General features: G+C 42.7%; 1 protein-coding gene across 1 annotated transcript; it reads left to right on the forward strand.

Moving 5' to 3' along the window:
• The first annotated feature begins 1,006 nt into the window (after positions 1-1,006).
• Positions 1,007-100,979, forward strand: PAWR (pro-apoptotic WT1 regulator). The gene is made up of 6 exons (XM_040981235.1): positions 1,007-1,682; positions 63,351-63,482; positions 81,908-81,942; positions 95,991-96,135; positions 97,125-97,229; positions 100,043-100,979. Exons 1-6 carry the CDS (start codon positions 1,170-1,172, stop codon positions 100,127-100,129), a joined length of 1,017 nt encoding a protein of 338 aa, XP_040837169.1. The 5' UTR covers positions 1,007-1,169; the 3' UTR covers positions 100,130-100,979.
• The last annotated feature ends 37,192 nt before the right edge of the window (positions 100,980-138,171 follow it).

Here is a 138,171-nt window from a genome sequence, read left to right on the forward strand (position 1 = left end):
TGTTCCCCCCTCAGCTTAGCCAGCCGCCTCCAGGGCCTTCCCTCGAATAATACGGTCTTGTACTTAAAAGTAGGTGGTGGGAGACGGGCGAGGCGAGCCCGCGAGGGGCGTGAGGAGCCCGTTCCCAGCCCGGAGCCCGAGCCGCCGGGCAGCGGCCCGAGGGAGACACCGGGTGCAGGCGCAGCCGTCCAGCTCGCCACCTCGGGCCGCGGCACCGCGCACCTGAGCGCGAGGGCGGAGCGTCGGCCGGCTCTCCCCGGGCCGCCCCGCGCGCCGCGCCCCCCGGGCCGCCTCGGCCCTTTCCGCCCGCACTTCGGCGTCGCTCGGCTGCCCTCCCGCCTCTCGCTCGCTCGCTCGCTCGCTTGCTCCCTGCAAGCCTCGCACTGCCTGGGGACGCCGAGTTTGCCTGGGCTCCTGGCACACGGGTCCGGAGCGCGCGCGCACGGCGCCGGTGGCTCACCTGGGCCTCGGCTCGCAGCCCCGCGCCGCCTTCCCCGAGACTCCCGCCCAGGTAAGGGGGCCCGTCCGGGCTGCCCACGCTCGCCTCACGCACCCCTCTCCTCCCGGGGCTCAAGGCAGGACAGCTGGGTCCCCGCCCCCCGTCCGTGAGCCGGCTTGGGGAGGGGGGGTGGCTCCCGTGCCTTGCCGGGAAGGATTGGGGGGACGCGCAGGCGGCGGGGATCCCGGCCCCGCGAGGGACCGGCGGGCCGACAGGTGGCGAGGTGTGGCCGGGGTCGCGCGGGCCGGACCCCGCGGGGATGGGGCGGGCCGGCGGGGTGGGGTCAGCCCCTCTCTCCTCCCCGCGAGGGGCGGTGATGGTCCCGCCCGCGGGCTAGGTGCGTCCGACAAACTTTGCTGGGTGGGGACGCGGTAGGCACTCGCCCGGCGGCGGCGGTGGGCGCGCTCTGGGGGGCTCCGTGCCACGCGGGGCCGAGGAGCAGGAGCCTCGGGCCGGCCCGGAACCTTAACGCTTCCCCCTTCCCCGACCCCTTTGTGTGTCTCTTCAGACTCGCGGGCTGCGGGAAGGAGCCGCCGCGGTCGCCCCACGCGCGCGAGCGCGCGGGGGAGGTCGTTCTCCTTGCGTCCTCCTGGCAGCGGGAAGGAAGGGGCGGCGGCCGGAGCACGAGTGGACGGCTTGAGGTGAGAGCCCGGCCGGCCCCACTGGGAATATGGCGACCGGTGGCTACCGGACCGGCGGCGGCCTCGGCGGAGGCAGCACCACAGACTTCCTGGAGGAGTGGAAGGCCAAGCGCGAGAAGATGCGCGCCAAGCAGAATCCCCCGGGCCCGCTGGTGCCGGGCGGGGGCAGCGGCGACGCGGCCGGGAAGCCCCCGACGGGGACCCTGGCCACCTCGGTGGTGGCCGCGGCGACCGGCGAGCTCAACAACAACAACAACGTCGTCCTGGTCCCGGGCGGCTCGGCCGCACCTGCCGCCCCCGGCCCCTCGGGCCCGGCCATCAGGGCGACCCCCGGCTCGCGGCGCCCCGAGGACGAGCCCCCCGGCCCCTCGGCCGTGCCCGCCTCTGCCGCCGGCGCCTCGGGCGAGGAGGAGCCCGACGGTGCCCTCGAGAAGGGCAAGAGTTCGGGCCCCAGTGCCCGCAAAGGCAAAGGGCAGATCGAGAAGAGAAAGCTGCGGGAGAAGCGGCGCTCCACCGGCGTGGTCAACATCCCCGCGGCGGAGGTGAGGCGGGCTGCGGGCTGCGGGCTCCGGGGGGCGGCCCCGGGTCGAGTGTGCCCCCCTTGCAACTCTTAAGGCTCTGTCCGAGTCAGGCCGCCCGAGGGTGGTGGAGTTTTACGGCGAGCAAACGCCTCCCCGGGGAGTTCTCAAAGCCACGTGCTTTGCGGGACCCCTTCTCGGCGGCCGGGGAGGTTGCGGGACCTCGCCGGGCTGGAGAAAATGATCAGGGATGATGACGACACAGCCTTGTTTCCCACGTGCGAGTCTCCGTCTCCAGTTATCAGATTGTCTATCTCTGTTTCTGTCTAAACAGTGTTTACAAGCACCTGTACAGGAAGTGTGGCCCTGGCACTGTCCGGGAGAGGCGTGTGGTGTGCGGTGCCCTGAACGGGAAACAAGTGTGTCTGACTGGGCATACCCCCTGCTTCTGCTACAAAAGAGCTTTCGGGGGGGACAGTGCCGCCCCCACCCACATACTTTTTTTTTTAAGTCCGCGGTGTTTCAGAACCATAGAGATTCCGTGGCAACCCACCATTCTGCTTGCCCAGAACATCTCTTGTGTAGAAGTTTCTGGAAAATATTTGTGGTAGACTTTTGTTGTTGTGGCTGCCGTGTGTTTGGGGTTTGGTAGCTTTAAGCAGTCTCCAGACATTTTTGCAGGTAGCAGCATTTTTTTTCATTAAACTGATTAAAAAGAAACTACACACACACACACACACACACACACACACGCTTAGTGGCACCTTACACTGCGGGAAACAAAACTAAACAATTGCAAACAGATTTTGATCACCTTAATAACAGCTCACCAGTTTGGGGATGTGGTTCAGCTACCTGGTTTGACCCAAAATAAGCAACATCTTTTTCTCATTGTCTCTTGAGGGTTTACAGTGTCAGTAAGGTGCAGATGAAATGTACACATTAACCTGAGTATTGACATGATTTCCCAGGCTGGAAAACATGAACTGTCGTCTTAGCGTATAGTTTGGTATGAAAATTTTTTAAAGATTTTTTTTTTTATCAGCCAGCGGAACTGTCCTTTGTGGTTTGCTACATGTGCAAAATATGTTATTCATTAAATTGCTTTAAAAGGAATTCATGGAAGTGGTAATCAGATTTCCAGGGTGCTGGTGGTAGTGTGTGTGTGTGTGTGTGTGTGTGTGTGTGGATGTTGTTGAATGTTGAAGATTAAGGGGAATTTGAAGACAAGGCTTTGGAAAAGCTGCATTCCTGAAATTTATTTTTAAAATAGCTCATGGTCTAAATAAAGGAATTTGTCATTTTCAATCTTTTCTTCATTGTTCCTGACATGGGGTCTAATTTTGGGAAATATCTTGGCAGATGTTAAACTTCACTCTGTCTGGCTGCTCCTGCTTACATTTTTAGGGGAAATGAGTGGGGTGTATCTCCTGAGATCCTAAGAAACATCCTCTGTGAGTGTTCCCTGAGTGAGGGAGCCTAGTGCCGAGAACGTACATGGCTCCCCATTACAATTGAGTCTAATACTCTGGAATGTTTTTTGTTTGGGTGTTGGCAACTCCTAAATTTAACCTTCCTTGAAAACAAACAACCCCGGGTACCATTTTTTTTTTGTCTGTGGAATTTGAGCTTTTTTTTTTTTTTAATGTAATAAGGTTGAAGGCTGCTTTCCTTAGTGGTAACTGGGATTGTCTGCTTTGAGCTGCAGGACCCCACCAAAAACCTGGGGAGGTTTTGGCCACAGTATCTGTTGAACATAGACATCCTTCCTGAATGTGCTTCCCCGGATTTTTACTTTGTAGAGAAGTCTTTCAGATTATTTTAATGGTGGTAAATTATGACATACTGCTCCAAAGATAAGTCATTTTTGTTTCTTTAGATTATTCCTCTGTCAGAATTGTCAGTCATTTCTCCAGGAGTTGGCACAGTAAGAAGGCCAGTTGCTATGGAGTTTCTTGTGTACTGCAACTCTGCACTCCACATACAAGTAAAAGTTACATTTTATCTAAGAAACTTTCCCTATGTGAAAGAGATACAAGAGGGTGAGAATGACCCTTCTGCCCATACTCGGATAGGCTTGTATTTCATCCATTGATTGAGCAACACTTATTTTTAGCCAGTTTTCCCAACCAAGTTTATATGAATTGATTAGCGTATAGGTGGAATGTACAGAACCAGTTTTAGTGGTTGGTAAACATTAAACCTCCATATGACACATGCCTCTTGATTGTCGTTAACTTATGTTACTAGTCACAGAGTATAAAGAATTGCATAAAGTGTAAAGCATTTGAAAGCAGTGTAATGTTTCCAGATCCGTCATATACAGTTTTAGTAAGGAAGGTAGTTATGGAAAAGTCAGATTATAGAGAGAAGGAGATAAGAAAGATCTTCTATCTGCTGATCCACTCCCCAAGTGGCTGCAACAGCTGGAGCTGAGTGGATCCAAAGCCAGGAGCCAGGAACTTCTGGGTCTCCCACGTGGGTGCAGGGTGCCTAGGCTTTGAGCCATCTTCAGGTGCTTCCCAGGCCACAAGCAGGGAGCTGGAAGGGAAGTGGGGCCTCTGGGATTGGAACTGGTGCCCATATGGGATACTGGTGCCCATATGGGATGCTGGTGCATGGAAGGGGAGGACTTTAACTGCTAGACTTCTGCACTGGGCCCTCAACATTTTTTAAAATTTATTGTTTATTTGAAAAGCAGAGTTACAGAGAGAGAGAGACAGAGATCCTCCATCCACTGGTTCGCTCTCCAAATGGCCACAATGGTTGGAACTGAGTGAGTCTATCTGAAGCCAAGAACTTCCTCCAGGTCTCCCACATGAATGCAAAGGTCCTTTCCCAGGTCACTGACGGAACTGGATCAGAAGTAGAACAGCTGAGATTGAGGCTGTACCTGCTTGAGATGCCAAACTGCAGGCCACAATGTTTGCCACACTTTCTTCTGGTAACTGTTAGTTGGAACTGGATGATTGGGATATGACATACTGCCTTTCAATATTTTTTTATGTGTGTGTATCAGATCATTCATGTTTATCATACATCTGTGTTACATGCATTATCATGAACACTAAAAAAAAAAAAAAAAGAAAAAGGACTAAGTAATTTCCAGGAGTAAGGCTGTGACCTAGGAGGAAGGATAAGGCAAAATTACTTGAGAATATCTAATGCCCGAGTTTACATTTTGGAGCATTTTTAATGCATCATGCAACTAATTACATACTGGAAGTATTATCTATTTAGAGGGAAGAAATCGAGCTGACAGCACAGAGTGTCTGGGTGCGAGTCCTAGCTGTGATGGTGGACGCCCTAGAAGCAGCAGGTGATGACCCAGGCCCGGAAGCCCTGCCGCCTCCGTGGGATACCCAGCTCGAGTTCTGGGCTCTTGGCAGCCTACTCTGGCTGTTGGTCATCTGAGGAGTGCACCGACAGATGGAAGATGTCTTCTCTCCATGTCTTGGTGTGTTTCTGTGTCTCTCTGCCTTCCAAATAAGTACAGATTTAAAGGGAAGAGGTGATTGGGTCAGGAAAACTTACTGAGGATGAGCTTTTTTTTTAAAAAAAATCTATTTATTTGTATTGGAAGCAAATTTACAGAGAAAGATCTTCTGTTTTCTGATTCACTCACAAAGTGTTCACATTGGCTGGAGCTGAGCCCATCCGAAGCCAGGAGCCAGCAGCTTCTTGCAGGTCTCCCATGTGGGTGCACGATCCCCAGGCTTCCTTGACTGCTTTCCCAGGCCACAAGCAGACAGCTGGATGGGAATAGAACAGCAGGTACATGAACTGGCACGCTGGGATTCTGGTGCATGCAAGGCGAGGCTACTGTGCCAGACCCAGTGCCATGTAATTTTTTTCAGTAGATGTGTGCAGTGTGTACTATCCTTATTGGTGAATTTCTTTTTCACTCAGACATTTGTTATTTTGTGTTGTAAAAGCATTCAAAAATCTTTCTTTCTTAGGAGATTTATTTAATTGAAAGGCAGAGTTACAGAGGGAGAGAACGCAAGGTTGGGATAAAGATCAAGTTAGTAAGTGAGCTTTCATCTGCTGGTTTTTCCCAAATTGTCCCAAATTGTCAGGAGCCGGGAGCTGACGGGTCTCCCACGTGGGTCCCAAGCACTTGAGGCAACCTCTGTAGTTTTGCCAAGCGTATTAGCTGGGAGCTGGATTGGAAGTGGAGCAGCCAGTACTTAAACCGGTGCCCATATGGGATAAGTGGCTTAACCCACTATGCTACAGCTCGGGCCCAAAATCCTTCTATTCTCATTGCTAAAATATGTATAGCACATTGTCATTGTGGTGCTGTAGTGGGCATCAGAATGTCAGAACCTGTTATATCTAACTGTAACTTAGTACTTGTTGTACCTTGCCTCTCCCTGTCCCTCCCGTTTTCCTAGCTTTTGATGACCACCATTATACCCTGAACTTGTATGGAATAGGGTTAGATTCCACAGAGTTGGGGTCGGTTGGTACTTGTCTTCCTGTGGCTGACTTGCCTCATTTAAGCCATCCCTGCAAATGATATTTCTGCTTCTTTGTGGCTGGATAGTATTTGTTATGTATACGCACCACATTTTCTTTATTCGTGCACAGTTAGTGGATTCTTAGGCTGGTCCCTTTCTTGGCTGTTGTGAATTATGTGGCAGTAAATGTGGGAGTGCTAATGTCTGGTAGATCGTGTTTCCCTTGGTGTATATCTGGTAATAGACATTTGGATCATATTTTTTGAGGATTAGCCATGTAAGTCTTCACTTGAGTCTTGTAATTTGTACCTATATATTTTGTATAGTCTCACTACATAACTGCGTAGTATTTTGAGTGTTAGAATGCCATAGTTTCTTCACTTGTTATTTTTAGTTTTATGTATTTATTACTTAAACTTTTAAAAGATTTATTTTTATTGGAAAGTCACGTTTACAGAGAGGAGGAGAGACAGAAAGCTCTCCCATCCATTGATTCACTCCCCAAGTAACAATAACGGGCAGAGCTGAGCCCATCTGAAGCCAGGAGCTCTTCCAGGTCTCCCATGCTGGTACAGGGTCCCAAAGCTTTTGGGCCGTCCTCCACTGCTTTCCCAGACCACAAGCAGGGAACTGGATGGAAAGTAGGACTGCTGGGATTAGAACTGGAGCCCATTTGGGATCATGGAGTGTGCAAGGTGAGGACTTTAATTGCTAGGCTGTGCTGGGTCCTAAATATCTGTTTTTAAAAGTTCTGTACTTATAGTGGTCGGTACAAAGATAGATGGTGGCCAGCCTTGTAGCAAAGGGCTTAAAGCACCATTATCCCATATTGCATGTTCTACTTCTGGTTCAGCTCCTGTTAATGTTGCTGGGAAAGTAGCAAGATCACCCTGATTCTTGGGGCCTTGCTATCCATGCCATTGACCCAGTGGGTACTGGATTCTTCGCTTCAGCTTGTCCTAGCCCTGGGAAGTTGTTGTGGCTTGGAGAACAAACCACCAGATGAAAGATTGTCATTGTCACTCTGTTTTAAAATTGTTAGGGAAATAAAGCCATCAGGAAACTGGTAGCCACTGGGGGGAAAAAAGAGTAACTTTTATTTCTTTGGAGGGCATCAGCCTGGTTCACTCCCAAAGTACAGGCTTCTGTGCAGATGAGAACAAGCCAGAGGGAAGATGGAGAAGCGAATCCTGATCCAGAGCGGCTAGCCTTGGGCTATGAAAGCATCACAGCACAGTTGCGGTATTTTCTGTTCAGTCGGCATTTTATCTCAGCCGACCGGCCTTACCGGCTCTGTCCCTTGATGCTCAGCAAGCTCCTCACCTGTGTGGCCTTCATGTAAGCTGTCCTCTGCGTGGCCTGTGTGTAAGGCTGTTCTCTGCCTTAGGGCTCTGCTTTTGTGCCTTTACAATAAATATTATTTTTTAAAAGATGGACAAAGTAAAACTTTAATTAAAAAAATCTGAGAGCAATAAACAGCAGCCTTAGCTTTTTTTTTTTTTTTAAGATTTATTTTATTTTTAATGGAAAATCAGATGTACAGAGAGGAGGATCTTCCATCTGCTGATTCACTCCCCAAGTGGCTGCAATGGCTGGAATTGAGCTGATCTGAAACCAGGAGCCTGAAGCTCTTCCAGGTCTCCCACACGGATGCAGGGTCCCAAGGCTTTGGGCCGTTCTTGACTGCTTTCCCAGGTCACAAGCAGGGAGCTGGGTGGGAAGTGGGGCTGATGAGATTAGAACCAGTGCCCAGATGGGATCCTGGGGTGCAGGGGGAGAACCCTAGCTGCTAGGTTACTGTGCAGAACCCCAGTGTTCTTTTTAAAATTATTAGCAGAGCTCATGGTCTGTTTATGTTCTTTATTGTTTTGCTGTTGGTTTTGGCACCTATAATGTAGTCCAGGAATAATTATAGTATGATTAAATAATTTAGAAGTGTAAACTTATTAGAAATGTTAGGGTTTGAAATTTTAGGTTGTTTTTTAAAGTGAGATAGTCATATCAAATTTACCTTTAAAGTGCATAGAAAAATGGTTTTCGATGTAGTCACACCGTTGTGTGCTAAATGTTTTTATATTGTTAATCGAATTTTTCATTAGAGTTGTAGAGTCTGATCCCCAGCTTTCCAACCAGTAAGGTGCAATGATCAAATGGTGAGAAGTATTAACTTTAAACAGTTTACTATGACCTTTTACTGTTTCACAAAGAAAATTTTGGGTAAAATCTTTCCAATAGAAGTTTTCTAAAAATTGGTCTTCTGGGCCCACTGTGATGGCTCAGTGGCTAAATCCTTGCCCTGTATTCGCCAGGATCCCATATGGGTGCTGGTTCATGTCCCGGTGGTCCTGCTTCCCATCGAGCTCCCTGCTGGTGGCCTGGGAGAGCAGTAGAGGATGGCGCAAGGCCTTGGGACCCTGCACTCAGACGGGAGATCTGGAAGAAGCTCCTGGCTCCTGGCTTCAGATCAGCTCACTCCAACTGTTGTGGCCATTTGGGGAGTTGTACAAGCGAATGGAAGATCTTTCTATCCTTTCTGTAAATCTGCCTCTTAAATAAAAATAAATAGATCCAAAAAAGAAAAAAAACCAACTTGGGCATCTACTGCCACTGAAGTTTGGCTTAAGAGGTTTTTAACTTAACTGAATGTGATGCTGATAATTTATTTCAAATGTTTATATGTATCATGGAAATCTGTAAAGCCATGTCATTAAACGTTTGGGAACTTTGCTTTAAAGCTTTAAACATGCATTTTTAGGCTTTTTTTTTTAGGCTCCTTAGTCATGTCACTTAAATCAGGATCCTCCAGTATGTGATGTAGAGGGCCCCTTGTACCAGTATCACCTGTGTTCTTTATTGAAAATGCGGATTTCTAGAATTCATTGTAGTCTGGGGTGTAGGCCTTACTGAATTGCATTGGAACATGTCATATCCTCCCCACCTCCCCCCTACTTTCTGTTTTTTCCCTCAAATACATTCTGTTTTAAAAAGTGGAGACACAGAGCCAAAGAGATCTTCTAGTTAACTCTCCAAATGGCTGTGATGGTTAGGGATGGGCCAGGTCGAAGCCAGAGCCAGGAACTTCATTTAGGTTTCCTATGTGGGTGACTGTGGCACAAGCACGTAGGCCATCTTCTGCGCCTCCCCAGGCATGTTAGCAGAGAGCTGAATCAGAAATAGAGCCGCTGGGACTGAAATTGGTGTGGAATCTGACATCAGAGGTGTCCGCCTAAGTTGCAGTGCCACAGTGCCATCCCTCGAACATGTCCTTGAATGATTGTTCTACAGTTATGGGAAGAATTTGAATGCCCTGTACTAGTACACTGATGTGTCAAATGAACTTTGTTAAACAAGATTGTTTGATCTTGCTGTAATCAGTATGATTGACTGAAAATGTTTGTCAAGATATTGTAAGATGCTCATATGGGGGCCGCCAGCATTGTGGCCTGGGAAGAACAGCCCCAGTGGATGAAAGTTCTTTTTTGTTCTTTCATTTCCTCTTTGTAACTCTCATTTTGAAATAGATAAATAAATCTTTAAAAATGCTGACATAATCAGCTAGTTATTGTCTGGGTTACATTGGTAATTGCCTGTTGATGTCAATTGGAAATTTTTTATAAGAATGTTTAAACACTTTCATTTTTTTTTCCAATGAAAAACTTACAGGTAATCTAACAGAGACAACTTTAACTACTTAAGAATTCAAAGCACTTTAAACATTTATCTAAGGTCACATTTAATGCAAAAACCTATCTTGTTTGGAATTTATTAGAAGACTAGACTGAAGGAGAACCCCTGACAATGTGTAATTAGAACTTAACTTTAAACTGTTTTCATGTATTTAAGGGGAAGTATTTTAATTGTGCTTCTGTGTTTAATCATTCAGTCTTTAAAATGATTTTTGTCTTCTTAGTAAGCTCTTACGTGCAAGCTTTGTTTTCCTTGTGTTTACTACTGTAGCATGTTAGACTGGCAGACTCAGAGCTCGGGACGTGATTTCTAGCGTAATAGGCTAGCTGCCGAGGCCCCTTTCAGTCTGTCTTGGGCAGTTTTGTACTTGCCATGGACTTGCTGGTCCAGAATCAGCCTGAGCCATCTACTGCATTCTCCTTGCATGAGGAATACACTGAGTACCATGTTGGAATGAAAGTGTACCAACTTAAGAGTGGTGAATTGTATACACTTCAGAAGTAGAAATAGCTCTTACAAGTTGAAATCTTATCGTGTGAAGTGACTAATAAGTGTTTCATGAAAACTTTTGGACATGTTACTCAATTAACTTTTGTATGTTATAATGTGTTTTCAGCAACAGTCTCATTTATTTTATGTTGAATTTAAAGAAATAGGGCAGTTCATTCTGCAAGTGTTAACAGTTTTTCCTGAAATGAGCCAGAGAGGAGAGGATTTATAACGTAGATTATGATTTTAGGACAGTTACAGATTTGTTTTCAAGTACTTGATTATCTCTACAGAAATATGTGATTATGCTGAATATACAAAACACTAAAATACAGTTTGAAATGCAGGATGAAAACAAATGCTCTCTAGTAAAAATAACTATGATTAAGCTTATCTGTGGGCATATAAGCAAGCTGTTTTATTTGGAAATTTACAAGTTTTTTAAAGAATGAAATGATTTTTCATTAGGAGTTTCTTTGAGAGTGTTTCTAGCAATATTTAAAACTAGTACAAGTCACAGTGGGGAAGCACAGTGGTTCTGTTCAGAGGCCGGTGCTTGAGGTACAGGACTCCAACTAAGGTTGTGAATAGCTGACGAACTTACTCTCAGGTTCCTAGTAGTCAGATTTTCTACATCCTGTAATTCAATGAAAAGCTCATCCAGGCACTAGTAGGGAGCCTAGCAGGTAAGCAGGTGTTCTCGGTAGGTTCTGAGGTTGACACTATGTTGTGGGTTCAGAGTCCAGCTTCTGTCCACTGCAGAACCTTGCCTAAGTAGCAGGTCATGGCTCCAGTACTTGGGATTTGTGTCCTGCAAGAAAGGCGTGGCTGGCATTCCTTGCTGTAAGGCAGGGAGTTGACCAGTGGACAGGAGCTTGCTCTGTTTCTCTCTCCCTGCCTTTCAAATAAGGAAGTATTTTAAAAGCAAATACTAGTAGTGGTCACTAGACAATGGCAGTAGAAAAGGAAGGGGTTAATTTGCGAATTCTTATTAGTGGTGAAAATTATATAACTGGATATGCTGCCCTGGATAAGTATTCAGAGGTAATTTAGTCTCTCTCTCTGAGGTGTGTTTGTGTGTGTGTGTGTGTGTGTGTATTTGTGTGTATAGGACTAAATTTAAATGCATATATATTACCTTAAATATAAACAGATTTAAATATGTATATATAGAGCTAAATTTAAATTTAATAGAACTAAATGTTTTCTCAGTTTGCTTTACTTCAAAATTTAAGTTATATTTAAATCTCAACTTTTTAAACTCTAGCTGAATTTGGAAGCGTTGCTCTTTACCCCACAAACTGACACTACTTCCCCTTGTATAGTCTTCTGTGTTTGATTCCTCTTAAAAACTTACCCTTGTGCTGGTGCTGCTGCCCAGCAGGGCAGATGAAGCTGCCTTCTGCAGTGCCAGCTCCCACATTGGTCTCGGCTCAAGACATGCCCTGGCCCGGAAGAAGGCCCTGGCTTATGGACCCAGCCCTTGTGGCCATTTGGGGAGTGAGCCAGCGGGTGGGAAATCTTTTTTTTCTGTAACTCTGCCTTTCAAATAAATAAATAAATAAATAAATCTTCAAAGAAAACAACGACAACAAAAATCAAACTGCAACCTCTCTTGGAGTTCCTCTTGCTCTGCAGCACTGTGCCTTTTATACTGCTTCAACTTTGTTGATGAGTCTTTCTCCTAAATTGCTCAGTTTCTTCAAAGTGTTGTTTCCTCTGCTGACTCCTCTTTCCTTGCTCGGCTCCTGTTACTTTCCTGAAATCGATCTGTAAGGTAATGTGTACCACCCACTTGCTAGACATGGCAGGTTGGTTTGTTTCTGTTTTCATCTTTACTCACTTCTCTTTGGCATATGCCCTCATATCTCCTCTCCCTTGTAAACTGCGGTGTTTTTATTACACTTTTATTTGGTTTATCCAGAAACAATCGAGTGCCTGCTATGTGTCTCAAGCTTAGTACAAAGATATTTAGCAGCCTTTAAGGAATTTGTGGTCTTTTGTCAAAGAAACAGCAAAGCAAGGTATCACAACATGTTACTGTAAAAACAGTGATGGAGAAGAAGCACTGAACTTGGACAGAAAAGGGGATTGCTAAGTATTTGAAAGAGCCCAGGGCTCCTTTAGTAAGATGAGCTGATGCTGTGCCCTAAGCCTTAAATGGCAAGAAGGTTCTTCCGAGAGGAGACTGGACACAGTAGTGTTGCAGGTGGAGCAAATGGCACACACAAAGGCACAGGGCCGGGACGTCGTTTTTGTTGCCTGCTGCGGGCCCAGTGCTGCGCAGTGTGCTTTGCAGGTGTTGTTTGTGATCTTCAGTACTTATCATTTTAGTAGTTGAGGAAGTTGAGCCTCAAAGAGTTATGACTCGCCCAAAGGCCATACTGGCACCACTTGGCTCTGACTCAGATCTGATTGTGCTCCAGTGGCCAAACATTCGTTAGTGTTGTTGAAAGTAAGCAGAATATGTTCCAATACTGGCAGCTTTGACTGGCAGAGGATTCATGGTGGGGAGTGAACATACAACAGTTAGGATAGAGGCAGTTGTGATGGATTCTGATGATATCCTGAGAGTTCATGTATTGTCCTGCTCTTGTGTTGTTGATGTTGGCTGGGCACTTCCTTCCTCTGTCCATACCTGTGTGTACATCAGTGGTCACAGCTTCGGGAGAAGAAAGTTTTGCCTGCTTAATTTGAAATCATTACGTTGATTTTCTTGTTCAGAGAAAACTGTTTATTCTAAGGTAGTAAACTACATGACATACTGTGAAAATAATATGGATATAATAGAATCAGTCACAAGTAATTTCTACATGGATAAGAAGACATTAGAGGGTAGAATCCAAACAAATTGATACCAAATTATTCTTCTGACTGTGTAGATGTTAAGGAATAAATTGTGACTATCATGCAGGGGCACGGTGAAATGGAGATGTGAGATTCTGGTTGTATTACATTGCCAGTCTTATCTGAATGTCCATGACTGTTAAGAAATTTATAGCTTACTGTTGTCCCTCAGTTTGGACTTTGTCCTTTACTTTGATATAAAAATAGATACTTATTCTCAGGTTCTTGCTGTTCATCTGGGAATACAGGCATATTCTCTCTGAATCTTTTTTCCACATGTTAATTGTTTTTGACTTATACAAATGTTTACTCCATCCATGAGTCCCTCAGATATGTTGGAGGAACTCAAGCGCATCTCTGCACCGTGTTTTAAGGATGTTATATTTGGGGATGTCACAGTGGTGCAGTAGGCTATTCCTCTACCCTCTGGCATCCCATGTGGGTGCTGGCTCATAACCTGGATATTCCACTTCTGATCCAGTTCTTTGCTCAAGGCCTGGGAAAGCAGCAGAGGATGGTTCAAGTCCTTGGGCTCCTATACCCATGTGGGAGACCCAGAAGGCACTCCTGGTTCCAGTTCAGGTCTACTCAGTTCCAGCCATTACAGCCATTTGGTGAATGAATGAACCGTGGATGGACAATCTTTCTATCTCCTTTTTTTTTTTTTTGTGAAATCTGCCTTTTAAATAAGAATAAATAAATTTTTAAAAGGAAAAGAATACTACGTATATTTTTTTCTTTGGTAATAAGTCATGCTTTCTCACTCTGGAAGAATTTGAAATAGAGCAATAAAACCCAGGATTGTGCTGTAGATCAAATTATTTACAAACTTGCCACATTGTATTTTTTTCTATTTTTACAGTTGTTGATTTTCTGCTATTTACATTTTTTTGGGAAAATTTTTTTATTTTCATCTACTTGAAAGGCAGAGGTAGAGAGATGGAGAGGGATAGAGAGAATATTCCCTTCCATGTGTTGATGTACGCTCTGCCTGCTCATAGAGTCAGGGCTGGGTCAGGCCAAAGCACGAAGGCCAGACCTCTGTTCAGGTCTCCCATGTGGGCAGCAGAAATCATCAACCACGGCCTCCCAGGATGCATCTAGCAGGAAGCTAGAGAAGAAGCCAAATATGCAAGACTTTCCACAATACCAACCCCTCTAAGCATATTTTAATAAACTGCATTTAAACTTGACATTGTATCCTGAAGTTATTAATCTGTTGCCGTTTTGAAAGGAGATATGTGAGTTATCACTTTTTAATTATAAAAATGTTGCTCTAGACATTGATAGCTGTTCAGAATTTTGAAGTACAGTTCTGATATTTTTTAGGCATACAGATAAAATGTATATGTACATAAAATGAACCATTCTGTTAATGATTATAAACCTTTTTGTTGTCAGAGCTGTGTAAATGTTGTTATATATCATGAAGTATCTAACTGTGTTATTTTTAATGGTTACAGAATGTTCCATATTTGGGAAGTCTATTGTAGCCATTGTGTATTTTTTGCTTTGTAACCACATGTTACATATGAGTTGCTAGCCTAGGCCTCTGTACTTTTATATAGCTCTGCTTACTCTGTACCAGCATGGCCGGGACTTGATCAGGTTCTCGGTACATGAATGATGTTTTTGAGTAATTTTTGTTCTAATTTGACGGGAAAAACATGTTTTTGTAGTGTTGTGTCATGTGGTTAACGCAGTGTAAAATGTGAGGCCATACTGTTAATACGGAGCCATCGGCCATTGCTGGAAGACAAAGTGAAGCAGAACATTTTGTGGCGGCAATGTGAGGTGAGAGCTAGATATGAAAAGATTGGTAAGAAATCAACAGATGAGAGGAAAGGGTCATTTTAAATTGCAGCAGTGAATTGGGCAGTAGAACAGTGATGAGAATTGGGATAGAATATTTATATTGCAACATAATAGTAGTGGGTAAAATTGGGGGAGCAGATATGCAAAGCTTCTTAAAGACTAGGTTGAAAATTTAGGCTTGGGGTTTATCAGAATATGGGAGAAATTGAGCTGTGTATTTATATTCTGAGAGTTAGATTTTAATAAAATCAGCTCTTTGGCAGATATATACAGATTAGATGAGAGGAGGGAGAGAGGGAAGGGGTTTGTGTGGAGGTTGCCATGCACACTGTAGGGCAATCCTTGTATGTGAAAGTGCTAGAGCATTGTTGTAGGATAGAATTCGTTAAGATGTTCTATTTTATAGTATTTGCTTTTTAAAGATTAATTTACTTGTTTACTTCTTCCAGGTCTCCCATGTGGGTGCAGGGTTCCAAGGCTTTGGGCTGTCCTCTGCCACAGGCAGGGAGCTGGATGGGAAGTGGAGCATCTGAAACTCAAGCCAGTGCCCACATGGGTTCTGGCATGCGTAAGGCCAGGACTTCAGCCACTAAGCTACCATGCTGGGCCCAAGAGAAGAATCTTGCATCTACTTACTCACTCTACAAATGGCAGCATTGGCCAGGACTGAGCTGAAGCTAAGCAAACCTGGGAGCCAGGAATTTTTTCCAGGTCTACATGTGGATGCAGGAGTCCAAGAAATTGAGCTGTCCTCTGCTACTTTCCCAGGCACGTTATCAGGTAGCTGAACTGGAGAACCGGTGGGACTTGAAATGGTGCCCATATGGATGCCAGCATTGCAGAGTGTGGCTTACCTTGCCACAGCACAATTGGTTGTTCAGATATTCAGTTGGAGTGTATAGGAAGGTTTATTTAGTGAGTCATATGCTAATTCAAAAGCAACAACTAGGGGCCAGCATCATGGTATAGCCAGTTAGTTTCCTGCCTGTGACACCAGCATCACTTATGGGCACTGATTCAAGAACCAGCCATTCCATTTCTGATCCAGCTCCCTGATAATGTGCCAGGGAAAGCAGTGAAAGATGGGCCCACGTGCTCTTTCAGGCACTTGCACCCATGTGGGAAGAACTGGAAGAAGATCTTGGCTTCTGGTTTCAGACAAACCCAGCACTGGCTGTTGGGGCCATTTAGGGAGTGAACCAGCAGATGGAAGGTCTCTCTCCGTCTCCTCTCTGAAAATCTGTCAAAAAAAATGTAACACATCTTATTTTATTTTTAAGATTCATTTATTTTTTATTGCAAAGTCAGATATACAGAGAGGAGGAAAGACAGAGAGGAAGATCTTCCGTCCAATGATTCACTCCCCAGGTGACCTCAATGGCTGGTGCTGCGCCGATCCGAAGCCAGGAACCTCTTCCAGGTCTCCCATGCATATGCAGGGTCCCAAAGCTTTGGGCCGTCCTCGACTGCTTTCCTAGGCCACAAGCAGGGAGCTGGATGGGAAATGGAGCTGCCAGGATTAGAACTGGCACCCATATGGGATCCTAGTATGATCAAGGCGAGGACTTTAGCCACTAGGCCACTGTGCTGGGCCCAATACATCTTATTTTAAAAAACATCAGTAGCCAGTACTATGGCTTAATTAGTTAATCCTCCACCTTGCGGTGCCAGCGTCCCATATGGACTCTGGTTCATGTCCCAATTGCTCCACTTCCTGTGCAGCTCCCTGGCTAAGATCTGGGAAAACAAAGAAACCAAAGCTTGGGATCCTGCACTCATGTTGCTGACTGGAAGAAGCTGCTTGTTTTGGGTCAGCTCGGCTCTGGCCAGTGTGGTCATCTAGTGAGTGAGACAGTGGATGGAAGATCTGTTTCTCTGTTTCTCTTTTTCTCTTTTTCTCTGTAGATTTGCCTTTCCCATAAAAATATTTTAAAAAGCAACAGTTAGGGCCCGGCACACACTGGGATCACATAGGCACTAGTTCTAATCCCACTGGCTTCACTTCCCATCCAGCTCCCTGCCTGTGGCCTGGGAAAGCAGTTGAGGACGGCCCAAAGCTTTGGGACCTTGCACCCACGTGGGAGACCTGGAAGAGGCTCCTGACTCCTGTCTTCGAATCGGCTCAGCAATCAGCCTTTGCGGCAGCTTGGGGAGTGAACCATTGGACGGAAGATCTTCCTCTCTGTCTCTCTTCCTCTCTGTATATCTGATTTCCCAATAAAAAATAAAATAAATCTTGGGCCTGGCGGCGTGGCCTAGTGGCTAAAGTCCTCGCCTTGAACGTGCAGAGATCCTATATGGGCACCGGTTCTAATCCCAGCAGCTCCACTTCCCTTCCAGCTCCCTACTTGTGGCCTGGGAAAGCAGTCAAGAACTGGGGCCCAAAGCCTTGAGACCCTGCACCCACGTGGGAGACCTGGAAGAGGCTCCTGGCTTCGGATCGGCATAGCATCGGCCGTTGTGCTCACTTGGGGAGTGTCATTGGACAGAAGATCTTCCTTTCTGTCTCTCCTCTCTGTATATCTGACTTTGCAATAAAAAAAAATAGATAAATCTTTTAAAAAAATAAGATGTATTAAAAAATCATTTAAAAAAACTACAGTTAAGCTAGACATCAATTATACCATACATTGACTTTTAAAAATATTATTTTGGGCCCGGCGTGGTGGCACAGTGGTTAAGGTCCTTGCCTTGCACGCCCGGGATCCCATATGGGTGCCAGTTCTATCCCGGAAGCCCCGCTTCCCTTCCAGCTCCCTGCCTGTGGCCCGGGAAAGCAGTCGAGGACAGCCCAAAGTTTTGGGACCCTGCACCTGCGTGGGAGACCCGGAAGAAGCTCCTGGCTTCGGATCAGTATAGCATCGGCCGTTGCGCTCACTTGGGGAGTGAATCATCAGACGGAAGATCTTCCTCTCTGTCTCTCCTCTCTGTATATCTGCCTTTCCAATAAAAAAATAATAAAAATAAATCTTTGAAAAAATATTATTTTTATTAAGAGTGAAGGAAAGTATTTATATTTCAAAATAAGCAGTTTGTATTAATTAGAGAAAACATTTGTGTGCTTTTAAGGCTTGGCATCATTTTAAGTGCTTTTGTGTATTAACTTACAAAATCTTTCTAAAAGTTGTGAGACTCTTTCCACCGTCTTTCCATGCTGCCACGGTGATGTGCGTGCATGTCCTGGCTGATGCTGTCAAGAGCATCAGGGTTGCCAAATGCAGAGGCAAATGCCGAGTGGTTACAAGGCCATGCTCCAAAGTCATAGTTTATTAACTGTGATGATGGAGCGTGGTTACGTTGATATATTGGAAATCACTGATCATGACAGAGCTGGGGAAATTATTGTGAACCATACAAGCAGGTCAAAAAAGTGTGTTCAGCCCCAGATTGGAGCTACAACATGTACAGTCCTTGTGTCAGTTTGGTTTCATCCGTACTCAACAACATCAGCTGTCATGGGGCCATGGAAAAGCATGACACAAACACACAGACTGAAAGATCCTGGGATTCTTTTGTAGAAATGAAAATCTCGGTGGACCAAAAGCAAACATAAAAGCAAGAAAGCAACTGTAGGCAAATCAGTGCTATTAGTCCTGTTGTGTAGTTGAGGGATGCGAGGATCAGAGCATGAGGCAGTGCTGCAGTGCTGATCTGAGCGATTAGGTGCCAGCCTTGCCTTTGCCTCTACTCTTGCTTTTTCCTACCCTGTGCTTCCAACTTCTTAATGAGGTTCTGTCTCCTTTTAGTGCTAGCCTGAGCGAAGCTGACATCTGTATTAAGCTTATTCTCAGGAGTTTTAGCACTTTTATTTATTTATTTATTTATTTTTCCCTGCTTGTTCTGGGGTAAAAGCTGCATTTAAGAGAAGAGTCAGTCAGGGACTTTATTTTTCTTTAAAGGGAGATGGTTCATGGCACTTGGGGGAACTGAAAGCTTGATTTATAATGGTTTATCTCTAGTTAAATAATCTGGAATGAACAAATGTTAAAGAGCTGAAAAATAATTTAAGTTTATTCAAGAGAAAGGGACTGAGCCAGCTTCCCCCAACTGCCTGCAAGGCCGAGAACTGAAGCAGGCCAGAGCCTGAAGCGGGCACTCAATCCAGATCTCTGCAGGCTGGGTTCCACACGACTGTGCCAACTGCCTGACTTGCACAGGCTGGGTGGATCACAAGCTGGAACAAGGTGCCCGAGCAGCAGGTATTGGTACTCCCTTGAGACGTGGGCATCTACTAGGCCAAACACCCTTGCCCAGAAATACTATAAATATCCAATCAGTGTAAAGTTCTGTGAAGATACTTACTGTCATTTTCTTGTAGTATTAGCAATGAATATAAAGTTTCTGTCGAGTGTTGCTCTTATTTGTAGTTGGCACCAATCAAATTTGCATTAGTGTAATTGCCTGTTTCTTACCTTCTAATTTACTTTTACTAGTAGTCTAAGAAGGGATGCTCTTAGACTGTTATTATTATAAAAATCTGTACCATTCAGTGTGCAGTTTCCAGGTCTGAATGGAAACCACACCAGTTGGTAATAGAGAATTTACTGTTGTTAATTAGGGAGCAGAAAAGACAGAAAGGAAATTCTGAGGCATTGTGGAGGTCGGAACTGCCAGAAACAGGTACTATTCTTTTTTTATGATTTATTTATTTTTATTACAAAGTTGGATATACAGAGAGGAGGAGAGACAGAGAGGAAGATCTTCTGTCCGATGATTCACTCCTCAAGCAACCCCAGTGACTGGAGCTGAGCCGATCTGAAGCCAGGAGCTAGGAGCCTCTTCCGGTCTCCCACGCGGGTGCAGGGTCCCAAAGCTTGGGCCCCAGTTCTTGACTGCTTTCCCAGGCCACAAGCAGGGAGCTGGATGGGAAGTGGAGCCAGTGGGATTAGAACCGCCCCCCATATGGGATCCTGGCGCATTCAAGGCGGGGACTTTAATCACTAGGCCACGCTGCCGGGCCCCAGAAACAGGTACTATTATGAGGACTAGGAGCAGAAGAAAAGTGTTGAAACTAATAGAATTGAGAAGTTGTGTGGGGGCTGTGAAACAGACTGAGATTTGCAAGAATGGAGTGCTGTCTGTCTAGTGCTAGATTGTTGAGTCTGAAATGGTGTTGGGAGAGGAGCATACAGTGGAACACAGTGAGACTGGTTCCATCTGCTTCTACCTAGATGGATTCTGCCCTAGTCAAGAAGTGAGCTTAGCTGATACCTGCAGGAACAGGAGGCGAGCATACGTCCCAGGATTGCGGGTTCCCTCTAGTTCTTAATCTTGTTAGAGCCTGAAGGAACTATCATTAAGTTGGCTCATGTAGCGGCATCGTGGTACCCGAGACCAGTCACCTTCAACAAGATATTTGATAATGTGTTGAATTGTTCATTATTTTAGTTGTGATGCTGGTATAAAGGAATGTGTTTCGAGGCAGTCCTTTGGAGCTTATGTATTGGTGTATTCAGAGGCCAGATAGACTTATAATTTGCTTACAAATAATAGGGGACAAGGCAGGAAATTAAATAGGAACGTAATTATTAAATTTGGGGCGATTGGCAGATGAGTTTTTTCCCTAATGGTATTTGTGAATCAGATTTTTCTAGTCCTAAAAGAGTGAAAAATGAAATTTTGTGTGTGTGTGGGGGTGATACTTGCAAGTTAGTAAAATCGATTCTGATTGGGGTGTGTGTGTGTGTGATATCTCAGGCAAGATTGTAAACCTGGTGAGTGCTGAGAGCGGGGAAGAGGATGAAACGAGGCAGCCAGCAGGCGGGTCTGGGCCGTGCAGAGACGGTGGCACTCGGGTGTCCCCAGGGATGGCCTTTCTCACTCAAGACATTTGAGTGAGCTCCCGATTTTGGGGAGGATCTGGGAGCAAAGTCTTCTAGGTAGGACAAACAGAAGTTGCAGAGGCCTTAAGGTAGGAACTTCTTGAGCTAGAGTGGGTTAGATGACAATAGGTTGGCAGGGAGTAGGGGTAGAATTTAGATTTCATGCTAAGTATAATGGGGAGCCCCTCATTGGTTCAGGGGGGCAGAAGAACATCATCTGCTTCATGTTTCAGAAAGATCCCTGTAGGTTCTAAATGAGGAGTGGGGCTTCTGTGTGGGAAGGAGAGTGAGAGAAGCCCACTGCCGTATTGCAAAGGATAGAAACAGGGTGGAGGTAAGCAGAATGTGGAGAAAGGATTATATGTGTGGGGTAGGTTTTGCAGGTAGCTCTGACAGTGCTTTCTGTAAGAAGCTGAACAGTAAATCAATAATTCATTTTATATTTAGAGCAATTAGGTAGACATTGATGTCCTGAACTTACAATACTTCATCCTGCCATCTGTGTAGCAGAAGAAACGTCTTGAAGGAATGCTTCCTAGTCTAATCTTGATTCTTGGCGCTGTCTCCCAACTCAAGCTTTCTGCCAGTACATCTGCTGGGAGTAGTGCTGACTCAACAACTGGGTTCCTGCTCCCCTGAGAGAGACTTGGATTGTGTTCCTGGCTCTAGTCTCAGCCTTTGCAGTCATTTAAAGTGAACCAGCAGATGGGAGCTTTTGATCTGTTTTTCTGTCTCATGCTACCCCTTTGAGACAGAAAAAGAGAAAGAAATGTTTAGAATTGAGGCCTAATATAATCATTATTGGGGCCCACACTATGCCTGTTTGAGTCCTGGCTGCTCTACTTCCCATCCAGCTTTCTGCTAGTGCACCTGGGAAGGCAGCAGAAGGCCGAGTGCTTGGCCCCCTGGACCCACCTGCATGGGAGACCCAGAAGAAGCTCCTCGTTCCTGGCTTTGAAGTGATCCAGCTCCAGCCATTGTAGCCATTTGGGGAGTGAACCAGCAGATGGAAGACATATTTTCTCTGTCTGTCTGTCTGTAAGTCTGCCTACCTTCTGGGTAAATAAAGAAAAAAAACCACTTAAAAAAAGTATAGTCATTATTATAATCTTAAAATTATACTTCATTGAAGTCTTTTTAGTCTTACCTTGAAAGTCAGACACACACATACACACATAACTGGGAGAGAAAGAAATATTCACCTGTATTTTACTTCCAGAATGCATGCAAAAGTTAGGGCTGGGCTGAGACCAGGAGCCCAGAATTTAGTCTGTCTCCCAGGTGGCAGGGACCCTGCTAACTATCACCTGCCATCTGTCAGGGTGCCCATTAGCGAGTTGGGATAGTTAGAAGCAGAGCTGGCACTTGAACTTGGGCACTCTGGTATGGGATGCATATCCCGAGCTGTGTATTAACCATTGTACTACCTATACGCCTGTCTTACATCCTTGAGTATATATCCTCCAAAATATATGTCAAACATTGATTATCTTTATGCTGGCATTGTTCTTAGTACATTATATGTATTCATTTACTTCAATAATGGTGTATGTTAGAAACTATCTTCTTCATGCTCCCCTTGTTAAAGAAACTGAAAAATATAGCATCATGAAAATCTTGCTGAGAAGAGCAAGAATTATGTACCACAACTAAGTATTTTTTCCAGATATTTAAGGCTGGTTCAGCATTTGAGAAGTCAGTTAATACAATCCATCACAGTAATAGGCTAGAGGAAAAAATTACAGCCATAACAATAGAAAGAGAACAAGCGTTTGACAGAATCCAATACCCATCTGTGATAAAACTCCCTTTGTAAGCAAGGAATAGAGAGAAACTTCCTCAATTTGATCAGTTATTCAAGAAAGTGTGGCAGAGCTCTAAGGGGACTTCCAAAGAGGGCCTACAAGTACTTTGTTATGTATTTTTAAAGTTGCACACAGCTATATGAGGTACACATACAGAATTGACAGGATACTGTTGTATTTATCTGACCATATTTAATAGGATATATCTCTGTTAAAATGTGAGTTACTTTTGTCACATCACTTTTTAGTCCAGATTTGTGCTTTCTTTGTCGTTTTGCACAAATATCAGATATTTTCCAGAAGAAACAAATCAGGATCTATCTTTGGTTTCTAGAGATCCTTAGAAAGGAGTGTTTGTTGGTTTAGTGAAATGTTGGAAGGCTGTCATCTGCTTAACTTTCTCTCCAGAGAGCAGTATATTTAGACTTGGAGAAGCTGCTTCCACCAGGGGTATGCAGAACATAGGGTCAATGTTTACAGATCATTAACTAAAACCCTTCTTGTGTTGATGGAATCTGTTCGCGTACTTCTCTTAGAGAAAGGGATTCCATCTTAAAATTTCAAATTGGCGGGAAGTTCAGGTGGCAGGTTGATCAGATGAAAGAGATTTCGGTTACATTCCCAGCTATATATATGTATTTTTTTTTACAGATTTATTTATTTTTATTGGAAAGTCAGATTTACAGAGAGAGAGGAGAGACAGTGAAAAAGATCCTCCATCTGCTGATTCACTCCCCAAGTGGCCACCACGGCTGGAGCTGAGCTGATCTGAAGCCAGGAGCCCAGAAGCTGGAATGCCACTGTGCAGACAGCAGCCCCCTCATGCAGTTGCTTTGTGCTCTGTCCAGAGAAGGCTTACACACAGCATTTTGTTACTGTGTCTTTTAACTTTGGCAATTTTGCAACACTTTTTGTTGAAGAAAGCTGATTGTGTGTACTATTCTCCACAAGCAATTTTGCTAACTTATCTCGATATTATTGTAGTCCTCAAAACCCTTTTATTGAATGTGTTGGAATCCAAACTAGTAGTTTTTGGTTTGTTGTAATTGTTTGAGCAGTGACAAAGAGGAGTGGAGTGGCATGGAGAGAGAGAGAGAGAGAATGTTTGACCTGCTACTAGTTTCACTCACCAAGCAGGCACAACAGTTGGGGCTGGAGCATTCTGAAGGGCCCAGCAGCTCCATCCTGGTCTCCCACCTGAGTAGCTGGAGCCCAGGTACTTTGGACTATCTACCACTGCTTTTCAGGTGCTTTAGCAGGGAACTGGATCACAAACGGAGCTTATTGACAGTCTTCTGTGTCATGGGACCAGCCCCTAAGTTAGTAGTTTGATTAGACTCATCCAATTTTGGTAAGAATGCTTCCTTGGTCATACTTAGTGAAAGTTTGGACAGTATTAGAGTCATTGATCAGTTGTCTACCTTGGCTGTTTAGTTTGAAAAGAAAATAGCTGATTCTCATATCTGCTTTGGCATTCAGTCCGTTGTGATAGCATATATCATATAACTTTTGGGAGCTTTATGTTCCTGTATGTTCCTTTATGTTCCTTCATGTTCCTGTATAAGAGGGAGGTGGGAGGCAGTTTGGTGTTGTGGCATAGGAGGTAGAGCTGCCCCCTGTGATGCTGGCATTCAATTTAAGTCCCGCCTGCTCCAGTTCTGATCCAGGTCCCTGCTAATGCACATTGGAAAGCAGCAGGATGGCTCAAGTTCTTGGGCCTCTGCACCCAAAAAGGGAGACCCTGATGAAGCTCCTGACTTTGGTCTGGCCAGCCCTGGGTGTTAAAGTATGGAACATCTCTCTGTCTCTGTTTTTTCTTGTCTTGCTGTGTGGCTGTGCCTTTCAGATATATAAATAAACAAATAAGAGGGAGGAAAAAGTATGGATAATTTCTTAATATTATTGTCTGAATATTTTTATGTTTCAGCGCTTCTGAAAGGGTCCAGTTGGTTGCCGGGTCCATGCTTTTAAAACTGCTGGCTTAGACTTTTTTTTTTAATAGTTGAAAATGGTGATATTTTGTCATTCCTTTGTAGTTTGTCAGCTCAATTATTTTATAAAGGGGAATGTCCTTTTTATCAACTGTTTAGTTAACCCTGAGGTAGAGTTTGTACAAACAAGGAAGGCTAAGTGCCTCTTTTCCATTTGGGAGGCAGAAGCTCTATTGCATTGATTTTACCATGTGAGAAGGAGGTGAGGGAGGACCACTAAGCTCGCTGCATACTGCAGTGATACAGCTCTGCTTGCAGACGTGTGCATGTCAAGGAAAGGTCTCTGTTAATGCATTTGAGTTGCTTTTCTAAATCGATAAGATGCAGTCTGTATCTTACTGGCTGCTTATCTTAGTATATCAAATAATACTGTGATCGGATTATGCACTTGCTTGAAGAATCTAAAAGCATTGGAAGCCTCTGAGTTATCTGATACACTCAGCTGCTTCCTTACAGAAACTTTGTAAAGAATAACGAGATAACGTCTGATTTGTTCAAGTGATTATCCATTGTGAAGTATGCTACTGTTACCTTCATAGAAGGAAAAAGTACAGCTGTAAATGGGTTATTGAGTTTGCTGTGGTTTGATTTTAGGAAACTCAGCTGTCTAATCTGCTTCCAGAATTGCTTCCAAATTTTGAATACTTTTGAAGCAAGACAGGGAGTTGTAAACTGTCATAAATGATACAACCCAGAGAGCAATATTTGGACTGGAATGAAGTCTGGAAGGAGGAGATGTGTGTCAGAGTAGTGTAAGCAGTACATTAATCTGGCATAATAGAATTTCAATTCTTATTCTTAAGTATAAATAACTTACTTTAATTGACTTATAAAATTTTGGTGATATAATAGAAGTCTGTTGGTGAGCATTTTGAATCATGTATCTATAGATCCTAAAATGTTTGGCAGATTAAAATATAGGTTAGAAGTGGGACTATTGGAAGTTGTAAGGATGGAAGGAAGCTGAACCAAATAGAATAATCTGTCAACAGAATTGATCATTTCCAGTTACTGAAATTTCTTGTGTTTTTGGATGTGATGGAAATTATTTCAGATCTCAAAACTTAATAACATGCTTGAAACTTGGTTTGGTTATATAGTGCTGCATGGTATAAGAAAAAATAAAAAATTTCTGTATTATTATTATTATTTTAAAGATTTACAGAGAGAAGGAGAGGGAGAGAGGAAGATCTTGTAGTTGTTGGTTCACTCCTCAAGTAACCACAATAGCCAGAGCTGAGCCGATCCAAAGCCAGGAGCCAGGAGCTTCTTCCGGGTATCCCATGATGGTGCAGGGTCCCAAGGTTTTGGGCTGTTCTCGACTGCTCTCCCAGGCCACAAGCAGGGTGCTGGAAGGGAAGTGGAGCAGCTGGGACACAAACCAGCACCCATATGGGATCCTGGCACATGTAAGACCAGGACTTCAGCCACTAGGCTACTGTGCTGGCCCAATTTTACTACTTTCTTTTGCAACTTCATGTTTGTAGACAATTGATAATTTTCCTGAAATTGTATTTTATATTTGCTTTGTAGTTGGATTTACTTTTGTTAATTTATTATATTATAAACATACATATTAATAATATCGTTCTTTACTGGGGTGTTGTTAGTCACTCTATATAATTTAAGTCTTAATATATTTCACCTAAAGGTTGCTATAACAGAAGCTCATGCTGTTATTGGAAACAAATGCTGTTAAACTTTATTTATCTAAAATCAGGAAGGAAAATTGACTGAGTCTTTGATAAGAGACTTATATTTTTAAAAGTTTCCCTTATGGGCCTGGCGCAGTGGCCTAGCGGCTAAAGTCCTCACCTTGAACACGCTGGGATCCCATTTGGGCGCCGGTTCTAATCCTGGCAGCTCCACTTCCCATCCAGCTCCCTGCTGCACCCATGTGGGAGACCTGGAAGTTCCTGGCTCCTGGCTCCTGATCGGCTCAGCACCGGCTGTTGTGGTCACCTGGGGAGTGAATCATTGGGCGCAAGATCTTCCTGTCTCTCCTCCTCTCTGTATACCTGACTTTGTCTTGACTGCTTTCCCAGGGCACAAGCAGGGAGCTGGAAGGGAAGTGGAGCAGCTGGGACAGAAACCGGTGCCCATATGAGATTGTGGCCCATGCAAGGCGAGGATTGTAGCCACTAGGCTGTTAACTTGTGTAAGATGTAGTGTATGCTCTTGTGGGCTTATTTTACAAACCAGCGCTTCTCTAATTGCCATCAAACCACTCTTGACTGTTAGAGGATGCACTTCTACATCCCACGCAGCTCAGAAGGTCATGGTGTGACCTGCTTTTCCTGGCTCCGCAAGGTCTGTTTTGGCTTCTCCAATCGTGGAATGTACTTAGTGCTCTAGGAATATGTCAGACATGTACTCTGCTTCTCATGGTGTATTTCCAGGAAGGATGTGTGAGAGGACTTCAGAGAGTTCATAAGAAATGGAATTAAAAAGTTTACTTGGTGCAAAAAGAAAAATAAAATTCATGCATAGTTTCTTTTTCATAGTATACAGTATTCCACGAACTTCTTCAAAACTGCTCATGTGTAGCCTAGAATAAGAAGAGTGATTTCTGAGAGCATAGAAGTCTGTCAGATCCAGCATGTAGTAAGGGCTTTTTTCTTTTTTATGAGTTTTGGGCATTTTATTAAAAAAATAGCATTGACACCTGCTTTCTTTGTTATGTGCATACTGTGTTTTGGGCTGTTCTTATTTGGAGGATAATTTTATGTCTACATTCCCTCTACCTTGCCTCGCCCCATCAGAGTTACAGAATCTTTTCATGTATGCCCTCTATTTTGGGCTTTATATATTGGAATTTTTTTTAAAGGTATATTTACTTTTATTTGAAAGAAGGATTTACAGAGAGGAGAGACAGAGAGAGAAGCTCTTCCACCTATGAGTTCACTCCCTAAATGGCTGCAGTGGCCAGAGCTGAACTGATCTGAAGCTACGAGCCAGGCCAGTAGCTTCTTGTGAGTCTCCCACATGGGTGTAGGGGCCCAGGATTTGGGACACCCTCCTCTGCTTTCGCAGGTTAGAAACAGGGAGCTGGGATGAAAGTGGAGCTGCTGGGACTAGAACTGGCACCCATATTTGGTGCTGGTGCTGCAGGCAGATTAGCCTGTTTAGCTACCACATTCACCCCTACAGTAGAATTTTTAAGGATAAAATTTTGGGTTTGTAATTGTGGCATAGTAAGCCTTTCAAAAAGTTAAATAGAAAATCTTTAAGAATTTATAAGAGATGCCTTAAATGCATTTAAAGTTAATAGGTAATTAATTAATTGATTGGTAAAAGAACCGAATTCATCGCATAAATGATTCCCAAATTCTGTCCTGAGCCTCAGTGTCTTCACTTGTAAATGAGCTGGTATTGAAAGCCTGTGTTGATAGATACGTGGATTTCAACAGTGGTCATGATAGACATCATGTTAAGCCCTAGGTGGTTGATACTATTGTTCCTGTTTTGTAAGTGAAAAAATTGTCCTCTGGAATTGGGACCTGTGCACTGCTGTGTTCATTGGCGTATCCTCTGCTTCCTTTGAACATATGCTAGTTCAACAAGAAAGATATTAAGTATACATATAAATCAATTAGGTTAAAATAAGCATAAACCAAAGCAACAGCAACTGACCTAGTAGAAGGAGCCGTGCTTTCAGGAGAAATCAAGAGGCTGATGTGCTTACCCAGGGATGTTCTTTGGATTAGATAGGCAAAAAGATAGAAGCTTTGCTGCTTCTGACTCCCGAGGCAGCCTGGTGTACTTATCTGTAAAATGTGTACACTGGCTGTCCTGGGGGGCTTAGTGAAATCTGTCTGCTGAATGGATTTTGGGAATGATGAGAATGGTAGTGGCGTCTTGGCACTTTGCATCTAAAGAGTAAAAAAAAATCTGTTGATGTTGAATACCCATGTTACAGAGAGAAGGGGAGTCAAGGAGAGCTCTTCCATCTACTGGTTCACTCTCCACATGGCCACAGTAGCTAGTGCTAGGCCCTGCTTGATACCTTGTAAAAGCTAATTATGTCTCCCAGACTATTAACATGGTCTGACACTAAACCAAATGAGAGCTATATTGTTGTCAGCAGTTTTTGATTGTTTTTCCATAATGCTTCGTGTTGGCCTAATCTAATAAAATATCTGGTTAAGAAGAAAGTTTTTACTTATGTTCCCCTAACACCCCTCTGTCTAAACTCTGTATAAAATAGTTTATAAAGCTACTTTTGAAAAGGTACATAATGCATAAGCTTTAAACTCAAGTATTTTCATCTGTTACCTCTCAGAAAAGAAAAACATGCAAATGGGTTGGACCTTAGACAAAGTGGTTTTTTAATTTTATTTTAAAATTTTTATTGGAAAGTCAGATATACAGAGAGGAAGAGAGTCAGAGAAGATCTTCTGCCCAATGATTCACTCCCCAAGTGGCAGCAATGGCCAGAGCTGAGCTGATCAGAAACCAGGAGCCTCTTCTGGGCTTCCTATGTGAGTGCAGGGTCCCGCTTTGGGCCATCCTCCACTGCTTTTTCAGGCCACAAGCAGGGAGCTGGATGGGAAGTGGGGCCTCTGGGATTAGAACCGGCGCCCATATGGGATCCTGTTACGTGCAAGGCAAGGACTTTAGCCACTAGGCTACCACGCTGGACACACAAAGTGTTTTCTAAGTATCACAAATAATTCTTGTTTTCTGAATCTTACAAAACAACTGTTTAAAACCTGGTTGATGTTCTGATTATCATTGATAGGGTTTTTAATAAATGAGAACCCTTAAATTGCTGTAGCTTATTTTCGTTTTAGTTGGATAAGGCAGTAGTTGCAGTAACTGCAGATAGAAGCATTCACAATTACAAAATGAATTTACTGTGAAATGTCTGAGCAGACTCGTTTGGACAGTGGTGGAGTAATGCTTTTGTACATGTGAACCTTAGTTGCGACCATGAGCATGATGACAAAATAGTGTTTTTAATGAGAAAAATAAATACAGCACATTGGTGTTTGTGCAAGCAAATGCTTATATTTGGCCTAGCAATTTACTTATTTTATCTGTTGTCTAAAAAAATGCTGCTACTAAAATATAGTAGGGGAATTTTTAGCTTGAGTTGTGTTCCAGGATTCAAGAAACTTGACAGAATTCATTGTAAAACTATTTTGGAGTACTTAGTAAATTGAATTGGCATAAAAAAAAATGAAGTAATCATAGCTGTTGTTTCATATGCACTTTGAATGGTGGTCTAATTTATTTGCCTGAAATTTTAGTGTTAAATAACAAATCTATTTGTTTTTAAGATGGCTCACTAGGGCCCCGCGCGGTGGCTCAATGGTTAAGGTCCTCGCCTTGCACGCCTGGGATCCCATATGGGCGCCGGTTCTAATCCTGGCGGCCCCTCTTCCCATCCATCTCCCTGCTTGTGGCCTGGGAAAGCAGCAGAGGATGGCCCAAAGCTTTGGGACCCTGCACCCACGTGGGAGACCCGGAAGAGGCTCCTGGCTTTGGATCGGCATAGCATCGGCCTTTGCGTTCACTTGGCATCGGCTGTTGCGCTCACTTGGGGAGTGAATCATTGGACGGAAGATCTTCCTCTCTGTCTTTTCTCTGTATATCCGCCTTTCCAATAAAAATAAAATAAATCTTTAAAAAAAAAAAAGATGGCTCACTAAATTTAATTGACTGAATTCTTTTGTGTACTGACGAAATACATCTATGTTAACATAAGTTTTTATTATAACCGGAAACAAAAAACATCTTATTTCTCTAGTGGCCTATAATGAATAATTGGGTTATAGACTTGTTATTGCGCATTATGAAGGAAAAACTAGAAGAATTTTAAGTATTTCATTTCCTATTAAGTTTAGATGAAAAGATAGGCCTCCAAGTTGAACTTGACTTATGCTTAATGAGTATGAACACTAACAACTCTTAGCTTGATGATGACTTAATTTATTTTAAAGACTCAATTAAAGTAAATTGTTGTTTATGTTCAATCTGGCCTATTGTTAGGTGTGAGGATGCCAATGCGAGATATCAGGCTTTCTGGTATCTAGGACGCATGGTTTCTTTTCACTGTCAAATCTGAAATAAAAGCTCCTGTAGATTTCTTAGTCTTTTTAATGAAAGTGGCACAAATTATTTGGTAAGTGATGGCATCTGTTTCCTTTTTGTCTTTACTCCCATATTATGATGCATACCATGTGCTCTTTTCTCTGAATACTTTGAGCTTTTTAAGGAATTTATGTCACCGAGAAAGATAGTCCCCCTGCATTCAGAGCTGCTTCGCTTTGATGGTGCCATCCATGTCTCTTGGGTGTTTCTCCTAACCTTTGTATATCGCCTTGCCATGTCTTAATGTCTTCCTTAGATGTTGGCTTGGCATGCGTTGTACTCCTGTTCTAAGGACTCTGAATCCATATTAGTGTTCTTAGTTGTCTAAACCACTCCCAAAACTCAAGTCATCCTGTATGCTGATTTTAAAAAATTTTATACATACAGCATTTGTTTCAAGTTTGTAAATTTTTTAAAGATTTATTTTATTTTAGTTTTTTTATGAGAAAGATATACAGAGAGGAGGAGAGTCAGAGGAAGATCTTCTGTCTGCTCAATCACTCCCCAAGTGGCCCCAGTGGCTGAAGCTGAGCCGATCCAAAGCCAGGAGCCGGGAGCCTCTTCCAGGTCTCCCACGTGGGTGTCTTACTTCCCTGCCGCACCCCTAAAGCTTTCACCCTGTTGTCAGTTTAACCTCTGGGTTCTAATGACAATGCAGCCACTTCTCCATCCTCTTGGCTGATGGCCGAGCTCAGGACACTGGCCTCACGCGCTGGGTCACTGCAGTGATCCTGGCTTTCTGCCTCCCTTCTCTTCTCTGTCTTCAATGAAAACTGGTTTTCAAAAAGTTTATTTGTGAAATCTTGTTTCTTTTAGAAAAAGTCCCACATATTTGAGATGGGTTACAAGAGTCTTCATGTTTTGTGTTTCACTCTCCCCTTCCTTTATTCTCATCTCTCAGATATTTTATCTTTCACATTCTCAAGATCAGAAATAGTGAGTACCAGGTAAATCGGCATACTCTCTCACCTTCCAGTTGTTGCCTTGGGGAATTCCATCCCTGAAGTGCCTATCTCTATTAGATATCATTTCGGAAATTTTTCTTGATCTTTGATCTGGGTTACTCCTTGTAACACTCTGAATTGCTCACTTGTTTCTTCCACATGCAAGGCACCTCAAAAATCTCACTGAATATGGCAGGAAAAGATGTCTGTTTTGGTTCAAACAGTTTTAAAATCCGTACACAGTTTTTCAATAAAGTACATTTTCTGCTTGCTTTATGAAATGTCTTCATGTTAACCTATATGTATGTGTTCCTGTTAATTTTTGTGTTGCCTTCATCTGAAACAGTGTCTTGCACATATTTAAAGGAGAATTGAGAGTAAAACGTCTGGTTTTAGAAAATCAGTTTTTGAACTCTTATAGCACAGTGTTGTAGAATGTTGTGGAAATGCATTATTGATTCTGCATAAACACTGAACTGACTCAGAGACTATATTTCCATAGATGCCTTAAATTAAGATGCTTTGGGGCTAGCACTGTGGCTTAACAGGTTGATCCTCTGCTCTGAGGTGCCAGCATCTCATGGGTACCGATTCTAGTCCTGGGTGCTCCACTTTCTGACCAGCTCTCTGCTTATGGCATGGGAAATCAGTGGAAGATGACCCAAGTCTTTGGGCCCCTGCACCTATGTGGGAGACCTGGAAGAGGCTCCTGGCTTCTGGCTTTAGATCATCTTAGCTTTGGCCATTGTGGCCATTTGGAAAGTGAACCGGTCGACAGAAGATCTTTTTTGTGTCTCCTTTATTATTTAATTTTTTTTGCAAAAATTTCAGATGCCTTAGTTTTATCAGTTATCCTTTTGTAGCAACATGTTAAAGTCACCTATTAACCAGTATTTAATCTTTTGGTGTATGTCTTGGGCATTGATATTTTTGTACAACCCCTTCAAGGATTCTTATGAGAGTCAGGATGAAGAACTTTGCATGTTGTTTGAAAGGCGAGAGAGGCAAAGAAAGAGAGAAAGAGATAGAGATCTTCTGTCTGCTGGTTCACTCACCCAATGCCTGCAACAGCTGGAATCTGGCCAGGCGGGGCCCAGGATCCTGGATCTCAGTCCACATCTCTCATGCCTGGCAAGGAGCCAGTTAGCTGAGCCATCATCTAAGTCTCGTGGTGTATACCAGCAGGAAATTGGATCTTAAGCAGGGGAGCTGGGCCATGGCCTGAACACTGAAGGGGGACTTGGGGTGTAGTAAGTCCCTGTGCCACATGCCTGTCCCCAATTAAAATGTTGTTCATACAGTTTTGCCTTATTGTTAGATTTTTGGGGAGCGATCTCGTTATAACTACTGGATTGATTAATCCTGTTCTACTTGTTCAAACAATCTCCCAAAGTTTTCCTTTAGAAATTTTAAGACATATTAAGAAATCTGTTTAGGTAAACATTTATGCTAATTGAATGATGGATACCAACGGTTTGGACAGACTGCCACCCATTATTCTAGTGACTGTTAGGCTGGTAATGATACTTTTGCTGTGAGAAATAGAATATTTTTCAGTTACTTTCATAAAAATCTACTACTGGGGCCTGGTGCGGTGGACTGGTGGCTAAAGTCCTCACCTTGCGTGCGCCAGGATCCCGTATGGGTGCCTGCTCCAGTTGTGGTAGCCCCACTTCCCATCCAGCTCTTTGGCTGGTGTGGGTACCTTTAGTACCTTCAGAACTGTTTAATTGTCAGTGATTTACACACACTACTAGAAAGGATGCTTTAAATTAGTGTGAACTTTTGGGCCTAAGCTTAAAGTTTCAGAATTAAATATTGTTCCTTGTTTCTAAAATTAACTCATCAAAATAGTTTAAAAACACAAGAATTTGAATTTGAAGTAAATATGAGTAAGTGAAATTTTTTAAAGCCAGGCACCAAAAATATTTAAATGAAAAATATTTTAGAAGATGGAAATTAAATCAATTAAAAAAATTTGCCCCGTGTTTGATAAAAGACTCTTGTTCTTTAGAAGTAGATCAGTTAAGAATTTTAAAATAAATTGAAATTTTTAGAGCTGGAATATTAGTTTTTGCTAAAAAAATAAGTATGGTTTCAAATACTATGTGTTACATGTAGGCCAATAAACCATAAAAAAATCATAGATCACTTTCAAAAATAATTTTAGTTGAAAGTCTTTGTTATTTTAACTTAATGATCAAGAATATAAATGTGAAAACTCATGATAGGACATTTTAAGTTGTGGCAGAAAAGAAACTCTTTGTGAGATCCTAAGTCCAGCTCTTTGCCCATAAGCCCGGTTTCAGTCTCACACAGTAATGTAAATCCTCCCTGGAATGCACAGTGTCCTCGCCAAAGGTTTTCACACAGTGACTGATGAAAAGATTTGCTGCAGAATATGCATTCTTTGTAAAGAAGTTTCCATAACAGGTCAGTAGAAAGGTTAGAAAATGAAGTCAGTGTATCATGCTCCATGTTTTTATATTTTATGTTGAGCTTTTTCCAAAAGAACTTCAGAAAAGGTACATTCCTTCCGAACCACAAATCTGTCTTTGCAGAAGCTTAAACGTGACTTGTGTTTGTTTTTCTAATAAGCTCAAAAACCTCACATTGACCAGGTTGGCTTGTAATGCTAGATACATTCAGTGAGTCTCTTTGTATTCTTTAGGGAACTGTTCAGTGGTAGTGACTGCGTTTACCCTAGCTTTCCTACATTTCCAAACTTCAATTCTGCATCTGTTAAGCAATGACTCCTCCACCCCCTGGCCACCGTCATCTACTTTGATTGCTCTAGTTATTTCTACAAAGTGTATCATACGACATTAGTCTTGAAATAAGACTGGCTTCATTAATTTAGCATGTTTCCGAGGGTTCATCTGTGTTGCAGCATGTGTTAGAATTTTTCTGTTAATTAAGGCTGAATAAATATACCACTGTGTGTATTGTTGGATTCTGGTTGGCTTCGTTGTCTTTGTGTTGGAGCTTTTATTTTAAATGCTTGTGTCAGTACCGTCTTGTGCTTGAGTGGCTTGGAAATCCACTATAGATGGTACTGAGGAACTTAAACATTGGGATTGTTCCTTTATTCTTTCCTTTTCTTTATTATCACACAGGTCAGTATTCCTGACCCAGTGTGGATATGAGAATAACCTAATCAATCCTCTGGGCAAATGTAAACTAAAATGTCTGATGAGGCAGCTGTATTTGGAGCCATTGAGTTGAGGTGTGAAAGAATAAGATTGGGTTCAAGAATTGAGGTTTGTGACATACATTGTCAAACACAATAATATTCACAGTTCTGTAACCAATCTCTTTTACTTGTAGGTTTCTTTCTTTGAGATTGTATATGTATGTACTTTTTTTTATTGCATGCCTTGCTTTTCTGAATAATCCATTTGCTCTTTTTTTTCTCAGTTCTGATTTTTTTTTAAAAAAAATTATTTATTTGAAAGAGTTAGAGATAGAGAATAGCTTCTATCTGCTGGTTGACTACCCAGTGATTGCAGTGGCTGGAGCTGAACCAGGCTGAAGCCAGGAACTTCCTCCAGTATCTCATGCAGGTGGAAGACGCCCATGTACTTAGACCATTGTCTGTTTCTTTTCCTAAGCCCTTAGCAGGGAGCTGGATTGCCAGGACAGGAACCAGTGGGATGCCAGAATTTCAGGAGATGACTTGATGAAAAAAGAGAATGCTGTCAATTTCAGAAATATAATGTTCTGGCTTACTTAAGCATTTTCTCTTTATTTCATGTGATTTTGCCTTATGCATTTCTCATGTTCCTAGTTCTTTGTTTTCAGTGCTCAAGTAGATTTACGGAGTACAGATTTACCACTAATGGAGATATGTATAAACACATATAACTATTTCCATCATTCTGGTCTTATTCACACTACTGTGCTGTAATGCCATGAAGAATTGGAGATTTGTATTGGGTCCTGCAAGTTGCTAGTATTTCATTAGAGCACTTACATTGTTTTGTATCTTGCAAATTGAGTGTTTGTATAATTAAAATGACATGTAATAAAAGGCAGCCTTACATAGTATCCAAAGCCAAAGACTAACATCTAAGCCCATTGATTGTTTAGTTAAATCTGATCTCTCACTGTCCACTTTGTTAGTAACAGTTTAAAAGTAATGGATGCATTCTGATAATATTTAAGTTATTAGTTCAACCCTTAAATTTTATGGGAAGGAACAATTGAGATAATATGGCCTACCACTGCTCCTAAACATTAAATTGTGATGGGCTTCCAGTTAAGGAGGAATGTTCAGCTGAAGCCAGTGGTATTTACCGGCTGAGCTTGTGAAAACATTCCTTTAACCCTCAGATGCTCACTCAGCCTTCTGCTTTCCCAGTGACGTTATTACAGCCTTTAGCAGTCAGAGAAATTAAAAGCACATTTAAAAACATGAATTGCAGTCTTCACTCAGTCTCACAAAATTACTTTTTTTTTTTTCCTCTGGACAATGCAAGTGCGGGAGGAATCCTGAAAACTTAGAGAATTTAAGCTAATTAGCTAGAATTTTTTACTTTTTAAGGACACAAAATCATTGTTCCTGTTTTAGTGTATGTGCTGCTGAAGCCCGCACAGGACACAAAGTCATCCCAAGCATAAAGCTATGGCTCATTGTTTCTGTTCTCTTTTAAGTTTCTTTTGTTGTTGTTATTGGCTATTCAACAAATATTGACTTTATTTGAAAAGTGGGAAAAATAATATTGAAGACGTTTCGTGCTTCCTTGTGTTTGTTTTACTCTTATTGAATCAGCAATGTAATTAAGTCCTTAGGTAGAATAAGGTGAACATTCATTTGTCCGTCCTTTTTCTGGCTACCAGTCCTCTTTGGAATGCCCAATGCATGACATTTCTGTTGCTCTTTGTTTTCCTACCTACTTTAGCCATTCTAGTTTCATTAGTGGTTTGATCAGGATCTTTGGGCTAGCGATATCAGAAAACCATGTTGAGAATTCTGTAACCAAAGATTTCTTCTCTTTCTTCTTGTGTCACACATTTTCTCCTCCTCACACATGGCTCATAAGTAAGTTTTTAAATTTCTCTGTCTAGAGTTTTAATCTTAAGGGAGACTATGCAAAGATTACATGCGGTTGTCTAACCCTGTCTAGAACAAAGAAGCTGCTCAATGAGTGGTGGCTTTTGTTACTGTAACTGCTGTTTCTTTTCTGTTCCATGTTCGTTTTTTATTGCTTCATCTAATATATTTTACTGTTTTACAACTTTTAATAATCATACCTCGAGGAATTAATTGTACCAGCTGTTACCCGCTGTATTGAAATATGACCCTAATAAAGCATGTTTATGTTCAATGTAAGGGTATGTCAATATAAATTTAAAAGATATTTACTTCCGGCTGGCTAAAGTTCTCACCTCCTATGGGCCAGGATCCCATATGGGCATAGGTTTGTATCCCGATGGTCCTGCTTTCCATTCAGTTCCCTGCTTGTGGACTGGGAAAGCAATCGAGCATGACCCAAAGCCTTGGGATCCTGCACCCGCTTGGGAGACCCCAAGAAAGCTCCTGACTCTTAGCTTTGGATTGGCTCAACTCTAGCCATAGCAGCCTCTTGGGGATTGAATCCATGGAAGAAAGATCTTCTCTGTCTATCCTCCTCTCTGTATATCTGACTTTCCAACAACAATAATAATAAGATATACCTTTTTTTTTTTAAAAAAGGTATTTGCTTCTAAACATGTGATTAAGAAGTTTCTAGAATCATATTTGAATGAGTCTTGGAAGCATGAAGGAATTTTAGTGTAGCTTTTAACAGTTTCTTAATTGTTTCTATTGTAGTGAGCTATCGAGTTTAAACATTTACATAATACTGCCATCTACAAAGAGCCTGTGTTAATATTTATTTGACTTTTTAAAAGATTTATTTTTATTTGAAAGGCATATTTACAGAGAGAAGAAAATACAAAGAGGGAGAGATCTTCCATCTACTGGTTCACTCCCCAAATGGCTGCAATGGCTGGAGCTGAGCCAACTTAAAGCCAGGGATCAGGAGCTTCTGCTGGTTCTCCTACACAGGTGTAAGAGCCCAAGAACCTGAGCCATCCTCTGTTGCTTTCCCAGTCCCATAAGAGAGGAGCTGGATGGGAAGTAGAGCAGCTGGGACTAGAACTGGTCTCTGTGAAACACCAGCTATGCAGGTGTAGGATTAGTCAGTTAAGCTACTAAACAGCCTTGCCAGCTATTTATTTGTTTGTTTATTTATTTACTTGCTTGCTTGCCTACTTACTTACTTGGCCTTGGGGTAGGAGAGCAGTGCAGTGGCACAACAGGCTGAGTTCTCTGCCTGCAGCACCCAAGCCCCATTTGAGCATTGGTTTGAGTCCTGGCTGCTCCACTTCCGATCCAGCTCTCTGCTTATGATCTCAGAAGGCGGCAGAGGGTGGCCCAACTGTTTGGGCTCCTGCACCCACGTGGGAGACCCTGAAAAATACTCCTAGCTCTTGGTTTTAGATCAGTTCAGCTCTGTTCATTGCAGTCATTTGGGAAGTGAACCAGTGGATGGAAGACTGTCTCCTAAGCTTTTTCTCTAATTGCTTTTCTCTAATTTTTTTTTGTTATATGTAGATTTTAGTGTTCTGTGTTAGACTAAATCAGTTGTCCCTTTTTATATTCTGTAATTTGCTTCTCATCTCACTTTTTTGTTGTTACATGCTAACATATTTTTAAAAATTTCTTTATTGTCATTTTAATAGAAAGGAATTGAAATTATTTTCCCCACTACAGTCTTGAAATCCATGTAAAAGACAATTTCTTTCCACTCTTCCCATTGACTGACACAGTGTCTTATATATTAATATTTGGAAGAATGATGCATCCATTAGGTGGTTGGTTTAACAAAAGATCATAAGTATTGATTTAGTAATCACGACTTCATCTGGATTATCATAAGCCTGTAGTTATTTAAGCATGGTTGTTTTTATGGTGGAAGAGATGGGATCAGGAGTTTGAGGGACTTTGGCTAAGTTTATCTAGTGGTAGAATCTGACTCCAGCCCACTTGTTCTTAATTGAGATCCTGGGCTTTGTTTACTGAGAGTTACTGCCTCTTTGCATGCTGTTACCAAGACTGGTATTAATTTGCTGAAGAACGTTCGACCTTGTCATAAAAATACCAGAGATGTTTTTCTTAAGTGCCAAGGAAGGAAGATGAGTGCCGCACAGAGGCAACGTTTTTCTTTGTGCAGATGCAGGGTGACTGCACATTGGGCCGGTGCTGGGCTGCAGTGAAGGCTAGAAAAAAGGGGCAACATTCTTGGAAAAGGTGAACTCAGCTATTGGTATTAGGGGACTTCAAAAGTTCATGGGGAATGAAATTAAAAGATAAGCTTATTTTGGTACTAAAAATGGGAAATTCATTTGTACTTTCTCGTAATAAAAATTTTTCATGAGCATTTGAAGATCCCTTATTTACGGAACCTGTTAACCTTTACATGGTTTTTTAATATTCTTATAAGCCAAAGGTATTCATTGTTACCCTGACTTCAGTTATAGCCCCAGTGGTGTTTCAGTTTAGCCCAGCATCCATTGGTTCACACACTGTCTTAGTTCACCATCTTAGTGGGGCCAGTATTTTTCAAGTCGCTCTCAGCTCTAAGGAAATACCAAATACAGTCACGATCACTTCACAGTAGGTATACATCCTACAAGATGCAGCATTTGACAGTTTTGTTCTCCGACTCTCATAGTGTAGGTACTAGAAGATTTAGGCCAGTCACTTGGTGTGGACTCCCAGGGAAATCAAGGCAAGCTGAACAATAAACACTGTTAAATAACACTTCCTGTCTTGCTTACAGATGCTTTTAAAACAGGAAATTATGTGTATAAGTAAATGTGTATACTTAACTTTCTTTTTAAAAAGGACACTATTTAAATAACCATTGTTTAATAAACAGCTGAAGTATGGAGAAATGGAAGGTTTATTACGCAGTATCCCTTTAAATCTTTCCCTTCAGAGATCTGGTCACCACTGAATGTGTTCTGAACACTGAAGGAAGGTATGTAAATGAGTACTTCATGGCTGTAATTGTTAGGCATATAATTTGATCTGAACTATGTAATGGGGAAGGCATATTATTATCATTCTTTAAAAGGCTTTGAACAGAATGCTGCACAAGAGGATTTTTCAGTAAATGTCACAATTAAGACCAAATTAACTTTTTTATTCAGATGTAGCTTCTCCCATTTTAAAGTTTCATTTCTGTCCTGCTGATGTGTGAGATCAAGAACTTCGAAAGCTTTTAGAATAAACTAAAGCCCAGGGATATATTTTTTTTTTTTGACCACTTAAACATATCTTAAATTTCAGTGACAAAGAAGAGAAGCCACAAAATAAGCACATTTGTTTTGAGCGAATGTTTTTTCCTTCTAAATTACTGTTGTGTGTTAATGTTGGAATTGACACATCTGAATCAGTAGTGTTGTTTTCTTACCATCTGCTTCATACTAAATTATCTAAATTTATAGATAAACATATAGTAGATCAAATCATATACAACCCTATACAATGCAAGTCAAAAACAGTTCATTTTGGTTTGTGCTGCTGTTATTCAGCCCAGTGTCATTAAAATAGTTTTCATAAGAGTAAGGCCCCAACATTTCGATACTGCTTTGTTTTTGCTGTGCCAAGTCCTGATACGCCACCATATTTTTAAAGTTGCAGTAGTTACAAAGGTTTCTTTTCCTGTGGTTCTGCTTCTCCTTTTCCCTGTGTGGATTGGTGCCCGAGCATAAATAGAATTTCAGTGAGCTGATGCTTCAGTGGATTGTTCTGAATGTCTTGGATTTTGTATTTCTGCCTCTCTCTGTTCATTTTTAAAAAAATATTTAGTTAGTTTTATTGGAAAATCAGATAACAGAGAGGAGAGACAGAAAGATCTGTCCACTGATTCACTCCCAAAGTGGCCGCAACAGCTGGAGCCAAACCTATCTGAAGCCAGGAGCCAGTAGTCCCTGCTAGGTCTCCCATTTGGGTGCAGGGTCCCAAGGCTTTGGTCAGGGAGCTGGATGGGAAGTGGGGCCATAGTGATTAGAACTGGCACCCATATGGGATCCCAGCGTGTGCAAGGTAAGGACTTTAGCCACTAGGCTGCTACACCGGGCCCTGTTCAGTTTCAAATAAAGAAATAAATCTTGAGACAAAATAAGGTTGGTATTTTAAATGCTGTTTTTAAAAAAGCATTTAGCGGCCAGTGAGTGACGTAGAGGGTGATGCTGTGAGCGGCATCTCCTATGAATGGCAGATTGTGTCCTGGCTTCTGCTCTTCTCACCCAACTCCCCGTTGGGCAAAGCAGTGGAAGATGGCCCAAGCCCTTGTGGGCAGCTAAGAACAAGCTCATAGATCTGGCCTGGTCCAGCCTGGCTTGTTGTGGCTAGTTGGAAAGAAAATCAGCTGATAGAAGGTATTACAATTTGGGAGGTGAACCAGTAGATAGAGGACCTTCTCTCTGTGTCTCTGCTTCTCTTTCTGAAAAATCTGCCTTTCAAATAAAAAACAAATCACAGAAGACCTCCATCTGTTGATTTACTTCCCAAATGGCTTAGCCAGAGCCAAGCCCATCTGAAACCAGGAGCCAGGAGCTTCTTCCAGATGTCTATCTGGGTGCAGCACCCAAGAACTTGGGCCATCTTCTGATGCTTTCCCAGGCTGTGAGCGGAGAGCTTGATTGAAAGTGGAGCCACCAGGACTCAAATTGGAATGCCAGTACCATAGGACAGAGGACCAGCCTCGTCACTGTGCCACACCTATATATTCTTTTTAAAAAGATAATATTGCTTGATCTTCTAGGCAGTTTGTTCTTATAGAATGATTTTAAGGCTGACCTGCAGGAGTGGATTGAGGTGGGGGAAATGGACATTTTAATTCAGAAGATTGGCTCTTTTATGTGCTGTGACATGACGCAGATCTTAAACTGGAGATATGTATCTTCATGCCATCTTTGAATGGTTAGTATTTTTATTCAAATAATATACAGATGTGGAACTTAAGCAGGTAAGAGTGCTTATAATGAGTGTCATAATGAGTTAAACTGCCTCCTGTAACACCAGCATTCCGTATGAACACCAGTTTGAGTCCTGGCTATTCCACTTTGTCTCATCTGGCTGCCAGCTAATGTGCTTGGAAAGGCAATGAAGGATGGTCCAAGTGCTTGGACCCTTCCACCTGCGTGGGGCACATGCAGGAAGCTGGTGGCCTGTCTTTGGCCTGGCCTAGCTGTTGCCAATGCAGCCATTTGGGGAGTAAACCAGCAGGTGGAGGTCTTCTCTGTCTTTCCGCCTCTGCCCCTCTCTCTCTGTGAATCTGCTTTCAGACAACAACCACAGAAACAAATAAAAATTTTGAAGGTTGCTGTAATTTGTTGACTTCTAACTTTGTTCACTTCCCCCCTCTGGTGTTTACTGAGCAGCTACATCATGCCAGGCACCATGTAAGCTGCTGGTGAGTCATATATACACAGCAGCCACTGTTGTTAAGTAATATAGAAAATAGTGTCTGAAACTTGCCCCAAAGCAAGGTTGCTTTTGCAGTGATATAACACGGGAATATTCTAGTACAAGGACATAACAGCAATCAGAAGTGAACTTTGAGCCTTAAGCGTTTTTCAAGGTGCTTGTTTTTGTTACTGAAAAGGTAGAAAAAGGGAGCGGGAGAAAGATTTTGGATCTAGTGTTTCATGCTCAAACACATACAAAGTAGGGCTGGGCCAGGATGAGGCTTAGGGCTCAGAACTCAATCTTGGACTCAGTGTAGGAGGCAGGAGCTAAAGCACGTGAGCCATCATTTGCTGCCTCCCAGGAAGCCAGAACTCAAACCTGCATGGGCTGTGGGTACCTGAAAGAATAGCTTAACTTGCTGAGTCGGTGCCTGGCCCAGCCTCAAACTATGCCGCTATTTGTTTTAGTCACAGATAAAGAGCAGTCTGTGTGTATGTGTTGAAGCCGTCTTTATTTGAAAGACAGTTAAAAAAAGATTTTTATCTTGTGGTCCACTCCCCAAATTGCTGCAATAGCTAGTGTGAGCCATTCTTAGCCAGAACAGTGAAATTCTGTTTGGGTCTCCCCAGGCGCTTGTGCCGTCTTTGCCAGGTGTATTACCAGGTAGCCAGATTGTAAGAAGAGCATCACGGAGTTGAACTGGCACTCAATGGGATGCTGGTTTTGCAGGAAGCAATTTGCTGCATGGCTCAAAAAAATTTTTTTTCCAAAGATTTATTTATTTTTAATCGAAAAGTCAGATTTACAGAGAGAAAGAGAGATCTTATATCCACAGGTTCCAAGTGGCCGCAGTGGCCAGAATTTCTTCCAGGTCTCCCACATGGGTGCTGGGTCCCAAGGCCTTGGGCCATCCTCTGTTTCTTTTCCAGGCTGTAAGCAGGGAGGTGTAGAGCGTCTGGAACGTGGACAAGCACCCATATGGCATCCTGGCACACACAAGGGCAAGGACTTCGACCACTAGGCTACTGTGCTGGGTACCCCCCAATTTTTTTTTTCTCTTCAACTTAGTGTACACATAACTTTGTAGTACTGTTACTTAAGCAGCAGCTTACTGTAATAGATAAAATGATTTTTGTAGCACACCTGAGTTTGATGCCTGGATCTGGCTCCTAAGTGTTTCCTAGCTCTGTCTGATATCGACCCTTGGAGGCACTGATGATGACTCAGGTAACTGGGTTACCCTGTCCACAGCAGTGGGTGGGTGGGCTGTATTGGTGTCCATGCTCTGGGCTTCAGCCTAGGCCCAGCTTCCTTCATGGTAGACCTTTGGGTAGTAAACAAGCTGTTTAAATGAGTGTTATAATAAATTAAAAATTACTGTACTTGGTGATTTTAAGGTAAAGGTTTTAAGGAAATTAAGGTTAGATGAGGTTTAAAAAGTTGAACCCTAATCCAGTATGACTGATGTTCTTACAAAAAAACACACTGACCTACCCACACAACACAGTTATGCACACACAGCAAAAAGGCTCTGTGAGACTACAAGAAGGCAAGTATTTGTAGCCAAATAGGCTTCAAAAGAAACTAGATATGGTGACGTCTTGATCCTGGGCTTCTAATAAAATTTCTGTGGTTAACAACCCATTTTGTAGTATTTTGTTTGGCAGCATTAGCAAACTATTTCCATATATTCCGTCTGTGAATGTATGTGATAAATTAGGTGGATTTTTTATATCTCTTCAATTAACCACAGTTAAATCCCAATTTCTAAGCTGTTTTCAAGTCCTTTATTCCTTCCAAGTATGTATAGCTTTGTACAGATTTTAAGAAATGATGAGTTCTTTTACATGGCCTCATTAATTAAGCCACCGTGTATTAAAGATATGCTTGAAAAATCATATTGGTTCACTGACATAGCTTAACTTCTGTTTACTTTTTGTGTAATGGTATGTTTTTTAAATAAGTGCTTTTATAAAATAAGTTTTGAAGGCAAAAACCAGGAGCTCTCAGCTGCTCTACTTTGAAATGTGTGCAGCAGCTAAGGCAGGGCTGTAGTTGATGCTGAAACTGAGAACCAGGGTCTGTATTGGCAAGAAGCTAGAAAGAGGAGCCCAGCTGTCACACCAGCCGAGGTACTCCAGCACAGGCTGTGGGCCTCTTTGACTGTTAGGTTAAATACCCGCCCCGGGCCCGGTGGCGCAAGTGGTTAAGGTCCTTGCCTAGCACGCCCGGGGATCCCATATGGGCGCCGGTTCTATCCCGGCAGCCCTGCTTCCCACCCAGTCGAGGACAGCCCAGAGCTTTGGAACCCTGCACCCGCGTGGGAGACCCGGAAGAGGCTCCTGGCTTTGGATCGGCATAGCATCGGCCGTTGCGCTCACTTGGGGAGTGAATCATCGGACGCAAGATCTTCCTCTCTGTCTCTCCTCTCTGTATATCTGCCTTTCCAATAAAAAAAAAAAAAAAATACCCGCCCCATAATGGCATATTTTAAAAATAGTCATTGCATTTTATCAAAAGTTTCTGTGACACAGCATATAATTCTGTTTTTAGTTATTAGTATTTTAGGAGAAAATAAGTTTTTAAAAATATATATGTATTGATTTATTTTTGTTTGAAAGGCAGATTTATATATACAGAACCAAATGGCCACAATGGCCAGAGCTGAGCCCGTCCGAAACCAGAGAGCTGCTCAGTCGCCTGCATGGGTGCAGGAGCGCAAGGAGGTTAGCCATGTTCTGCTGCCTTTCCTGACCATTAACGGGGGTTGGGTCAGATGTGGAGGCACCGGGACCCCAATGGTGCCCATATGAGATGCTAACAAGTTCCCCTTGTAGCATCTCAGATGAATTCACAATGCCTAGGAAAGGAGTTATTATTCAGTTTCTTTTGGTAAGTCATTTGACTTTCTTAATCTCTAAGAATCATTGCATGAAGTATCTGCTGTATTTGAGGCCTTGTTTTATGTCACTGCAAGTGGAGTGCCAGCTAGTTATTGTGAAATGGAATATTCGGCTTAGTGGTTAGGAGCATAGGCTCTGGCAGCCAAATTGTTGAGTTTAAAGCCGCAGTTCCATCAATTCTTAGCTATGCAATTTTTGCAAGTTGCTGAACTTCCAAATCTCCAAAATAGGAATAATGGTATTCATTTCATTGGATTTCTGTGGAGTTTAGAAGAGTTATTTTTTGAAAAGTACCTGGTATGCTGCCTGGGATATGAATACTGCATGTTGTTAACTGTTTTTGTATTTTAGTTAATGTGATTAGTGTTTACTCTCTTTTTAAAAGTCATCAGGTAATTTTTCTGTCTGATCAGTAAAACTGAGAACTAAGGGCACAGTTTAAAGGTATGAAATGAAAGTTACAATAAATTCAGTATTTAATGAAGGGTATGCTGTATGGTAAATACATCAAATTAGGATTGAATTTTTAGCTCTCTTTTCCCTTTGTATTTATTTACTTTCCTTCTACTTCCTTTAGTATTCTAGTTACCACCAAAGTAATAGACCGTGCAAGGTATCTTTAAAAGGCTCTTTGACAAATGTACATCTTAAAGTTACATTTATTCCCAGATTTTGATGTAACCTTGTTAAATTTATATACCATAGCCGCATATTCTCAAAGGTACATATCCTTATGCTAACAGGTTCTTATCTAAGATTCCTACTCACCAAGCAAGGTTGAATCTCTCTCTCTTTTTTTTTAGGGATTTACTTTATTTATTGAAAGGCAGGGTTAGGGAGATCATCCTTCCGTCCTCGGATTCACTTTCTAAATGGCCCCAATGGCCAAAACTGTGCCAGGCTTAAGTTGGGAGCCAGAAATTTCTTCCAGGTCTTCCACAGGGCTTGAAGGGGTTCAAGCAGTTAGGATATTCTCTGCTGCTTTCCCAGAAACATCTCTACCAAGGAGCTGGATTGGAAGTAGAACATGTGGAATGTTGGTGCTGTAGGTGGTGGCTTAACTGGCTACACCACTATGCCCGCCTCCAGGATTCAGATTCTTTGATCAACATTCCAGCCGTTCGTACTCCCCTACATCTTTTATTTTCCATGTGCCAGGATTGTGTGATGCCACAGTAATAAAACGTTTGAGAATTTCCCATGAAGATTGATCTAGCAACTTGACTCATGGAAGGGTTACAGACCGGACATAGAAGGGGAAAAACAAGTAGAACTGAGTTTTTGAGTTGAGGCAGAAAGATAGGAGAAGAGTGGATGAGGATTTTGGACTAAGTATTGCTGAAGAAATGGGAGTCCTTCCCTTGGTGTGTATGAGGCAGGATAGACTAAGGAAGATTAGTTTCCTGTGAAATTTATTTTGTGTGTGTATTTGTGTGTGTGTTTCAGTGTTTTTATTTGATAGAGTGAGGAGAAGACATCTCGCTGGTTCACTTCCCTAATGTTTACTCGTTCTGAGGCTGCCAGGCTAAGACTCCAGGCCGGGAGCTCACTCCTGATCTCCCGTTCGAGAGGCTGAGCCCCAGTTTCCTGAGCCATCACCTGCTGTCTTCTGGGGGTGCGCACGTAACTGGGAGCAAAGGCTGGAACTCTGCTTCCAGTCACTGGCTTAACCATGAAAACAAATGCCTGACTATTTTTTTTTTAAGGTTTTTAATTTTGTTTGTCAGGTGGAGACAGAGAGGAACATAGAGCTAGACAAGGCCTGAGTGACAGAAGTACAGAGCTCCCATCTGCTGGTTCACCCCCAGATGTCTGCAGCAGCTAGGGCAGGAGCCAGAAGCTGGAGTGCCATCCAGGTCCTCCATGAGCAGACAGGAACACTGTCCACTGCCTCCCAGCGTCTGCATTGACAGGAGGCTTGAGTTAGGGGCAAATCCAGATCACACCTATGTATTCTGTGGGATGCTTGTGGTTTTTTTTTTTAAAGATTTATTTTTTATTACAAAGTCAGATATACAGAGAGGAGGAGAGATGGAGAGGAAGATCTTCCGTCCAATGATTCACTCCCGAAGTGACCACAGTGGCTGGTGCTGTGCCGATCTGGAGCCAAGAGCCAGGAACTTCCTCCAAGTCTCCCATGCGGGTGCAGGGTCCCATAGCTTTGGGCCGTCCTCCACTGCTTTCCCAGGCCACAAGCAGGGAGCTGGATGGGAAGTGGAGCTGCTGGGATTAGAACCAGTGCCCATATGGGATCCCCGGGCATTCAAGGCAAGGACTTTAGCTGCTAGGCCACTGCACCAGACCCGGATGTTTGTGTCTTCACTGATAGAATAAATGTCTAGTTAATATTTCCAAAGGCTGTTATGTGCTTATCTCTGTCCTAAGTCCTTACAGTCAATCAGTTTTTGTTTATACACTCATAACTTTTTAATTTCTTGCAGGGAGGAATAGATCTTAAAAATGGAAGCTGTGTTTGTATTAGTATGAGTTATTTAGATTAAGTTCAAATTGTTTTAAATTGAAAGGGCGAAAGGAGATGATGTGCATATGAAAGGTCCTCAGTGAAAATGAAATATAATTATGAAATGCATATTATGAAAAATCTGCACGGAATTTTGCGATGTTTGCATCACAACAAGTTTGAATTCCATTTTCTGTGAATATTTTAACGCATCCTTATGGAAGGCCAGGGATAAGCAAATTGAAAGAAGATGTGTGAAACCTCGTGAGGGGCCAGATGCATATTAAAGTGAGAAGTGGCTGAAGCTGAGTTTTACAGACACTACACTAGAAAGATTCATCCTACACAATACCCGGGCATGCAGCCGTGTGCCCTGCGTGCAGGGACCTAGTGGTGACTCTGAACTTAACTCTGCTCCCACATCTCTTTTCTTATTACTTTCCCTTATTTGGTAGTTTCTCCTTAGTAGTATTCACCACTTGGTGATGTTCTCTTGAAAATTCTGGCTAAAGGAGACAGAAAAGCTATTTGGTATTGTTTCTTGGAGCATGAAAGTGACTCCAGGATGATTGCTAAGCTGCAAAGGATTCATTGCCACTGTTCCTTTTGGTGAAGTGTGTATGCAAATTATTTTGACATTGTGTTTATCCAGATATTTGTTAACTTCTCGGCAGCAGCACGTTGGGTGGAAGTCTCTGCTTGTAATGCAGTGCTGTCTGTTGTGTAGTCTGTATCCTCCCCGCCCCCCTTTTCGGAGGATGATTTTATAAACAAGTATTTCCACACAGGCAGTAAGACAGCTCTTTGAGAGCTTTTGTTTAGTAAGTGCTGAAGAAATGTGACTTAACTGCATTTGTTAAGTGTGAGTATTTAAAAACTGTTCCTCAGAATCTGTAATGAAATTGATGGGGATAAAATGGCAAGTAGTCTCAAGAAGTTATTTGTATATTCAGGAATATTTTGAAGCAGAAAAGGTGATTGATCAAGTGAACTGATTTTCTGCTAAAATTGTTTACAATTTCTCTAATAAGGTTTAGGAAACACTAAGTTACGGAATATTCAATGATACGGAGTTTCCATTTTGTTCCCATTTAGCATTACTGACTAACTGGAGGAACTAGAGACGATATTAAATGAAGTCTTCAGAATCTAAAATTGAGTTTAAAAGACTTTCAGACATAGAAGAAGGGAATAATGCTAGCTAGTGTATAACAGGACATAGACTATGTTAGAAAATTAAGAGAGAATGTAATATGATTTATACATAAATATTAGATAGCTTTTCGTAACTCTGGTCAGAGTTGGATCCCTGTGGCCAGGGTAGCATAAAGAGCAGAAGAAGGTGATTTCAGTTGCAGTGTCAGTGACCAGATAGATCTGTAATTTGCTGTGGGGGGCTGGGGGCGGGGACCTTGGGGACAGGGCAGGCATTTGTTGCAGTGATTAAGATGCTGTTTGGGACTCTTCCTACTGAAGTGCTCGGGCTTGAATTTGACTCAGTTTCTAACTCCCGCTCCCTGCTGATGCTCCCTGGAGGCTCCTGGCTTTGACCTGGGCCGCCTTGGCTGTTGTTGGCATTTAGGGCATGAGCCACTGGATGGAAGATCTGTCTATTTGACTCTATACTTTTCAATTAAAAATAAAGTGAGGGAGGTAATAGTACCCATTCATGAAAGCTAAAGGATATGACCCAAATAAAATATTTTTAGTATTTAGTAAGTGTCCCTTTAAAGTTATCTATTATCATTATCATTATTATTAGTAGTAGTATGTTTATATGGAATTTGAAGTATTTCTTGATGGGAGATACAATAAATCTTTCCAACTTGATTGCATTTTAGTTATTGCTGTTTTTCATTTTACAGTTGAGAAAAACTTAGGCACCAAGCTCTTGAGTAAATTGTATAGCTTTTATGATGCTAGGCTGCAAATACTAATATAATAATTGAAAGTTAAATATAGATAAATAGATATTTTTGGTTCTAGTGGTGTAGTCAGTAATTCGTAAGTTATTCAGGTAAATTACGCAACCTTTCCTCTCATTTCAGCTTCATGATTTAAAGGCATCATTGGTCTATTTAAGAAAGGATAAGCTTTTTATATCTTTCTGTTTTGATGGTTCCATCCGAAGGAACTGTGTTTTCCTAGCATTGTCCATCTTTCAGAGAAATCTGGTGTTACAAATACCTGCTATCTACTCTAGTTTAATAGTTATACATTGAGACCAGGGTGGTTAATAATGAAGAAGTTTATTATATAAATGCAGAAAAAGTTTTTAGCTTAACACTAGTATGAACCTGGGTTATTTCTATATTTGCTAGATAGGGAGAGAGAGGAATTCTGTTTGGGGGGAAATGTTAGTTATTGATGAAAATGCTAATAATGGGGACCGGTATTGTGACATTGTGGTTTAAGCTGCCTCCTGTGATGTCAGCTTCCCATATGGGTCGAGCGAAATAAATCTTCTAAGAAAACTTTTAAGAGAAAATGCTATTAACAAAATTATATTCAACTATAATTGCACAATTAATACCCTGGATTGTCACAACTTGCTTCTGAGTCACCCCTTTGAACAATCAAATATAGGATTGCCCTCCTACACAGCCATTCTAAAGCTAGACAGCTTGTTAAGATGTTAAGTTTCTTAATAAAGTTGGACTCGCATTAGTAATGAATTTTAATTAATACCTGCTATGATTCAGATTAATGTCGCTGAGGTTTCGGTCTTTATTTTAAGCTACACCTTGAGCACATATTTGAAAATGCTTTTTTATGTATCTTCACTTCATTCTAGTATTTCCCTCCCGTGTTTACTCTGTACTTCCAAGCCACCTCATGCTCAGTACCTCGCTATGAACTTCCAGCTGTGATTGGCAGGGGAGGAGTGTTCCACCTTGTCTGTCCAACCAACACTTCATGTGTTCAACGCTTACACTTAGCATTTCCCACCTCATGAGTTAGCAAGTAGGGCTTGTCTGTGTTTTTTAAATATTTTAAAAAGTTATTTGTAAAGCAGAGTGACGAGGAGATCCGTCTTCCGTCTGCTGGTTCACTTCTTTTTTAATAGTTTTCTAAAGATTTATTAATTTTTATTGCAAAGTCAGATTTACAGAGACAGGAGAGACAGAGAGGAAGACCTTTGGGTTTGAAGTAGCCAGAATATGAACTGGCGCCCATATGGGATCCAGTTACATGCAAAGCAAGAACTTTAGCCACTAGGCTACTGCGCCGGTTGCTGGTTCACTTCTTAAATGCTGGCAGTAGTCAGAGCTGGGCCAATGTGCTTACTTTGTATGTCCCACAAAGTGACATGATTAAACATATCATGCCGTATACATAATTTGATATAATGCCAAACAGCTATTAAAATTTTTGTTGGAAACGGAGATGGCTTATCTCAGAAAAAGTTGGTCACAGTTACCTGCATTTTTGAAGTTTTAGTAGAAGAACTTGTACATTTAAAAAATCTGAAAAACGTGTATTTGAAAAGCAGAGTTGCAGTGAGCGAGCATTAGATAAAGAAGTTCTTCTATTCACTGATTCACTGTCCAAATGGCCACAGTGACTGGAGCTAGGCTGATCTGGAGCCTGGAGCTTCCAAGTCTCCCATGTGAGGACAGGAGCCCAAGCCCTTGTGGCCATCTTCCAGTGCTTTCCCAGGCACATTTGCAGAGAGCTGGATTGAAAGTGGGGCTGCTAGGTCACACAAGCAGAACCTATGTGGGATGTCTGTTGCAGGCTGTTGCTTAACTGAATGTGCCGCAGCGCCAAACCTACTATATTAAAAAAAAAAGATTATTTATTTGAAGGAATTAGAGACACACACACACATAAACCCTTATTCCATCTGTTGGCTCATTCCCTGGATGGCCCTAATGTCCTGGCTGAAACACAAACTAGAATATTCATCTCAGTTGGGTCCAAGGACTTGGGCCATCCTCTGCTGCTTTCCCACACCATCGAGAGGGAGCAGGATCAGGACTGGAGCAGCTGAGATATGAATCAGCACCCACATGGGATGCTACACTCACAGGCAGCAGCATTACCTGCTACACTACAAAGTGCTGTGTTGGCACAAATTATTGATTTAGTATTTATGAAATAGCTGGTGTTTTCTTTTTATTGTGGTTTATTTGTTTTTCTTAAAAAAAAAAATAAAGTACTTGAGGGCAAACACAGTAGTCTAGTGACTAAAGTCCTTGCCTTGCATGTGCCAGGATCCCATATGGGCACTGATTCCTATCCCGGCTGCTCCACTTCCCATTCAGCTCCCTGCTTGTGTCCTAGGAAAGCAGTCGAGGACCACCCAAAGCTTTGGGACCCTGCACCCGTCTGTATGGGAGACCACGAAGAAGCTCCTCGCTTCGGATCAGTACAGCTCTAGCCTTTACAGCCACTTGGGGAGTGAATCAGCAGACAGATCTTCCTCTCTGTCTTTCCTCCTCTCTGTTTATCTGACTTTCCAATAAAAATAAATAAATCTTAAAAAAAAAAAAAAAGTACTTGGGTAGTTCTTATGTCACAGCCACCACTTGACAAGTTTGCACTCCAGTCACTGCAAGTTCAAGTCCAGGCCAGCTTCTGATAATGTACTTGGGAAGATGGAAGAAGTTGGCCCACAAACTTCATACCTTTCCACCTGTGGAAGAGACCAATATAAATATGTTCCAGACTCCTGACTAGCCTGGCCCAGCCCCAGCTGCTGTAGCCAGCAGATTTTTCTGTCTCTCCCACTCCGTCACTCACATTTCATTTTAAGTGAGTAGTCTTTTTTTAGAGAAAGAAAAAAAAAAGACTTTATAGTGTACATTAATTTTATAATTAGGAGAAAAGTAATATCTTTTAATACTCACTTTCAAAATAGCAATTCTTAGTACCTAATGCAGTGTATTACTGCTACTTGTTGAGACAGATGAAGTGAGAGAGCTCTTCTGTAGTCAGGAGTATGCATGTTGAGAGAACCTGACACTCTGTTCTTAAGATCTGATCAGGTATCCCAGCAGGAGATCTTATGGACTTTTTGTTTTTTAAGTTTTTATTTATTTGAGAGATAGATCCTCCCATTAACAGATTTAATCTATTTGTGTGGGCTGGACCAACCCTGAAGCCAGGAACCAGGAGAACAGTCCAGACCTCCCAGATGGGTGGCGGGAGCCTAAATCCTTGAGCCATCACCACTAGCTGTGGGGCAAGCAGCCAGAGGAGCAGGTGTGGGACCCAGGCTCTCCAGTGTGGGTCACTCATCTTTACCACTAGGCTAGAAGCCAGCCCTTCACTTCTAAATGAAGTGTGCAGTTATGCTTTTAGAGCTCCATTTGCTGTTTGTTAACACACATTCATTGAATGTATGTGTTTGAGATTTGCATTTCCTATGAGTTCTCTTGTGGTTGTTTCCATTATTCTGTTTCATATGAAAAAAATATTGTACTATTTCCTGTGGCACTGGAAATGTATACAGAAGTGCTAATATTTGGTAAAAATAGGTTGAGAGATGAAAACACCTAAGGAGTTTTTGTGGATTCTTTAAATTAAAATCAGATGTGTATATGTTATGTATGTTATGTTGAGATATTTCAGATTCCAAAAATTAAAGGAAGAAACACTATTTAGAAGGATTGACAGTATCAGTTAAGGGATTTTATGAACTGTTGCAGAATTGTCTGTTTGAAGATGAATGAGCTGTGTTTTTTTCCTTTATTGTTTCTATATTTAATTTTATTTTTTATAAGGTTTATATAATTGATATGGATGCATGCCCATGTGGACTACTGCTTAAGGTGGGAAGGACTACTGATTAAGAATAGGGGAAAGTGGATGAGACAATTGTTTCCAATTTTCTTTTGCTTCTTCCTGTACCTGGGGAAAGGAGGGGAGAGGTAGAGTGGCCCACTTCCAGCATCCTAACCGTGTCAGTACCAGGGATGGGGACAGCCACCAGATGTCATTCCCAGAATTGTTGATTTCATTAAGACTTATCACTTGCCAGGCAGAACATATATAAAGAAAAAGGAATGTTAGTTTAGCTTTTCCCATAACTAAGTAATATGCCATCCACTTTAAGCAGTTAGAATATCAAAGTGTCAAACTTATCTCAAGCATTTATTTTTATATAAAATCCTAATACTTTTTAATATTTATTTATTATTACTTGGGAGAGTTTCTGGGAGGTAGAGCCAGAGAGATGTTCCATTCACTGGTTCACGCCCCATATGGTTGCAGTGTATGAAGCTGAGGCAGTTCAGGAGCTTCCTCTGGGTCTCCCATGAGGATATAGGGTCTCAAGGCCTTGGGTCATCATCTGCGCTCTTGCAGGCCACAAGTGGATAATTAGACTGAAAATGGAGCTTCTCGCACATGAAGTGACACACATGCGGGATTCTGGTGCCACAGGTGGAAGATTAGATTGCTCTAATTTTTAATAGTTAAATTTAAAAATTCCTTTTTAAATTTGTTTTAAAAATTTTAATTGTTATTATTTTCCATGATAAACTTTTGTAGATACAAGAACTTACCCCTCCTTTCTTCCCCCCCTCCAATTATCACCACTACCATCATTTCCTCCCATATTATTGCAGTAGTATAGTCCTTAAGAAATAGTCACAAGTCCAACAAACTTTCAGTATGGTGGTGGTTGTGTTTGGTTTTTAGATTTACCACCACCTGTCCAAAAATTTCTATTTATAGAATTTACAAGTCCTGGAGATTAGTTTTCTGTATATATTAGACATCTATTTTTAATGTGTTAATACATTTGCATTTTTAAAGCTATATTTGAGAAGCAAAGTTACAGACAGGGTGGGAGCGACAGAGAGGAAGAGAGATCTTCATCTGCTGATTTGTCCAGCTAGCCTCCGCAGCCAGGGCTGGGCACGAGCTGGGAGTTTCTTCTCCCACATAGAGCGGAGGCTCTCCTGTGCTGCTTTCCCAGGCACATTAACAGCAAGCTAGATTGGAAGTGGAGCAGCTGGGACTTGAACTAGTATCCAGATAAAGTACCAGTATTGCAGGTGGCAGTTATTGTGCTAAGCCACAGTGCTGGCCTGAATACACAGGAAAATTGCCCACTGTTTACTTTTTCAGAATTATGTGGTATCCTGTTTTACAAAATTGGTTAAAAAAAAAAAAAAGGCTAGCATGAGATGAATCCTTCTTTGTTGCTCCCAAGCTATATTATTAGAGTTTAGTAGTAGGGAACTGCCACTGTTGAGATTATGAAATCCGGTTTGTTTTTGTGTTCGGCATGCCTGTCTACATCACTGTTAAGCTTCTCTTTAAAAAGCAGTGTCATCTCATTTGTTTGAGGATATACGTTGTCTGGCTGGATTTTTTGTTTTTGTTAAAAGTGTAGCCATCAAGTCTCAGTTTGAGTGTCTGTGTCTTTTAAACTCTGGTCAGGTCAGTCTGGGTTCTTCGCACACACTCTGGCGCTTAGTTCCGTTGACCATTGCTGAATGTGTGTAGTCGGCCATATTCTCCTCTGGAAATGCTCATACCATAATGGTGCATTTCTTCCTCAAAGGCAAGAGCTCAGAACAGCAGAAACATCAGAGTGGCTTTCACACTTTTTCAACACAGATAAAAATGTGTTTTGTTAGTGACTACAGTTCTATGAATATTTTTTCTATTCGTGACATTTCCCAAAATGGCAAACGACTTTTAAAAAAGTATTACATGCAGACATATTCCCTGGATTTATAGGTTAGGTCTTTCTGGAGAAATCTGTGTATTTTTAAACCCTGCACTTCCTCCAACCTGCTTTTTTTTTTTAATAGGTGAGTTGTTGAGTTCAGAATGTGTTTTTCACCTGCACATGACAGTTCTTTCATAGCAGAACATGCAAGATGTCGTGTTTTAGGTTTCTCCGTAAACCCTGTGGCATCCCTCATTCTCTGGATGATCGTAAGGGAATCCACACAACTCCATAATGGTTTGCAGCTAGCAGTGTTGGCTCAGAATCAGGGAGCCAACCTGTAAATGAGGATAGCAAGATGTTAGTCACTGAGTAGGAACTTTCCTGGGCCCAGCGGGCTGAAGGAGAGAGACTACAGGATCAGGTTAGACTACGTGCAGAGCAGTAGGGATGTGGAAATCTATGCAGATAGGTGAGGCTTGTGGCAGCCTCACCTGCCAGTGACAGAGGTAAATGTGAAAATGACCTGCTGGAATGTTTTCAGATAGCCTCCTTACTGTTGAAAAGTTTGTGAAATGGTAGCACACAGAAAAACACAAAGCAGGTGAGTCATTGATCCATAGCTACCCTTTTGCATTGTAACTCCAAGTAGTTCTGTAATCTACAGAGAGATCCACAACATTCATCTAAAATCTGCAATAGAAGTTCTGAAAAGTGATCTGTTGCTTCGTAAAAATACTTCATTGCATTGCACTGAATTAGTTTCATAACTGACACACACACACAAAAAAGGTATCTGGCTGTTAGAGAACCTGTGTTCATGGGTTCAAGTTAACCTGCTGAGTTAGTCTGCTCCACCCAACAGCTTTGTTTCTTAAGCTGGTTTTTATCCTGATGCTCAGATTCTTCTCTAAAGTATTTCTTTCAGGTTTTTGAGAATTACATGAAATATTAGATGTTAGTGTGAAACAGAGCCCTATAGCTAAAAAACACTGAATTAATAGTGGACACTGCTACTGATACAACTGTCAGACTGGAATCCGAATCTGCTTCTAAAGTCAGAGTTCTTATATTGTAGTTTTATGGTCTCATATGTGCTTTATAGATTATTACTTAAGAAGAAAAACCAATGTATCCTTTTTCCATCATTCATACATATTTTTTCACTTTGCATCAATTTGTGTGCATGTCCCACATTTCTTTTAGTTTTCAAATAATAGTCCACTCTTTTTGATTTATTAGAGAGGCAGTAACAGAAAGATGTAGAGGCAGGGAGCAATACAAATCCGCTCTCCCACATGGTTCTCCCACTTAGGTGACAAGGAGCGAGGTGCTTGGACCATCTTCCCCTGCTTTCCCAGGTACATTTGCAGGGTTTTGGGTTGGAAGTACAGCAGCAGGGCCTTAAATCAGTGTCATTTACATAGGATGTATGCATTCAGGTAGCGTCTTAACCCGCTGCACCCAGCCGTCTTTTCACACATAAACCCACTGCTTTGTTTTGAAGAAACAAAAATATAACACTATTTAGAATAAACTACTTAGTTCAGGTTATTTAGAGAAAAATTTCTTTAAAACATTGTCATTGAAAAAAATCCTATAATTTTTACATCTGATTTCATTTGTTGTTCCAGCCATGCCATCTTGTTTTCCAAAGCAGTGTGGTGAGGTCGTAGGGTCAGTGGTTCTTGCAGCCTGTGAGTTTGTGTTTATAGGACTCTCTCCCTTCCCTTGCCTCTTTCCTCCTCTTCTTGCAATGTTTTGGAGAAAATGGACCATTTGTCTTTTATAGCAGTTTTCAGCAGAGGCTTGTTGTGGGATAATGGACAGAGAAGAATTGTTTTTACATTTTTAAAGGATCGTTAAAAAGGAAAACAAAACAAAGCAAAAACAGACCTCTTGTGGCCCCAAAGTCTTAAATATTTGCTCTTGCATCTTCATTGTTTTCTGACCCGTGTTTAACGGTTCCCACAATCTGGATTTTTAGGATTGCATCTGCGTGGTGTTATGTAATATGTTCTCTGTTCTGTTTCCTCTCATGAAAGCTTGGACTTAGAGACCCCATCAGATTCCAGGTCAGTGTTTCGTTTTGTCTTGTTTTTGTTTTCTTTTAAACATTGTGTACTGTTCATTGCCTCCCTTCCATGTCTTCTCTGTTCTGTCAGTCATGATAAAGTAACATCCTCACGACTCACATTGGTGATCGGATGCATTTTTACAGATAGCTATCACCACGCAGATGAGGCTGTGTGCTGCAGCGCCATTGCTCCTGCTGCCCTTGGCTAGGTATGGCTAGGATGCCCTCACTCCACACTCACCTCCTGGCATTCGGGGATGTGCTTTCTCCCACGCTGGTTTGGCTTTTCTGGAGTTTTATGGGATTGCAATCATATAATGTATGGTTTTCCTTTCTTGCTGCTTTTCATTAAGCATGATACTTTTGAGATTTGTTCATTTTGGCTGCTGAGTAGTATTCTACTCTGTATTGGGTATCTGTTAATGTGTGTACAGATGGGTGGACATTTTGTTCCCCGATGTTTAGCCATTATGGAAGAATCTGAATTTTTTTGTAAGGGTTTGGGGTAGGTAAACGTGTGTTATTTCCCTTGGTAAGTAAGTAGGAATAGAATTCCTGGGTTGTGTGATAAGCATATAAGTATATAAGAAACTGCCAAACGGTTTTCTTACATGGCTGTACAATGACCATTTTCCATCAACATCTGTAAAATTTTCAGTTAATGCATTCTCACCAACGTTTGATATTATCAGTCTTTTTAAGTTATTCTGGTATGTAGTGATAAATTATTGTGGTTTGTATTTACATCCTCTAAAGATCTTCGGTGTTGAGCCTCTTTTATATTTGTTCCTTTGCTAGATTATTAAAGTGTCTGTTCAAGCTTTTGGTCATTTTTTGTTTTTTTTTTTTTCTTTTTGAGTTCTAAGAATTTATTATAGTTTTCAGGATATAAATCCATTATTAGGTTTTTTTTTTTTTTCACAAATATTTTATCCTAGTCTGGCTGAACTCTTCCTAAGGATGTGTCTTTTTGAAGAGCAAAGTTTTAAATTTTGAGAAAGTTGAATTCATCATTTTTTTCTTATGTTTCAAGCTTTTTGTATCCTTTTTTTAAAGCTTCATCTCAAATTTACTCTAATTTCTTGTTTTAAGAAGTATTTTAGTTGACATGTTTGTGTTACTTTCTGAGGTAATCTTTGTGAGTAAAGTGAGGTAAAAGATTGAAGTTGATGCGTTTTGTTTGGTGGAGAGGTAACACTGACACTCATTTAATGGCATCAATTTCTTTACAAGATCATCCTTTCTCAAGGATGTTTTCCTAACACCTTTGTGCAAAATTAATGAGCTGTACATCAGTAGGTTTGTTTCTGGCCTCTGCTTCATTCCTTTGATCTGTATGACTATCTTTATGTCAATACCGCATTGTTTAAATTTAAGACTTTAATTTTTATTTTTAGTGGAAAGGCAGATCAGGTTTATAGAGAGAAGGAGGCACAGAGAGAATGATCTTCTATCCACTGGTTTACTGTCCAAACGGCCACAGCGGCCGGAGCTGAGCTGATCCAAAAAATAGTGGGCAGGAGCCTCTTCCGGGTGTCCCCTGTGAGTGCAGGGTCCCGAGGCTTTGGGCCGCCCTCAGCTGCTTTCCCAGGCCACAAGCAGGGAGCTGGATGGGAAGTGGAGCTGCTGGGGTTAGAACCAGCATCCATATGGGATCCCTGGCATGCAAGGTGAGAACCTTAACCACTATGCTATCGTGCCGGGACCATGTCTTACTTTTTACTTATGATAATTTTATTCTGTAAATATGATAAATTGTAGTAGCTGCAGTAACCTAGACCCCATGTTGACATGGTTAGCTTTTTATGTAAACTTCCCTTTTGCTAAGATTTGTTGGGATTTTTGTGTTTATTTTCAGATATATTGGTCTATAGTTTATATATTTTTAATTAGAATTTTTTTTTATTTTGGTATTAGACTAAGTCTGACTTCAAAAGAAGTTGAAGTCTTTCCTCCTGAAAGAATCTGTGTGCAAGTGATATTTCCTTAAATGTTTGATAGAATTTACTTGATTATCTTGAAGATTTCTTTTAAGAAAATTTATAAAAAGGTTTCATTTGCTCAATAGAGAATTATTCAGGATGTCTATAACTGTGCTTTTTATTGAGAGAGATTGAGAGATCTTTATCTGCTGGTTTGCTCCCCAGATGGTCAAAACAGCCAGGTCTGGGACAGGCCAAAGCCAGGAGCCAGGAGTTTCATCCTGGTCTGTCTTGTAGACACAGGGACCCAAATATTGGTGTCCCATGTATATTTGTAGGGAGTTGGATTAGTTGTGAAACAGCTGAGACTTAAAGCAGTGCCCAGCTGGGATGCCCACAGCAGGGGCTTTACCTACCACCCCACAGCACTGGTCCCATTTTATTCTTCTAAAGCAGAAGACTGTAGACAAGCCCAATGTTCGTCACTGAAGCACGAGTCAGAAGATGGTGGTACATGAGTGAAGGGCCGTTCAGATAAAGGAAATAAGGAGGCACTGGTTGTTTTTCTCTAAGGAAGTCTATTATTTCTCACTTTGTCTGTCATCGTGTTCCTCCAGATGTATTTATCCTATTTACGTAAGATAGTTTAAGAAATTGCAAGATGCTTGCAGATAAAGTGCTTGCTGTGTTTGCCAGCAGAATGTTGAAGGGAAGCTGTGATTCATCGAAGATGCATTCTGATTGCTGCCTGAAGTCACTGTTGCCTTGGGAAAAGGCAGGCTTTTTGTTTGTTTTTAGGGGAAGAAAGGGAGCAAAGAAGAGAGCCCCAACCCGTTTGTTTATACTCAGTACCTTCGAGGGTAGCAGGGATTGGGGGGCTGGAAGGGAGGCTTGCAAAGCTTGAAGCTCTAGCAGGGAATTCTGTCCAGATTTTGCACCTGAATGGCATGGACCAAGTTATGTGGGTCATCATGACTGCTTCCCATGGAAGTTGCCTTATATCAGAGAGAACATATGGTATTTATCCTTTGGGGATTGGCTTATTTCACTGAGCATAATGGTCTCTAGTTGGGACCATTTGGTTGCAGATGGTAGAATTTCATTTTTTTTTTTAATTGTTGAGTAGTATTCCATGAAGTAGGTATGCTACACTTTCTTTATCTACTCCTCTTTGGATGGGCATCTGGGTTGTTTCCATGTTTTTGCTATTGTGGATTGTGCTGCTATAAATATAGGATTACAGATCTCTTTTTCATATGCAGATTTTATTTTCTTGGGATATATTCCCAGAGGTGGGATAAATGTGTCATTCGGCAGGTTAATTCGGAGTTCTCTAAGCACTCTCCTTACTGATTTCCATAGTGGTTGTACTAGCTACACTCCCACCAACAGCGAGGGAGGATACCTTTCTCCCCACATCCATGGCAGCAGGTGTTGTTAGTAGAATTCTGAACATAAGCCAACTGCGCTGGAGTTAGATGGAACCTCAGTATGGTATTCATTTGTGTCTCCCTGATGGCTAAGGAGCCTGAGCATCTTTTCATATACCTATTATTAATTTGAATTTGTTCTTTTGAAAATGTTCATTTCCTTTATCTGTCTCTTCACAGTTTTTTGTTTGTCGCTGGGATTCTGAAGCTCTTTGTAAATCCTGGATATTAGTCTCCTATCGGTTGTGTAGTGTTGGTTGCTTCTTCACTTTGTTGATGTCTCCTTTGTTGTTCCAAAACTTTTGATGTAGTCCCATTTGTTTATTTTGGCTTTGACTACCTTGCTTTGATGTCTTTTTCAAGAAGTCTTTACCAATGCCTATAACATGCAAAATGTTTCCTGTATTTTTTCTCTAATAGCTTGATGATTTCTAGGTGCAGATTTAGGTCCTTGATCCAGTTAGATCTGATTTTTGTACAAGGTAACAGGTGAGAGTCTTGCTTCTTACCTCTGCAGGTTGCTATCCAATTGTCCCAACAGCGTTTGTCCCAACAGCGTTTTCTCGTCAAATATTAGTTGGCTATGCATATGTGGGCTTTCTTCTCTTGTTTCTATTTGTTCCATTGATCTTCTCTGTTTCTGTACTAGTACCAGGCTGTTTTGATGACCACTGCTCTGCAGAATGTCTTGACGTCTGGAGTTACATTTATTTCTTTTTATTGGGAAGTCAGATCCACAGAGAAGAGAAGGAATGATACTCCATCCATTGGATCATTCCTCAAATGGTCACAGTGGCCGGAGCTGAGCCAATTCAAAGCCAAAAGTCAAGCCAAAAGCTGAGCCAATCCAAAAGTCTGAAGTCTCTTCCACATCTCCCACTTAGATGCAGGGTCCCACCCTCTACTGCTTTTCCAAACCATAAGCAGAGAGCTGGATGGGAAGTGGAACAGCCAGGACTAGGAACGAACATCTGTATGGGATGCCAGTCCTTGAAGGTGAAGAGTTAGCCTGTTGAACCACAGCACTTGTACTACAACTCTTTTTAAAAATATTTTTCAAGAATGTCTTTGTGTTTATTTTCCCCGATGGCCCAATTTTAAAATTTTTATTGGAAAACCATATATACAAAGAGGAATAGAGACAGAGAAGAAGATCTTCTGTCCATGGATTCACTCCCCAAGTGCCACAATGGCCGGAGCTGCGCCAATCCGAAGCCAGGAACCCAGAACCTCTTCTGGGTCTCCCATGCGGGTGCAAGGTCCCAAGGCTTTGGGTTATCCTAGACTGCTTTCCCAGGCCATAAACAGGGCACTAGAAGGGAAGCTGGGCCACTGGGGTTAGAGCTGGCACCCATATGGGATCCTCGCATGTGCAAAATGAGAACTTTAGCTGCTAGACTACTGCACTGGGCCCCAGGTGGCACTCTTTTGCTTTCTATATAAATTCCAGTGAAGGGTGGCTGGTGTGATGGCTCAGCTGGCTGATCTGCCTGGAAAGCAGCCATTTGAGGAGTGAATCAGCAGTTGGATATGCTTTCTCTGTAAGTCTGCCTTTCCAATAAGAACAAATAAATCTTATGAAAAGTTCCAATGCATGTTGATTAGAATTTTCAGTTTATATATTGATTTATAGACATTTGATGTTGTTATAATATTAAGGTTTTCTCAGTTTACATGTGAATGTTAATTTTTCTCAGTAATGTTTTAGCTTTGTCATTATAGATACCATGTAGCTTTTTGCTTGTTTTTGTGATTATATTAAAGTTTTTATAACTGGCTATTAATTATACTTTGGGACTAATTTTTCATACTTAGTGAACAAAAGTCAAAATATTTAAGACATTTCTTGTTTAACAAACTCACATCATGTGTAATGTTGGAGTTCCCTGCTGTCCTTCTCTCAGTGTAGCAAGTAGCAAGTCTAGGATGATGTTGATAGTGGATATCATTGTGTTGAGTCTGATGTCAATTTTTATTCCTCCCCTCAAGACATGTGAAGACCCCAGGCTGTTACCCTGTTTGCCAGTCAGCACTTTAACCTGCACGTCTGGTAGAAGATGCTAACCTTGGTTTGGTGACAAGGACAATTTATATTCACATCAGTAGCATTAGCTACAGCATCATGATTTTTCTTGTCCCCTTTTCTGAGACCTGTGTTCACGGTCTGTTGCATTTCAGCAGAGAACTCAAATGTTCTCTGCCATCTCAGCCTTCTTGTTCTTTCCATTTGCCCTTTCCTCTTTGTCTCCAAAGTTCCTGTCCATGTTACTCTGATTGCAAACTCCACCTGCAGTGCTTTCTTCCTTGCCCACCATCATAAACCTTGTCTTTGAATGTGCTCCTTATCAGGCTAACATTCCCTTCCTGGCCAGTTACTCTGCTGACCCTTCATGACTAGCAGTAGCCTCAGTATTTTTCCCTCTGTGCATAATTTCTGAGGCCTATTGTCTTCCTTGCAATAAAGTTCGTGTGTGTGTGTGTGTGCATGTTTGTATCTATTTATGTTTTCCGTACTAAACTATAAGTTCCATGATTGTAGTGTGTCTTTTGTCAAACAGCCCCCATAGTTGCTTGATTTATGTTAGAAACAGTTTACTTTTGCATGAATGGTAAAGAGTGAGTGAATGCTCCATTTAGAAAAATCTGATTACTGGTAGTTAGAGAATAGGTATGTTAGCATGGGTTGAATGTGAAGGCATGGGCACTTGATTTACAGGATGTAAATATCTGTCCTACAAAGATACTTGTATTGTGTAAGCTAGCTTCTGAGCATGCTGGTACTTCGTACTGTTAACATTCTGTTATTCTGCATGTAAAATACAATTGAAATTGTTCTCTATTTCAGTGCTTAGATGAGTATGAAGACGATGAAGCAGGACAGAAGGAGCGGAAGCGAGAGGATGCAATCACCCAGCAGAACACAATGCAGAATGAAGCTGTGAGCCTCCTGGAGCCAGGCAGTTCCCATCTGCTGCAGGTGCGTGACAGTGCCAGGAAGTCACTGGCCATTTCAGTGACAAGTTGCTGTTAATAATTGTCTGGTCTCCTTTTGGTAACTTCAGCTACTTTTAAATGATTTTAGTAGATTTAACCCCTGATATTCCTTATAGCCATTTACTTTTTTTTTTTTACTTAAGCCACATTTAGCTGTTACTTCCTTTGACAATTTGCTGACTATGCAGATTTAAATTTAAAAATCCAAGAAAAATAATTATCTCCTTCCTCTTAAAAAAGAAAGTAGAAATTGGTAAAATAAAGTGAGTGGTGAGTTCTGCTGTAGTCTTATATTTGCATTAGAATTATATAGCAAACAAAGTTGAACAGAAAGCTGTTCTGATGTCAAATGTTTAACAATAATAACAAAATGTACTATTTAGTGTTGTGAATTGCCAGAAACATATACATTTCTGTGTGATTACAAAATACTTTTTAAAACAAAATTTTACTCAGTTTTAAGTTAGCTGTGATTTTGAGCAATTGTAGTACAGACAGTTGGGAGCTAATGGTAGAAGATTGCCTTAGAACAAAAGCAAAACACTCCACAGAATTATATAAACTGTCTGTCAGCAATGTCCATGATATAACAAACATGTGAATATAATGCCAAGCTAATTTCTCCTCTGTTCTGAGTCCAGAGGAAAAAGTGAACTGCCACTGTGTCCGCGTGTTGTCACAGTCCTAAGAAAAGTGCGTGCTGTCGTAACAGAAATAAGCTTGCAGGCAGTGTTTCCCTTAGGAGCTGAGCGACTGTTCATAGTCTAGAATACCATCGTATTCTTCATCTGACAAAATTGAAATTAAATCTGAGCAAATTCTAGCAAAGATTATGACAAGGTGAATATTTAATTTATTCAGACAGAAGCAATATAGTGCTTAGATTAAGATTCTATGCCAGATTTTATGCCTTGGTCCTGCAGCTTGCTCTGCTCTACTCACATAATAGCATGCTCAAACAGCCCCAACTTTTAGATGGACGGTTACTTTTATCTGGGGAAGCGTGGTTCTGCTCGCTCACAATCTAGTCTTATTCCCAAATATACCTGTCTGCACAGATAGGGAGCTCTGAACTCAACTGACCTGGAATCTCTGAAGAATTTTCTAATTTATCTTTTCCTGTCAACTATTGTAATTTCTTCCCACTCATACTCTTTCTTTCTTCCGTTTCTGTTTGACTTAACAGTAATTGGTATTATAAGTTGGTCAGTCATCATTTAACTTGAGTTTAATTTATCTATTTTGCTAGGCTATTTATGTGGGATGATAATACATTTAAGACTCTCCTGTGGACACCTCAATTTGTCTCATTTAAATTGAAGTTGAAATAGGAACTGTGCTGTCTCCGTAGCATATTCTGTTACTTGTATAAAATAAATACTTGCTTATAATCCCAAATTCAGAAATACCAGTGAGGGGCCCAGCATGTTGCCTCAGTGGCTAAAGTCCTTGCCTTGCATGCACCAGGATCCCATATGGGCGCCAGTTCTATTCCCAGCAGCCCTGCTTCCCATCCAGCTTCCTGCTTGTGGCCTGAGAAAGCAGTTGAGGATGACCCAAAAGCTTGGGACCCTGCACCTGTGTGGGAGACCTAGAAGAGACTCTGGGCCCCTGCTTTGGATCAGCTCAGCTATGGCTGTTGTGGCTGCTTGGGGAATAGAGCTTTGGATGGAGGATCTTTCTCTCTGTCTCTCTTTCTCTCTATTTCTGCCTTTCCAATAAAAATAAATACATCTTAAAAAAAAAAAAGAAATACCAGTGAGGGGATGTGGATATCATTTCTATTGTGAAGCTGTTTTTGAAAGACTTTTTAATAGTATCGGTCATAAATGTAAACCATTCAGTGAAACAAATCTTTAAAGATGGGGTCAGTGCCATGTTGTAGGAGGCTAAGCCTCTGACTATAGTGCTGGCATCCCATATGGGCGCTAGTTTGAGTCCCAACTGCTCCACTTCCCATCCAGCTCTCTGATTATGGTCTGGAAAAACAGAGGATGTCGCAAGTCCTTGGGCCCCTTCAGGGGAACCCATGCATGTGGGAGACCTGGAAAAGCTCCAGCTCCTGACTTTGCATCTGTTCAGTTCTAGCTATTGAGCCCATTTCGGGAGTGAACCAGTGATTGGAAGACCTCTGCTCTCTGTGACTCTGCCTTTCAAATAAAAATAAACCTCTAATTAACATGACAGTATCCCATATCTTAGAGCATTGGTATTCGAAACCTGACTGTGCTTCTGATGGTTCAGATAGTGGGTTCCTGTCACTGGTGCGGGAGGTGTGCACTGAGTTCTGGCTCAGCTTGAACCAGGTTTCCCTCTTGCTGTGGCTCACCTACTCACGTTTCTCCTCTTCCCTCTCCCCATTTCTTTCTACCTCTTCCTCCCACTCAGCTCAAGAAAAATGAACAAAATGGTAATGATAAACTTGGCATTAACAATATAATTTGTTAAATCTAAATTTTTAAAATTTTAAAGTTTTTAATTTTTCAAAATAATATGGTGCTAAAACAGAAAAGAAGTTTTTAGTGTTTTCTTGTATTCTTACCTGCCATTAGTGTATGTTTATACTTCTTTGGTAATCATGTTAAGAATCATGTTAAGAGGGGAAACATACAGAAAATCTTTCAACAACTTGTTCCCGCCCCTGAACGTCCATACCAGCCAAGATTCTCCCATGTGGACTGCAGGTACCCAGATATTGCGGTCAATTGTTTGCCTTCCTGAGTACATTAGCAGGAAGCTAAAATAGAAAGAGGCAAGTTCCTAGACGTCACCTTAACCTCGTGCAACCAAAAGCTTGAATTTTAATTGTCTTTTGTGTTGAAAGGTGGGGCTCTCCAAGAAATAGAAGAAACAGATGGAGAGAGCTTGTACCTACTGATTCTCTCCCCCAGATGACTGCAACAGCCATTTGCTCATTTGTCAAAAGCATGTAGCCTCCACCAGTCCCTGAGATGGAACTCCAGCTGGGTGTTCTGTGTGGGTGCCGGGGACCTCCTAGTGATTAGGTATCATCAGCTGCTTTCCCAGGTGTGTCAGCAGGAAGCCTGGGCAGAAGCAGAGCAATCAGGATTTGAACAAACATTTTGATAAGGAATGTTGGGTAGCAAGTGCTAGCATAACTGTCTTTGCCAGCACAGTCTACCCACACCTCCCAGGTCAACTGACCTTTTCTTTTAACATTTATTTATTTTTACTGAAAAGGTGGATTTTTACAGAGAAAAGGAGAGAGGAAAAGATTGTCCATGCGCTGATTCATTTCCCCAAGAGGCCATAACTGCAGCTTCTGTCATATCTCCCGGGTGAGCACAGGGTCCCAAGGCTTTGGGCGTCCTCAACTGTTTTCTCAGGCCACAAGCAGGGAGCTGCATAAATCAAGCAGTTGGAATATAAACCGGTGCCTATGTGGGATCCTGTTCTATGCCCATCTTCACCCCCCCTTCCCCGCCCTGTTCCCCTGTCTGTAGTTCGTTCAAATAAATCTTTTTTATAAAATTTAAAAAGAAGAAAAAGTGAGTTATTTCTTAAATTTCATCAAACTCTACCTAACTTTTCTGAGAGATGATAGCAGTAATTTTGTCCATCTCTGAAGCATTGAATGTTCTTCAGAGGTGGATGCTTAATTACTTCTGTGACCTTCTCACAGAATTATGCCTCCTCAAAGAACAGAGCGAAGCAGGAGCTTTGTTCTTGTGGAGAAATATTTTCTGGTGGTGCTGACATCATGGGAAGACTCCTGGCTTCTGACGTCATGGGGAGGCTCCAGGCTTCTGATTCTGGCTTATGCTCCTGGCTTCAGATTGGCTCAGCTCCAGCTACCACCTGTCCAGCCAGGTGCCCTCCATTCATGGTTCTCAGGCTCACGGGCTGCAGCCCATCAGAGAGGTGCCCAGTTTCCCTCTTGGGCCCACTCCTAGCCTTGGATCTTGCACTGTGCAGGTGGTTCCACGGCACAGTCTGACCAGACTTGCCCCCAGTTCCAGCACTTGCGAGCTGATGCTATGACAAAGCCCACTCAGCATGGCTCTCCTCCTAACCCAGTTCATGTGCAGGCCAGTGGGTGCTGTAGCCCTGCCCAGCCTGGTCTGTCCCCAGTCCCAGCTTTCACGCTCACCAGTGGCAGCAGTGGTCCAGCAGGGAAGCCTGCAGCTGCCCTGCTAGACTTACCCACCCCACCTCCAGTCCCCATCCCAGGTCTTACATGTGCTTACAGGTGAATGCTGAGGCCCAGACTGGCATGGCTCAACTCACCTCGGCATTCACTGGTGAGTGCTGCCACCTGGCTTGGCCCGGGCTGCCCCCGGTTTCAGCTCATGCTGTTGGGTGCTGCAGCCTAGCCTAGTCTAGGCAGCCTGCAGTCCCAGCTCTAGTGTGAATTGGCTGGCATTGTGGCCCAACCCAGCCTTTCTTGCCTCTGCCCGTCCTGGTTCTCAGATCTGCCAGTGGGAATTGCTCAGTGAAAAAGTGGGTGTTTACAATTTTGATGCTGTTTCTAAACTTTTTTGTGTGTGTGTGTTAAGTGTTACTTTTCAAAATTCTACTGAAGTGTCATGGGATTTTAATTTTTAAGGTGTTTAGTAGTTAACATACATTTCTCATTAGTGGAAATAATCAGTGTTTGCAGTTTACTTTTGTAAATAACACTGAAAGTAACATCTGTGTAGATTAGACTTTTATACTTGGAATTGTTTGGTTTGATTTCCAAAGACAAAATTACTGGTCCAAAAATGGGTTATTCCTTAAGATTTTAAATGTTTGACATATATTGCCTATGTCATTCACTTCCAAAACAGTTGATATAATCAACACCACGTTGTTTGGGCATTTGTGAGTTTTTTACCCTCCCTCATTAAAAATAAAAAAGTATTTACCTACCTAAGACCACCAGACAGGCAGGACTCTGTTTTTATTTTATTTATTTTTAAAGGTTTATTTATTGTGGGTCTCAGGACGGGGCGTCTCATGCCTGGATCCCGGACGGCCGCCATGGGCACATGGTGAGCCGTCCTCCCCGGGCCTGCTGGGATTCGGGGGCCGCTTCCTTCGGGGTGAGTAGACCGAGGGGGGGAGGCCTCCGGGTCTGGGCAGGTCCGGGGCCCACCCGCCGCCTTCATGGGGCGGTGAATGGGATTTGGGAGGGGCGCGACCTTGGGCCTGGGTTATTTAAACCTCCAGCTGCCTCCTGGCAGCTGGTGGGTCTCAGGACGGGGCGTCTCATGCCTGGATCCCGGACGGCCGCCATGGGCACATGGTGAGCCGTCCTCCCCGGGCCTGCTGGGATTCGGGGGCCGCTTCCTTCGGGGTGAGTAGACCGAGGGGGGGAGGCCTCCGGGTCTGGGCAGGTCCGGGGCCCACCCGCCGCCTTCATGGGGCGGTGAATGGGATTTGGGAGGGGCGCGACCTTGGGCCTGGGTTATTTAAACCTCCAGCTGCCTCCTGGCAGCTGGTGGGTCTCAGGACGGGGCGTCTCATGCCTGGATCCCGGACGGCCGCCATGGGCACATGGTGAGCCGTCCTCCCCGGGCCTGCTGGGATTCGGGGGCCGCTTCCTTCGGGGTGAGTAGACCGAGGGGGGGAGGCCTCCGGGTCTGGGCAGGTCCGGGGCCCACCCGCCGCCTTCATGGGGCGGTGAATGGGATTTGGGAGGGGCGCGACCTTGGGCCTGGGTTATTTAAACCTCCAGCTGCCTCCTGGCAGCTGGTGGGTCTCAGGACGGGGCGTCTCATGCCTGGATCCCGGACGGCCGCCATGGGCACATGGTGAGCCGTCCTCCCCGGGCCTGCTGGGATTCGGGGGCCGCTTCCTTCGGGGTGAGTAGACCGAGGGGGGGAGGCCTCCGGGTCTGGGCAGGTCCGGGGCCCACCCGCCGCCTTCATGGGGCGGTGAATGGGATTTGGGAGGGGCGCGACCTTGGGCCTGGGTTATTTAAACCTCCAGCTGCCTCCTGGCAGCTGGTGGGTCTCAGGACGGGGCGTCTCATGCCTGGATCCCGGACGGCCGCCATGGGCACATGGTGAGCCGTCCTCCCCGGGCCTGCTGGGATTCGGGGGCCGCTTCCTTCGGGGTGAGTAGACCGAGGGGGGGAGGCCTCCGGGTCTGGGCAGGTCCGGGGCCCACCCGCCGCCTTCATGGGGCGGTGAATGGGATTTGGGAGGGGCGCGACCTTGGGCCTGGGTTATTTAAACCTCCAGCTGCCTCCTGGCAGCTGGTGGGTCTCAGGACGGGGCGTCTCATGCCTGGATCCCGGACGGCCGCCATGGGCACATGGTGAGCCGTCCTCCCCGGGCCTGCTGGGATTCGGGGGCCGCTTCCTTCGGGGTGAGTAGACCGAGGGGGGGAGGCCTCCGGGTCTGGGCAGGTCCGGGGCCCACCCGCCGCCTTCATGGGGCGGTGAATGGGATTTGGGAGGGGCGCGACCTTGGGCCTGGGTTATTTAAACCTCCAGCTGCCTCCTGGCAGCTGGTGGGTCTCAGGACGGGGCGTCTCATGCCTGGATCCCGGACGGCCGCCATGGGCACATGGTGAGCCGTCCTCCCCGGGCCTGCTGGGATTCGGGGGCCGCTTCCTTCGGGGTGAGTAGACCGAGGGGGGGAGGCCTCCGGGTCTGGGCAGGTCCGGGGCCCACCCGCCGCCTTCATGGGGCGGTGAATGGGATTTGGGAGGGGCGCGACCTTGGGCCTGGGTTATTTAAACCTCCAGCTGCCTCCTGGCAGCTGGTGGGTCTCAGGACGGGGCGTCTCATGCCTGGATCCCGGACGGCCGCCATGGGCACATGGTGAGCCGTCCTCCCCGGGCCTGCTGGGATTCGGGGGCCGCTTCCTTCGGGGTGAGTAGACCGAGGGGGGGAGGCCTCCGGGTCTGGGCAGGTCCGGGGCCCACCCGCCGCCTTCATGGGGCGGTGAATGGGATTTGGGAGGGGCGCGACCTTGGGCCTGGGTTATTTAAACCTCCAGCTGCCTCCTGGCAGCTGGTGGGTCTCAGGACGGGGCGTCTCATGCCTGGATCCCGGACGGCCGCCATGGGCACATGGTGAGCCGTCCTCCCCGGGCCTGCTGGGATTCGGGGGCCGCTTCCTTCGGGGTGAGTAGACCGAGGGGGGGAGGCCTCCGGGTCTGGGCAGGTCCGGGGCCCACCCGCCGCCTTCATGGGGCGGTGAATGGGATTTGGGAGGGGCGCGACCTTGGGCCTGGGTTATTTAAACCTCCAGCTGCCTCCTGGCAGCTGGTGGGTCTCAGGACGGGGCGTCTCATGCCTGGATCCCGGACGGCCGCCATGGGCACATGGTGAGCCGTCCTCCCCGGGCGGCCAGTGCGCCATTGGTGCCAGGCTCCGCCTGCTGGCCGCCCGGCTGGGGAGCTCTGGGGATTTGGTTCTTTGAGTTGCTGCTTAATTAGCTCCAGGTTGAACCCATTGTGCTTCTTGGACCTGAAAGAGGCAGTAACTCTTCCTTAGCAAAACTTGTAATCACTAATAATTCTGAGCACCAAATACCAGTCATGCAGAAGCTATGGCTTGGGGCTTGCCCTGCACAAGTAGCTCCAACAGTTGGCCAATGTGTCAACTGGTAATGGAACAGAGTAGATTAGGCACGACTGAGCAAACCTTAGCCCACAAGTAAAACTAGAAACCAGGAGGGAGCAGAGGTCATGCCGAGCTAGGCTCTTGTACCTGCTGGTCTGTGGGAGCCTGGGACGCTAAGCCACAGTGTCTAAGGCAGAGTTCGGGACAGGGGAGGGGTTGTGCCAAGCTGAGTCAGAGCATCCATTGGCAGGCATGTGATCTATGCCTGGGAACGGACCCGGTTGGGGAGCAAAGGGGACAACCCTAGCTGGGCTGAGGTTCCCACCAAGAGGTGCGTGGCCTGGAAGGGGGCTGCGTTCTGATCTGGATACAGTTGCAGTCTCCCTTGGCACAAGTGTGGACTGGGATTGGATGCACCGAACTGGGCCGGACCCCGACTCCCCCTGGTGTTCTGGAGGACCAGGGCAGATGTGGGATGGACTAGGCAGGGTCTCAAACCCCTACTGAGCCATGTGTGAGCCATACGTGGGTATGGACAAACCATGGCTGGGCTGGAACATCCAACAGCAAGAACCAGATTGGGTTGAAGGCCAGTCAGGAAAAGCCACAGTTCCTGCTATGACAGGAGGTGGACTGAGTAGGGTTGGCTCATGGACCCACTGGTAAGCGTGAAACCTGGCATTGGGAGAGGTTCTGATGGAGGAGCCTGGGCAACTCCTCTGGCAGGACACAGACCCAGCAGGTAAACGCAAGAAACATGATAGGAAACAGCCCAGAAAAGGCCATGGAAACCTACCCACTGGCATACAGTTGGCAGACGTGGGGGCAAGACCAGGCTGAATCTGTCCACATCATCCACTGGCAAATCCAGGCACCAGTGTGGGTCGACCCAGGGTCGGTCGCAACAAAGACTAGTGCACATTATGGAATGCCGAGGTGAGGTTGCCTGTACCAGAAGGGACCGCAGCGCCCAACCAGCCTGAGAACAAGCAAGGAAGTGGGCAGAGCTGGCAGGGGAATAAGGGAGGGTTCCTTTGCTGGACAGCTACTTCCGCAGGAGAGCATGGGCTGGGATGGGGGCAGACCAGACTAGGCAGAGCTACCACACCTGTGCGCCTCATGTGGACTAGATCAGGGAAAAGCCAGGCTGGGCGGATTATTCCTACTGGTGCAAACAAAATTAAAGTGGGCGAGGTTTGTTTGGGCAGCATCAACTGGAATCTGGGAGTGGGAGAGGCCTGGGAGGGAAATAGTGGGCTCATCCCTCTTGGGTTACCACTTCCACGGGAGGACATAAAACTAAGACAGCGGCTGGGGTGGAATGGGATGTGGGACAGACTGGATTACTGCTACACTTACTGGCAAACCAGGGTAGGGGGTGGGCCTGGTTGGGGTTATTGTGGGTCGCTCCAACCTAGGCTACAGCTCCCGCTGGTTTATGTGAGGGCCAAGTATGTGCTGGGCAGAACCAGACTGGACTGCAACACCCATTGGCTCCAGTGGAAGACGGGAGTGAAAACAGAACCAACCCAGCAATTGCAACCACCAGCTGATTGGAGCGATGGACGGTGCCAGGCCCTGTACTTGTTAGCACATACAAGAAGTTTCTTTGGAGATCTTCCTAATCTAAAAGCTGGAGTCAGAACCATAACAAAGAAAAGAGAGAAGACAGAACGGGTCAACCAACCATCTAAGCTATGATGGACTATGTCAATCAGTGGATTTTTCAAAGACCTCATAGTGCTTGGAGCGGCAAGATTGAGAGCGATTCATAACTGTTGCAATATCAAAACCACTTGAGCAAGAACCTCAGAGCATGCCCTACACCCGGGACTTGGGGAGGGTGGGAAATTGGGTGGGCCTTCTCCCTTAATACCCCCCTTTTAAACATGAAGGTAACAATATGGAAAACATATTAGTATTATCCACTTTCCTGTAGCCCTTGAACCTTCTTACCCTAATTAACTATGTAAAGAATGTCAAAATAAAATTTATTAATAAAAAAAAAAAGGTTTATTTATTTTTATTGGAAAGGTAGATGTGCATAGAGAAGGAGAGACAGAGAGAGAAAGATCTTCCATATGCTGGTTCAGTCCCCAAATAGCCACAGTGGCCAGAGCTAAGCTGATCTGAAGCAGGAGCCTCTTGCCAGTCTCCCACATGGGTCTAGGGTCCCACAGCTTTGGGCCATCATCCTCTGCTTTCCCAGGCCACACGCAGGGAGCTGGACAGGAGGTGGAGCAGGTGGGGCATCAACTGGGAACCCATATGGGATTCCAGAACTTAGAAGATGAGGATTTAGGCATTGAGCCATTGCGCTGGGCCAAGGCAGCACCCTCTTTCTTGGTTCATCACCCCTCCTCATAACTATCTATATGCACATGCAGGTCAGGCTGAAGCCAGGAGCCGGAAATTTCCTCCAACTTTTCCACATGCATGTTAGAGACCCATGTAATTGAGCCATCATCATCTGCTCCCTTCCTGGATGTGGGTTATAAGCAAGTGAAGTCAAGAGCAGAGCTGGTACTCGGCCCCAGGCACTGCCTGGTGGGGTCCAAGTTCCAGTCTGCATGGCTGTGCTTGCGTGATGGCTTGAGCACTAAATTGTTAGACATAAAAATGGCATGGGAAAGATTCATTTTTCTTTTAAGAATCTTTATTAATTAATGCTAGCTGATAAAAATTCTTGACTTTTTAATTTCCTTAGTTCATCTGTTGTGATTTATGGAAGTTTTGTTCTTTAGTCATCTGAGTTGTTTATCTTACTATATTATATATATGAATCTAAATATTTGTATTCCTGAGGACCAGTGAATGTGTTACAATTTTACTGGGCACTGTGGTTGTTTTGCTAATTAGTTTAGTAACTTGAGGATTCTTTCACTGTATGCTACTAGGCTTGTATTTTCTGATCTGATTTCACATGTTTTGTATTTGTTTATCCAAGTTCTAATCTGCTGCTGCACCTGCACAGGCAGTATTTATGGGATTTCCTTGTTGACTGTTCTAAGCTTAAATGAAGCAGAATGCTTTTATTTAAATGTGTGCACAAAACAGTTTACTCCATGCCCACACTTTCTCAGCTCTATGTGGATCTTTTTCCTTCGTTTTAGTAGTACAAATCATCCCATTGGGAAGAACATTCATTAAGAAAAGGTATTTTATGAAAATAGTTGTGTAACAGGCTTTAGGATTATTGAAAGATATACTTTCATAATCTTCAGGCTTTCTTTTTTCTTTTTCTTTTTTACGTTAAAAAAAAATTTAAGGTAGAGTAACAAAGAGGAGAGGGGCAGATCTTCCATCTGCTGGTTCACTCCCCAAATGGCCACAACGTGCAGAGCTAGGCTGATGGAAAGTGGAGTGTCCCTATGGCATTGCAGAATGCAGTCCTGGTCTCTAGTCTTTGAAACCTCTAACACCGACAGCAGTCTTAGCAGTTACACTTTTACAAGAAGGTGCAATGATACCAGTGTTTCTTCACATTTCTTTTCTGCATTTTGAGTGGAATCATCATCCTATAACATTTGTGGCCACAGAAGTATAAAAAGTCTTGTTAGCAAATGAGGTAGAATTAGTATTTGTGTAGAATTTTGTTCTAATGTATAGAATTGTTAAGCGTTTTACTCAAAATTATGAGGAACTCCTGCTACATTATGTGAGTTGGCTTTTTCTGTAACTTATTTATTTTCTTATTAGAAAGGTGTTCTCACTTTGGAATTTGGAGATCAATTTAAACTCTGTCCATAATTGTCAATTTTGAATGCACATGAGAAATGGGCAACAAACTTTCCCGAACTATGATAATAATAATAGCAATAGTAAAAGTAATAATAATAGGAACAGATCCAGTTTGGGAAAGAGTCCATTGCTTAGGATTGTAATCTGGGGACAGGAATTGCTGTAGAATAATACTTAAAGTGTACAAAATCTCTAATAAAAGACTAATTTAGAATGAAGAGTAAGCTTTACTATTGCCTGCTTCATTGATAATAGTGTATTATGTAGAAAGAAACATAACTTAACACATGTTTTATATGTCTCTGACATGAGTGTGGAGGGTATATTCAGTCAACTGTGTTGTGGTCTTAACCAACTGCAGCAACCTAACTATGTAGAAAATACTGTGTAAACCTATGTGTTACGAATGGTTACTTATAAAAACCAAATTATAAAGATGTATGGAGATATTTTTGCTATTACATGGTTTTTTATTATATATTGAACTGGAAACCCGTGTGGTAAAATTAATATACTGCCAATGTAGTTTTAGAATTGGTAAAATTGTCCCATTTCACATTTCTGCATTTGTTAAAATTCTCTAAATCTTTGTTTATCTAAATACTGTGTATGTTGAAAAGTGCTATTTAGAGCTTGAGAAACATTGCTAGTGCCCACCTTGTTCATATCATTTCGGTAGATACATCAGTAATGTACAAGCTGGTCAATGTCCTGAAGGGTGCTCTTGTCCAGTTCCTTACTCCATTTCAGTAAAGCTAATCTGCTGGGGTCTGTGTGATGGATGTGGAAGACAGGAAGGTGTGAAGAGTGTCCTTTGCAGGCAAGGCAGCAAGGAATGTCCCGCTGTGTGGCAAGGCCCGGTGGATGTCTCTACAACACCTGAATGCAGCTCTGCCTCCCTTTGCATGGACACCAGACAACCCCATTGATATTTCTGTAATCTATTTAGGCATTGTCTGCCTCTGCGGAGTTACTGTTAAATATCAATGGGAGCTTAGAAGCTAATGTTGCTGTTGCCGTTTTTTAACCAAAAAGCTGTTATTGCTGTTAGGGCTGCATCCTGTGGCAATATGCTAATCAAGGGTGCTAACTCCCCTTTTGATCCTATGCTAATCAAGAGTGTTCTGTCTTCAGGTGTAGTAGGAATCTATCCTTTCCCTCTTTCTTTGATCTTTTAGGTCCCTCCTGTGAAGTTCTTCCTTCCTTGACTGTCTCAAGACCAAGCTGTAGAGTAATTGTGGTAGGAATGTGGTGCTGATTGATATGCACCATCTATTGAAAACTTTTTCCTAGCCAGGTGCCAGGTGCCAGGCGCCAGGTGGTTAACATCCTAGCCTTAGGTGAAACAAATGGCAGTTATCTTTAGAAACACCCACTTGACCATGACGTAAAAAGTCTGAGCCAGAGTTTGACTGATTCTGTATAAATAGAGCGGACAGCTTTCCCGCGTGGTCCATTATGATGATGAAGTCCTAGTGGTCCATCTCTTTCTTTGCACCTCATCCACGCACCCTTCGCGAGTTCCGAACTCAGCTGGAGCTGGACTCCAGCAGTAATCTAGTAGTCCTGCTGATTTTACATGTTCTCCAACACTCATATATTGCCAAAATGAGGGGGTGGTGTGATGTATGTAGAAATTCTCATGTTATTAGCATTTTTCTCATGAATACTTAGGTGGGCACCATTTGAATTATATGGCTTGGTTTTAATTTGTATAGGGTGACATTAAGGATTTTTAAAGGTACTACTTTTGTAAAATAGTAATCATAGTATTTGTGAAACTGCAGGGGAAATTGTACTATATGAAATAATTTTCATCTGTATTCAATAAAATGCACTTTAGAGTAGATACATATAAACTTAGTATTTCTGACTCATTTCATAACCATTGACCAAACGTTTTAACTCTCAGGTGTCAAAAATAATGTAAAAGGCCTTCTGCAGTAGTCTAGTGGTTAAAGTCCTCACCTTGCACGTGCCAGGATCCCATATGGGCACCAGTTCGTGTTTGGCTGCTCCACTTCCCTTTCAGCTTCCTGCTTGTTGCCTAGTAAAGCAGTCGAGGATAGCCCAGAGCCTTGGGACCCTGGCTCCTGGCTTCAAATCGGCTCAGCTCCAGCCATTGCAGCCACTTGGGTAGTGAACCAGCAGGTGGAAAATCTCTCTCTCTGTCTTTCTCAGTGAATCTGACTTTCCAATAAAAAAAATAAGTATTTTAAAAAGAGAAACAAAATTTAATAACTAGATATGTATGTTACTAGACATAGCATATTCTTAAACATAGGAGATCTGTTTTACATGTTTGGTACACAGAATGCAAAGATCCATTTGCCTTGTCATCGCAGGATGCTACCTTAATGACCTTCTGATTAGCAACTCTTATTAACGTTTGCTTGCCAGGGCGTTGTTGCTTTCCTTGCTGTAAGAACAGCCGAAGCCCAGACAGGGTGAAAACATCTTCCTGTCAGCAGTCACAGCCTGGCTGACCAGTAGTATTGCTCGTTGTGAACCCAGCCCCCACACATGGACCCTCTAGTCTCCTGTGACCTTGTGACTGCCTGCAGATGCTTACATCTCTAGTGATGCCTTTTTCTGCAGCCAGAGATCACAGAGGAAGTTCGTTATTTCCCTGTGTTATTAATATATATTTCATACATTGTTTACTAGTTGTGCTGTAGAGAAGAAAAGGAATCAAGGAGCAGGGGATGTCACTGTCTTTGGGAAGCCAGTATTTTATTTGGAAAATTAAGGCTTATACTTAGCTGATTAAGGCTGTTGTGAATAGAAATTTATTGATTTGGAATAACTAAGGTTGGTTAATTCTGTATCCCACTTGAGTTTTTCCGTAACTTTAAAAAAAATTGAGCCATAAATTCAAATTATAAGCCTGCAAAGAAATTGCACTTGTTACTTTCCTTTTCTTCTTTAATTTCCGGAGCAATCAATACAATAGGCCTTGTTCCTGCATTTATGAGATAAAGAGAAATAGAGTAAAAGAAGTTAAACCTACAACCTCCCGGCTATTCCGTGGCCTCTCGGGCTGAAATGGTGTAATTCTCAGCCATTTGGTTTGCTGTACTATTTGCACACATTTCTCTGTGTTTTATGGTAGCATTTCCTGCTTGACTAATGAACTAGTCATTTTACAAAAAGAGCTTATTCTTTCATTTTAAAGGACCAGAAATTCTTTTTTCTTTTTAAAGATGATTTATTTGGAAGGTGGAGTTAGAGAGATGGAGGGGCGAGAAGGAAGGAAGGGGAGGGCGTCTCAGCTGCTGGATCACTCCCTAGACGGCTGCAGTGGCCCAGCTTGAGCCAGTCCTGCAAGTCTCCCCTGTGTGAGTCAGCAGCCAGATGGTTGAATCATCCTCTGCTGCTTTTCCCAGGCCTTTAGCAGGAAGCAGGACTGAAACTGGAACAGTTTGAACATGAATAAACACCCATATGGAATGCTGGTGTTGCAGGCAGCCGCTTTACTAACTACACCACAACACCATCCCCCTAGAAATTCTTTAATTGTAATGTTTTCTTTTGAACAGTTAATGATTAAGCTTTTTAAAAATGCTATTTATCCCCCAGCTGTAGGCAACATTGCATTGCACCTAGAAGTGTTAACTACTGGGAAAAAAACAGCTAATAGCTGGTGGGCATTCTGGTCTGGTTAATGGCAAATCTGTGTTAGCTGTACCAGTGCCAGCATAGTTGCCCATGCTGTTTTTGTTTTGTTTAAAAAATATGTGAGCAGGGCCCGGCGCGGTGGCGCAAGTGGTTAAGTCCTCGCCTTGCACGCCCGGGATCCCATATGGGCGCCGGTTCTAATCCCGGCAGCCCCGCTTCCCTTCCAGCTCCCTGCCTGTGGCCTGGGAAAGCAGTCGAGGACGGCCCAAGGCTTTGGGACCCTGCACCCGCGTGGGAGACCCGGAAGAGGCTCCTGGCTTCGGACCGGCATAGCATCGGCCGTTGCGCTCACTTGGGGAGTGAATCATCAGACGGAAGATCTTCCTCTCTGTCTCTCCTCTCTGTATATCTGCCTTTCCAATAAAAACATAATAAAAATAAATCTTTAGAAAAAAAAAATAAAAAATATGTGATCAGATGCCATCTTGCCAACAAATGGTCTGGAAACCTGCATGCGAGTGTGTGCCGTCCCTGAGTAGGCAGGCAGGGCCAGGGCTTGGGGAATCTGCATGCTCACAGGCACGGGGAGCTGTTAATTGGTTGCTCAGGGAAGCAGGTCTGAAGATGTGTGGGATGGAGGAGTGCTGAGGGAAAATGTGATACATAAGGAGTGACTTCTGGGTGACTTCCACCAACCAGGCTACTGCACTTGCAGGTAAATGAAGGGGCTGAGGCCAGGTGGTTTAAAGGAACTTTTGCAGTCAAACCAGCTCACATACCCAGGTGGGAGATGTGAGCTGGGATTGTTGGCATCACACAGAAGCTGTGGTTCGGGGTCTACCTAGCAAGGCTTGACCACAGTACCCACCTGTAAGTATTGGGGCAGAGGGTGCGACCATGTTAGACTGAGGCATGACACTAATCAGCTCACAAGAGAATGGTTCTGGGAGCAGATTCTGTCAGCAGACCATGGGCTCACCCCTGTGGGACTGCAATACTGGTTGTTTTGCTCAAAGGCTGAGGTGGTAACAAGCTGAGTTAGGCATAACCATGTAACTCAACAACGCTCATGGGTATTGGAGTTGGGAACAGGCCAGGATGGTCCAGGCTGTAGTGCCTGCAGGCACACCCAAGGATTGGGTGTGGAGTAGGCCAGGCCACAACATCCACCAGCACATAACAAAAGCAAACACTGAGGGGCAGACTGCTGGATAATGGCCTACTACCACTGGCACGTGTGAGATCTGGGTCTGGGAGTGGGCCATGGAACTTGAATTTCTCTGGTGGACTATCGCTTCCACTGGTGAGCACATGAATCAAGGCTGGATGTTTGCCAGGCCAGGCAGGACTGCTTCAGTTCTCTGCAGCTGTGTGTGTGTTATCTCTGTATAGGGTAGACTAGGCAGGGCGAAGCCAGTCTGTATTACACAGACACATGCAGGAGCCAGGATGGGGTTGAGGCCGTGACAAGCTAGGCTAGGTTATCACACCTACCGGTTGGCATGAAAACCAGGAATAGCAACTGACTGATCAGGGTTAGGCTGCAGCACCTACTGGTAGAGTTGGGATGGGCTTAGGCCAGGTCAGGCTGCAGCATTTAATGGCAAAGGCCAAACTGGGTGATGGGTTATGTTGTGTTTGGTTGGAGCAACCACAGACATACACAAGATCCATGGCTGGGAAAGAGCTTGGTCGAGTAGCTAAGAGGATGTGCTTGTTTTGCTGCAGTTCCCAATGATGAATGTGAGAGCCAGGATAGGGTGATGAACTGGGCTGGATGTGGCTGTAGCATCCCTCAGCATGGGTGTGGACTGGGCCTGGGGCATGCCAGACTGGGCCAGGCTCCAGCACCCCCTGCTGCTCCAAAGAGCCAGGGTAGATGTCAGACAGCCTGGGATAAGTCTCTGTATCTGCTGGGTCTGGGGAGTGGACCAGACAGCCAGAATGGATGTGGGTTGGTCAAGCAAGGTTGCTTTTTCCTGCCAGGACAGAAGATGGCCAAGGCAGGCTGGGTTAAGGAGCCACTGATGTGTATGTGATCTGTGACTGGGAGGTGAACTGATTGAAGAGCTTGGGGAACTCCTCTGTTAGGATGTGTTCCCTGCAGGTGAGTGCAAGAATGGAGGATGGAAGCAGCCCAGACCAAGCCAGGGTACAGTACCTGGTGGCATACATGTTGGTCAGGTCAGACTGGGCGACTTCATGGCACCCACTGGCAGATCTGAGAGCCAGGACGGGCAGAGGCAAGAAAGGCTGGGTTGGGCCACAATGCCAGCCAATTCACACTAGAGCTGGGACTGCAGGCTGCCTAGACTAGGCTAGGCTGCAGCACCCAACAGCATGAGCTGAAACTGGGGGCAGCCCGGGCCAAGCCAGGTGGCAGCACTCACCAGTGAATGCCGAGGTGAGTTGAGCCATGCCAGTCTGGGCCTCAACATTCACCTGTAAGCACATGTAAGACCTGGGATGGGGACTGGAGGTGGGGTGGGTAAGTCTAGCAGGGCAGCCGCAGGCTTCCCTGCTGGACCACTGCTGCCACTGGTGAGTGTGGAAGCTGGGACTGGAGACAGACTAGGCTGGGCAGGGCTACAGCACCCACTGGCCTGCACATGAACTGGGTTAGGAGGAGAGTCATGCTGAGTGGGCTTTGCCATAGCATCAGCTGGCAAGTGCTGGAACTGGGGGCAAGTCTGGTCAGACTGTGCCCTGGAACCACCTGCACAGTGCAAGATCCAAGGCTAGGAGTGGGCCCAAGAGGGAAACTGGGCACCTCTCTGACGGGCTGCAGCTCATGAGCCTGAGAACCATGAATGGAGGGCACCTGGCTGGACAGGTGGTAGCACCCGCCAGCATAAGTGTGTGCTGGAGAGTGGGGTGGGTTGGTTTGAGCTAGGCTTTAACACCCATTGGCATGGAGGGGTGCTGAAAGGGATATAGGACAAATTTGACCCATCTGCTGCACGTACTGGAACGTTCAGGGATCAGGTCTGGGTCAGGGCTGGTGGGAGTTATCGGAGGTTTCCCTAACTAGGCTGCAGTTCTCGCTGGTGTGTGGGGGCGCCAAGAGTGTGATGGGCAGGGTAAGCCTGGGCTGTAGCATTCAGTAACTTGCGTATGAGATGGGGCTGGGGATAGGTTTATGGGAAAGTAATGTACTTCTTAAAAATAATAATAAATAAGGGTATTTAAAAAATAAGACAGGTTAAGATTACAGTAGTTGTGTGTTTTGTTGCTCATTGACTTTATTAAAAGTTTTAAGCTGGTTGATTGATGAATAATGTCCCCTTTGTCCATTCTCTGAGTTTTCAATCACTTCCATATTTAAAAAATCATCTTTAAAATGATTGATTTGAGCTATTAAATAGATATAGAGTCTGTGGTTCTTCATTATGTGTGTGTGTTTACCAACTGCTCTAAATTTATTTTTTCAAAATTATATGTTCTCACCAGTTTTGTTTTTAATATAATCAGTAATTAGTTGCATGATTACAAATGCCTCCTAACTGATTTGTTGTTGTTTTTGCTTCACAGGAACCATCGAGAACCGTTTCAGGCAGGTACAAAAGGTAAGAATCCTCACATTATGATTTACAGCGTATTTGCAGACATGAGCGTGATGTCTGGCTAATCATAGCTTAATTAGAACTGGTTTTGAATTGCAACTTTTTGAAAAATCAGAAGCCCTTGCATTCTGCTCTTTAAAGCAAAGTATATTGTAAGTCAGAGAGTAATGTCTGTCTGGCCATGGTTTTTCTGACATAGCCTGCAGTCTTTTAAATCTGCCAACATGGTGAGTTTGCATGAATCTGATGAACTTTCTAAAGTAAAAAATGGTGAAGTTGCTTTTCTACACGCAAACGAACCTTGCAAGTGCAAGTAAACCACTGGTATTAGTCATGTCAGGTTGCCATAACAAAGGGTCGTCAGTGTCATGCTGCCATAAGCAGTAGAAATTTCTTTTCCCCAAGTTCTGGAGGCTGAGAGTCCAGCACTCTGGAGCCGTGCTGGTCAGCAGGTTCTACAGAGGACTCTGCAGCCCTTGGGTGACTAGGTTGGTTTTATGAGTGAGGGAAATGAGATCAAGGAAGTGGAATGCTTTCCCTCCGGTTACAGATCTAGTCAGCGGCAGAATCTGGGTGGTGCAGGCAGCCCCCTGCCTTACCAGATCCATCAGCCTTGTGAAACCTTTGTTTTCATTTGCCTCTACATTAAAACTTGACGTTGTTTGGTTGTAGTTTTCTGTTGAAAATGAAACATAATTCACTAATGGGACCTGTAATTTTAGTACTGTATAAATAAAGTCCTTTTTTTTTTTCCTATGGGCCATAGTACTTAATCTTGGTTCCAGAGGCGAAGGGGACGACGCAGGCCTTGCAGTAAGTTGTCTGGCAGGCGTGTGACAGCAGGTGTTCACAACTCTGGCACATGGGGCAAAAAAAGAAAAGCTCAAGTGTTCCTGCTGTTGGTGCTTTTGTTTTCAGCTCTGAGTAGCAGTCATATAGGTGTAACGTTAAGCTGCTTTCACGGGGAGATACTCATTTTTATTTGAAATGTAGATTGTGCCAAGAGAGGAACCGTCTGCTGGTTCACTCCCTAAATGGCTGCAGTAGCCAGAGCTAAGCTGATCTGAAATTGGAACCAGGAGCTTCTTTGCATCTCCCACTTTGAGTGCAGGGTCCCAAGGGTGCCCTCTGCTGCTTCCCGAGGCCCCAGGCAAAGACCTAGAGCCAAGGTGGAGCAGCCAGGACAGGGACTGGTGCCCGCATGGGATGTTGGCTCCACAGGGCAGAGGGTTAATGTGCTGTGCCACTGTGCCAGCCCTTCTTTTAAGCTTCTAACATTTACCAAAGCTAGTTTAAGCTAAAAAGAATCTTTCCCCACCGGCCATTATTATCAACCAGCATTCGTGTGGCCTGTTTTCAGGCCAAATTGCCTGTCAAGAAAATTTATCTTTTTTTTTTTTTTTTAAGAAAAAAGATACACTTTTTAAAATAGATTTATTTGTTTTTATTGGAAACTCAGACGCACAGAGAGAAGGAGAGACAGAAAACTCTTCTATCTGCTAGTTCACTCCCCAAGTGGCTGCAATGGCTGGAGCTGAGCCGATCCAGCAGGAAGCCAGGAGTTTCTTCTAGGATTCCCACGCCAAGTGCAGGCTCCCAAGGCTTTGGGCTGTCCTCAGCTGTCTTCTCAGGCCACAAGCAGGGAGCGGGAAGTAGTGCAGCCAGGACACAAACTGATACCCACATGGGATTCCAGCACATGCAAGGAGAGGACTTTTAGCCTTTAGGCTACTGCTCTGGGCCCAAAGGATAAACTTTTATAACTTACCAAGTTTGTTGTTCTAAACATACATGTTTAGTTCTTAAATAATAAAACCTAAATTTATTAATGCCATCTTCAGGTTTGTATTTTTCTTATTAGAACCAGTAATGGGAGTAGTTATTTTATAAATCTTCATGAAGTTTTCAAAATTTTGAGCCAGGAGCAATAGCCTAGTGGCTGAATCAACTCCTTGCACCCACCGGGATCCCATATGGACGCCAGTTCATGTCCTAGCTGCCCACTTCCCATCCAGCTCCCTGCGTATGACCTAGACAAGCAGTGGAGTACAAAGGCACAAAGCCTTGGGACCCTGCACCGGTGTGGCAGACCCGGAGGAAGTTCCTGGCTCCTGGACTGGTGAGATTGACAGCATTTCAGAACTATTGAAGCTTAAGCAGAACCCTTAGAGCACATTCCACATCGGGAACCCTGGCATGTGGCTGGGCGGCTGATCCCATCCCTGAGTACTGAGCTGGTTGGGAGGCTGAGTAAGGCTTCCCTTCTTATATTCCCCAGCCCCCCAGACACGGGAAGAAGAAAAAATTTGGAAACAATGGCCTCACCCACTTTCCCTAACCCATAGTGCTTCCCAGCCTGGTCAACTATGTAAACATCATCAAACAGAAAAATTTGAGTCTGATGTGGTAGCCTAGCTGCTAAAGTCCCTTGACAGGATCCCATAATGGGCGCTGGTTCTAATATCTACAGCCCTGCTTCCCATCCAGCTCCCTGCCTCTGGCCTGGGAAAGCAGTTGAGGATGACCCAAAGCTTTGGGACCCTGCACTTATGTGAGAGACCCGGAAGAGCTCCTGGCATCCGGCTTCGGATTGGTACAGCACCGGCCATTGCGGCCACTTGGGGAGTGAATCAGTGGACAGAAGATCTTCCTCTCTGTCTTTCCTCCTCTATGTATATCTGGCTTTGTAATAAAAATAAACAAATCTTTAAAATTAAATAAATATATATATTTTAAAAACCCTCAGTGTCAGAATTTGAGTACCCATAAGACTAGTTGTATTTCTGCTGTTAACAATGAAGTATTTAGTTTGTTCCACCAGTTTCAGGATTGTATATTTTTAGCATAAAGCTTTTTAAGCACTCGGTTGAGTTTTGTCATATTTCAAAATTGATTTGGTTTATCTGAAATATTTTTCACATATTCAGTTTTACTTTTTAAATACATGGGGAAGTATTTGAAAATAGAAGTTGTTAATGTTCTGAAACTCAAAACTTAGGAAAGCTTGGTTAGCATAATGTAATAATGGATTTTTCCAATGTGAAATTCTCTTTTTTAAGTGCTATGTATTATTTTTATTTATTTCAACGACAACAGTCTTCCTTTCACTGGTGTACTCCCTCACACGTCTGCCAGAAGCAGGCAGGGCCAGGCCAAGGGCAGCAGCCTGGATCAGTTCCCATCTCCCTGGTGGGAGGCTGGCACCCGGCCTCCGAGCCGTCACTTTGTGCCCCTGGGGTGTGCGGCGGTGGGAAGGTGCTGTCGGGAGCAGAGCCCGGGTTGAGCCAGGCAGTCCTGGCGAGGATTCTCCCGTCACCTGGGATGTCTTGTTCTGTTGTGCTGAATCTCTACCCCTAATTTATGTTTTTCTTTACAGAATATTCACTTGCTTAATTTTATAGAGCATTGGTTAAAATTAAAAGAAAAAGGCAAGACTATTTAAGCATGTAAATCAGCCATTGGGAATGTCCCTGATGCTGACTTATATCATCTTTACAGGGTGCTTAGATGCGTGTTTTCTTTCGTAAGTTGCTTAATTCAGTATTAAGTAATCTTCATGTGAAAACAGAATTTCCCAGCACCCGTCCTGACTCATGCAGCAGCAGTTGGTTTCATGGTCTTTAAGATACCTACACAAGCCCTGTACCCAACAGTACCCCACAGGAAGCAGCCAGACGGGCATTTTTTCCCCAGTTGAGGAAAAAGGCTTTAGTATAATGAACCCTTATTATTAAATTTCCTCTGAATGGAAATTTTATTAAAACAAAAATGTGTTTGCTTTTGTCCTTGTAATGAATATGGACACATTGATGATGTGAGTATTTGAAAGAATTAGCCTCATGTTAGTTTGTTTTCCGAGAAGATCTGTATGTTTCATCACATTGTGTAAAAAGATCTATGATCCCAAAACTTTTCAGACTACTAATATGTTGTAAAATATTCATGGTAATTATCTTCAGTTTGATGAACTTACTGGTGATATTTCTGTAGTTTCTGTTTTCCGTAGTGACTCTGTGTCACAGTTTTAGCAGAGCCTGGGAGTGGATTCTCATTTTTAACTGTTGGTATATGGTTGGATGTGTGTAGCGTAGTTAAAGGAAGAAGCAGGAGAAATCCGACACTAGGGATTGCTGTGAGGAATGGGGGTGGTACTAAAAGAATAGAACAGGGTAGTTGAAAGGTATTTAAAATGTGGAGGCCATTCATGTGCCTTGTTATTGGGGGATTTGATTATACATCCAAAACTTGTGAAAATTTGATGCCTATTCCAAAAGTAGGATTTTACCATGAGTCTTGTATTTCTTCTAATTGCTAGCTTAGAAACATCTATTTTAGTGGAAAATTCCTCCAGCTATAATCTCTTAATGCCACCAATCTCGTTCTCATGATAGTTTTAGAATAATGATGTTATTTCCCCAACCCAAGCACGCCTTGATCCTTCCACAGAGGACGTAAAAATTCCCAGAAGGGGAAAATCTTCCAGTAAGGGGTGGTATTTATTTTTGATGATATTGTTTGTTCTTTTTCCCTTTCTGAGTATTATAGTTAATGTCTTGCTAGCCAAGTGCAGAAGGAGGATTCATTTTGGATCATGTTGGAGATTTGGGTTGACATTCCAGAGTAGAATGTTACAAACTCTTGGAGCTAATGAAACAATCTTTTATTCTGTGTATCTTGCGCTGTGCATATCTGGCCTACAAATTAGGTTAAGAATGTTTCTGTTTTTAGAATAAATAGCTAAATTTGGCAGTAAGATCAAGCAACAATTTTTACACCAAGTCAGTATTCTTTTCAAAGATAGTACACACTGGAGAGGAAGCACTAATTTTGTTTTTCAGTAATAATTGTTTCTTGCCTTTAAATTGTATTAATAGTACTGTTGATGTTTTCACAAGGACAGTGTGAAGGATTTTTCAAATTAGTGGGAGTTATTTTGTTTTCATTAGTTTGAAGGGCAGAGAAACAGACAGATAATCCATGTATGATTTGTTTCCGAAATGCTTGCTCTAGCTGGCTAGAAATCCAGAACTCAGTCTGGGTCTCTCATATGCAAACTGGGGATCCAAGTGCTGGCACCATCACCTGCTGCCTCCCAGGGTGCTGACGTTCAGAGTGGAACTCTGGTGTGTGTGGGGGGTGGTGGTGCACAGGCATTCAGAGTGGAACTCTGGTGTGTGTGTGGGGGGGTGCACAGGCATTCAGAGTGGAACTCTGGTGTGTAGGGGGGTGGTGCACAGGCATTCAGAGTGGCACCTTGACTCCTGCTACGAAATACCCACCAGGGATTTATGAAATTGTGGCTAGGTTAAATAGGTTTTGAAATAGGTTCATCAAATATACAGAAACATTAAGGGACATCCATATTTCTGAGTGTTTGGTTTACTTGTTTGTAGTTCTCCATATTGTAGCTTTTTGTCTTGTGGTTATTGCAAAAAATACTTGGACTTCTTTTTTAAGCAGAGGTTTCAGATGCTCTTCTGTGTATAATATGGCTTCTGTGATAATGGACTCTTTTTGACTTTCTTCTAAAGGTGTTTCCCGGTCTTACCTAGTAGTCCTTTCTATATATGTTTTTGTCTGTTACTCGGCTCACTTAGACAGTCTCTTTGGTTTCCGTGTATTTGCACTTGAAATGTCATTCATTCCAGTGCCTTCAGTTACTTTGTAGGCATATATTGTTGACTCTGAGTCTTTAGCTCATACCTGTGTATCCAACAACTGTTAAATATTTTAGAAGCATACTCGGCACAGCATGTCCAGAAGTAAGCTTAGAACACCTGAAGGATTTGCAGTGTTGACATCAAAATGCATTCTTTACAAGACAAGAAACCTAGAAATTATTTATGATGCTTTCTTCTCTCTCCTGCTTCACCTATTTTTGGTCTTTCACCAAACATTGTTGAATCTATTTCTTCTACATTTCAGTTGCTATCACCAATCCAAGACATCATAGCCTCTTACAGAGGTGGTTACCGCAGCTCCAAACTAGCCTTCCTACCTCCAATTTTGCTCATTTCTAATGGAGTTTATACAACCCTTCAGTTATTTTCACTGTTCAACTAGCTGCATATTACCTATTTAAAATCTAAACCATTGATTTTCAAAGAGAGGTGATAACCAAATAGAATGGTAGAGTGTATTTCTTTGCACATTTGTTCCTGAAAAGCATGAAGAGGTTTCTACTTAAACATCTAGTTTAAACATATTAGTTTGAGTTATTATCTAGTTTAACATATACTCACCAGGTGAATGTCTAGGGGGCACTGGTAGGGGTGAGGAATTTATGGAAAATGTGAAAACTCAGCATATACTATGAAATGATTACATGGCTATTCATATGAGCAGATTTGTCTTAAAAATCAAATCTGTTTTCACAAAATTAAAAGAATTATGCTATTTTGAAGGTTTTAAATGAAACATTTTTCAAAGATTTTTTAATTTTTTATTGAAAAGTCATATATAGAGAGGAGAGACAAAAAGGAAGATCTTCTGTCCAATGATTCACTCCCCAAGCAGCCACAACGGCTGCAACTGAGCCATAAAGATTTATTTGAGGGCCTGGTGCGATAGCTTAGTGGCTAAAGTCCTTGCCGTGCATGTGCTGGGATCCCATATCAGCACCGGTTCTAATCCCGCTGGCTCCAGTTCCCATCCAGCTCACTGCTTGTGGCCTGGGAAAGCAGTTGAAGACGGCCCAAAGCCTTGGGACCCTGCACCCATGTGGGAGACCCAGAAGAGACTCCAGGCTCCTGGCTCCCGGCTCCCGGCTTTGGATTGGCTCAGCTCCAGCCGTTGCGGTCACTTGGGGAGTGAATCATCGGATGGAATATCTTCCTCTCTGTCTCTCCTCTCTGTATATCCGCCTTTCCAATAAAAATTAAACAAATCTTTAAAGAAAAAGATTTATTTGAAACATAGAGTGACAGGGAGAGGCGCCTTCCTCTTGCTTCACTAACCAACTGGCTGTGATGGTTGAGGCTAGGCCAGGCTGAAGCTAGGAACTCCGCTTGGGTTTCCCACACAGCCAGCTCACAGGAGTGCAGGTGTCAGGGCCTGCTACTACCTGCCAGGCACATGAGGAGGCTGCTCATTGGAGGAGGAGGAGCTGGATCGGGAACCAGTGCTCCAGTAAGGGATGCTGGTGTTGCTGATGGTAGCTTAGTCATCACTGGTCTGTAGGTAAAACTTCCTGAAAATTCTGATTCTTACTGTGATGCATGATTTTCTGCTGTGATAATCATTAAAAATCAAATGAGTAAATTGATTCTGGAACTAGTCGTTTGAGTATCAGAAAATGTTAAATATCTTCAGAAGTGAAGCATATTCAGTTATATTCTCATTTAAGATAAGATTATAATCAGTTTTTGTGGAAACAGCTTTCTTTACCATAATTAATTAAAGTTTTAACTTAATAATTTTCATTCTTTTTGTTCTTCTTCCTGGTATGGAATTACTGTTTTCATATAGTTGTATTAAATCTTGGGGAGGGGAGTAGTTAAGTGAATATACATTCCAACATAGGTATGTAATGGATAAAATTTGACATTTTTGTTTAAATTCTTCCATGAAGTAGCTTCCAGCTTCCTGCTTGCTTTGCTAGTCTCCTATCTTATCACACATGTGTTTGCCTTCATGCTTTGGCCATAGTGGCCTTTTCTGTCTCAGATGGGCCTTTCTAGACATTTGCACATTCTTATTTCTCTTTTTAAGTCTGTTTGAACATTCTCTGGCGTGGTGTTTCTCATAGTGGTCCTTGAATTGTTTGTTACCAGTGCATGACAAGATAAGAACTTGAGAGTAAGCATTTGGAAACTAGAAATACATTTGACAAAATCATCATGACATCCAAGTGCTTGAGAAGTAAACTATACTGTAAATAGATACAGACTAACTTATGTACCATGGTGAGTTGCATGGTAGTCATGTCCAGCAAAAATGTTATAACTAGTATTTTTTTGTTGTTATTAGCTATTAGTTATTCAGAAATGTTCAAGAGCTGAAGAAATATTGGCATTGATTTATTTCAAAATCTTGTGTTAATTTGAGTAAGTTTTGTTTCTATTCCAAAATAAGATAATTTTTAAGAATTACTATATAGTAATTAAATAATTTTTCATTACTGAATTTTCTTATTTTAAGGTGTTATTTATATCTTAGAAGTAATTCATGATATTTAACGTTTTGGTTGATAAGACAAAACTTCACTGGATCTTTTTGGCGAGAAGATCTTCACTGGATCTTTTCGGCTTGGGCCAGGTGTAGGATACGGAGCTTTGAATCTGCAATGCCAACATCCCGTAGTTACAGATCTAGTCCCTGATGCTCCACATACATCTCAGATCCCTACTGATGTGTCTGGGAAAGCAGCAGAAGATGGCCCAAGTACTTGGGCCCCTGCCACCCCTGGGAGATTCAGATGGAGAACCAGTATTCTAGCTTAAACTTAGCCTAGCCCCTGGCCTTTACAGCCATTTAGGGAGTAAACCAGTAGATGAAAATACATCTCTCTTCCTCTCTGACTCTGTCCTCTCTCTCTCTCTCTCTCTCTCTCTCTTTCTCTCCCCTCTCTCTGTAACTGCCTTTCAGATAAATAGATAGTGCAAACCAAACCAAGAAAAAAAAAAAGCAAAAGGCATATTTTGTAGATTGTGACAGTAGTTGTAAATCAAAGAACAACGGAAGTGATTTCAACGAGAGACTTAAAGTCTGTGCTGGTTTTGTTGGGATGTGTTTGTTATCTTTCCTTTATTGAGTTCAGTGTTGGACCATAATTGATAGAAAATTGCTGAAATGATGAAGACATAGCTAACATAAAGTTTACACGACATTTTATTAGCATGATATAAGTATTTTCAGAACCAAGTTCATTTAAAAAAATTACATGATAATAGCAACAGAAGCGATATTCATCATTTCCATGTAATCATTAATGCCACCCCGACCTATTTTGAGTGGGACCCGTACAATGGATGGAAGTGAGTTCCCTCCCAGCTTAGCTTGAGCACAGCTCACTGTTTTTCTATCCAACCCTCACAGCCTTTGCCACACTGTGCAAAATGTTATCTGACGTGCACTGGTGGAGTTCTGGATCTGCTAGCCATTAGGTCTGGGGGCTGTCCAGGCCTATTTTGGGTGAAATCTGTAGGCTGCCATGATGGTACTGTTTTTCCTGTGGGACCAGTGCAGTACACTGAGCCAGAAGTGAGTTTGTTCTCGGCTTAGCACATGCACCAATAAGATTAGCCAAAACTGTATCTCGTGGATTTTGATTTTGGTTTTTATTTTCATTTCTTTAAACAGTTTGTTTTTTTCTGACATTAAGTTCTCCACTGACTCATAGATCATACAGACACATTTTCTTTAGGAAGGTTCTTGATTTTCTTTGTCATTTCTTCAGTGACGCATTAGTCATTCAGTAGCATGCATGTTATATAATTTTGTGGCTTTGTAAATTTCTAATTTTGTTCCTGTTGTTGATTTTGTTTTGTGGCTTTTCATTTAAGGGGATGTATAGTAATTGTGTAGTGGAGACTATCATATCCAGATGTGAGGATAAAATGTAGTATGTGTCTCTACTTCCAGATCAAAGATGGATTCTTAGTGAAACTGTTAAGTATGTGTTGACAATAGGATGTTGACTCTCTGCTATTGTTCATGCCTGCAATGTAAGGATACACTTAAGTAGCAGAATGATGGATTTATGACTCTTTATGAAGAACTATACTGTTGTAATAATAGAGGGGAAATCAGTGTGGGGGGCAGATTTGAGGAAAGGGGAGGAAAATTCTAGAGCTTATGGAACTGTATCATAAAATAAATTTATTTTTTAGCTTCGTTGCTGAGAAACACAACTTTCATTGAAGTATATGAAACTTGGGTTATGATATCAGTAAATGTGATTTTTTGAGTTTTGTTTTGCTTTTGTAGCAATCTGTTCTGATTATGCAGGGAATGTGAGAAGAAAAATATGCTGGAGCTTGCGCCAGGATGTAAATCAATGTGTACTTCCTTCTGAGAAAATCTTCGTGAGCCAGCTGAACTAAGCAGTGTGCTAACTCTGTCAGCTGAATTTACACCAGCTCACTAAAAGTGTGAATTAGTCAATAATTAAACCAGTGTATTGAATTTGGGATTTGGGCCCAGTGCAGCAGCCTAGGGGCTGAAGTGGTCACCTTGCTCATGCTGGGATTCCATATGGGCTGCCATACCTTCCATTTGCATCAAGGCCTGCCATCCACTGCTCCATCTTTTCCACTAAGAAGGACCAGTTCTTGCAGGCTCACCGGAGGGCCCGGGCCAGGTGACACAGGCCCCCAGATCCTCCACTGTTCCCGGGCTCATGGACCCAGCACCCATTGCATGGGCTCCTGGCTTTGGATAAGCTCAGGTTCAGCCACTGCAGCCACCTGGGGAGTGAACAGCAGACAGAAGATTCTTCTCTCTGTCTGTTCTCTCTGTAAATCAGACTTTGCAATTAAAAAATTTAAAGAGGGTGTTGGCAAAAGGCTTGTGAGGCTGAAAGCAATTGTTATAAAACAGTAAATTTGAGGTTTACAAAACCTTAGATATTGGAGGTCATTCTTAACAGTTTAGCTATCAGTTGTTATATTTTGAAGTGTACCTTGTTTTTCAAAGAAATTTTTAGTCTGTGGCTCAGAGCGGTAGCCTGATGACTGGTGTCCTCAGCTTGCACATGCAGGGATCTCGGCCGCTCCACTTCCTTTCCAGCTTCCTCCTTGTTTCCTGGGAGTGTAGTTGGGGATGGCTCTGCGTCTTGGGACCCTGCACCTGCTTGAGAGACCAGGAGGAAGCTCCTGGCTCCTGACTTTGGAGTCGCTCTCAGTTGTTGCTGCCACTTGGCGAGTAAATCAGTGGATGTATCTTTCCCTTTATCTACTTTTCTCTGTAGGTCTGACTTACCAATAAATATAAATAAAAAACCTTCAGAAAAAAAAAAGAAAGAAGTTTTTAGCCTAGCATATTTGAACTTAGGGGTCAGCACTATTTTGGCAATATAAGAAATCAGTTTGGCCCTTAGATTTTTAAATGCATGAATTAGACATCTTTGCCTGATCCATCCTCCCTCCCTCCCTCCTTCCTTACTCCTTCCTTGTTTCCTTGCTTCCTTCCTTCCTCCCTTCCTTTCTTGCTTCATTCCCTCCTTCCTGCCTGCCTTCCTGCCTTCCTTCCTTTCCATCCTCGCCTCCCTCTGTTTCTTTCGCCCCCTTTTTCCTCCGCTTCCTCCTTCTCTTCCCCTCCTTCTCTCCCCACCTTCCTTTCAATTTGCTGTCTATCTAAGTCTTCCATATAAATAAGAAATGTCAGATATTTTTCAATGGCAGATAAAATCAAAGGGCAAATATTTAAGATTTGGAGGAAATTTTCCAAAACTTGTTATGATGCGTTCTATAATATATTAACAATTATTAGTAGAGTTGATTGTGATCTAAACTGTAAAAACTACTATTAGATTATTTTAAAATGTGGTAGGATGCCTTGAATTTTTTTTGTTGTTGTTATTGTTGTTAGTAAGAGAAAATTCATGAGCAGGAATCTTTTTTTTTTTTTCCAAAAATTATTTTAGGTTTAACTATATTTTGTTCTGGGTAAGTTATTTTAAGTGGCTTCCTGTGAGGGATTCCAGAGAGAGTCTAAAAAGCAAATTCTCTGCATTTCAGATAAATATTTTTTAAAAAAACAATATCCTAATTGCTTTAGAAAATTTTCCCTCCTGTTTCTGTCAACATACTAGAGTGAGAGTAGTTTTTCTGAGTGCTATTGAAAGAGAACACAAATGATGTACATTAGCCCTCGGTGAGTAGCCTTGTCCTCAGTCCACATTGGGTTAGGTAAGTTAATGTGGTGGCCTGCATCTGAGATAGCACCCAATGTCCTTAGCTCCTGGTATTTATACTTTGTATAATCCCCTCGTTTGGTAGCAGTGGAGTGGAGGCAGTTGAGTGATAGCTGTGTCGGTTGTGACTTCCGGTTATGCTTGTTCACTCTGCTACTTTGCTCCAAGAAGTGAGCTGCGAAGTGGTGAGCAGTGCAGTGGAGAGGCTGCGAGTAGGCCAAGTTCTCTGCCAGTCAGGCATTCAGGTAACTGGCTCTGACAACAGTTAGAATAATGAGCATCCATCTAAGTTTCTTCTAAGTTCCTGAGCTACAAACACTTTAAGATAACGGATGTGGAGCCCAGCGCAGTGGCCTAGCAGCTAAAGTGCTTGCCTTGAATGCGCCAGGATCCCATATGGGCGCCGGTTCTAATCCCAGCGGCCCCACTTCCCATCCAGCTCCCTGCTCGTGGCCTGGGAAAGCAGTGGAGGATGGCCCAAAGCTTTGGGACCCTGCACCCGTGTGGGAGATAAAAAATATGTGTTGTCCTTAAGCCACTGATTTTTTTTTCAGTTATTTTGTATAGATAATACAGTAAACAAGAAACAAAATTGTTGACATTTTTGGGTAAAGACACACTTGCTACTCTGTTAGAATAGGGGTAGGGAACTTTTGGTCTGTAGACCTCTTAAGGCCTACAACAGATGAGATGTGGCAGGTTAATTTTTGAGTTGACAATTTTGTATGACCTGCAAGTGATGCTATAAATATCTAAATGGCCATTGGCAGAAAAAAAGAAAAAAGGATTCCATGCCCCAGAGAGTGTGAATTTGAGAATTCCTGTTTTACCTTAACTTTTGGTTAAGTTGACAAAGTGGTCAAACATGCTAGAGTGGTAGCAGTTTCCTGAATTGGTTATCTGTATAAAAACTTTCAACGAAAAATTCACAGCTCTATGTAAATCTTCCCTGTTTTCTGTTAAATTTTATAGGTCTGAATATAATAAAATATTTAAATGATTTAGACTCATTTTATATGACTTATTTAAGCTTCAATTTTATGAGCAGTTTATTTAGTTCCAATTTACACTTAAGCATGGTTTTTGAAGGGTCAGAATTTTTTTGAAAAGCAGTATTTCTTCACCAGAGATCTATTTTTTGTACGATTTACTTATTTTTTACTGGAACGTTAGATTTACAGAGAGAAGGAGATCAGGGAGAAATAACTTCCATCTGCTGGTTCATTCCCCAAGTGGCTGCAGTGGCTGGAGCTGAGCCAATCTGGAGCCAGGAGCTTCTCCTGGGTCTCCAACATGGCTGCAGGGTCTCCCACTTTGGACTAAGGCAGGCTACAAGCAGGGAGCAAGAAGGGAAATGTAAGGGAAAGGAAGTGGAGCAGCCAGGATTAGAACCAGTGCCCATATGGGATCCCAGCTCATGCAAGGTGAGTAGCCACTAGGCTACTGTGCCAAGCCCTACTAGAGATAATCTTAAGAGATCTGCCCTATCGGAGTTCTCATAGCATTTTCCACTGATGCCTCATTATAATTGGTTGTATTTTGTTAAACTGAGAGCTCTGAAGGACTGAATCCCATTTCAGTGTTTGCTTTTAACATCTTGAGTACTTGTAACAGTGTCTGATATTTGGCAGTTACACTGTAGGTACTGGTTGAAAAAATTAATTTTTTTTTCTGTTTCGTTTGTACAGTGATTCATTTCTACTGTTATAAATAAGTCAGTTACTATCTATTTTCTTTAAAGATCTATTTTATTTTAATTGCAAAGTCAGATATACATAGAGGAGGAGAGACAGGAAGATCTGCCTGATGGTTCACTCCCCAAGTGACTGCAGTGGCCAGTGCTGTGCCAATCCAAAGCCGAGAGCCAGGAGTTCTTCCGGGTCTCCCACGCAGGTGCGGGATCCCAGGGCTTTGGGCCATCCTCAACTGCTTTCCTAGGCTACAAGCAGGGAGCTGGGTGGGAAGTGGAGTTGCCAGGATTAAAACCAGCATCCATATGGAATCCCTGTGCGTTCAAGGCAAGGATTTCAGCTGCTAGGCCATCACACCTGGCCCAGTTACTATATATATTTATACGTATATACATTTTTCTCCTGAAAGGATGTTAATTGTTTAGGCTTCCATAGAAAATATTTCTCGGCAAGTTTCTTTCTGAGTCCCAGACACTTCCGTGAAATTCATGCTTTCCTTTCCATAGTACAACTGCTGCGTCTGAAGAAGATGTATCAAGTCGATATCCCCGAACAGAAAGGAGTGGCTTCAGATACAGCAGGGACGGAAATGCTTCAGGTACTCTGGTGTCCAATAGCACCTTGGAGAAGAAAATTGAAGATCTTGAAAAGGTATCAATTATTTAAGATCAATGGAATTAATATATTGTTTGGATTGTTTTTTCTGTTTTATAGCAGTTGATTGGGTGATGAAATGGAATTTGCAGGGTAAGAGTACAGAGAGGGGAGAGGCGTGGGGAAGCTGTAGCGGGGATATGCAGTGTTCGTTGGTGTATCTGTAAGTACGCTCGTGGCATGCCTAATTCTGTTTCATGTATATAGTTTATAGACATGCACACACAGTGTCTGGGCATTCTCTGATTTCCTTAGAACGTTGCATCAACGGTCCTTTTGATGTTATAATTTTAAAACAAAGCCAGTTCTTACATTCATTAATTTAATGACTGTGCTTATTCTGCCAAGTGTTATTTTTAATAAAAATAATGCAAGTAGAATTTGTCTTTAGTTAGAAGACAGCAGACAGTACATACCTGTATGTATTCACTCTGTTGTTTGAACGTATGTTGTTTGTAGATTTGCCAAAGGTTCTGAGTTATTCCAGGCCTTATCTCTAAGATTTATATGAAAAATGTGTTACATTATTTTCATTTTTTTTAAAAAAGTTTAAAATCAGTAGTCTGTTTCAGTTCCCACATTTTTTACCTATTGTCATTTTACTGGCAGAGCCAGAAAGCAAGCTGAGCACCATTGTGTTTCTCTTTAGGGTTTTCCATTAAAACATCTCTTGAACTTTCCTATTTTTAATGGAATTTGTAGTTTTCTCAAAGAAGATGCTGTTCAGTTTTTAGAAGGCAATCAGCTAGAGGAGGTGAGCTTTAGTGCTTGTTGAAGACTTGTACACATAACCATGGGTTTATTCAGCTCCCATTTGCCCCGGATGTTCTTTCCCTGGTGTGGGTTCTTTCCTTCCTTCCCAAGTGTGTTAAATTCACTGGAAATCCTCATTTAGCTGAGATAGTTCACCAAAACTTGCAGGTGGATGCTATTTAAGATTTTGAACACTGAATTCTTAGTTAATGCTTTGTCATTGTGTCTACCAGGAAGTGCTAAGAGAAAGGCAAGAAAACCTAAGACTTGTGAGGCTGATGCAAGATAAAGAAGAAATGATTGGAAAACTTAAAGAAGAAATTGATTTGTTAAATAGAGTAAGTATTTTCCAAGTTTCAGCTTCAGCTCTTTTTGACAATTGAATGCAAATATATAAATATAAAGAAATTATTTGATTGTATTATTCTGTTTGATAATGAGATCATGAGAATCCCTCATTCCATAAAACTCATTTCCTCCAGGGCAGTGGTCAGTTTTGTTCAGTTTTATTGTTGGAGGGATGAACTGGTGAATGACTTTATTCTGTGTTTTAGTCGTCTGTAGATGACAGGGGGATTAGTGGCCACTGTTGTTTAAGGGCACCACAGTCTGTGGAGGGGCATCAGTAAAGAACTGAAAGGGGCAGTTTGTTATTATAGGGAATTTCAGATGTCTCCAGTTATACATAATGCATCCCCAGTTCTAGCCTTATCCAACACTTTATATGACTGGTTTTTTTTCTTTTTAAAGATTTATTTATTTATTGGAAAGTCAGATATACAGAGAGGAGGAGAGACAGAGAGGAAGATCTTCCATCCGATGATTCACTCCCCAAATGAGCGCAACAGCTGATGCTATGCCGATCCGAAGCCAGGATCCAGGAACTTCTTCCGGGTATCCCACGTGGGTGCAGGGTCCCAAAGCTATGGGCCATCCTCGAGTGCTTTCCCAGGCCACTGGCAGGGAGCTGGATGGGAAGTGGAGCTGCTGGGATTAGAACTGGTGCCCATATGGGATCCTGGCACGTTCAAGGCCAGGACTTTAGCTGCTAGGCCACGCTGCCGGGCCCAGTATGACTGTTTTTCGTAGTTTTATCTTTAGCCCTCAAATTAGCTGACTAATAATATTACTGTGAGGTCATACTTAGGGAGTAATTATGGGAAGAGATTCTGTAATTCTGCTTTTTTAGAGAACTTTTATATATAAGAAGGTGGAAGAAATCATTTTACTTCAGGGAGAACTGGCATAGGATTGTGGTGCCGCAGGTTAAGCTGATGCTTGGGATCCCTCGTCGTATTTTGGAGTACCTGGGATGAAGTCCCATGTCCACTTCTGATCTAGCTGTGTGTCAATATTTCTGGGAGGCAGCAGGTGGAGGCCCAGGTACTGGGCCCTGGTACCCATGTGGTAAACCCTCATGGAGTTCCCAGCACCTACCCTTGATCTGCATAGTCCTAGCTGTTGTGGGCATCTGGAGTGAACCAGCGGAAGGAAGATTTCACTCTCTCTTTCGCTCACAATAAAAAGGGAAAATGGAATTTAAAAATATGTGGGGCAGGTGTTTCAAATGCCTGCATCTCATAGCAGTGCCTGGGCTTGCATCCTGGCCCTGCTCCTATTCCAGCGACCTTAGGGGTGCCGGATCTCAGTCAGAGTTGGAACTCCTGGTTCCTGGCATTGTCTTGGCCCACCCCCCTCTGCTTGGGGTAAGCTAGCAGTTGGGAGCTTTGTCTCCTACGTCGCTGCCTGCCTTCCTCTCAAATAAACTAAACTGGAATTTGTAAAATAAATAAATAGGTTTTTTTAGGAGATAAATGTATTTTGGCACAAAAACATATATTATGAAAAGTCTCTGCATGGATTTCAAATTTTTATTTTTGCCCAAAATAAATTTACCTTTCAATTCTACTTTTCCACAGAATTTTTGAGGTCCCTTTTGTATAATAAAGTGGGTGGTAACAGTGTTTGATTTATTTGATACCTCTACACTTTTGTTGTACTGTTCTTAATCCTGTTCTAACACAGTTTTGCTCTGTGGATGCTAGAGTTTAAGAAATCGTGTAAATGTAATCAATTTCTTTACTATTTAGTAACAGAGACAGAAGCAACTTTCCCATCTGTTGGTTTGTTTGCCCAAATGGTTTTAACAACTGAAGCAATGCTAGGACTGAGGAGCCTAGAATCCCCTCCAGGTCTCCCAGGTGAGCAGCTGGGACCAGGCCTAGGGACCTGGGCCGTCTGCTGCTGCTCTCCCAGTGCGTTAGCGGGGAGCTGGGACCAGGCCTAGGGACCTGGGCCGTCTGCTGCTGCTCTCCCAGTGCGTCAGCGGGGAGCTGGGTCTGAAGCCAACCACCCAGGACTGCATGTGTGCCTTAGTATGAGATACCAGCGTCCCCACAAATGCTGGCTTTAACAGGCTGGGTCACAACACCAGCTCCCATGCAAATATTTTGGGTGTTCATTTTGTCTCCCCAGCATTATTTCATTGGTGGATAAATACAATTTTAGTGTTTTGGGTTTTTTTTTTCCTTAAGTTCTACTTATTTTTATTGATTTGGAAAGGCAGATTTTACAGAGAGAAAGGTTTTGATCCAGTTCACTCCCCAATGCCCGCAACAGGCATTGCTGAGCCAATTAGGAGCCAGGAGCTTCTGCATCTCCCACGTGGGTGCTGGATCCCAAGGCTTTGGGCCGTCCGCTACTGCTTTCCCAGGTCTTCTGGAGGGAGATAGTTGGGAAGTGAAGCAACTGGGACATACAGGGTACTGATGCTTGTAAGGTGGGGAATTACCCACTGAGTCGTCATGCTGGGTCCCAGGCTCATATATTTTAAAGAGTAAATGCCTAATTTAGTGCCTTAGGTTACTTACAAGTGTTAGAAATCAGACGGTCACAGATTAAAAACCCTGACTTCAGATGTTCCTTGAAAAACTGAAAGGTCTGGCAAGAACTGGCCTGCATAATTTTGCTAGTCCCAAAAATCTAGTAATAGATGCTCCTTAGATATTTAAAGTTACTTTTGAAACTTGCGCACATTTAGGAATTGATTGTATGACTTATTATGGCTGTGTATTTGTAAGGGATGTTTTAATCTCTTTTAGAATGTTGTGAAGTGTTTTTGAAGTATTTCTTTCCTGTTTCCTCCTTTAAGGATCTGGATGACATAGAAGATGAAAATGAACAATTAAAGCAGGAAAATAAAACTCTTTTGAAAGTTGTTGGGCAGCTGACAAGGTAGAAGATGCAAGGTTCAATGTGGAAAATATTTTAAAACTACTGATTGAATGTTAATTCCAATGCTAGGACTGTATTCCTGTGCTGCAATACATTAAGATACTAAATATGTATATTTATTTCTAAAAATATTGATGGATGTTTATTTTTAGGATACTTCTTTTTCCTTACTAGTTTCAGAAAAACTATCAGCCTTTTATTTCGCAGGTAGCATCTTTCAGTTATCAAAGTGATAGGCAATGCCTCTTTTGGTTTTATGTGGTATTGAAATAAGCCATGGCTGAAAGTCACAACCATCTGAGTTATTTTGTCTATGATAGTGCATTTTCTCCTAAAGGATATATACATAGTCTTTGTTTACATGAATTTAAATACTTTTGGGGAATTACCTACAAATGCCTTATTACTAACGTGTGCGGCCTTGTACTTGTTGATGACTTACAGAGGTATTTAGTCTGCTGTCATTTGTTCTTTCCACTTATGCTAAATGATCTGCAGTAATAGAGTTAGACTATTTTGTATAATGTAATCTGTTAAAATGGAAAGCTGTTGTAAAGTCAGTTGATAGCATGTTCTAGTTGGCTAAATATAAATCCAAGAAAATACTTGAATTGTGCTATATATAGAGTAAGTGAAAATTTACTATTTTGTGTTGAGTATTGGAAAAGATTTTAAATCATTTTAGCTTCTGAAAAAGTACAATTGTTATTGTAGTGTAAAATTTCTTATGTAGGTACTAGTTTTTTATTGTTTCAAGGTTTATTAGTGAATATGGCATATTTAAGACGTCATTTATTCTCTGGCCTTGAAAATATGTACAATTTCATTGTATAAGAATAAAATCCATATATCATCATATGCATTACAGTCAAAACCAAAATATTTATGTGTACTTTAAGCGTTTATACATATATTAACAAAACTGTGGATAAGCAGACATGATATTAAAATACTTGCTCTGACTTCTAAGTCAAAGGATAACACTGAGGCAAGTTTTCCCATGTCAGAATGTTCCCCACCGCTTATACAAATTGTAAGACATTTCCTTTCTAATGTTGAAATTCCTGAAACAGTTGTTTTGGAAGACCTATACAAGTTTTCTTTTATTAAATGCTACTAGAATTTAGGTCGTTTCATAATTATTTTTTGACATTGATTAAGAGCTTCTCCCCTGCCGCAGTAAAAGGTGAGTTGTCTGTGAGTCTCAAACAGCAGCACTGGTATCGTTTTAGGTCATGGCAGCTTGAACATAATAAAACGTAACAAAATCCATCTTGAGCACCCTACTATTTCTTTTACTTGCCAATCTCCTTTATGTACTCACTTTTAGGGGAAGTAGGGAAAATGAGACAAATTGAGAAGAAATGCAAAGGAGGTTAGAAGCATCCCATGTTAGTTGTAAAGCTATACATTCGTCACTAATGATGGCCACCTCCTTTCACCACATCACAAGTTTCAAGCTTGGCTGATGATCAGAATCACATGAAGAGCTTAAGAAAGAATTCTCTAACAATAGCTCCTGGGTAGTTGTAGATCGAGACACCAAACTCTATCATTCTTAAAACTCGTGATACGATTAATTCTAATCAAAACTTAGTTTCAGAAGCAGGGGCTGTTGTGTATTCATTCATTCTTGTATATCCAAATGAACACCATGAAATTGACATTATTTCAGCTACTAGCACTTTCTTCCTTTTAGTTTATTTAGTAATTAACCTGGTCTTTTAAGTAGATATATGTCCTGTATTGTTCAGGGGGGCTCTTCAAAAAGTTCATTAAAAATGTGTATTATGAATAATAATATACATGAATTCCCAAAAAAGTTAGTGGAAAGTGCATATTACAAAAATAGTAACTATGAATTAAAAAGTCTGCACCAAAATAAACTTAACTTTTAATTCCATTTTTACATGAACTTTGTCAAGTATCCTTTTGTACTGTACTCACAAGAATGTTCAGTGTTAGAGTACTGCCTTTGGTATTACTGCAGAATTACTTCCTTGTGGGAGACTTTTACCCGGGAGGGCAACAGCCATGCCTGCCCACATGCCAGAGTGCTCACTTTGGTTGTAAGGTACTCATTTCCCTTGAGCTACCCGTAGGTATGTATCCGTGGTGTCCAGTTCCTCACCAGCACTTTTTAAAGTGTGTTCATTTGAAAATGAGAATGCTCCCGGATCTGCTGGTCAGTGTCCAAATTCGCACAAGGAACACGGGGAAGCCGGAATTCCAGATGCTTGTCTACCACGTGGGTAGCAGGACTCTGTCTCTGCTGCCTCCCCAGAGTTGCAGTAGCAGGAAGCTGGAATGGGGGTCAGGGCAGGTGTGCAGAGTGAAACACTGGCATCCCAACCACTGCCAGGCCAAACACCTGCCCACTCGTTTCCACTTGATTGAAACTGAAAATGCTGTCGGTATCCATCCTTAAAATGTGTTAGGGTATTCATTTTTCAGTGAAAGGGATACTTTAAGTTTTCCATTTAATTAATACTTCAATAAAGGAGCATTTGTTTCCTCTTTGAAAATCATAGTAATTTTTCATGCTTTTTAAGACTGAGTTGCTTTTAACATTTTTCCTTCTCTTCGGTTTAAGGAGAACATTCGCAGCCACAGTTTTAGGTTTTTTAGCACGGGAATATCAGGTGCAAATACAGTAGGCTGCAGTTTAGGGAAACCATTTCACATGGAGTACTTTCCCTTCTTGCTTAAAATGTGTATTTGTTTTGCATGCCTATTTTTCTCCCTAACTATTGAAAAATAAAGTAGGATATGCTATAATTTGTTTTTTTTTAAATTTGTAGAAAGCATTGATATTTTTAAAAGATAACTTAGATACATGTTCACTATCCTAGAAAACTTGGACAATAAAGTACAATTTTTGTGAAATTACTAGTTCTATGTATAAATATTCCCATGTATCCTGGGAATTGCTGGTTTAATAAAACACACTCAGAGTTCACATATACACGTGAGATAGCTTTGAGAACATTACATTTGTCATTTTCAAAAGGAACATGACATTTCCTTATTTCTGATAGGAGCTCAAAATTTCTGTGGCCATTTTTATTTCCTTTTTTTTTTTTTTGTAAAAGTGTTGGTAATTTGATTGCAATAAATACCTTTAGTCAGGAAAGGAAGGGCTTTTAGACATGTATTCCTAAATAATGTAAGGGATTTATATGATAGTATTATTAAACTTGTTTAATAGTTTAAAGGTATTTTAAAAATTAAATTTGGGGGCAGATATGTGAAGCTATCCTTTTCTTAATAATTTTAAATTGTAGTAGAAGTGATACATTGTTCAGATGAGAAACCCACCTCAGTTATATGTGACTTACGTTTTCTGGATTAATCTGGACTTTTGAAAGGTGAAGTCAGAATGTCAAATTTTTAGATCCCATCATAACTTTGTTGAAGACAGTGTAGAAACATCCCTTTTTTTAAACACCTTAAGAAAAAATAACAAAGGTCATGGATCTGCCCACCGGTCTTATCCTGGACAGCATTCATGGGTATTGTCTTGGCTTTTTTTTTTTCTTTTGGAATGGTTTTTTATAATTGTTTCTGAGTTTGACTAATAAGTTACAACAGTATTGCCACTTACTTAGTCTTCCAGTATGAAACTCAACACAAGTCTTGAGGAAAAATGTTCAGTGAAGAGGAACTAGCAATTAGGATTCAGAAATTTACTAAACATTTTCGTATTGTGTCTGAACCACTTCTAATTTGTAACAGGAGCTTGAGATCTTTTACCATGGAAGGAACTATGCTCTCATACCTAAAGGACACTGTGTTGTTGTAGTTCATCTTGAGGTCAACAGTATGATATTTTCTTATGTTCCATTAAATTGGGATTCAAATACTTGTGAGTGATAAAGTCTGAATACCAGAGAAAGATACCCTCCCTTCCATGCTGTTGATTTTTCTCCTTTATTCTGGTGAGTGGGAGCGAGCAAGGGAGGGGAGGAAATCTCTTTGTATTCTTAAGATTGTGTATATGAAATACATGGAGTTTATTCCTCTTATAAGCAAAATAAATAAATAAAAAGCACTGGAACCATTCCAGAAGAGGAACTGAACCCCTGTATGTCAAATCTGTAACCTCAGCCTTCCCCCAAAATGATCATGTGTGAGAGGAATATAGATACGTAGGTTGTGTCAAGTTGCATATCTACTTCAGCAGGTGTTTATCAGTCCACTGGATATACTATTTTTATTGATACTGTGGAAATTTTAAGTCAGTGGATACAGTCCACTCTTCAGTACAGTCAGTGTAGTGTCATCAGCAGCACTAAGTGCAGTCTTAGCTGTCTAAACCGGATCGTTCAGTCAAAAGTACATTTTGTGTTACTAACCCCACTACTTACTGCCTTTCACATCTAGTTAATAGGTAGTTTAATTTATTGCAACATAGTTTAATGGTGGAGTGAGAGAACTGACATATATTGGGAAATAGCTTACCATGTTCTTAGATAATTGCATGTTAGGAAAAGAACTCTTGTAAGTAATTTATAGCAATTAACAAAGTGGAAGAATTCAGTGTATGTCAAATACACTGAACAGTAGTTGATGTTATTCAGATGTGGTTTCAGAGCAGATATCCATATACATTATTGATTAGTGATTTGTTTTGAGGTTATTTAAAGCTGATCTCCAGCTCCTGAGTCGTCAGTCACAGTAACAGAATGTTAGTGATGGCCACCTGATGGACATTGAGTAAGTGTCTGTGTTCTGTTTTCTCCATGCCTAATAGATGTGTTTCTTTTTTGGTGAACTTGTTTCTTGAAACATTTGATTAAGTTTATTCAGGTTTTTTGTTGTGTAGGCATATATATTTCTAATTTGAGTAGCAGATGGCTGCTACTGTTAGCAAAGACCCTTTAAAGCTATAGCTTACTATTTCATTGAAAACAACCAACCAATTCAGGTCGTCCAAATATTTTTAGGAGAACATGTGGATCATATATTGAACATGCTAGTCCTGTAGACAGCTTTGATCCTTCCCATTGCATGAATTTTTATTGTGGAAAAGACAACATAGATTCACTTTTAATATGCTTTGCATGTAAAAAAGTTAAAAAGATTCATTTAAAAAGTAAATTTTCATTTATTTTTCTACAGTTAACTATATGTCTCCCTGTTATAATGTTAGTGAAATCCTGACCATGAATTTTACTTTTAAAAACTAAAGGATAATATCATTATATTTATCTAACCAGCCATGTGCCTGTTATTGAAACAGTATGCAGTAATTTAAAGATCTCTATTTAGTCTATTGTTTTGGAAGAAGACACTGTTAAGATCTGAATACATTCCTTATGAGGCTCCTTAAATAAGTGAGGAAGTCCACATATGTTCAGACTGAGAAGTTTATCTGTTTTTTAGAACTACTTGAATAATTTCTTAATTCAAAATTGATATGGTTTTAAGCTGAATCTAGTGATGTGCTAAGAATTTCAGGTCCTTCATAGTTGGGCAGTGAGAACGCATTTTCTGGGAATGTATCGATCCAGTATTTGCTTTTAGTAAATGGTTTACATAACCTTTGTCTGTGTCATTCTTCATACACCTGTACAAGTAAAGAGGCGAGGCGTGCTTTACTCCCGCACCTCTCACAGCCTCCTCAGTGACGCCGTACATGTCCAACAGGGAACCAGGTGGCCTTAGTCAGTGTTTAGATAATGCCTCAAGTCCTTGAGTCAGAATGTTTTCCACCAGCAAGACTATTAATGTTTTTTGTGAATTCTTATCATCTTAATTGAAACTGGACCCCTTTATCTTAGACTTCATCAAATCTTCATTTCTTTTCTTGATCCGGTATGTCTATGCATGCATGCACGCACCTGTCTACCACCAGCTACAAACTACCACATCCTTGCTTAATCTCATTCCTGCAGTTTATCTTATCCTTCTTCATAAGAAATTACATTTGATTTCTGATCAACCCTTGCAAAGAATTATTTATTGTTTACCTTCATATTAAGTTATAGGATTGATTAAAATGTCCTTTACAACCATTTCATTTTATATGGATGCTTAACCAGATAGTGATTTTGAAAGTCTGGAAAGAAAAACTTCCTTCTTAATTCTGGGGCAGATGCAAAGTTTTACTCTAGCTTTTCAAAAACTTTTATCACTGAATCAAAATACGTTTAAATGAAGGAGAAGCCCTCCTTTGACATTTAGGTGAGTAACATGGGAAACAAGAAACAGATAAACTTTTTTTTTATACATGTGAGAAAAAAAAAAGTTTTGCTGTTGTATGTATTTCTCACCTTGAAAGTGGACTGAATTAATCACTGTGTGGTCTTATCCATTATATGCAGTTGCTGTCTCTGTTAAGATACACTGGGGGTGTAAAATGCACGCTTTGCATTACCGACCTCTATCCAAAGAAAAGCTCGCATTCCTTTAAACTGTGCACATTTTACTGTGGTTAACCAAAGGTAGGTGATGTCATCAGTGGACATTGTAGCATGACAGAAGCAGATTTCTGAGAACAAATAATTGAATGGAATTTAGTTTCTTTTATTGTTGTTATAGTACCAAGTCTATAAGTAAAAATGTCAAAGGTATACAAAATCTACATTTGTATAATCTGAAAATCACTTTGTCAAAATACATTTATTTTTTAGTACAAGTATTAAGGCTAATTAGAAAATACTAGCCTTTACTAGCAGATTGAAAACCTTTAAGCATGGATGGCTCAGGACAACATTACTACCTGAAAATAAGATTCCAGCTATGTTCACATTCATTATCTTTGTTATTTAAATCAGAATATTGATGGAAATTTTAGTGGGAGTAGTAAATGATGATCCTAGGAAGTCTAAACTTAACTCTTGTCTCTTGTAACCCTTTTAAGATTAGTACACCTTAGCTTTATCTTAGCATAACAATTCAGTTAGGCAACAATTTGAACATGACTTTAATCCTAATTTAATGTAAGCTAAAAACATTTACTTGTTAGTAACTTAGTAACAAGATGTGCTAGGTAGCATGTTAGCTACTTTATGCGTTATCTTATTTGTAAAATATATATATATATGTATGCAGTGTATTGATTAAGAAAGTATTTTGCACAGTGTACGAAGTTTGCGAAACTTTGTATTTTTTAGTCAATAGCATATTTTTGTGACACAATCTTTGTTCTACTAAATGTTTTGCTAGCAGTTCTAAAAAGTATGTTCCCCACACTAGTACCATTGGTTTTGTTTGAGAACTATTTCGAAACAAAACTCTTTGCCCCCCACCCCCGCAAAACCTGAATAAGAAACTCTGGGGGTAACACCCGGTAATCTTTGCTCTAGCCCTTTAGATAATTTTGATGTGGGTCAAGCTTCCAAAGTAGTACATTATGGTTTTGTTGTTGTTGTTGTTGTTGTTAGTATTTTTATTTTAAAGCAAAGATCTTGATCTTTCATTTTGTACATTGTGTTTAAAAAAAAAAAAAAAGGAAAGGAAAAAAAAGAGCCTGGTGTTTTCTTTGTTGCTTACCCTGCAAAAGATCGTATCAGGAAAAGCCTCAGTGTGGGCACTGGCAGCTTGACATAACCCCATTAGTTTAGTATTATCTCTGGATCTCAAATGCATTCTCAAGTCCAAGAGACTGTGGAATGAAATCTTTGTTCTGTGTTAAGGTTTTGTCTCTGATATTGCCTGAAGGTTTTTGGTAATAGTAATGCATTTTTGTCCAATTTTAAAACTTGTTTGAAGCAAATAAATGTATATTTCATCCAAGTCGCTGTTTTGTGTTTGTTTTTTGTTTTTCAGCATTTACCAACCCAGGGCTGGTGTAATCTGAGGAGTCTGAAGCTTCAAAATTACTTATTGAGCTTAGAAATCAGTAGCACTTTCTAGCTAGTTTATTACAATATTGTGTTCCCTTGATTAAAAATGGAAATTGTATTATTGATTCAGGCCATTCATTTATCAGATGATGTTTTAATTAGATAAGCTATTTTGTGTTTTTGCACTTGAACAGCTTTAAGAACAGTTTTAGATTTACAAAATTATTGTGAAAGATATTATGTGAAGTTCGTATAGGCCCTCAACATCACATTTCTTCAACACTGATATGATGTTATTATTACTTATTGACATTCGTACATGATTCAAGTGTGCTGTTTTTCTCAGAACTTCTATTGCTGTTACAGGATCCAATCCAGGTAACTGTGTGTGTGTGTGTGTGTGTAAAGATTCATTTGTTTTGGTTGGAAAGACAGATTTACACAGAGAGACAGAAATATTTTCCATCTGCTGGTTCAGCTTCCAAAGCCAGGACCTTCTGGGTCTCCCAGATGGGTACAGGGTCCCAAGCATTTGAATCATCCTCCACTCCATTGTTTTCCCAGGGCACAGGCAGGGAGATGGGTTGGAAGTGGAGCAGCCAGGACAAAAACCAGTGCCCATATGGAATGCTGATTCTAGAGGCAGAGGATTAGCCTGCTATGGCACCCCACTGCCCCTAATATTAAAGACTTTAAAAAATAACAACTACTACAATTTACCAAACAAAAATAATCCTAATTCCTCAATTACACCTGTTTGCTTTTGGATTCTCTGAGAAGCAAACATGCAGAAGACTTCTTAGGAAACACTTGTGAAGAAAAGAGGAGGGAGGGCTAGAGGAGTCTGAGAGTGCCGTGTGAGTTTAGGCCTCTGTGGCGAAGGAGGGAGGAAACATGAGAGGAGGCAGGTAGTCAGTCCACACTGAAGTTCTTAGAAGAGAGTGGCAAGGTTGTTGGAAAGCCCTCTAACCAACTGTGCTTGCTCTGTGTACCCTCATATTTTTGCAGGAGCAGACTTGTCAGTGTATTTCTGCTTTGCTCATATTGGCACAGAAATGCCAGTAGAAGTACTGTCTCCACTGAAAACCACAGCAGGCTTGGATCGCAGCAACTGGAACTGCCAGTCAACAGATCCACCCGGACTTGTCCATTTGAGAGGCCTGTTTTCGTGGCTGTCACTTTATCTAATACTTTGTGTTCAAATTTCTTGTTGAATTCCAAGAAGAAAGATCTTTTAGTCAAGTAAGGATCCAGATAAGAATGCAACTAGTTAGATGACTTCAGTCCTTTTTTTTTAAAGATTTATTTTTATTTATTTTTATTGGAGGAGAGATAGAGAGGCAGATCTTCTGTCTGCTGATTCACCCTCTGTTCACTGCTTGGGCGGGACAGAGAAGATAGCAATGCTGAGATGTTTTGTATTTCTGATTTGTGTGGTTCTAGGAGAGGTGAGACCCAGAAGTAATGGATTGTGGGCAGAGAAGCCAGGGAAAGGTGAATGCCTGCAGCTTTGGGAGTGTGTCCAGGTTATTTGCTGTGTGTCTCTTAGGATAACTTATGTTGCTGGGGAAGCTGGGACATAGGTCTTCAATTTAATGGATGGACTTCAGGGTAATGACCATTTGTTCCTCTCGGGGCTTTGATTGATTGGATTGCCATATGGATGTGTGGTTTACTATTTCTAGTGGGCCCTGTTATCACCAAGCTTGGTTAATAAGGACTCTTCAGTAAACCTTACACATGTCTGGCGTGATCTTGCTCGCACCCCACAACAGCTACCACACCAGGCCCATCTTTAATCCTTTTTAATCTGTAAGTTAATTTCCTTTATCATTTTTAAACTATTTTTCAAATTGAAGGTAGAGTCTGTAGAATTTTTCACATTCTGGATACAACTGATAGAAGGTTCATGATATTCTTTAACATGCTCCTTTATCATGGCAGCACATTGGAACCTGCAGAGGATACCTGGTACTGTAACAGGGGACAGAGGACAGAACAAATCAATCAACTACCCCAGCCAAGAGTTGGCAGTCAATACCTGGACAGAGACTCTAAGGTGGACTGTGTCAGCCTGCCGAGTCTGCAGAGATTTAATCATGATTGGAGTGACAAGATGGGCAGCAATACAGAACTATTGAACTATCAAAATCACTTGAGCGGGACCCTCGGAGTATGCCCCACATTGGAGACCCTGGGATGGATGGGAGGCTGGGTGTGGCTTCTCCCCTTATCTCTCCCCCACCCCCTCCCCCATACGGGAAAGAGAAAAGAAAATGTGACAACAGTGGTCTCACCCACTTTGCTCTAGCCCTTGACCCTTCATACCCTAATCAAATATGTACAAATTGTCAGAAATAAAATTTATACAATTAAAAAAAGTTTTAAAAAATGCTCCTTCATCACCGTCTTCTGTAAGGTCTTAGATTAGAAGTGTTACTTGATTCTCTGTATGGTCCAAGTCAAGTGTTACTTGACTTCTCTGTCGAGTCCCAGTGGAAGGCACCCATGCCTGGCTGCTTCGTGACGGGTAGGTTCAGATGCTGTTATTCTGATGCTCTGCATCATTTCATATTGCGGAAAGATCATTTTCAAAATTCGTTAGAAATTTTTCTTCATTTGCTGTTTTGTGTTTTTAAAGTACAAAGAAGATGATGCTGATTATTTTATTTGCCGATTTTATGATTATGAGCCAACGCCTTAGCAACCTCGAGAGGTAAGTCAGAAGTTTTATAGATTTATGTGCTTTAATCCGTGGCAGGCATCCGTTTTAACATCCACACTGTCCTGTCTGCTGAGAGCTCCTCCAGATTGGCTCCTGAAGGACACTGGAATGAAAGACTTCTCGTCTCAAAAGAACATACAGAATGTGTGTAAGCTCCTTAAAGGGATCGGGAAGACTACTCTGGGGTCTGTCATCAGATGTGCTTTGGAGGCCCTGGGTGGAAGGCCTGCCACCGGTCCTGTTCACAAATGTATGCAACGTATGATGAGCCTTGGGGTTAGACCCCAAGTCTTGGCTCCTCCGTACCAGCACCACCTGATCCCTTTTGAGCTTGCTGTCCTTCCTGCATATCTTGGTTGTCCTTTGTAACTTGGACAGGCTGCTCTTCAGCAAGGTCAAAATAGTATCTAACTTCTAACTTAGGGTTATTGTGAAGAATAAATGAAACTAAATTGTGTGATAATATGTGCTTACAGATGTGGCTTGTAGCAGCGCGGAAGTTGACTATAATGGCTATCTCCTGAAATTAAGAAAGAAAAATGGTTTCTCTAAAGCTTCTGGGTTAGTATTAAAACTGCTGAGGTCTTACATTTCTTCTTTGCTAGGAAGACTTAGTCCTTAGACACTGAAGGGAAGTACATCATTATCCATCCTAAAACTGCAGTGTCTGTTGACACAGATGGAATGTGATCCACAGCCCTGGTAAATCATGGCTGTCCAGGACACGCTGAGTCCTGAGTAACGGCAAATGTCAAGCTCCAACTTTCCCCAGCTAGATTTGTCTTCATCTTCAATCTCCAAGCTTAGTCTGGACCTTTTTTCCAAGAAGAAGTTTCTCTGACTGGACTCCTGAACAAATACATTGCAAGACAGACTCATTAACTAAGCTGATATGGAAGCTAAACAAACAGGATGAATCAGCCGGAATTCATGTGGATTGGCAACAAGCCAGTTTTCCTTCTCTTCTCTCTTTTTTTTTTTTTTTTTTTGAGTGAACTTAGTTGCTAGTGAGCAGCCTGACTGTCCTGATAGCAAAGAACATATGGCATCTCGAAGCTGGAGAGAGTTTGTCTGTTGGCTTGCTCTTGTAGAACCAGAAGTGGGTTCTGTTCATTTGGGTATACAATGGAAGGCAGCCAAACAAGATGACAATTGCAAGAACTGCTCTACTGAATCATTTTTCTGTCCGGGTTGTACTTGTATGGGGTCAACAATAAAATGATTTATCCTGGACTGCCATGGTGGCATCATGTGCTAAGCTGCTGCCTGCCGTGCTGTCATCTTGTTTAGGCACTGGTTCAAGCCCTGACTGTTCCATTTCTATTCCAGCTCCCTATTAAGGTGTCTGAAAAAGCAGTGTAAGATTGCCCAGGTCCTTGGAGCCCTGCACCTACTAGGGAGACCTGGTAAATGCTCCTGGTTCCTAGCTACCTTCTGCCCTAGCTCTGGTTATATGGCCCTTTGGGGAGTTAACCAATGGATGGAATATTTTTCTCTCTCTCATTCTACCTTTCAAATAAAATCTTAAAAAGAAATGTTTTGCCTGTTGAACTGCACGAATTTTTGATAATTATTTTTGAACTAAAAAATTATGTGAACATTTTGTTAGTCCAGTTATGGGTAGTGATTTGTAATTACCTAAATAGGCTAGTTTCTTTATTTTGTATTTTCTCCTCATTGCATCTTATGTCTGTCCTTTCAGCTCTTACTTACACGTCTAATATGTTCTGGCATAATATGTTCAGCTAATAAACATGAGTGGCTTGTAATTATATGAAATTTATGGAATATAATGGATAAATTCTTAATCTCTATATTAAAAGTTCAGAAAGAGTAAAGTCAGAAAACGTGTAAGAATTTTAAAAATAAAAATGTTTAGGATTTCAGTGTAAGTTAATGCACATCTCCAAAAGTAATAGATTTGTGAAAGTTATTTCTTTATTTGAAGAAGAGAGGTCGTTCATCTGCCGGTTCACTGCTGAAATGCCTGTAGAGGCCCAGGCTGGCGGCAGGAGTCAGATGCTTCACCCACATCTCCCTCGTGGGTAGCAGAGGCCCAAATACTCGGAGCATCTTTTACCAGGCTATGAACAATTGATCATCCACTGTTGACTGGATAAAGAATACATTGACACAGTGGAATATTCCTCAGCCATGAAAAAAGATGACATCTTGTCATTTACAACATAGAGGGAACATAGTCACTATCCTTTTTTTTTTTAAGTTTTATATTTTTATTAAAGTCAGTTATACAGAGAGGAGGAGAGACAGAGAGGAAGATTTTTCATCCATTGATTCACTCCCCAAGCAGCTGTAACAGCTAGAGCTGTGCCAATCTGGAACAAGGAGCCCGGAGCCTCCTCCGAGTGACACAGGACCCCACGGTCCCACTTGTGGCATCTATAATAGGTGGCCTCACAGAAACTACAGCTGGGAAGGGAGGGTTGGTAAATTTGCAAGTGCTGTGTACAGTAGGATGAAGATAATATTATTTTATGGTATATTTCTCTGTTAACAACTAGAAATCAAATGTATGCTCTTACTAAATAGAAGTGATTACTGCTTGAGAGGCTAAATATGTCCTGACTGGACATTGTACAATCTTTACCTGTAGTGAAGTACCATCTAGTACTTCATAAATAGATATGATTGTTTTATATATATGTGTGTGTGTTAAATTTCTAAATAAGAAGAAATAAACAAGACGCAAAGGAAATATGCAGATAAATATTGAATAAAATTGTATTACAAAATGTGAACAGGAAACCTTGATTCTATACTTAATCTACTCTTAAGTTTTGTGACTTAAATTTTTAAGCAATATTTTCATTTTATTTGGCAGAAACGGAGAAGGATCTTTTATGTGCTAGTTCGCTCTCCAGGTGCCTGCGAGAGCCAGGGCTGGGCCAGGTGGAAGCCTAGAGCACAGAACTCAACCCAGGTCCGTGATGTGGGCGCCAGGGGCCGGAGTGCTTGACCCAGCACCGGGTGTCCTGCAGCGTAGCGTTAGCGGGAAGCTGGGTCAGATATGGTGGTTACAGGTGCCCCACATGCCCCAAATGCCCACCCTGAGATGTAACTTTTCAAAATTGTTTACAGGCCCATGATTGTTTCTTTGCAGAAACACAGGTTATCTAATTAACACTGAATATCTGAGCTCATCACTATATCCAACTCAGACCGAGCCGTATTATGTTGTGGAGTCTAAGAACCTGCCCTTTTAACCTGTTGGTGATTCTTTGCACCTAAAAAGGCAGGACATTCAAGATATTGTTAAGCAGACTGCTTCTTCAATAAATATTAAGGCATAGACTTGTGAGCAAGTACAGAGCAAAGAAAAGAGTAGTTCCCCTAGCTCAGCAAGACTTCTTGAAGATCTGGCATTTGGGCCCGGCACAGTAGCCTAGTGGCTGAAGTCCTCACCTTGCATGTACTGCGATCCTATATGGTGTCAGTTCATGTCCCTGTTACTCCACTTCCCATCCAGCTCCCTGCTTGTGGCCTGAGAAAGCAGTCAAGGATGTCCCAAAGCCTTGGGACCCTGCAACTGCATGGGAGACTCGGAAGAAGCTGCAGGCTCCTGGCTTCAGATTGGTGCAGCTGCAGCTGCTGCGGCCTCTTGGGGAGTGGATCATTGGACAGAAGATCTTCCTCTCTGCCTCTTCTCCTCTGTATATCTGAATTTCCAATAAAAATAAATAAATCTTTTTAAAAAAGATCTGGCATTTGTATTGATTAAGAAAGAGAATAGGTTTTTTAAAAGCAGCAGTATCTACCAGGCGGTAAATGCAGAATTGTTAATATTGTTTCCACATGCTAAGCGCAATCCATGGGCTTCTTTCTCATCTATAAGTTCTGTTCTGTGTATTTTCAATAAATTTCAATCAATCTTCTCCATCAATTTATAAACTTCTTGGGGTGACTAGACTAGTTTTATTGAAAGATACTTCTGATTTATAAGATTTTATCTTTGTATGCAAGTTCCCACATGTGTGTTTTTCTTTATTTCCCTTTTGTTGGTTTACACACTTTCTTCATTTTGTGATTCTAGCTATTTTTTTAAAAAAAACCATGAAAATAATTATTGAAAACTCAGATTGGAACGTCACAGTTATAAACAGACTTACTGCATGATTGAAGAAGATTCATTTTGTAAAAATCAATGAAGTTAACTCTCTGAGTCATAACTAATGTTTTTCAGGCTTGTAGAATGTTCCAGACAGTATGCCCTGCCTTCTACAGCTTTTCTTGTTGGATTTGCTGCTTATCCCACGGGAGTAGAAGCAATCGGATTCATCATAGTAAATGAAGGAAACTTACACTGAGAGTCCACGTTGAAGAGAACTGTTGTCCCCGGCCTGTCTCGTTAGCAGAGCCGTGGCCTCCTGAAGCTGCCTCAGCTGGCTCAGCAGAGACTTTCACCTTTGATCCTGCCACTAACCTACTCTGAAACTTAGGCAAACCAATCAGTCTGTCAGTGTAAGAGGGAAAAGGCCTGTGTGATTACAGATTCATGAGCCAAGGGGATGTCGATAAAAGAAAATGAAGGAATTGATTCGTTGTGAACACAATAGTGTACATACTAAACAGGAAAGCTCGAAAAATGTACCACCTGCATCATGATGTCGCATGAAATAAAGCTGGACTTGACCTCTCTCTCTCCCCTTGCTTTTCACACACCGACAGCACCAGGTACTGTATGAGATGTCACGGTTAATAGAATCTGTACTGCTCGTGAAATTGGAGGCGTGATTTTATACCTAACGAATCATCTACAAAACCACAGAACTGAAGAGACATTCCCTAAGGTTATCCTGTTAAATAATGCTGAAAAGAAAGCTCTGAAAGTTTTTCTCGTTTTCCCAGTTACCTCACGACATGTTTTCTAAGGGGAGAGTTTTGTTCTGCTTATGGAAATCTGGTGTCTTTTTAGTTTGGTGTTAGTAGGTGTTTAAGTTTTTGTTTAAATCCAAAGAGGCTAATGAGGGGGCTATTAAAGCAAAGCCCAGGACTGGGGATTAAAGAAGGAATCTTCGGAATCGAGGGCAGGAATTCTATGCATTTGCTGCCTGAACAGTCCCAATCCCTAGGACAAAACACGCAAAAGCTTCAGTTTGGGGAAAAGTAGAAAAAAACACTAGTCAGGTGCCCCTGGACGCATCTCTGCTCCGCCTCAGTCCCCACTTCCTAACCTGCAGAATGGTCGTAACAGTGTCTTTCGTGAAAACGGCTTTCAAAACTGAGAGTACTGTGAAAGTTTGTGAAGAGCTGTAGCAGTGTCAGGTACATACCGATACAAGCAAGTTAGCTGTTACTTGAAATGGCTCTTACATTGCTAGCAAATGAAATTGACTTTAACTTTCAAAGGTAAATCTTGACTTCAAAATCTAAAATCCTTTGGATTAAAAGAATGTAAAAGCTATTGGTTGCCAAAATCAAAAGGAAAATTTGCAAGCTAGCTACCAAGCCACACAGACACAGATGATAATAATAATCATAAAAATAATAATCTAGATTTCATCAGATAGAGGAGGAATAGTGGGGGAGAGTAATGTCTGTGCTGGTTGGATAATGAACACTCGTCATTGTCTATGAAAGTCTTCTACGTAAGTAAATGTGTGAGTGCAGTTTGTTGAATAAATGAAACAGGGATGGGTGTGTGTGGACTTTTCTAATGTGTTATTTTTTTGTCTTTTTAACATTTTTATTGTTCATGATACAGTTCCATAGGCTCAGGGATTTTCCCTTCCGCTGAGAGGTTGTTAATATTGCATGTGTGTTTCCTTTTCCCTTGTGGGGAACTGTGGCCTTTGAATTCCACAAAAAGTGTCTTCACCAAGTTATGTCTTTTCAGGCCGATTTGTTTTCCTCGCTTGCTTGTGTTTTTTGCATTCCTTTTTTGGCCTGCAGTCTTCCTCTGTGACCTTCGTTGGATTCCAGTAGGTCATTCATTCAGGGGGGGAACTCCAAGAAGCCAGTAAATTAAACTTGATTTGGAATGGAAGCCATAGGGTGTGTAGCTTGGACTGAAGTCAAATTAAGCTTGGCTAGTTTTACTTTGGTGTTTAATCTATGTGGGAAAGGGTAGAACTAGGGGAAAAACAAATAAACAAAAAATCAGGGAAACTATTCTTGTAGAGTGAGAAGCAGTTTTTGTAAGGAATAGCTCCAAGAGCCAAAAGCTAAATTATTTTTATTGGAAGTTTGGGGACAAGATCCAGTGGAGGAATTTTGATGAGTTTCTCCCGTCATCATCTGGGTGTTGACTTTTGTAGTTTTCCCAGGCTGGGGTCTCCAGGCTTTGCGAATCTGGATGCTTTTTACACAAAGGCGGGTGGTTACTTAATATAGCTCAGAGTGTTTGCATCTTGTCCATGGCTCTGGACATGCATAAGCTCAATCGAGTAACCAGAGCTCCAAGAAAGGCTCTGATGCTGCGGTCATACTGTGCTGTGATCCAGACTGGCTGGCAAAGTGCAGGCCTGCCTTGCCCTGATGCTATCTTTAAGCTGACCCTTTCCCCCCTTCCACTATTTACAACTCACAGGGTGTGATTGCACCACTTTGGATGTAACCTGGGTGTTGAGTTCAGGAAATTCCCCTTCTGACTGAGAGCATTTGAAGACAATGCGAGACTTCTTCAAAGCTGCTGGGGAAGGAGGCAGCGAGGGAGAGGCGTTTGTGAAGTGGCGAAAGAGCAAGAGAGAGAGAGAGATGTGGGGAAGGGGAAGTCCTGCATGGCATTGTTTGACCCAAGAATTCCCCTTGCTGGCTGGGTGGGTTCTGACTCAGGAGACTCCGGAATTTAACACGCTTGGTGCTGACAGCTCCACATCCCCTCCCAGAGAGGTCCATGTAGGCTGATTTAATAGAGCAACTTGTATTTTTATTTCAAAAGTGAAAGACTCTTGACATGGCTTCTGGTTTTGCACATTTCAACCTATGAATTAAAGACAGGAACTAAGATGATAGTACAGAGAGATAGCATGAAGTTTTTCCAGTGTGTGATTCAGTGTTCTGAGAATCCAGTATCCCACTTAATTGCCTGTTGCTTTCCCATCAGTTGCCTGGAGTTAGTGAGGGCTGCAAGTGCCTGAGCCAGAAGCTCCAACAGTGGCTTTCTGCTCCTCTTAAGCAGATGACCAGGCAAAATGCACAAAGTGCTTGCTGCATTCAGATGAAAGACAAAGCAGCAGGTGTGAATTAGGGCTTTAGTTAGCTTTCCAGGAGCAAATCTAGTTAGTGGTCATTTTCTAAATGTTTATGACTTTTGAGAGCTGTAGCAATAGATTTTACAGATTTTGTTACGTAACCTCTTCTGTATATAAAATTGTTAAATGCTGTAGATAAAGGTCAAGTGTGAAGAAATAAAGGTCAAATTAAAGGCCAGCACAAATGTAATGTATTCTGTAGTTTCATACCGCAGTTAGAAGGTTAGAGTGGGTGCTCTGTGAACAGGAACGATACCATTGTATCCTTGCTTCAGAGCAAAAGGAAAACTTACTAACAAATTTGTTCAGTTCTTATTCTGCGGGATGATTTTTTTTAAGGATTATGTCTTAAAATGTAAATGCACTGGGTGATTTTGATGTTTAACTTAAAGCAACTTTTTAGTAGAGAAGTGATGAAATAGTGTAGATTTTAACTAATCAGTGTGGTTGTAAGAAGTTATAAAAATATGAACACATGCAGATGTCTTAGTTCCTTGGTGAAACAAAGAACTGTTTGAATAAATAAGATCTGAAAATGTTCTCATCATTGAACTTTAAGGGGACAACATAAAGTTGTGTATCTGGTATAATCACAACAATCACAATAGAAAGAATAAACATTGTGCCTATCTCTGGGTGGTACAGTTCTCTGTTCTTTCGAATATTTGCCATATTTTCCAAACTTTCACTGAGAATGTTTGTTATTATAATGGAAAAGTTCCTTTATTTTTATTTTAAAAAAAAATGGGTTTTTATTACCATTTCCATGATGTTCAAATTGCCCTAAAATTTATTCCAGTTGTATTTCTAGGGTGCTTCTGCCACCTTGTGCTTTCTGAAATCCATTGCAATGGCTAAGAAAGGACCACACTCGGCAAGATCATTTCTTTGGCAATAAATTTCACATTCATAGTATGGGAGTTTGTATTTTTCAGATACGTAGAAGATATGAATGTGTGTGTTGCATAAGGACCCAGCAAACAAGCTTTACAAAAGTGTGGGAACATCATTTACTATCGGACCAGGTATTAATATTACTTTTCATCCCTTGGAGTAAGCAGTAAGGAGGGGGATTCCTTAGCTTTCAGCGCTGATGCGATTTAACATGTTTGGATACCTTCTATCCTTACCATTTATTAATACAGCTTCCTTTCTGCATTCGAATCTTCAGTAAGACATGCCCAGAGAGCCCTCTAAACCTACTTGTTTAAGTGAAATGGCCTGTTGGGTTGACATCAAGTGTTTTCCTTTTTCCATTATCATGCCAGACAGCATTCCATTCAGTCAGTGCCTTGCACTCTGCATGGTCTGCTGCCTTGGAGCTATGCGGAGCTGGGGAAAGGAGGGTCTTTACCTGGAACTTTGGCCTTCCTGCTTCAAAGAAAACAACCCTGCCTTGAAGACTTGTCAGAGCAGCATTCAGATCTTTTAAGAATTAAAATAATAATACTTTGAATGCATTTGATCTTGAATTGATATTTAAGAAACCACAGATTCAAATGTCTCATGTTTATCTACTGGTAAATACCTTTTTCTGACATGATAGTGGAACGGGCTTTTCCAGCTCTTAAAATAGTGACAATGCTCAGCCCAGGGCATGTATCGTCCCTTGATACCACCCACGCATGGAGGAATTATGGTTGCATTACACAGTAATTGCCCAGAGGACTGCAATGACACAGAAACTTCTCTTACTGAACGCCCACTTCACAGCAGGCTGTGGCATAACTGTTACATAGAACTGATTTTAGTAGCTCTTACAATCAATAAATTCAAAAATAAAGTCAAATCCTCATAAGCTTTGAAGTCCTCTGAAGTAACGCTCTGCATGACACTGAATGTGCGTTATCATGCTCACTTGAGGAGTCTGGGATCAGAGATTATGGAGTTTACCACTGAAACGTGGGAATGGTAGGTAGGAATTTGGGCTCCAGTGTCAGCACCACCTCCTTGCAAAGCTGTGCCTTGCTTCCTGGCGAAGCCTTGTGCTGTTGTGGTTGGCCAAGTATTACAGGGAGCTTGGAAGCACTGCCCCAGGACCTTCCTGTTTTCCCTATTTGGTCAGTTCTGACTTGTATCCATGCAGTAACCACTTAACTAATCTCCCAGCCTCCAGTCCCACTTCACCTCCAATCCATTCTCCACGCTGCTTTTAGAATAACCTTTCTCAAGAACAAATCAGATCTTGCCAACACTGCGCTTTAACTTTCTCAAGTGTTTCCTATTAAAATTAGGATGAAGTCCAAATTCTACATGGTGTGTGTGCTGTTGGGGGAGGAGGGAAAGATTCTTACCATCCCCCCAACGGTACCACGTGCTCTCTCCCTCAGCCTGTGTGTGCCCTGCTGCTGTTGTGTTTTGCGTTGATCCATTCCTCCTGCCTTGTCTTCTCCACCACCCACTTTTTTTTTAATATTGTTTACATAGTTGAGAGGGATGCACACCCATGTGGGCCTCTGATTAGGAAGGGAGGGTCATATATGGAGAAAGATGGGTGGGGCAAATGTTTGTTTTTTTTTTCTGTGTCTGCAGGGGAGGGGTGGGAGAGGGCCACTCCTTCCTGTCAGCTACATCAGCACCTGGGGATGGGCCAGTTGTCTGGTGATGCCTTAGCGACCCCAATGTGGGGAAGACTGTTGTAAGGCTGTTGTGATTTGAGTGGTTTTGATAGTTCTGAGATGTTGACCGCTTCATTGCACAGGGGTTGAGAAAATCTCCAAGGTATATTGGATGGCAAAATCTACCTTAGTGCATCCACAGACCCATTAACATGATGTAAAACTTGGCCAGGAGAATTGTCCAACTGATTCTGCTTCCCATCCTCTGATGAGGCTGTTGATGTCCCCTGCTGGCCTAGATGAGCTGGCCATCATGTTTCCTGTGTGCATCTGGGCATGTTATCTACTGCACAGGCATCAGCAACTGATGAGGCACAGTCCTGAGACATGCACTCCAAGGTTGGACCATCTTGTGATTTTCCCTGTTACCAGAGTCTAACAGTTGTCCCCCAAGAAACCTCACCTGGGTGACCTCAAATTTGACTCTTGTGTATGCTAACCAGTGCAAAATAAGGTTTAGTCTGCCACCTGCACCAGCCAATGCACATATTGGTAGATGCAGCTGGCTGGTCAGATTTGCTCCAGCCCCACATTTCACTCAAACTTACAGGTGCAGAGGCCCAGGCTAGCCAGCCCACCACAGAACTGGTCCTCATGCATACCAGCAGCTGCCACAGCCTAGTCAGGGCAACCCCCCAAAACCCCAAGAGGCCATTCCAAGTCTTGGTTTTAGTGTGTGCCAGCCCCTGCCAAAGCCTAGTCTAGCCCAGCCTACATCCCTTCTGGCTCCTGTGCACAGCTATGCCTTAGCTCAACCCAACCCACCCCAAGCCTGGCCCCCACATATGCTAACAGGTGCTGCTGCCTTGTTGAGCCCTGGTTCTCGTGCTCACCAGCAGTAGGTACAGCCTAGAGAGGAGTGCCCACAGTGGCAGAGGTCAGGCAAACTCCCATTCTCAGATCTTGTGTGTGCCAGAGGGCAAGAGCAGTGCAACCTGGCATGACATGTATGCTATCCTGGCACTTGCCAGCTGGTGCTGTATCCTAGCCCTACTGGCCCACACCCATTCTGGCTTTCATGTGCACCAATGGGTGTGACAACCTATCCCAACCTGGCACACTCGCAGACCAGCCTACCCCTAGTCCCACTCTAACGCTCAGTGGAAGCAGTGACCCAGCAAGGGTCCCCAGAGTTCCTCTACCAGGCCTCACTCCCAGCCCTGGGTCATGTGCATGCCAGCAGGTGCTGTGACCCATTCTGAGATGACCCACTCCCAGTTTCAGCATTCACCAGCAAGTAATACAACCTGAATCAGCCTGTCCCATCCCCAGTCCCAGCTCTTGCCAGCAGGTGCAGCAGCCTTGCCAGCCTGCCCTACCCAAGACCCTCATATGAACTGATGAGTATTGTGGTCCAACACGGCCTGGCCTGCACTCTGTCCTGATTCTCACTTGTACCAGCGTGTATTGTGGATTGATCCCAGGCCCAGTTGACATGTATGCCAGTAAGTGCCGCAGCCCAACCTGGTCCGGTCTGCTGCCATCCCAGCTCCCATACTCATCAGTGGGAACTGTGGTCCAGCAGGGGATTTCCCCAAGTTCCCCTACCTGGACTGCTCCCAGCAATGGATCTTATGTGTACCTGTGGGTACGGCTTTACAACTAACATGACCATCCCGCAGTCTTAGCACTCAGCAGCAGGTTCCGTGCCTAGCTTGACTGACCATTCCTGCTCTCATCAATGGGTGCTACAGCCTTCCCCAGCCTGATGCATCCCCAAACCTGGCTCTCATGTGATCTGCTGACTGCCTTGGCTTAGGTAAGCCCCCAGTCCCAGCTTTTATGTGTGCCAGTGGGCAGTGAGCAATGCTATTTAACCCAGGCCAGGCCTCCCATGTGGGCAGGTGCCTTGGCCTGACCAGACATGCCCTCCAGTTTCCCCCTCTTAGCCACTCCATCTCTGCTCCCTTACCTGCCTGCAAGTGCAGTGGTCTGGTCTGTGAATAATTCCAGAATTTCTGTCCTGCCAAACATTCCCTCAGCTGCCCCCACTCCCACACATCATCCCTGACCCCTCTCTGAGCAATCTGCAGCCCCCTGCCTTGAGGCCACACTGGTATATCCTGGGCCAGCATTTCTTGCCTCCCCCGTTTATCTTTTTTTTTTTTTCTTAAACATTTATTTTATTTTTATTACAAAGTCAGATATACAGAGAGGAGGAGAGATAGAGAGGAAGGGAGCTGGCAGGATTAGAACCAATGACCATATGGGATCCTGGCACATTCAAGGTGAGGACCTTAGCCACTAGGCCACACTACCAGGCCCCCCATTTATCTTAAAAACAAAACAAAACAACAACAAAAAAACTATGCTCACATATGGGTAGAGTTAGCACAAATGACATTAACCGGGCCCAGAAGGCCTGTCAGCTACTGGGTGCTTTTATCCCAGCAGTGAAACACTTGCCTAGATACAAGGTAACCTAGGTGGTTGCCTACATCTGCAAGGGGCGGGGGGGGGGGGTGTCTTAGTCCTATTTAAAAATCATTTCTTTTGGGCCCTGTGCAAAGGCTCAGTGACTAAATCCTCATCTTGCAAGCATTGGGATCCCATATGAGTGTCCGTCGGTTCTTACCCCGGCTGCTCTACTTCCCTTCTCGCTCCCTGGCTGTGACCTGAAAAGTAGTAGAGATGGCCCAAAGCCTTGGGACCCTGCACCCATGAGAGAGACCCTGAAATAGCTCTTGGCTCCTGGCTTCGGATCAGCTCAGTTTTGGTCATTGTGGTCACTTGGGGAGTGAATCAGCAGATGGAAGATCTTTCTCTCTGTCTTTCCACTTTCTCTCTGTAAATCTGCCTTTCCAATAAAAATTTAAAAATTGTTACTTTTTTCAGGAAGCTTCTGAGCCCTTCTCTGGTGCCATCTCCAAAAAAAATGTAGAATAGCATTCGTTGTTATTTTGAAATACAACTCATGTGCACCGAAGTCACCCTTTTTGCGACTGAGTGGATTTTGTATATGCATAAGGCTACACAACTGTCGCGAGGTTTCCATCATTTCAAAAGGAAACCATACATCCCCAACAGCTGGGCCTCACTCGCCTTTCCCTCACAGTCCTGACAGCAATGAACCTTCTTTTCGTTTCCACCTGGATCTGTGAGTCTTTTGGAGAGACTTCTTTCCTTAAGCACAATACTTTGAAAGCTCGTCCATGTTGTATACCACGTATCAGCACTTTTGGATAGTATTCCATTGCACGTACATGTTTTGTTAGCTCACTCATCAGTTGATGGATCTGGGATGGTTCTGTGAATTCAACTATTGTGAATATCTGTGTGCCTGCTTTTGTATTCTCTGATGTTCTCTGTAGCTTTGGCATGCACCTTGGAGTGGAATTCCCGGTCATGTAATAGTTACATTTATCTTTTTGAGTAACTTCCAGACTATTTTCTATAGCAGGTGCACCATTCTCACCAATACTATATTAGGGCTCTAATTGCTTCACACCCTAGCAGGAACTCTCATCTCTCTGTCTCTGTCTCCCTGTTTTTATTTTTATGGTAACCACCCTAATGAGTGTGAAATTCTAATTGCTTTTTTTTTTTTTCTTGTGCTGGCCTCTTTCTTTTTTTCTTGAGCTGGCAAGAATTATGCTAGTCATTGTTCTTACTGTACCCCAGTGCTTAAGACACTTAATAGGTAGATGCTCACTAAGTATCTGTAGAATGAGTGATAGGACCCAAAGTGTTCTAGCTACATCACCTGTATAAATCCCGGAAATTGAGGCTGGGATGAGGAAAGCTGCTCTGGCTGCCAGTTTACACAACTGCTCACCAGAGTGTCATAGGATTTTAATAGCCATGCTAACTAGATCATTCCATGGCTTCAGCAGTCTTACCTGAGAAGTGCCCTGCATGCAGAGCCACGTGAGTTCCCATTAACTATCTCCAAATGGGGAAGATGATACTCAGCCTTGTTGGCATTTCAATTTGTGATTCCGGGGAGTCTTTCTACTCCAAACACACTTTCTGAGGGCATGTGAGCATCGCCTAATGAGAGAGCCGTTCATTCTGAGCAAGAATGGAGAAGGAAAAAAAAAAACAAAACAAAAGTTCCTTTTCTGAAAATAGTCAGGCCACATCAATTATGCATTCAGAATAATACAGCTTGAAGCCAAGTTGTCATGCACTGAAACAACTCTACTTAGCCAAGGTACAACTGGGAGTTCATCTACTGTTTACCCTTTCCTAACTGTTTCTATTTGTCCCAGTATACCAAATCTCGAGTTTGTAAAAGTGATGGGCAAGAGAACGGTGACCCATTTCCTGATTTCTGGGGACGTGACACAGGGATGTTGAAGCCCAGGAATGTGGCCTTCCTGGTGATGTTCCTGGGAAGAAAGGGAGGCCAGAGGCCCCTTCTACAGGGTCATCAGTCCACCTCCACCCCCGGTCAGCACTCCGTTTAGGTGGGTCTTGCTAGGTCTGGAGCAGTCTTCCATAGCATTTTTTTTTCCTGTTCGCTGTGCACCTTCACTCACCACACTTCGTCCTGGTTTTGTTTTTCTGTCCTTTGTCTTCCTCTGCTCTTGGCAGACCCATTGTGGGGGCGACCCTGGGAGTCCTCTGTTACACTATAATCTTTGGACCTAGGGACAAGTTTTCTGCTGTCTTCTAATTGCTGTAGATTTGCTGAGTCATAATCCACTCATCTCCAACTTGACTAATTCCAGCCAATTGTACTTCCTCAGCAATAGTCTGTGTTCATGACCCTTGGAAGGCAGAGGGAGGAAAACAAAAGATGACGAGACCTTTGGGAAAGTTTTAGGTCAACAGTACCGACCTTGTGTAAAGAGTGTGAATGTTATTATCTAGAAGTGAAAATACAAAAGATAGAAGAAATAACACAGCAATCATTATCCAAATATGGTCTGTTTGAACTCTGGGGTGTTTTGGCACTGCAGAAAAATGCCAGAAATCTTTCTGTCTTAAAAAATTTCCCATTCCTTTATCTTTTCTGCTAAACTGATAAGCTGAAGTTCAGCAAATATCAGTTCTTCGTAATAAGCCTCAGTGCTGGGGCAGCAACACGCTTGCCTACGAAGAGCCCGGCGTGTCCCCTTTTCCTGACTTCTTTCATTCTTGATTTACAGTTTCACCTGCTTCTCCCTCCCATTGATCAGCCTGTAAGTTTTCTTGAAACACTCTCCTCAGCGAGATGAGGTCCAAATCAGCCCCTCTCACGGGAGCAGGGCCCTTTTGCAGATACTAAACTTCAGTCTAAACTTTGGACTTTTCTCTGAATACGATTGCTAAGAGCCAGAAGCACCTTTCTTGGGACTGAAGCCATAAATCCAACCCAGCCGATTGTGCACGGGATTCTGTTTTGTTTCCACGCACAGCTAACAAAGATATGGTTCAGTCAAAGCAGGATTGTACAACTGGGCAAATGCTAGTGGGAATGGATCAGGTAGGCAAACTTGGGCAGGAAGAGCGCTTCGCTTCTCCCAGCATAGCCCCTTTGGCTCTTGGGGATAGCATTCAGAGAAAGTCCAAAGTTTAGACTGAAGTTTGGTATCTGTGCTGTGGAAGCAAGCACTAGCACCAAGGCTGGAATGTAGGACAGAAACACAGGCGTGAGCCCTGGGCTGTGAACTGCCCCAACAGCTGAGCTGGTTCACTGTATTCTAGAAACTTTGGCCTGCCCAGTCCTTGATGCGTGTTAGTGTCCCGTGCCTCTGCATGTATCCGCCCTGAAGCTATTTGTTTACAATGAGAATTAAAGGAAAAGTCCTGAAATATCCTGTCACAGGATGTGTGATGGGCCTGGCTGAACGTTGACGCCAGAGGAAATCAGGAGTTTGTGGTTAGTGCAGACGCTGCCCTCTAGTGGCCGAAAAGAAAAGAAATGAACTGCAGGTTCCTTTGAATTACACCCCAATAATCTCCCGGATTGTGTATAAAAAAGAGGAGGGGCAGGAAGAGGAGTAGGGGAGAAAAGGAAGAAAGGAAAAAGGAGATTCTTGCTAATGCTTTTGTTTCTAAACAGGAATTTTGAGGGTTCAGTTAGGGCTTTGGTTAAAATAGCTTTCCCTCTGCCCCAGGCATTCTAAGTAAAGAAAAGAAAAAAAGTTCGCTCCAGATTAGTGCTAGGAACTTTGCCCCACTTTCCTTCCCCAGGCCTCATTCAGCACCCCTGTTTTCGGTGGCAAAACCGTGGCGACCAGGCTCCTTGTCCACCTCTTTTGTGTTTCCTTTAGGCCTTTCTGACATCCTTAGCGCTCCGTTTGCTGCTGGCTTCCCGCGGAGGAGCCCACGGCCCAATTCCTCAGGTGCCTGTGGGCAGGAATGTTTAGAGAGCTGCTGCAACCCTCAGGGAACGAAAGGAATGCTAAGAATTTCAGGCACTGCTCTGCAGACCCACTGGGGAAAAAGTTGTGGTCTGGAGGTTGGGGGATGGACGGCAGCCTCAGCAAGAGCTCAGCTCACCATTTCCTAAGGCTGTGGGGCTGCAGCCGGCGGAGCTCCGTGCTCGTCCCCCTAGGAGCAGAGGCCTCTGGAAAATGGGCTTTGTGTAGCAAACTATAGAGAAGTGAGAGTAATTAATGTGGCCCTAAGTCTCGAAGCTTAAGTTATTTACTGTAAGTAGTTCAGTTGCAATAAAGATGATTGACAACAAAAAGTAGGCTAATGCTATAAGTATGTATGTTCCAACTTCTCAGTGTTGAATTACTGGGTCCTTGTTATGTCTAGATTTTATCAATTCTGGGACTTCTGGAATCTTCAAGAAAGAACAGGGGAGGAGGATACCAGCTAGGGTTTAATACGAAGGAATCGTGGCCATGTCTTTGGTTCTCCATCTCCTTTTTTAAATTTAACTTGGTTGGTTTTCAATATTTTGCCTTCAACTCAATTATGAAAATAATCATCAAATCAAAACCCGCATCATAAGCATAAGAACTATTGTCCCAGTTGAGAGGAGTGGCTCGGCAGGAGCACGGTGGGTTGGTCAGGACTTAGCCTGGCAACATGAGGTCCCCCATGCACCGTCCTGGGGCCCACGTGGCTCTGCCTGGCTCTTGGTGAGAATTTACTCTTTCCCCACAGCACAGCCGCTTCCTCCGCCCCCATTTGGAAACGATTTTGGGGTGCTGACCCTGGTGAGGAGGGGCAGCTGTGGCTCCCACTCAGGGAGAGCACCCAGGAACAGGCCCAACCAGTTAAGAGGGAATCTTTCCTGGTGTTAGGTTGTACACATGAAAGAGTTTTACTTTCCCAGCAATTGCTGCTGTTTGTCCAAACTCTCTTCCTTTCCTGGAAACTTAAGTTTCTTCAATGGCACCTCAGGCCAGAGCTCTAGCCTGGAACTTGTGTCACTTAGGGAATATTGTACCCATCTCATTGGAACCTTTAGCCTCCCCTGTGTTCATTTTCAAAGCCTGAAATTCATTTAACCTCCCAAAGCCGTCTTCTTCCTCTTCTCCACTTCCAGAAAGACTAATCTAGAAATTTCTATCCTGTTTGAGAGGGAGCGCTCCCACTCGCTGGTTCACTCCCCACAAGCCTGCGGCAGCTGGGAAGCGACCAGACCAGGCAACAAGTTGGACGCGGGGATCAAACCACCTGGGCCATCACCACAGCCTCTCAGGGTTTGTGCTAGCAAGCAGCTAGAGCTGGGAATTGAACACAGATGCTCCAAAGTGGGCCGTGGGCCCCAGGGCAAACGCCTTCCCCTGCGAGGCCGCGGCGAGGCCCCTGCGAGGCTGGCCGGAGGTGGGGCGCGGGCTGAGGGAGGTGAGTTAGTGTGGTCTCTCACGTCCTACCCTCTGGAGCCTGCCTCCTGCCAGCCTCTAACCTTGCCAGGGCCGGCCTCTAAGCCGCCACCAAGAAGGAAAACACCGACCGTCCCTTAGGTAATTCTGTTTGAGAGCGCTTTGAATACAACGCCTTCCTCACCACACACGTGTAGGTCCTTGGGTGAGTTCAATGGGCTGCACCTGACAGGCTTCAAGTGGCGCGCTCAGGTGCAGCATTCTTTCTCACTCGGCGCGCAGGGCCTCACAGGACAGCGTGAAGGCGCCAGTCCAGGAGTGCCTGTTGGGTCTGGCAGAGCTGTGGAAAACCCTGTCCTTGCTACTTCCCAAAGTGGCAGGGCAGCCTGCTTCCGGCACTTCCGCTTCCCGGCAGCGGCTCTCTCCTGCTCCGCTCCACATCCACAGAGGACCAGATGCAACAGCAGGTTAGTGATTTTGCCACTCTGGGCAAGGGCCAATTTCCAAGGGGCAAGGCAGCGGTCACGGTGGGAAGCGATGTTGCCGGAGTGGTTTTATGGTGTGTCCAGGCTATATTCTAATCTCAAGAGTGAGGGACAGCACGAAGGCCAACTTGTGCTACCACTGTACACAGCTGAGTCCACTGAGGTGTAACCTCTGCCTTCCCTCTCTTACATTGTAGCATAAGGTGGATGTTGGCCGTCTCTCATCCCTGTGAGCGAATGTCTCCCTCCCTTGCGTCTCTGAATTGTTTACACATACATGAGATGTAGGGTAGTTTCATTCTTAAGTACAGGCCTTCCTCAGCAACTCTTCTATAACTGCTGCACTCCCCCAGTCTCAACAACAGCCAGGGCTGAGTTATTTCAAAGCCAGGAGTCAGGAGTTCAGCTGAGCGTCCCACACAGGTGCTTCAAATACCAGAACTGTCTCCTGATGTCCCCAAGGGTGCTCACTAGCAGGCAGCTGAATGTGAAGCAGACGTGGGCTTGAGACGCCATTCTGCTGTGTATGGGATGGGGGCATCCCAAGTATTGGGATGCGTACCTGCTGTGCCACAGTGCCCGCCAGCTTCAGCAGTTCTTGAAGTCTGGCCCCCAACATAGTGAGGTTGTGGAGCTCAGTCTTGGCTTTGTGGTAGATTCAGTTGGCCTGGAAGTGGGATTTGAATACTGGAAAGTTATTTGGGGGTTTTGCTGTTATTTAAAATATATATATATATATTTATATTTATATATATATATATATCCTAGTGATTTTCTTGCAAGTGCAGGTTCAAGATTCCATGCCCAGTGAATTGCTAAATAGCACCCTGAAGCCACAGGGTCTCAAATTAATTCTAAATTGGGAGATAGTATAGAAAAAAAAATGCAGTTCTAAATGGACAACTCAAGAAGCCGGTGGTTTGAGTCCTGAAGATTTGGGGTGGGAGATCTTTGAGTATCCCATCGCTTCACCACCACAAGTTACCTGCTAGTTTTGTTTTGCTCACGGTATCCAGTCTGAAAAGCGATGTTGGAGTTTTTGCTCTTGAGCTTAACAATGCTAATGGAGCTGACCAAGATGCAGTGCCTGTGCTCTCTTCTTGATGGGATCCTTGCCCCCACAACATGGGGAGAAGAGGTAAAATCGCTGCAATTAGTGAGCACTTAAAGCAGCTGTGCTAGCTCCTCGCTGCACTCTGGCTGCAAGGAGACTCGCCGCCTCCCATGGCACTCCAAGAGTCTCTACTCAAAAAATCCACTTGCTACTTTTTTCCTGGGCTGCTTTTCCATCTGCAAAAATAGTGCCTAATGCCTTAACAATAACCCAGCCTCAACATCCAGAGGGAGAGAGTCCTATTGAGTCTCCTTTCCAGGAGTAAGAGAACTTTCTCCAAGAATGTTCTGTTCTCCTTCCTTGTTTCGCTGAGCAAGATGGGATCCTGTGTCTGTGGAATCCGGAGGACTGCCAGGGAGAGTGGGATTCTCACGCGTGGCTTAGAGTTTGTGGGCAGAGGAATGGCAAGTAGAGGATCAGCCGCTGGGAGCAATTGTGACTCCACATACCTCAGCACCTCCCACTTCATTCTTTAGTGTTCTTTTAATTTGTACACTTGTTTTTTTCTAGTAGGTTAAAGGTATTGTCAAGGGACTTTGGCTATCCAGGTACTCAAGGAATTTATAATCTGGTTAGGGATATAACTTCATCTTCACCATGAAACATGGGAAGCCTTCAGAAAGTGTGTGTCTTGAAAACTCAGCATAGATTTCAAAAATTTTGCTCCTGAGCGAATTTATCTTTTAATTCTACATCTCCCGAGCTTCCTGCTGTTGTCTCATAAGCACATAGATTCATTTTATGCAGATCTACTCTGAGTAGATGCAGTATGGTGCTGCAACTGTGTCCTTGAGTTTGGGTGCTGTAACAGAAACAATGTTATAAAAGACCTTTCTAGCAAACTCCCTCGGAATTGCTTTTCTGCCTCCTACATTTACTTGACTTTTCCAGTCTCCTTGGGTTTCTTGGAGTCATAAAATGCTCCCAGCTGTATCTTGCCCTAACTGTGGATTCACACGAGTGCTGATCACTCCTCTCTGCATACACAAATGCACAAATGCTTGTGAGGCTTCTCAGAACAGGACAAAGTACTTCTTTGTAGAAGTTTCCTATAGAACTCAATTCTGCCTCCTTGCAGAGGCCAAGAGCAGTAATAAAACCTACTTGGAAGACTTCCTGTGATGCTCTTGCTGCTCCTTTCAGCAGGTCCAGCACCATCATTTGAATAGCTTTTGTCAGGCACTATTGGTCGGAGCTGTGTGCCAGAACATAAAGTAAATGGAGGGAGACCATTTTTGGAATAAACAAGACAATTGATTCAGAGTGGAGTGCTTGTGGCTGGGAGAGTACAGCGTGGTCTACTGCACTCTAGAAAGCAGAGAAAGTCTGTACCAACTCATTATAGGAAGAATACATAGAAACAATGATTTGTAAAATGTTTTTGGAAAATAATGCAAATAGGTTTCAAAGGAATAGAAGCCATCTGAAACAGGAGTCAATAAAGTATTATGTTTTCTCTGCTTTCCATGTTTTTTTTTTAAAGATTTTTTTTTTTATTATTTTTTCATTGGAAAGGCGGATATACAGAGAGGAGAGACAGAGAGGAAGATCTTCCATCCGATGATTCACCCCCCAAGTGAATGCAACGGTCGATGCTATGCCGATCCGAAGCCAGGAGCCTCTTCTGGGTCTCCCACACGGGTGCAGGATCCCAAAGCTTTGGGCCGTCCTCGACTGCTTTCCCAGGCCACAGGCAGGGAGCTGGAAGGGAAGCGGGGCTGCCGGGATTAGAACCGGCGCCCATATGGGATCCCCGGGCGTGCAAGGCGAGGACTTTAACCACTTGTGCCACCGCGCCGGGCCCTGCTTTCCATGTTTAATAAAAAATTTACTTGTTTAAGAGAAGAGTTAGAGATTCTCTCTCTTTACCTCTCTCACACACACATACAAGCAGAGAGAGACCATCTGTTGGCTGGTTCACTCCCCAAATGTCCATGACAGCTAGGGCTGGACCAGGCAGACCCCAGGAGCCAGGAGCTCCATCCAGGTCTCCCTCCTGGATTGCAAGAACCTGGATCCTTGAGGTCTCTTCTGCTGTGTCTCATAACGCATGAGCAGGATGCTGTATGGGAAGCAGAGCAACAGGAGCTGGAATTAGTACCCCGAGTCAGGATGCAGGTATGTCAAGCGGCAGCTGAACTTTGCTCTAATTTGTTTCCCATGTTAACATATCCAATAGCAATGTGATAGCTTGGGATGCTGGCTCAGCCCATGTCTTCTTTTTCAGCTGTAAACCAACAGTCCCTGCTAAAGTGATAAGCTTAGGTAGCCAAGAGTGAGCCATGAACCTACTTCTCTGGCCTGCCTTGATTGTACCAGGAGTATGGGCACCTGATCTAAGTGGAAATACTTACTGTATTTCCTACATGTCATTGAGCTTGGCACAGTGCCACAAATGGATATTAGAATTCGTTTTGATAGCCTGGTGGAATGTCTGTACTGGCTAATCCTCTGCCTCCAAGAGCCAGGATCATGTTGGTGTCCTAGCTGCTCCACTTCCCATCCAGCTCCCTGCTTGTGGCCTAGGAAAGCCACAGAGGATCGGCCCATAAGGGAGACCTGGAAGAAGCTCCTGGTTCCTGACTTCAGATCGGTATGACTCCAATTGTTGCAGCCACTTGGGGAGTGAATCAGTGGATACAGGTCTTTCTCTTTTTCTTCTCTCTGTAAATCTGCCTTTCCAATAAAAATAAATCTAAAAAAATTTGGGTTTGGCTTTGGAGGGCATCAAACCCAAAGGAGGGGCCTACCTGGTATCACAGTGGGCTAAACTGTTGCTTGTAGCACTGGCGCCCCTTATCAGAGTGCCAGTTCGCGCCCTCGCTACTATGCTTCTGATCCAGCTTCCTGCTAATGTGACTTGGAACGCAGCATATGATGTGCTTGGGCCCCTGCCACTCACACACCAAAGGCCTGGATGGGCTGCCTGGCTCAGAACTGTCCATTGTGGAGATTAGGTCATAAAATAGGATCTCTCTGCCACTTTACTTTTAAAGTAAATCTTTAAAAAAAGCACCAAGGAGAAACTGCCTAGGCACGATACAAACCCATTTTTCTCTTGTGTAAGTAAATACAGGCAGTCCAAGGTGCGTATGACTGGCCATGTCATGAACGCTAGGGACTCGGGCCCCTCTTATTGTTTGCTATCTTCAACATGTGGCTTCTACCCAGGCGTGTGCTGATAAACCAGTTGTCTGAAGAACACTACTGGATTTGTAGTATCTGTTTCATCTCTTCCACCATGGCCAATTTAAGCTACAGTGGTTTAACAACCATCTTGTAGAATAACTGAATGTTTAACAATCTGTTCTCCCAAGTCCAAGAGAGCTAGCTCTAGTGTAATCCTGTTTCTCTATCAGTTCAAAATTGTTACTTAGCTCCAGACATTTCTATTGATACAAAGGAAGAAACAGGAAGAGGAGAGCCAATTCCCTCCCCTTTTAGGCTGTCTTTCAGAGGTTGTTTTTAGCCCTTTCATTTAATTTCTTCTGGCAGGTGGAAAATGTGTTCTTTAATCTAGCCTGCCATTTGCTCATGTCAAATTTGGATGTTCTGCTACTTAAACAGAGGAAGGAGCCCATTATGGTGATACAGTGACTTGAGCCACTTCTTCCAACACCAGCATCCCATATCAGGGCACTGGTTCAAGTCCTGGCTACTATACTTCCAATCCAACTCCTTCCTAATGTGCCAGAAGGTAACAGAAGACAGCAAGTGCATAGGTCCCTGCGAGGCGAACCAGTGTTCGTTTCTGACCCTGACACACATACACTTCTCTCTCTCTCTCTCTCTCTCTCTCTCTCTTACACACACACACTGTCTCATCATTTCTCATTTTTTAAAAGATTTATTTATTTTTATTTGAAAAGTAGATCTATAGAGGAAAGAAGATATAGAAAGAAGAAACTGAAGTAGATTTCCAGGAAGGTTATAAATATCCTGTCCCAGATGCAGAAAGTTAGGACAGCAGCCCATTATTTAAACATTAGTGTTATTATTGATAATACCACTTTCTTCCTAGGTTCTAGCCCAAATTAGAAGGAAAATGAGGCAAATGGAAGAAAAGCTTCATCTTTATGCCTAATGAAGTTATCTGGAGAACCACTTTAGTTTTTTTTTATGTCTTTTTTTATTGTTAATAACATTGTATTATGTGATACAGTTGTATAGGCACTGGGATCCCCCCACCCCTCCCATAACCCTTCCCCCATGGTGGATTCCTCCACCTTGTTGCATAACCACTTTAGTTTTGTGGTAATAAGTGACTGACCAACTTCACCTCTAAGACAAACACGTAGTCAAAGGCAGAGTTGGCAAACGGCAGTGCTGCCCACCTCCCCACCCCTGTTTCTCTCTGCTGTAGACATTGGTCCCTAGAGACAGTCCCCATAGAAAAGAGATCACTGACTCAAGGCTTAGGGAGAGGCTAGAATGTGACCAATCATTTTGGAACATAAGGAATGAATGTTCTTCTCCAGTACTTAAAACTGTTGAGGTTTCGTTGATCATTCCATAATTGGGTTTCATGCAATCCCTGAGTCCTATCTCCTTTTAAGGTAACATAAATGAGTTCTTTTATAACAAAAGAGTGCTTCACTAAGAGGGTAATTAGGACTGTGTTGCTTGGGACAGACATTAAATGCTAAAGGAATTCATAGGAAAGTTCATTGGAGAGAGTTGATGCAGATAAAATATTTTTCATGGAGTGGTAGAACTTGAGCTTCTTAAAGGCTGTGCAGAATGTTTTTTGTAGTTACTGTCATCGTCTGGGAACCAAGAACTGCATCTAGACCTCTCATGTGGGTGGCAGGCATCCAATTACTTGAGCTCTCCGTCTGCTGCCTCCGGTGTGTGCATTGCAGGAAGCTAGAATGGGAGACACAGCCCAGCACTGAATCCAGGGACTCATGCAGAATACAGGTGTCTCCCCTGGCATCTAATACCCACCCCAGAGCAGGATTTCTGCCACCTTGAGGGAATGGAAGGTGTTTCATGCAAGGAGAATTGAGACAGATGAAATGAGAATGGGGAAATGGTCACAGTTCAGGGTGGAGACCATGAGATTCAAGCTGAGGCTGTGTTTGGAAAGCAGTGGGAAGTGAGATTAGTAAGACCACATTGGGGGTCTCTAGTTAATAGACTATGAAAATTGTGGAGTTTCTCATAGATTATTCTGCAGGAAATATTACTTTCAGAACCCTTCAGCTGTGTGGACCAAGAGATCCCCTTTTTTATGCAATCCAGTTAAATTGACTAGTGTTAATACATTTCACCTGAAGTGTATAGAAAAGTTCTCAAATTTCAGAGGGCATAAAGTACAAACATGAAAATATATTTGTGAAAATACAGATGGCTGAACCCCACACCCTCAGTTTCTGGTGAAGTAGGTCTAGGATAGATTCAAGAATTTAAATTTCCAGGCCTGGTACCATAGCCTAGTGGCTAAGATCCTCACCTTGCACACGCCGAGATCCCATATAGACACCAGTTCTAATCCCGGCAGCTCCACTTCCCATCCAGCTCCTTGCTTGTGGCCTGGGAAAGCAATCAAGGACGGCCCAAAGCCTTGGGACCTTGCACTTGTGTGGGAGACCTGGAAGAGGCTCCAGGCTCCTGATTTCAGATGTGTTCAGCTCCAGCCATTGCAACCACTTGGGGAGTGAACCAGTGGATGGAAGATCTTCCTCTCTGTCTTTCCTCCTCTCTGTAAACCTAACTTTCCAATAAAAAAATTAACAAAAAGAATTTAAATTTCCTAAAGATCTCTGATGCTGCTATAGGTGGTAGTCCTTGAATCTTTGAAAGTTCCTGGGATAAATGCTGACTTTGGATGAATCCTGTCCAATTTTGAATGAACAAATGAATGAATAGAACTGAATTCCCTATGCAGTAAATGAAGGAATTAGATTAAATGGCTCCGGGATCTTTTGCATCTGCTTTTAAACTGTATAAAACCACGATCATGTTTTTTTTTTTTTGGCCAATAATAATATCTCAGTGTTTACAATGATTGACATTGTTTAACATTGCCTATCTTAATGCTATCTGAAGACATATGATTATACATCTCAAAATGAAATACAATTTCACATTACAGATGAGCAAAAAAGAAAAAAATGATCTGTGAAATTAAATCTTGTCTATGTGATGTTAAAAGGTAAAAAATAATAATGGTTTTCTTCCCCCGGAGGAAACATGTGGTTAGTATCTGACACTTGGAAAATATTTTCTCTCACTGTGAAATTTTCAACCTTAAGAAAATATTTACCCAGGTTATCATTGTCCAAAACAACCAGCACACTGTCTGGTTAAAGCAGTTGTGTCTTCTGAATGAGCTGAACTCTTGACACAGGACCAGGCAGGCAGATCTAGACATTGATGGGGGGACATCTGTTAGCATTTTCAGTGTAGTAATGCTCTCATTCCTCTAACTGGCCCCTCCGGTTGGCTAAGTGCAGGCTGGTGGGAGCAGGGACAGCTACTGGCAGCTGTGCAGGGACCTCTGTCTGGAGTTAGGGATCACCTGAATTTTGTTTTGAGTGATCTTACATTACATGAATATGTTTCTGTCTAACCCCATTATACAAGACAGTGCTTTGGGTTTGGACCGAGTCTTACTCATTGTATTCCACACAGATGAATATCTGTTAATAACATTCTCAGTTCTTATCTATATTTTAAAACTGAGTGTGGGCAGTTGTAAGCAGCTGTCGTGGTACCTAAGTCAGAGTCTTCTGGAGGGAAACAGGTGCACTAGAACGCGCTCCGCTGCTGTGCTGCTTGTCACTCCACGTTAGCTTGCTCACATTGATCTCTCTGCTTCAAATGTCCTTTGACCTTGACTGCTAACAACTCCTTGTTTGTCCTTGAAAACCAAGCCCTATCATTGCTTCCTCTGGAAAACTTAGCCCCTTCTGTATTCTGTCCTTTAAATATCCTTGTAATCATTTCACTAATGAAAACTAAAATTGTTTGCTTGAGGTACTTGAGGGAGGAGTCTGTTTTTGAAGTTTATAACTGAATTGATAACCACAGTGTGGGCCAAGCTGGCAGCTGCTGGGTGGGACAGTCTCACTGGTTCAGGGAAAACTCCCCAACAGCCATCCTACCTGCTCTCGTTGTTGACAACATACTGTAATTCAAAGCTCCTGCTCCTTTTTGTTTCCTAGCTCCTTGGGGAAGGTCACTCTGGAAGCAACTAGCAGACATTTATTTTAATGCTGAGGAATTCACAGCTCTTGCTTTGAGACTGTTTGGATAAGGACTTGAAAGCCAAGAAGGGAGAGAGCGTGGGGGAAGGCGGATGTGACAGGTTTATCTCAGGTCACCAAAGATAAACTTTGTCTGTTTCTAATTCCTCTTGCAGTGGGGACCGTTCAATGAGGTAGTCCAAGGGGAAGCCCAGTATATAGTGAAGCTCCAGTTCAGCTCATTGAAATTAGAGAAGGGAAGACTAATATTCCCATCAGTCATACACTGGAAGGAAAATAAATGGAGGCTCTCATGTTGAGGACTGAAGGCTTACTAGAAATGAGACCAAGTGCTGGTGTCTAGGGGACCCCATGTTGCCAGGCATGAAATCTTTGAGAATGTTGAAGTATTTCTGGGCTTCTCTGGAAGAGATCATTAGCTCATTTCTGCATCTGATTTGGAAGCTGAGCCTGTCGGACATTGATTAGGGCTCGACTCACTGTTGCCAGTAACTATTGGCAGCCTCATGAAGGATCTTTGTCCCGAGGCAAAGATCAAGGGGTGCTAGTTAATGAAAAATACTTTTTTTTTTCTTTTCAGAAAAAGTAGAGCTGCCCCCATTAGTTCCCATGGCTGAATATGCGTGCAGATCTGGGAAATGATTTGCTCCTAATTGCCCCATTTCTGGGTCTGATCAGAATGAACTTTGTGTTTTTGGACCTGCCTCTGTGCTTACAGACATGCAGTACTTAAAAGTGAAAATTGCCTAAGAGCTTCCTGCCTGCTATGCAAATAACAAGTGGGAAGATGGGAAAATGTGCAAGGCAGTCATGCACTACTTTGTGGCCTCAGATTCCCATTCGGTGTTTGGGATTAGAGTACCATGCCCTATTTACATAAGAATATGGTAGTCTGCATCACTTAATGTTTTGTGCTTGTTTCAAACAGTATCATCTTCAAACATTTTCTCAGTGATCCCGTAGGTAGCATTACCTATGCTGCAATGCTTATCTTCCCTGCTTTTCCACTGAGTGGAGCTGTAACTGCATCGACACAAAGCAGATAAGTTTTTCAAAGAGATTCAGGAAATGATAGAATTGACCAGAAGTTTCTGTATATCAATTGACTGAAGATGGGAAATAACTCATCAGGTTTAGTTTGAAGATCTCAGGATGTCAAAATCAGTTTTTTAGATCTTAA

Source organism: Ochotona curzoniae, unplaced genomic scaffold (assembly GCF_017591425.1).
Source record: "Ochotona curzoniae isolate NIBS_2020 unplaced genomic scaffold, NIBS_Ocur_1.0 contig_1014, whole genome shotgun sequence".
Lineage (NCBI taxonomy): Eukaryota > Metazoa > Chordata > Mammalia > Lagomorpha > Ochotonidae > Ochotona > Ochotona curzoniae.

Excerpts from the sequence above, each read along its gene's own strand:
- PAWR (XM_040981235.1), top strand. The coding sequence starts at position 1,170 with ATGGCGACCGGTGGCTACCGGACCGGCGGCGGCCTCGGCGGAGGCAGC. Across the intron at positions 1,683-63,350 it reads TCAACATCCCCGCGGCGGAG|TGCTTAGATGAGTATGAAGA; the intron begins GTGAGGCGGGCT and ends TCTCTATTTCAG. Across the intron at positions 81,943-95,990 it reads GTTTCAGGCAGGTACAAAAG|TACAACTGCTGCGTCTGAAG; the intron begins GTAAGAATCCTC and ends TCCTTTCCATAG.